At 43.4% G+C, this 107290-nt stretch overlaps 3 protein-coding genes and 1 long non-coding RNA gene across 8 annotated transcripts; all 4 read left to right on the forward strand.

The window, feature by feature from the left end:
- Positions 1-396: 396 nt before the first annotated feature.
- On the forward strand, positions 397-38337 carry FUT9 (fucosyltransferase 9). Of its 2 annotated transcripts, none has more exons than XM_068160404.1 (2): positions 397-443; positions 29390-38337. In XM_068160404.1, the coding sequence occupies exon 2, from the start codon at positions 29398-29400 to the stop codon at positions 30475-30477; it is 1080 nt and encodes a 359-aa protein (XP_068016505.1). In that variant the 5' UTR covers positions 397-443; positions 29390-29397; the 3' UTR covers positions 30478-38337. The 2 variants fall into 2 exon arrangements, with proteins under 2 accessions (XP_068016505.1, XP_068016504.1); XM_068160403.1 differs by lacking the exon at positions 397-443 and adding an exon at positions 853-927.
- A 1137-nt stretch (positions 38338-39474) lies between these two features.
- LOC137452172 (uncharacterized) lies at positions 39475-52437 on the forward strand. Its single transcript, XR_010989989.1, has 3 exons — positions 39475-39666; positions 52112-52168; positions 52255-52437. It is a non-coding gene; the product is annotated as an uncharacterized lncRNA (long non-coding RNA).
- Positions 52438-56411: 3974 nt separating this feature from the next.
- Positions 56412-72107, forward strand: UFL1 (UFM1 specific ligase 1). 3 transcript variants are annotated; one of them, XM_068160405.1, is made up of 19 exons: positions 56412-56517; positions 57146-57291; positions 58254-58282; positions 59029-59126; positions 60106-60220; positions 61109-61239; positions 61943-62001; positions 63355-63501; positions 64959-65134; positions 65824-66003; positions 66350-66470; positions 66884-67009; positions 67336-67456; positions 68140-68303; positions 69292-69422; positions 69565-69645; positions 70370-70455; positions 70868-71048; positions 71682-72107. In XM_068160405.1, exons 1-19 carry the CDS (start codon positions 56441-56443, stop codon positions 71889-71891), a joined length of 2379 nt encoding a protein of 792 aa, XP_068016506.1. In that variant the 5' UTR covers positions 56412-56440; the 3' UTR covers positions 71892-72107. The 3 variants fall into 3 exon arrangements, with proteins under 3 accessions (XP_068016506.1, XP_068016507.1, XP_068016508.1); XM_068160406.1 differs by having other exon boundaries at positions 56413-56517; positions 66887-67009; XM_068160407.1 differs by lacking the exons at positions 56412-56517; positions 58254-58282 and having other exon boundaries at positions 57228-57291.
- A 4137-nt stretch (positions 72108-76244) lies between these two features.
- Positions 76245-95236, forward strand: FHL5 (four and a half LIM domains 5). 2 transcript variants are annotated; one of them, XM_068160409.1, is made up of 6 exons: positions 76245-76326; positions 84888-85069; positions 86304-86478; positions 87141-87310; positions 88064-88250; positions 89422-95236. In XM_068160409.1, exons 2-6 carry the CDS (start codon positions 84893-84895, stop codon positions 89571-89573), a joined length of 861 nt encoding a protein of 286 aa, XP_068016510.1. In that variant the 5' UTR covers positions 76245-76326; positions 84888-84892; the 3' UTR covers positions 89574-95236. The 2 variants fall into 2 exon arrangements, with proteins under 2 accessions (XP_068016510.1, XP_068016511.1); XM_068160410.1 differs by lacking the exon at positions 76245-76326 and adding an exon at positions 79832-79915.
- Positions 95237-107290: the final 12054 nt, after the last annotated feature.

A 107290-nucleotide genomic window follows, 5' to 3' on the forward strand; every position in this document is an offset into this window, starting at 1 on the left:
GCATCCAGGAAGTTCTTTAGGTTTCAAGAGCAGGCTCGAAAGACTCCTTTTATGAACTACTCCAGTGTACGGTGCGTTTCTCTCATTTTATGTGTAGTCAAGAATTATCGTGCTTTACGTGTTTTCCTCACGCTTACCGCTGCTTTTCCTCACCGCAGCACGGTTTTCTTTCCTACTGCGGGGTGGCAAAAAGGGAAAGAAAAAAGGCAGCGCAGGATGGGCTCGCACCAACAGCCTGGGGATCGAGTGAATGGGGCTGGGAACCTCCTGCCCTTCCCGGGGGCACGGCGCCCTCCCCGGGGTGCGCCGCGGGGAAGCGCCACCAGGCAGACGCGCTCCCGCGTGCACAGGCGAGCCCCAGGAACTCTGGGACCACCCTGCGGCGGAGGACGGGGGAGGACCACAGCGGGACCGCGGCACCACGGCCGTGGGAGAAGAAGGAGGTGTGGAGGGAGGGAGGAAGGAATGAAGGGAAGGAGGGAGGGATGGATGGATAATGGACGGTGAGGGATGGACAGGTAAAAAAATGGAGGAATAAAGGATGGAGAGATGGGAGGATGTGATATGGAGGGTGAAAGATGAAGGAAGAAGGGATGGAGAACTGAGTAAAGGAGGGCTGAGGAAATGAGGACTGCAGGAGCAAGAGCCTGCGCCCCCCAGCTGCTCCCCCTCATCCGCATGCCTCCGCGCCCCCCCCTCCCGGCCCCCCTCCGCTGCTGCGCGTGCCCGCGCCCAGGGCTGCCTCTCCTTCGCATCCTCCTCCGGCGGCGGCGGCGCCGGGGATGGGCAGCGAGAGCGCGCCCAGGAGCAGCCCGGGCCCCGCCGGTCTTCACCGCTCCCGCGCCCGCTGCTGCTCCTGCCCCGCCGCCCCCCGCGCTCCGGGGGCAGGGCCGCCGCCGCGCTCCCCGCAGCCCCGGCCTCGGACGGGTGAGTCACCGGGCCCGGCCTCACAAGCACCTGCCGCGCATCCCGCCCCCCCCCCCCTTTCCTTCCCCCGCGCCTCCCATCCCGGAGCGGCCCCAGGGACGAGCTCGGGGGGAGTCGGAGCCCGCGGGGCAACAGCATCGCGCTCCTGCGTGCCCCTGGGGGAACGTAGGATCCTGGCCCGGTCTCAAGGGGTCTGCGGAAAAGGGGCTGCCGCCTCGCTGCTCCTCCCAGGCACCGCTGCCCATTCACTTGCGGGGCTCGCATACGGACCCTCCGGCCGGGACCGGGAGCCCGCTGATCACCCCCTGCCGCCAGCAGCACGCCCCGTACCCCATCTGGGGAGGCGTGGGGGAGGGGGCAGCTCCCTAACTTTGCAAGGGACCCTTTAAAGGTGGGGTGGAGCCGGCTCCGGCCCCTTCTGGGCCGCCGGGCGCAGTGGAGCGCGGCCCTCGCGCGGGGGACCGGGGGCGGTGGGCAGGACTCGGGGCTCGGCGAGCCTTTCCTGATAGCCCAGCTTCTGACCCTCAAAGATGTGATGGTCGCGGTGGGGAGTCTGTGAGCGCTTTGCTTGGCTGCCCAGAGCCGGGCGTGCAGACGCTGGGAAGCTCTGGCATGAGAGGCTCCTGGTTGTTGAACCCTGGCGCACACGAGCGGCTTTAGGTGCTGTAGTGGCTGTATCCCGAGAGCTCCCTGTCGAGGGGTTGTTATGGCAGCAGTACTCCCCTCTGCTTTTAGTTTGCATCTCTGGCTCTGAGCAGTGTTGAAGACCTGGAAACTGTCTTTTGTTTTAAAAAAGAGAAAGTACCAATATAAAATTCACACTGATTTCCTGATTTCACTGATTTTTCAGTCCCTTCTCCAGAGGCTGGTGCTATGATAACACTTAAGAGGTTTTTTTTGGGGGGGGAGGAAATGTACTTTCTTACACACATATACACACACCCAATTCCTGCTTTTTGCTAAATTTTGTTAGAGTTTTTTCTTGGTTTTGCATTGTGGGGTTTTTCACGTGTTGCACTTACACTTTTTCCTAGTACTGTTTCTCACAGAGGACTACGTAGTCCTGCATGACACTGAGCCAGAGGGCTGCAAGCGGTTCTGCATACAAGTGATGCAACATTTGTGGAAAGGGAAATCTTGTAATTCTGTAATTTGGCTTTTCTGTACAATTTACAGGATGATTGATGGGCTCTCTTCTTGCAATACAGGGAGGAGTTTGTGTGAGACTCATCAGAAATGCTTCATCACATCTTAACTGCCATGTCTGCTGGCAGTCTGAAACAATAAGTTTTAAAGTTAATATGGAAGTAAGTTTCTCTGTCACCTGTAGTGGTCAGTGCGTTCTCAGTCAAACCACAGGTAGTCCTAAGGGAAACACTTTGATTCTGATTTCAGTTTAGTCAGTAATGGGTTTTGGAAACGGTGTTGAAAATGTGAAGTCTTTGATGAGGACGGATGTTAAGAACACATGGAATTGGTAGAAGGCTTATGCTATTTTGCAGTTTTTACTCTGCACTTGTACTGCTTGGTGTCTTCAACTAGAGGTTGCTTAAGTAGGGTTTGGGCAACCAATGGTAAGGACAGAAGGACTTTGTCCTGGAAGCATTCAGATGTTTATTTCCAGCAGAATGCTTGGAGACTGACACTGATATTGCAGGATGAAATGCTACTTAACCATGATATCTCATTTCCAGTTGTAGCTTTTGAAGTTTGGCTTATCAGTAGGAGAATAACACAAGTGTGTAACTGTTCTGTCAAGAATGAAAAAAATGCTGCCCCAGGATGATTCATGTGTTGAAACAGAACAGATTCAGGTTAAACAGATGAGCTTAAATAGTGTAATGTAAGTGTTCCATAACTAATTTTCATTGTTTATAATGAAAAAAGGCACTCTTACCATCTTCAAATTGGAAGAGAGAGATGTTGGAAAAGAGATGGAGAGCTGCAAAATATATATTTTTTTAAGACAAAATTAACTCTTGAATTAAACCTCAGCTATTTCTGAGCAAATACTTGCACATTTCTTGATAGAACTGTGGTCATGATTCTGATCCCAGCTAAATCAGTATGAGATTCTCCTCAGGCACTGCTGTGAGCAGAATCAAAGACATCTCTGCTAATCATTTTTGAGGAAGTGGGACATGAAAAGACCATTTGGGTTTTCTTCCTGTTGCTGTAGCTGGAAGGATTTATTTCGGGTATCATAATGGAATGTAGTCCTTTACCCTTCTGATCTGTGCTCAAGCCTATATAGTTCTTACCTGCCCGAAGAGCTCAGCTGAGACAATTCTTGCGAGAAAGAAAACTGTATGTATAGCTAGGGGCAGTTTTAATGGGACTAACTGGCTCAGTAATAGTCTTGTTAACTGGGAAAAGGGTTTGATATTGAATGGTATTTTTGTATCTGATACCACTAAAAAGTCATTTTAGGTGGTGGGAATAGCATCTTTCTTAAAATGATGTTATTTGGCTTATGATTGTGATATGAAAGGACTCGCTGAAGTTAAGCTGGAGAGCAGATGTTTCCAACTTTAGTGATTTAAAAATATCTTTAGTAATTTAAAAATAACCTTAAGTTGTAATGAAGAAAAGACAAATTTGGTAACTCTGAGAAGGATTACAGCTGAAGATATCTGATATAAATCAACCAACAGATTGCACTTATTTAACATTACAGAGGGGTGAAATGGAACACAAAGCTGGCAGAACCCAGTCACCCTAAGAAAATACACAATATAAACCCTGAGAGACAATGGCAAAGAGTTCTAACTTTAAGAGTCTGAGTCCCTTCTGGGAATTGAATGGGAAAAGCCTCATTGGCTTCAGTGAGCATTAATAATTGGAGTGTAATGTAAGAGAAGGAGTGGGTAAAGCTAATTTAATGAAGTATCACAAGCATTCTGACAGCTAGTTACTGAAAACAGGTTGGAAATGTACAGGTTTTCTTCCAGGCTTCTCTGAATTGGAGTCTTGCCATCAATTTCACTGGGGCCAAAATGTCATCCTGAGAACTATGTTTCGGCTGACTTTCGAAATGAGTTGCATATTATATTTAATCTGGTTTTATTCTATTAAAATGAGGTTAGTTCTTATCAATCATTTTTCCTTTCCTTTTACTTTTTAAAAAAAAAACTTTTTCAGAAATGGCAAGAAATACATAATTTTTCTGTAAGAGTGCATTCCTAAGATGAATAATTCAAAGCCTATACTGTCATTTGTGCAATCAGATTTTTAATATGATGCTGTCAAAGCCATAAAAAAAGAAAATCAAATGTGACATCATAGAAGACAATGTATATAGCTGGCATGACAGCCCAACATTTTAATTTCCCCACTGTAGTAGTTAATGAAGACAGGCTTTTCTTTCCTCTGAGGAAGCCCTCTAATACAACATATTTGTTCAGGGGAAAAAAAAAAAAGAGAAGGTATATTTTCTCAAAAAAAGATGTACCTATTGTGAAGAAAAGTCCCTAATGTAAAGGAAATTAAATCATAAAGGAGACAATTTAAAGCCGCCACTGAGAAGCATAGAACTGAGATAATTTGTGTCTGCTGAGAAAAACTGATGTCAGGTAGCTTTTCTACAATATGAAGAAAAGGACAATTCATTAACCTCGGTGTAAAAACAGAGGTCATGTGCCTTCACCCTCAAATACATGATCATATCTGCAGTATGTCTATGGCTGTCTTCCCCCTAAATTAAGTATATTTAACGCTGATCAAAAGTACCAGACTGGCAGAAATGGAAAATGGAACTCCATTTCTGTGCAGTGTTCGTGGAGCGCAGAGAGCAGTGGTGCACATGGTGACCCCAGCTGAACTGCCCCTTCAGCCAGCCTTGGCTGTCTGCTCCACATGAAGAAAGTGTTTGCCCACCGAGATCTTCCAGGTGGCTAAGGACCTCCTTGCTCCAAGTGATCAGTGCCCTGAGGAAATATATATGGAATGGGATTCAATTTATTTCACTTGTTTGTGTCTTGGTGGGGGTCTGGCCAGATCCTGTGAGGAGCTCGGTGTTCTCAGCTCTGTGCTTTCCAAACTGCTGAGTCTGTTTCAGGATCCTCTAAGAAATGCAGCGGACTAACCAGTTCATTTCACACAGGCCACCAGCCAGCCTTCTAGTTGCAATTGATTTCCCGTCACTGCTGCATGCTGGCTGTGTTTGAGGCGGTGAACTAGAGGTGAAAGCCTCCAAAAATGTGATTACAATCCCCAGAGACATTTAGTCCTTTAAGGATATCTTTGTGGAAATATGTGCCTGTATTTCAGAAACTGGAGCAGAGAGAAGAGAATTAATATCACAGCATACTTTTGTTTTAAGAAAAGGTTTCACCCTTAAACAACAACAACAACAAAAGTGGAGGGGCTCCTAATTGTGTGTTGTCAGGTGTTTTGTTTTGGAGCAGCTATAATCCATGAGCTAACAGCCTCATGCTTGTTCCTGTTTCATTACCATATAGTGCTGCATTTTGAGATCTGTAACTGCAGGAAAGGCTATTTTCTCATTTCAGTGTTAGAGACAGAGATCTATAAGGTTTAAATATTGCAGGATACAATGATGTAAAACCCCTCCTTCAAAATGATTTCTTTCATTTAGGGAAGGAGTGTTTTTAATAATTTGAATGTTTGTTGGGTTTTTTTTTCTAATTTTTTTACAATTTTGTATTTGTCTGGCACCCGTGTTGCTGTTTTATTTACTTGGACTTTAATTATATAACCACTTCCATCCCAAAGCATCTAGCTAACATTAAAACATTAATCATATCTTTCCATATTAAAATGCACAAAACAAAAATCTGAACAAACGACAGATGCAGACTTCCTGGGAATTAGCAGGAAATGGTATAAATTTCTGTCTAATGCTTACATTTGACTGTTGACTAGTGTGCTTTATGGGTAAGAGTGGTGCTCAAATATGCTTTAAGAACATAACTAAAAAGCATAAATATAGTCCACAGTTAAATGAGACATTTAATACATGGTATCTTTCTTACTGATCCGTACCACAGTTCAAACTGGAGATTTCAGCTGATTGAAGCTGCTGGTACTTACCACAGAGTAATCACTGAACATTGTTTACAATTTTGTCTACATTTCCCCACAGTTCCTTCTGAAGCTTTTTGCCCTCATTTTTTCACTCTAGATGGAGATGCTGGGTAGAAGTTAAAAATATTTTTAAATAGGTTCTAAATATTTAAGCAGCATTAACTCTCTGTATATTCAAAGACTTTCTCCAGATGAGTCAATACATCTTTGGAAGTGAGGTTTAGCTGAGTGGAGAAAGAAAGTGCAATCAGATCTAAGAAATACCATTTTGGAGTGTAGCAAACTTGCTAATTCCAGAACTTGCAATAATTCTAAGTGAATGGCTGTTCTAAACAACATCCATCTCAACCACCTGCACCAAGAGACAACTCATGTCATACACAAATTACTTGCACTGATACTAGAGTTACAAGAGAGGGGCTCAGGGAAGGAATCAAACTTCGTATCCTGCACGGTGTCTGAACCTCTCCTACAACTGCTTACCAGTCACCATTGATGTGCCGCTTGTGAGAGGAACAAAGGAATGAGCAGCAGGCTCCCCAGCAAAGCTTCCTGGGTGACAGACAGACTTTCCCATCAATGACCCTCACAGAGCTTGGATGCTGTGTCCATGCCTCCCTGACCTGCTAGACCTCCAGCACTGGCCTGCCTGCCTGTGGCAAGCTGATAGTATTTGAGCTTCTAACCCAGGAATATTTAAGCAGAAAGCAATACAAAGATTTAAAAATAATCTTTAAAATATTTCAGTATTTAGAATGCACATAGCTAGGTATAGTGTGTTTTCCTTAAGGTCCCACTGAGATGAAGAGCCTTCTTTCCACAGGAGTCCTAGGGCAGGCAAGTGCAGGCAGCTGAGAGCATCTAAGTTGTTAAAGCAATCCTAGCAAAATAACATTAGGAACATTGGTTACATCTGATTTTTAGATCTTCCCAGACGAGAGAAGTCTAAGCCTGGCCTGGCAAGTGGTACCAAAAGCCAATGGGAAGAAATTCTAAACTGATTGCAGGCTGGAGCAAAAGAGAACAGCACTGCTGCAAACCTCAGGCCTGGGAATTCCTACAAAGCTGATAATAACGAGCATGATCTTGAAAGTGATTAATATAAACAGGAAGATGCTTGGCATGTGTACTTATAAACTATAGTAGGAACGAGTCAACTCAACGCAGTAAAAGGCAAGGAGCAGCTGACCAAAACCTGTGAACTACAGCAGCAGGTACCTCTAGAAGATATTAGCAGTAACCTTTTTTTCCCACATTTGTATGATGTGATAACAAAATGTGGAGACAAATGCCAGTCTTAAAAATACATCTTGAAACTGGGAGGGCACCTTTTATTAAAATAGTTTGCTTCATCCCATCTTGACACTTTCAAATAAGCCTACATTTAATTATCTTTCAAATCACCACATTCCTCTCAATCATATTATGAGGCAAAGCAGACTAGCTGCGGAGACAACTCACTTTCTCAGATAATGACTTTGAGGTCATATTATGTACAGTGTTCATTGCTGAGGAACAAATTCTGTTCTCCTTAACATCTAAGATAAACTGAGAAAAAAGTGGTAGGAGTCTGGTGGGAGGTTAGTAATGAAGCACTGAGCTGCATGAAGATATAATTTTATTTATGGGAAATTCACAGTTTCATCAGTTTTCTATTGTGAAAAGAAGAAAACCTATCTTAAATGTTTCTATCAGTAATTCAACTTGTAGGGCAATCCAGTTGTAACTAAATGTAGAACATTGGTTATGATAAAACCAAAATTATTTTGTATAATGAAAAATATCACTGCAGTGGAAAGCTAGGTGAGAATACAGACTTGAAAAATAAAATATACCTTTCTCTCTTTTTCAAAACACTTTTTCTTCAAAATTGCACAATTCAAGAGATGTTTTGATGTAAAAACCTCAAATTATGTTCCATTCTCCTCTGAAAAAATTTCATGCGGCTCTAGGTGTACAGGGAAGAATATGATACTACACTGGATGTTACCAGGAAGCCCTGCAGCTTTCTGTGTTAAGGTATATGATGGTGACAGATGATTTGGATGATCAGAATCACTGTTCTGAACCATATAATTTTTATATAGGAATGTACATATATATACATACAGAGAGTCACAGAAGTACATACTCTGATTTGTCCTGGTCCACAGTAGCAGCTGAGCTCCTCAGGCACCCCACTTGCTTAAATCTTCCTCCTTGACAGTCAGTTTCCTCCCCATCCCTCAATAAATGATGATAATGATAATAATAATACGGCATTTTCCTGTGGCAGATTTATTAATTCATCTCTTTGTTTAAACTGTTAGATTTGCCTCGTTTGTAATTCTTTTTGTTTGCATTACTATGCAGGTAATATTTGTTCCTTTCACTGGCTTGTTACAGAAAAGTAATTTTGATGTTTGTGCCCCATTTATGTAAGTTCTTAATGCTGTGTAATAGTTATGGATTATCTATGGTTTTCGGGTAAGCAACAAAAATGACTCCAGAATTATGTCTCGTTGAAGGCCAGAGCTGCACAGCTAGATATGGAAGCAGAGGCACTGGGTTCCCAGTCTCAGCTCCTCCTACTGTACAAAATTATTTTACACAGATTTCACCCAAAACAGGGAGAACACTTTTGATGCCATGAACAGGAGGTAATGTGTAATACCACAGGCTGTTTGCAGCAATGAGATAGGACTGGTAGAGGCTTAACAGAACAGTCACTGCTCAGTCTAGACACTAGACTATGCTATCCACTGACCTCTATTTTTTAAGCTTTCTACAAAGTATTGCTTAAAAATATATTCCCTTTTTCTTTATTGCCACCTTTTTGTTTTCCTACTGTGTTCTCTCTACTCATTACTGATCTTTCTTTAACTTATGTGACACTTTTTTCTTGCCTTTATTTCCTGAGATTTGTTTTATTTCAGTTCTTAATTTCCATCTTTTCCTTTGCATCATTTCTCAAATTGTCACCTCTTACTTACTGAAAAGTTATTCATTTGACCCAGGGAAAAATAGAGAGATTTTTTAAGTTTTCACTAACATTTACCTGTGATGATTGAGGGCAAAATCCACACAGAATCTTACAGCTGAATACACTATGGCTTTTAGGCATCAGAAATGTGACTTAACTGTATTTGTCTGTATTAGCAAGTCATGCAGCAGAACAGGAGCAGATCAAAGCAGCTGAGGGTTTTAAGGTGTGTGGTCAATGTGTTTTACCATGGACTAAATTTAGTTTATGTCTTGGACCAAATGTCATTACCCTGCATGTAGTTGAGGCTGTTCAAAGGACTAATGGATATCCTTTTGTCCCCACTGCAGGTTATAGTACATTTGATACAGACTGTAGCAGATCTTACAATTTACTTCCCTCCGAAACAAATCTAATCCATGCACACCAAGACTGCTTTGCAATCCAAATCAGTGTATGGCAGCTGGGATTCACTGCAAACCACACTACTTCTCATGGTCAGATGGCAGTCTCCTAGGCTCTGAACAGCAAACTCCACCACCACTTTGCCCTGGAATTGCCCATTCCTGATGCAGCTTTTGGCCTTAAAATTTGTGGTTGTGCATTTCCCCAGAAGAAGCTTAAGTCTCTTGAAGATTCAACAACTCAAGGACAGCGTAGATCTTCCATTGTGCCAGCCCAAAGACTCAGCACTGCAATGAAGTACTCATTCCTTGCGCAACACCGTCAGGGCCCACCTCTTCTGTGTGGGCAAATAAATATTTAATACCCCCATTCTGAACATGCAGAGACATGGCTCACACAGATGTAGCCAGTGTGTTATCCCAGAGCACTCTCTGGGTGCTGTAGGTTGCAGTGCCACAGCCAGAGCAGCAGATCAGTAGAACTGAACCCAGACGGCCAAGATATTGGACAGCAAATGTAGTCACAGTCTTACTAAGAGAGCACCAGCACCTCTCTTTTATTTTTGAAAGAAAGCTTTATTCCAAATATTTATTTTTTTCCCCTTCCTTCCAGTTTCTAAAAAGAAAAAGACTACAAAATCTGAGGTTTGGACAAATAGATGCACAACCTTCAAATCCTGAGCAGGGTGCTTAACTTGACAGGGTGACATTTCAGAGTGTCTTTGTCTTCTACCCTGAGCTAGACTTCCCATGCAAGACACAGGAGATAGATGAGTAAAAGTTGGATCCAGAGAAATCAGCAAGCAGAAGGAGGGATAGCTTCAACAAAATATGGCGGGACAGTAATACACATATAACCAACACCTTAAAGGCATCTACTTTCAGCTCTGGGGAAGTGTCTACTGTCCCCTGAAAGTAAGCATACAAATATATAGCATATACGCTAGCTCTGCCTTTTCACCAAAATAATTAGAATGCTGCTAAATGATGCTCAAATATCCAGTAATTAGAGCACTTAACATTTAGGTGGATGACCTTTTAAAACCATTGCCCACACTTCTGAGTCTGAGAAAAAAAATCACTCACAGGCACTTTCAGGTCAGTTAATTCAGGCCCAGTTAGTTCTGGGCTCCTCAGTTTAAGAAGGACATCGAAACACTTGAACGTGTCCAGAGAAGGGCAACAAGGCTGGGGAGAGGCCTTGAACACAAGCCCTATGAGGAGAGGCTGAGGGAGCTGGGATTGTTTAGCCTGGAGAAGAGGAGGCTCAGGGGAGACCTCATTGCCCTCTACAACTACCTGAAAGGTGGTTGTAGCCAGGAAGGGGTTGGTCTCTTCTCCCAGGCAACCAGCACCAGAACAAGGGGACACAGTCTCAAGCTGCGCCAGGGGAGGTTTAGACTCAAGGTGAGGAGAAAGTTCTTCACTGAGCAAGTTTGTTCATCATCGGAATGGGCTGCCCAGGGAGGTGGTGGAGTCACCATCCCTGGAGGCATTCAAGAGGAGATTGGACGTGGCACTTGGTGCCATGGTTTAGTCCTGAGGTCTGTGTTGATAGGTTGGACTCGATGATCCTCGAGGTCTCTTCCAACCTTAGTTATACTGTGATACTGTGAAAAATGTGCACTAACTGCCGACTGAATGGTTATTTTGGGATGAAGTTAGTGACGTTCTCCTCTTGAAACTTTGCCAATTTGGATAATGGATTAAATAGCTAATGGAGGAAGAACTTAAACCTGACCCCCTTTATGCACAGGAGAGTAGGCTAACATTGGTCTGTGGAGTCAACTGCTTGGGGTAAATATTTAAAAGCAAACTGAAAGTTCTTCACTGAGCGAGTTGTTCATCATTGGAATGGGCTGCCCAGGGAGGTGGTTGAGTCACCGTCCCTGGAGGCGTTCAAGAGGGGATTGGACATGGCACTTGGTGCCATGGTCTAGTCATGGGGTCTGTGTTGATAGGTTGGACTCGATGATCCTCGAGGTCATTTCCAACCTTAGTTATACTGTGTTACTGTGAAGAGTTCACAGAGGGGAAAATGAAAAACTGCCCTTGCCAAAGAGCAAGTACTTTCCAGTTGAGAGAAACCTCCTGGGAGACAGTCTCAAATCTAATACTCTCTATAGATCAGATGAAGTGGGGTCCTCTGACTCTCAGGGGAGAATTTAATTCACTGCAGGGTCAGAAAGTCTTGCTCCCTGCCTTTGGGGTTTGGGCTTCAGGGTTGCATGTGATGGCTGTCCCAGCAAGCATGTTCTCAGGTAAGGTGTTTGTGATAGACCAGGATGATCATTGTTTCCTGCTAGAGTCACATCCTCAGCTGCTGATCAGTTGTGTGTTAAAAGGTCTGGGAAAGCCAACTGTAAATATTTGTATTTTGAAATCCCAAAGATAGTAAAGGCAGTGAGTGAAGACAGAGATGTGCCTCTGATTGTGATGTATTTAACTAATATAAAAGACAACCTAACGTTCCTTTTGCCACCAAAACTGAAGCTAACCTTCAAGGCTTCCTCTGTAGTTAGGTGAGAGACATCTCCAGTGGGCAATTCATTGTACTTTCTGAATCTTTCTCTTAGTGCCTCCCTCTGTATAGGATAGAGGCTCTATAGGAGACAGCAGGTAGCTGATACTGAGAGTTTTAATTCTTGTGTCCTGCTTGTGAGCAGGAAAGTTAGAATGGCTGAAAAAAGGGGGTGTGGGAGAGAAATCTCCCAAGGAAGGTATCATGTTTGACCCCATGAGATTTTATCATAAAGCTGGCCAAATTAATGAATAATGGAAAAAAAATCCACTAGTTCTATTTATAGCCGAATGTAGCAGGAGGAGAATTGTTTTTAATCCAAAATGAGCAGCCAAAGTAGCTCAAGGCAAGGGCTGTGTTTGGATATCAAATTAGGCAAAACAGTAATTTGTAAGTCTTGACTTACTAGCAAAGACACATACATTTTTCACTCCAGTTTGAGTCTTCTTGACATTCGTACCAGCAGGGGAGCAATCTGTTTAACGTTTCTTCTGCAGTTATGACATTTTCAGTCTTCCTTTTTCTGTACCTTTTAAAATGATCATAGCATTAGGATATATCTGGCCTGAACCACCTGCTTGTATTGTTCAATAGTCAGCTTCATTATTTCCTACCTTTAAAGGGTCAGCACTCAAGCCTGTAACTGATCAGTCTTGCTTTCAGCTTGGGAAATTTGAAGCTGTGTTACTGCATTCAGTTCTGTTCTGTTTTACTGCCCTTAGCTGTCACTGTGCAAAGCTTTTCCCATTCCCAAGAAACTAAGTGCCTCCTGTGAATAGTTCCCTCATACAAGCTTTCTTTGTCTGAGGTCTTCTCACTCAGCAGAATCAGCAATATAACAAAAATGTCAGTTTAATTTTTAGTAGGAAATACTTGACTTTTAAAACAAGACTTGAAGCAGTCACGAAAGAAAAACTCTTCATGACAACAGGAAGTAGTGGAAAGGGACAGTGAGGGAGACTGGCTTTGTTCCAAAACATGAAAAAGCTACGTTTAAGGACATAATGGAGTGATTCGGCATCACTTGGAAGAATTAACATAGCCTAACCTTTTTAAATTAATGAAGCCTAAGTGTATAATAATGCCCTGTGAAAAATATATCAATAAACATTTGAAGTATTAATGGATGAATGTACAAGTATTTTTAATTGGGGAAACAAGCAATTACACAATTGCTGTCTTGGTTTAAAACTATGAACCGCTGCACACAAGGCCAATTATCTGCAATGAAGAATCATTAGAAAAAGGAAATGAGAAAACTTGTACAAATCAACATCTCAGCACTGGCTCTGCTGCTTGCTTAACAGAAAAGGGTGTTATCAGTTGTATTTCCTCTTGAGTACAGGAAAACAGCTATTATAGTGCAGAATCCCTTGTGCCTATGAGAACATAGGTTGAAAATTGTGTGGTAAAAGCAGGCCTAATCAAAGCTAGTTACTCTACAGAAGCATTTCAGTATTTTTATATCCCAGTTAATGGTACATTTTACACATTTTTCTGTTTACATAACACCACTAATAGTATTCTGTGTAAGCACAGAAAGGAGAGAAACTGAGTTATGGCTAGTTTGCAGAGAACTCGAATTTGCTGCTTAAGCAAAGATATTCAAACCCAATAAAAGGGGTATGCCTGTAAATGCTAACAGTGCCTAATTAACAAAGAATAGCTGAATCTGTGACATACCTGGAAGGTTAAGTATTGTTTTGTGTGCCTGAAAAAAGGCGTGGGAGGCAAAAACTAAGAGCTATTCATCACTGAGGCACAGTGGAAGCTGTCAATAACAACCTGGCAAAGGTCACCACTTCCATCGTTTTATAACCAATGGCTGTGTAGTGTGGGGTGATTCATGTCAATCCTGGCTCCTGGGAGTGGAGGTCTCTAGTTAGGATAAGTAAAGTGGCTATCAAGTGACTGGCAATATTTATCTCATTCTAAGACATGATTTTACCCTTACATAAGTAAGCCTGCCATAGCTGTGTGTTCCCAAATACTGAAAACTTGAGAAGGACAAGGTCAAAACACATTCAAAGAGGTGGTCAGCACCAAAATGGGAATTTGCTTCCAGAGAGACAGGGAGCAAGTGGTGTAGCTCCCATGCATATCAGTGGAGTAAAATCTAATTTTTAGAAGAACCCAAAGCCCATGTCTGGAGAGGATATCCATCCTTCAAAACCTGCAGAACCTGGTGTCTGAGCTTGAATGTCAAACACCTACCACTTCCCAACAACATTTTTCTCCTAAATTTTGTGAGATATTTTTTCTGACAGGTATGTCTGTACTGCTTGCCTAATAATAGCAATTTTCTGTGTAATTGGGAGCATAAAAAGAGGTGATTAAGCTTTTGAGGAAAATCAGCTAAGCATGCAAACACTACTTGTAATTGGTACATAAATTTAGGTAATCTGGCTGCATATGTATTTCCTGCTTCATGATGATGTTTAGAGGCTTGATGCTTACTCCCAACTTTCCAGGCTTTACATGGTGATCCTTGGATGCATTTCTCTTTACATAGCTTTTATAAGGCTCTACAATCAAAGCAAAACATATTATTTCATCCATCTGCCTTTTTACACAAACAATCAAAGAGCAGGACAGTATGGAACAATGATTCACACTTTTCTGACATACTGTACCAAATTTAGGCTTGAGCTCCACACATTGAGCTTTGTCTAGGCTGTCTTCTGCATCAAATGGATTTGAAGATAGATTTCAGTTGGCCACTCCGAACAGATCACTTTTTTCCTTCAAAATTCAAGTTCAAGGTCACTTTCTCTCATAATAGTCCTTCACTCTCAATACAAAGCAAGCTTAAATAGTTCATATACTCTGATTCTAAGCTTTTTACAGATTGTCATTCCATCAGATCTATATATTTAATCAGTCCCTGCTGAATTCATCAAAGACCTCTCCCAACTACAGCTCATTTTTATTCTTATGTTAACTTTACTTAGTTATAACTTTCTGGAATTCTTCTCCTTCCATCCCAGTTTTCCATTTAATTAATTAGCTCATTCATTATACTCTGTCCGTACCTGTCAGTTTTTCCACTCTGCCTCACATCAAGTAGCTTCCATGCTCTTTCATATTTTCTTCTCACCCCTCAGACTGATCATACTGACCTCCTACTTCTGTTATTACTGTTTCCAGTTTATCCATCCAATTCTGTTAAAACCCCAAATAGAAATGATAGTGAGTCCTAATCCACCAAGGACTTGTCACATCCTCAGAAGTCGTAATGATGGTAACATGATGTCTGAGGCTGTGACTGCAGGTCTGACTCTTTCTGGGCTGTAGAGGTAAATCACTTCCCACTTTGAAGCACGTGCAAGGAACAGCAATGCTTTCCTGAAGCTGAACCCAAAAAAGAATTGGCAGGCTGTCAGCCAGCAATCAAAAAATGTCCACCCCTTCTTACTGAAACTGCAGCACAAACATACCCCATGAGATCTGCAGAGCAAATCTCTGCTTTTTATTGATTTATTTTTAATAGGTAGCAGCAGTTACAGATTTAGTCTCCATTTTAATAACTCTTGTCAGTAATTACCCCATTTAATTTGTACACAAGTTTTAAACTGAGACATTCATTGATGAGTAAATGTTCCACTGAATCTCGATTATATCCATTGTCACCACATGTAATTATGAATATAGTCATATGCACAAATAGTTGCAGTGCCATTAAAATGTGTGAAATTTGGATAACCTAGGAAAGTCACAGAATGCCTGTTGTTGTATTTTACTGTTTGTCTCAGCTACCATCACTTCAGGAGTTTGCACTCTGCAAGGATTCTCAGGAGTCTGCAGTTTGTAGCATATCATGGCCATACCTTGCTGTACTGAATTAAAAAAATACCTTCCTGGTACTTTATTGTGGCACACATTTTAATTTTCAGAGTCAATAATGTAGCCACAGCCTCTCTGAGCAAGAATCTCATTTCAGTGTTGAGAAATGTGGGGGAGAAAGGAGTAAGAGGTATGTTCAGGGATGATACTGCAACTCTTTACTCATAAACGTATTAACAAAATAAACCAGAAAATATGATATAATTGGTAGTGTTTGACCTTTTTGGCAGCAAGAGGTCATGAGTCGAGTCCATAGGGATAGCCCACTTCCCAGCTGAACTGAGCAGAAACGTGGAACCTCAGTTAAAAGAAAAGTAGTTTCCCTGCTTGAAGCAAGGATATGGTAAATACGTAGAGGAATTAAGTAATTATCTCTGATAGGTTTATAAAAAGTTACCACAAGCCCTCTTGCTCTCAGCCTCATTATGCTTCTTAACTTTTCCTAGAGTTCCCTTCAGATGATCACAGTAAGGCTTTTCACATCCATATCCTGACCAAACACATTTTACCTAAATAGGAGGAACTGAAATTTCAACCAGATATTAAAAAGTGAGGGTGTGTAACTTTACAGGGGAGAATTCTGAAATAGAAACAATGCCTGATATGAACAGGGGGGAAATCATTAATTGGCTTTTAAACTGGGGAAAATATAATGGCAAGTTTCTCCCTGGAAAGGATCCAACCCCCAAATTATGAACATTTTTAACAGAAAAGGTTTAGATGGTCATCAGTTCCAGTTTTTCAAGTATCTAGAAATGGAAAATGAAGCGGTGTCAGATGTTATACAAAGTTACAAAAGCTGCTTTTGAAGGTACATATTATGAAACAAGTCCAGTACAGATAGACTTCTTTTTTTTCTGGGACTGATGCTGCTACAACTGATATGAATCGGCTAAGAAACAGGAGAAAACTGAAACAAACTTTTCACTCATCCAGCTAAGAATGCAGCAAAGTATGAAGGAATACCAGACAAGAGGATAGTCAGGTAAGGACAAGAACGGCAGTAGGTTTCCAGTAGCTAGCTTTTTTGAAGGTAGAGTACACTGCAGTTTTGACTTTTCCTCATAGATTTTTTTCCCAAATACACATTTTTACATTTTGCTTTTTGGCAGCAAATTCTGTACCACTGAAATGGCAGTAAACTCTTTTCAGCAATTCTGTTCAGTCCTGTGGCCCACAGCAGCACACTCTAATTAAGCCATGGGACCCATCTCTTCCACTGTGGTAAACGATAGGTGCCTCACTGTCACCGGTGGTACCAGGGCCAGATTTCTTGCTTATCTTGGATTTACTTATAACTAACTGGTGAGATCACAGAAACTGCAGTCTTAGAGAGATACATTTACTAATGTCAAATTTTATTTCATGGTATGGGAGGATGCAAAATGAAACAATCTGCCAGTTCACATCCCCCTGATGTTAACATTTTAAAGCACAGGACAGAAAAAGAGAACAGGTGTTTTTCTCTAGTACTGTGTGGTAGGTAAAAGGGTAATTTTTATGTTCTTTCAGAAGAGTAGGGATTTCAAATGTAGTTTTGACAAACTACAATTAATCTCTATTAAAAGATAAAGGGAGAAAAGACTCCTGGAGGAGTCATGACATTTTTCCTCTGGACAGTGCTTGTAAAACTACGTTTGATCCATTCCTTTCTTTTGCATTTTAAAGATGATTGTAAGTTGCAAAGAAAAAAAAGCCATGAGAAGCTGTTTGCCATATGAAAAGGAAGACAAATAAGTCTGACTTGTATTAACAAAGAAATACTGTTCCACTCATTGCTGCAAGGGGCAGCCCTTCTTTCTGAACTGTCTAACATCTGCTCAACCCCCTTCTTTTCAGTTTCACCAATATTCAAATCCTGAGCCTTGTGGCCTTTCCAGATGTTCTGGGATGGGCACATGGTCTCGACTGCTGCAAAGCAGATCTCAGGCAGGTGTACTGTGCCTTTGGGGGCCTTTCTTGCTATTGGGAAAGCCACTGCCATTGCTCTGAGAAGCCCTCTGTTGTCTGAAATACAGATTAGGCAGCAGTAACATAACTAAAGTATTAAAATACCATAACAGATGAAGTAAGAATTTTATGAGAAAATTCTGCTATTTATGGAGTCAGCCTGGGACTCGGAAATCAACTTCACCAGGAGGCAAGGACCAGCACATGCATGAGTACCATCTTCTTTTCCAAGTGCAAATTGGATTTTCTTAACCTTTTCTTCTGTGATACAAACATTTAGACAAACAGTCAGATGAACAATACCTGTTGTAGAACAAAACACTGCACAGGAGACACGTCTTCCCCTGAGGAGAGGGCTGAAAGAGTAAACATGTAACAAGCATTAGTCAGATTGCTTAATGCACTGCTGAAAGACACTCAAAATAGTCACTGCAGGTGTGCTCTAAAGAGATGTATGAAGTATAAAACATGTACTATATAACACGTTAAATAATCTACCAGGTTCAAAAATCTTGTCAGAGAGGCAATTTTGCATTTGTCTTACTAAACACAGGTACGAGAAACATTCTTGGTCTTTTTAAAAAGAATTTCCTTAGCAGCACCAGCAACTGGCAGATTGTCAAAGGCAATCCTGATTGACAAACAGTAGAGAAATCCTGAGGAAGAGAGGTCAGGATACTGTGCTCCTCCTCCTCATAATCTGGCTGTTTCCTAGCAACCTTTTAGTATCATCTCAGTTGTTTCCATTCCTATAAGGACTGAGGCAAAAGCAGTTATCAACTGCAGCTCATAGAAACAATCCATCTAGGAATGGAGAGCAGCTAGTGGAAGCCAAACTGAAGGAAACCAGAAATTACTTCTGTGCTCAGCAGAAATCTCTTGGAAATACTTGCTGATGAAGTGTCCATGTCTGGTTGGAAGTTCTTATCTATAGCTGGTTACTTGCAGTCTGCAGTTTATGAGCACTACGTTGCTAGAATAGACTGTTTCAACTAGAAAGGACCTACATGACCATCTAGTCCAACTGCCTGACCAGTTCAGGGCTGACCAAGTTAAAGCATGTTATTAAGGGCATTGTCCAGCTGCCTCTGAAACTATGACAGACTTGGAGCATCCACCATTTATCTACCTATTTATGCCAGCAGATTTATGCACTACTGACAGTAAGCACAGACCATAGCCTCATATTTCTCCTATTCATTTTAGTGGAGTAAATGTGTCTGATTAAAATACCTTCACAGAGTGACAGGGACAGCAGTATCCCTACAAGGGAGGTTCTCCTTGTGTTTGAAAATTACCTGAGGGGTTTCAGATGGTCTTTTAATTAATTTATAATAACTTCTGAATATAGATTACAGCACAAAATCAAGTTTTTTAGGCAAAATGCATGCCATTTCAGTTTTATTCAGTAATTCAACAGGCCTGCTGAATTGGGATTGCTTGAGCATAGGACAAGGATTCAGGAAACGTTCAGGACCTCTTTCGAAGGCACTGAAGGTGCCTGAACAGTGGCACAAGTATAATTATACATGCAAAGGAAATAGCAAAACTTTACATGTGCAAATTTATTTTAAAATTAGATTTTTTTGCAAGTACAGGAAAAGAGATTGAGAGTATGTTAGACTACCTGAAAAAAATTGCCACTCAATGTAATCAGTTATGTGGAATATGAAGAAGTCAACCCAAGGTCAGCTTAAAAAGGAAATTAATTACTTAAACAGCCATTGCACATGTCCAGATGGCATGACTGCGAGGTTAAAACCAAGAAAGGACAGAACTCTTCAAAGTTGCGTGAATTTCTTAGTGCACATATAGCAGTATCATGGAAACGAAGGGTTCACTCATTATTTACAAACTGAATTTACTGATTTCCTAATTGCTGAAGGGAAAGAATGGAGATAAGAGGCTTAAGACACGCGTAACTTATTTTTCTATTCCTATGAACAAAACTCCATTCTCCCCCCGCCATTTTCACAGATATCTCCAGCTTGCCAGGCTTTCCCTAACTCATTTCAGAGTGTAAAGTACAAGCAGGCTGCATGTCTGCTCCTGCCACTTCCTGCTGGCCTCTTCACAGAGGTCTTCCAGGCAATTTCATTCTTGTATCTATTTAGCCTACATTTTAACAGAGATAAGAAAATACTCTTCTAAGATAGCTGGACTTGAGGATCTTAGAGGTCTTTTCTAACCAGAATGAGTCATTGATTCTGTAAGAATTAAACATGTACAATTTATCCCTTTCTACCAGGTTTCCCTTCAGACTCTCTGTTCCCCTTGTTGTGTCCATCCATCATCTCACATCTGTACTCCAGACAATAATTTCGTCAGCCAGTGCATTTATCTGAGCAGTTGCTAAGCATATTTCAAGTTTAGACCTAATTTCTAGCCCTTAATAATACACACCACACCTCAAGATTTTAAAGTGTAGACAAAATAAAACAGTTGTATTTTTAATTTCTGGCAATATTACAGGTTGGACTTGATGATATTTGAGGTCTCTTCCAACCTTGGTGAGTCTGTGACTCTGTGATACATGCAGATGAAGATAAGCTGGAGTCACAATGATGTTGCCAGGGTCAATGCAGTAGGTATTACAGTCCAGAAAATATGACATATTTTGGTACTTTCTAGTCTTTCTCTGCTGGGAATCTCTCTTACTGCAGCCTGTTGGATAGCTCATACTGGTAGGGAAACCTCTTTGGACTATATAACTTTAATATGCTTTGGTTTTGCCATATTCATTAAGACAGACTGCTGGGTTGTTTGTGTACACACAGCTAAATACCAAGCAAGACTCAAAGGCTCATGTTGTCTCTGTACATCGAAGATCTCTGGTTCACAGTTCCAAGGAGCAGGCTGAAAATCCAACCTTTAAGTTCCTCCAGTGAATGAATCATGGGGTTCCAACCCTCCCTCATAAGAAAATGTTAGAGGAAGCAACCTACCTAAAAGGGGTAAATGTAAAGAGATTGCCCTATAAGACAGTAATAAAATAGGAGCATGCAGTAGTGGAGGGCTAGTGGACGCCAAGTTATTTGTAACTACAACAGAAACCACTGCCTATGGTTTACAGACAGGCACATTGGAAGTGGAAATAGGAGACATTTGTATCAGTGAGAGAAAATAACCATCGGGTCAATTTATGAAGGAAAGCAGTAGATTTTCTGTCCATCATAGAACATTTTAAAATCAATATTGGTTTATTTCTAAAACATGTGCTGTATTCCACCATAAATTATTGGACTACTTGTAGATGTTATTGAGTGAGGCCCTACTGCCTGTGTCACATCACAGGTCAGACAAAATGACTGTAGTGTTCTCTTCTGGGCTTAAAATCTACAAAGTAATCAATGACTCTTACAGGGCAGCAGCCATGGAAAAAAGTCATGATCACTTATGGTTGGAAGGGAGGCACCACATCATCATCATCACATCACATCACATCACATACACCAAGCTGGGGGCAAGAGTTGATCTGCTGGAGGGTAGAGAGGCTCTGCAGAGGGACCTCGACAGGCTGGACAGATGGGCAGAGTCCAACGGCATGAGATTTAACACATCCAAGTGCCGGGTTCTGCACATTGGCCAAAACAACCCCATGCAGTGCTACAGGCTGGGGTCAGAGTGGCTGGAGAGCAGCCAGGCAGAGAGGGACCTGGGGGTACTGGTCGATGGTAGGCTGAACATGAGCCTGCAGTGTGCCCAGGCGGCCAAGAGGGCCAATGGCATCCTGGCCTGCATCAGGAACAGTGTGGCCAGCAGGAGCAGGGAGGTCATTCTGCCCCTGTATACTGCACTGGTTAGGCCACACCTCGAGTACTGTGTCCAGTTCTGGGCCCTTCAGCTTAGGAAGGAGGTTGACTTGCTGGAGCGAGTCCAGAGAAGAGCAACAAAGTTGGTGAGGGGTTTGGAACACAGCCCTGTGAGGAGAGACTGAGGGAGCTGGGGTTGCTCAGCCTGGAGAAGAGGAGACTCAGGGGTGACCTTATCACTCTCTACAACTACCTGAAGGGAGGTTGTAGACAGGCGGATGTTGGTCTCTTCTCCCAGGCACCCAGTATCAGAACAAGAGGACACAGTCTCAGGCTGCGCCAGGGGAGGTTCAGGTTGGATGTTAGGAAGAAGTTCTATACAGAAAGAGTGATTGCGCTATGGAATGGGTTGCCCGGGGAGGTGGTGGAGTCGCCGTCATTGAAGGTGTTCAGGAGGAGACTTGATGGGGTGCTTGGTGCCATGGGTTAGCTGTTGGGGTGGATTGGATTGGTTGATGGGTTGGACACGATGATCTTGAAGGTCTCTTCCAACCTGGTTTGGTTTGGTTTATTTAACACATCTGATAGGGCTGCTCAGTCAATAACAGCCTATGGAGGCTTCCAGTACTCACAAGGGAAAAAATGACCATATCCACCCAGCACAGACAAGCTTTTAGATTCTAATTCAGTATTTTATCACTTTCAGTCTTCTGCATAAAATGGAATGGGTTCAGATAAGATGTCATTCCATGGAAACAGACACAAGTGCTGGCATATATATTCCTGTAGCTTGCAGTCACTGCTCTATTTTACCAGTTTTCTGATTTGGCCCTTTTCCTCTTAATGCCCTTTCTCAGGTTTACTCACCCCCTCGACATTCCAACCTTTGGGCTAATGCATCATTAAAAGCCTTGCATTTATTTATGACTTAAGGAAAAGATGTCTGCAGAAATAGGAAAAAAGAATACTTAAGACTGAATGACAGAACTTGGAGCCTCTCACAGGCACTATTTTGTTTTGAGGTTGGAATTAAAGCACTTTTGGGATTCATTATTCTTTGCTTTCATAAATCTTTTTTGTGTCTTGGGATGCAGAGAAGTACTTAAAAAAAAAGGAAAAAGAATAAAACTAAGAATTGGTGTGTTGTTCAGAATGAAAGACTCTTGAAAGAAAACCATCTGACCTTGTATATTTTGTGTTATCTCAACTAATTTAGCTGTAAATTAGCCTTCAGTATTTGCATGCAGTCTGTCTAAAAGGTCAGTGGAATACTAATGAATTATTTTGTCTTCTTTAGCTAGTTCACATACAGTAGGCTGTGTAGTGAGAAGAGGTTAAAATTCATTTGAAAAATTCACTCCAAACCAATCTTTCTCCGCAGAGCTATAAACTACAGGGAGTTTGGGGACAGTGCATGTTTTAAAATTGTGAGTGAGTTCTGGGTGCTGCTTGCAAGGAACCTTCATTTTCTTAAAAGAGCTGACAGTTCAGACATTATTTACTGACATGCAGGGGAAATGTTGCAATCTTATTCTGTGGCATTGTATCAGCAGTGTGTAGATCAAACAGTTCTTAATAGTATGCTTTGCTGTAGTACAGGGTGGCAGGTCTTTTTGGAAGGATTAGGGAATATTGGACCAACCTGTGCTGTTACTATCTACACAGAGTGACATGCCTTTAAACTGACAAAGTAAGAGAGAACTCATCTGCCTCGTCCCACACCAAAAGAATTCATAGAGCTCTGTGAAAAGTTGGACAGAATTGTTCTCCCTTCATTTAGTCTTAGAACCTGCAAAACAGAAAAGGGGCATGAAAAAGCTGTATAAAAATGTTTTCTTTGTCCTGACAGATTATGAACTCATACAGTGCAAATTCTGAAGGACTGTGTTAAAAGGATAAGCACAAGTGCATGATCTAAAGAATTATCCAATATCTCCCATAAGTTTTGTTGGTAATTGTGATTTTACTTAGCATCTGTCATAATGATTGGGGGAGGGGAGGAGAAGACAAAAATGTATGTATTTGTAGCTGTTGCTCTCTAGGGAGAAACCTGAACCTTGTGAAACCTGATAAATGTGTAAAAAAGGAAGAAAATGTCATCACAGATAAGATTACTCAGCAGAGAGGAAATACTGTCAAAGTTGTGCAATCTAAACATATGTGTGGTCAATAATTTGAATGTTATGATACTCATTTCTAGAAAGTAGTGTCTGATGTGGTCATACATCTAAAAGCAATACCTAAAATACTAATTAGAACACATTCTGTCACTGTAAGTGCAAGAAGCATCAGCTTAGTCAATACTGTGGTGCTTTCAGTCCCCAAGTTTGGTTACAAAGACACTGGTGCTCAAAGCAGAAGATAACGTCTGCATCTTCATCCAACATGCAGTGCTGCAGGCTGGTCATCTGTGACTCTATGCTATGCCAACCAACACCAGGAAGGGTATGTCTGCAGCTCACTGCTGCATCATATGGAAGCTTCCAGCTCTAACAAGCAAGCTGCAGCAGCATCAGTTTACCCAAGTGCTCAACTAACTGACACACTGTACTGTCTCAGCTGTCACTTAGGCTTTCGTCATCTGGAGACCCCTGCATCCAAGTTTTTGTCAGTGAAGTGTTCAGCATAAAGTCCAACTATTGTTCTGTTGTTTTCTTTACCATCCTTCCATGTTTTGGGGTTCCAGGAGTGAGGTGCACAGAAGCCCATATGTAATTGCTCCTAAGTTGCTGTCTAAGCCAGAGTAGCTCACAATGATGTGTACTTCCTTGCCATGTTTAGCTGTTCAGATCTCACTGTACAGTGCAGTGGAGATGTTGAACAAGCTAGCATTATTTAGAAATCTTTTCTGATGCTTGATTGCCATAATGCTGCTTCCCTCATCAGAGTAATTTTGATTGGAAATCTGCAGTACAAGTCACAAAGCCCAATGCTGATGCAATTAGAATAACTTTTATTAGAATTAGAATAAACCAAACCAGGTTGGAAGAGACCTTCAAGATCATCGTGTCCAACCCATCAACCAATCCAATCCACCCCAACAGCTAACCCATGGCACCAAGCACCCCATCAAGTCTCCTCCTGAACACCTTCAATGATGGTGACTCCACCACCTCCCCGGGCAACCCATTCCAATGGGCAATCACTCTTTCTGTATAGAACTTCTTCCTAACATCCAACCTGAACCTCCCCTGGTGCAGCCTGAGACTGTGTCCTCTTGTTCTGGTACTGGGTGCCTGGGAGAAGAGACCATCATCCGCTATGGTGCTAAAATGACACAAAGCTAGTCGAGCTGTGAGAATGGCATTCAAATACTGGGTTTCATACTCTGTGTTTACAGTGGAAATACACTTTCAGACTTACAATGCAGGGTGGCAAACACCTGCACCATTACTGCAGAGAAAGTGGGACAGAGAGTAACAGCAGCTTTCACAGTTGCCAAGCAAGAGGCAAGTGCTGATGACTGAGCACCACGAAAGCCCAGATTTGTGAGATATGAACCTGTATCCTTTTGCTCTTAGTAGAAAGTGTCTTTGTTACTCCTCCTCAACCTTCCATTTGGAATGATTCTGCTTGGAATCCATTAAAGTCAAAAGACAGAGGGCTAAGAATTGCTTTCACTCTATCATTTAGTTACCAGACCTCCCTTTCTTTGCTTGATCTCAGTGATTTTTCTCCTTGGCAGCTACTGCAGGAATTACTTTGGTGTGCTGTGTTGAGTTTGGTATTAGTTGCTCACCATACAATTGTGTGGCTTTGTTGATAATGCTGATTTTGATGGCATCATAGCCTGGCCAGTTTGGAGCGTAGACATCTTGAAAGCTTAATGGTTATATTTATACTGTGGCCAATCATTAGGGAAACTTCAGGAACAGTGATTCCAAATTGGTAAGGTAAAGGTAAAAATGTAAGTGACGCAACCTGTCAAGTTCAAGGTTCCCCTGGATGGTCCCTCAAAGTATAGTTTTGTGCCCAGTGCATCAGAATCCAAGGTCACTGGAGAGAGAACAGGAAATAGAGGGCACTTACTTCACCTTGTCCCATGAAAACAAGAATGTGATTTTCAGCATAGTTTATAGTTATTGTTAAGTAAACCTGAGTTTGCCCTCCACTAGCAGAGAACAGCAGATTATGCACTGCAGGGATTTGTAAAAGACATAAACCCCGTTTCCCCTGCATTTCTACCAATTATCACAATGGAAACATTTATATTGTTCTTAGAGTTTTTAAATCAAGGTATTCCAAAGCTAAGTTCTGAGCCTCATTTCCCACATACTATCCCTTTCACATCATTTCTCTTACATGTTTAGTTAAATAAAAGAGAGATGTAAAATCCCCATGGAAAAATAAATCTAGCTAGAGCAATCATACTATGAACACATCAGCTCTGCAAAACTCTGTCTTGCTTCATTGCACAGAATGACAATTTGAAGTATCTTTCCAGAAGTCTCTGGGGAGGTTACCACATTTTATTCTCTATTCAGTTAAAAAAAAAATAAGGGGGGGGAGGGGTTTTTGAGAACCTATTAGAAGTCTCCTAGTGAAATACTTACAGTTACATTCAGTATTATCCAGTAGTTTCAGAGGCTGAAATGTAATTGATTTTATTTTACTTTCATCAGCAAGTAAAGGTCACCCATCCAAACCCTGCTTTTCCAGATGCACACATTTCATTTGTTATCATCTTAAATAACACATAAGTGCACTCATATTCCAGTATGCATCAGCTGCACACAAGTTCTGTTAAGCAGTTCTCTACTTTCTGCACCATAGACATCGAATGAATGCTTACCTGGCGTTCAAATAAACATCTTTAAGCAGGAAGCCTTCCTAAACCACAAGGAATCTTCTAAATGTTTCATGAGTACCAGAACAAGTATTCTTCATGTGTAGTGACAGCTGTAAAAATCCAATCTAACTCAGTATTTGGAAGTACTCCTCCTCTGATCTCTAAGCACAGTCTTTTTCCTTTGTGGCGGGTTGAAATTACCCCCCGACTAATCTGAGAGAATTACCCCCCCAAATAAAATTGCCAGACTAGCTCTGAAGGTTTTGGGAGCAAATGAAGCTATATTTACAAGCAAACTAAACCCTAGAAATATGTAACGCAACAACTATGCACAAAAGCTACAATATATGTACAGTATATATATATTTACAATTTATAAACAACACAAACTCCTCAGCCCCCCATAGCAGATGCTGCTGGAATGCTGGAGGACAGAGAAAGCAACTTCAAATCAGTTTTCTTTCTAACAGTAACGATGGTTTGCATGTGATTTCCATCAGTTCCCACTGTGTTCACCTGTCCAGAATATCTACCTAGCTCGCTGTCCTAACTGAGCCTAGTTCTCACAGCTCTGCTTGCCTCCATGTCCTCTGCTTCTCAATCTTGTTAAGTTCCATGCACCAGAAACACCAGGTCTGATCTCGGGAGTGATCCTCAGAGACAGTCTTGAGGTTAAATATTTCTTCTTGACTTATCCTAAGAACAAGTAATGATGAAGAGTTATCCCTGAACTTAAGAATTCTAAGATGAGAATAGTAACAAGTGGTTTTTATTCATTATTCACTGCCCATGATTACAAAAATCTTTGCTTCAGCTTAATTTTAAAATACTGTCATTTTCCTTTGGAAAATCTCAGTGCTCAGCTAGTGATGAAAGTTAGCACTGGGAGTTGTGATAATTTTGGACTCACTCTGGAAAAACCTTAGGGGTATAGCCAGAGAAATTGGTGCAAAAATAAACCAGGGAAACAGGTATTGACATCATTGACCAAAAAGGTCACATCTTTCTGCATCTTGCAATGTTGCATAAGCAGGAAAAAAAGCATGCCTACCCCTCTGGAATGGCTGAGAAGTGTTGTAATGAAGCCATGGTAAAACAGTTTCCATAAAATTCTGATTTATTCCTGGGTGAACTTGGTGGATTCACAAAAGAGATATATTTTTGTAAGCCTGTCCTGGTGTTCTTGGGGTTAACATTGCCACGAGCCTGTTACTATCTCCTTGTTTCTGTTGCTGCTAAATGGAGTTGCTTGCTAATGGTATGCCAAGTTTTGCATTTAAAAAGGAGCCTTGATAAGCTTTGCATGGGGAAAAGGAGTCTTGTACTGACAAAATACTCTAAACTTGGAATAAAAGCACCTAGAAAATCCATACCATTCCATGACCCTCTGAAATGCACTTTATAACAAAATTATCACAGTTGGCACAAGTCTTGGTAAACATTTCTTTGACAAAGTTTTTCTTTCCAGTCTGGCATGCCAGAGATGGATGGGGGAGGGGATCCATAAAAAGGAAATTTGTGATTCTGGTGTTGAAGGAAAGCCATGAAAGGGGATGGGTGAGCTGAGGTTACTTGGCTGGATGTCTTTTAACAAATGCCTCCTTAGTGACACCTTTATAGTGAGGATTACAGCAGAGGATGGATGGCTATCTTGGGCATGGAACAGAAGGAAATAACTAACCTCTCTGCATTTTGCAGAATACTGTGCAAAAAACCCCAAAACAACAACAACAAATCCCATGGATTCTACTGGGCAAAATCCCCCCACAACTTATATGTCCTAGCAGTACAAACAATCTAGCGCTCAAGAAAATAGTATTTGTCAAAAGGTGCTTCCCACTGTACTACTGCCTGACTGTACAGGACTTGGCTCCAAAAGCTGTGAAGCTAGAATTTGCTGTTTCCTTCCATGGGCTCCTCAGTCAGGTCTGTGAAGCGCAGAAGTTACTGCACCTGTGGTTAGCACTTCATCCAGAAAAATTACTGCTATTCCCTGTGCACATCTTTATAGTTATTACTGGAGTTAACACAAAATGGGATAGAAAAAAATAATTCTAGGACAAAACCCTGTCCAGCTCCTTGGGATACAGGTAAGTGGCATTTTTAGGAGTCTGCTCGGGTCTTCAGCTTCCTCAAAGACCTTTCATTCCAGGTTTTAATGGCTCTTGCTTCTATAACCCTTTTCTACCATCTCATTAGCAGTAAGCTTCAAAGTGAAGCATGCCAGTGATGCCTACATAGCTAATGGATGTGTGAGTCTGTATAATGAAAGGTTCTCTGACTCCAAAAGATGGAAAACAAAAAAAAACTGTACTGACTGTAGGCTGCTGGTTTTGTGAAGGACAAAATCTGACAACTATGGTCCCAGATCAGGAGAGAGCAGACAGGTTCACAGGGTGGGAAGGCAATGTGAGGAAGCAGATCTGGAAGGGATAGAACAGGTGAACACCCTGTTTAGTGCTGTGAGATGCTGATAATTGTACTCTGAGTACCACAAACAGCAAGTTGGTCCTACCAAACTTCCTACACAAATGCAACACCATGAACATACTAGAATTTCAAGCAGAGAACAGAATATGCTGTGGCACAGAAACATAACCAAATATTTAAATACATCCTTTAAACTTATTTTTATGTGGGAACTATGTGAGGCTGCATATGGGAACAGAGCAGCTTAGAATCTATGTTGGTGCTTTCCTTTCCTCACTATTTTGGAGTTCATCCCTGTGTTGCCATCAGGCGTGAGATAGTGTTCTAACAGTTGTACTGATTATAGAATTAAAGTGCTAGTCCCTTCCTTTTTCATTTCTCTAATTCTGTATCCTCCATACACAAATACAAACGGACCAAACTGCTGCGTGTTGTCCCTTACACAGACACAAGAACAGAATCAAAGGGTAATTCTGTCTCTCTTGTGTGTCTTAAACTCTTGTTTTTTCAAGATATGTATTGATTTGTATCAGGCATGACATGTTAAGATCCTGCTTTAATTTATGTCAGTTAGCTTTTAATGTGAAGAGCAGAAATACTGTCTGCTACCCTGTCCACCTAAAGGGAATTTCTGCTGTTACAGCTCGGTGATATCAAAGTTCTACCCATTTTAAAATCTGATTTCTGATTGCTTTAACAAGGCATATATACATATATGTAACTTAATATATGATGTTATTTTCTCTTCCTCTCTTTTTTTCTCAGAACAAATTATGACATCGACATCTAAAGGAATTTTCCGGCCATTTTTTATTATCTTCATTGTCCTTGGTTGCTTCATGGCCTTTATATTAATTTATATCAAACCAACAAATAGCTGGATCTCTGGTCCTATAGAATCAGCCAGTTCAGTTTTGAAAATGAAGAGTTTCTTTTCTTCCAAAACTGATAATCTTAATGAAACCACTGTTTTGATCTGGGTTTGGCCATTTGGTCAGACTTTTGATCTATCATCCTGCCAAACAATGTTCAACATCCATGGGTGCCATCTGACTATTGACCGCTCACTATATAACAGATCCCATGCTGTTCTCATTCATCACAGGGACATCAGCTGGGACCTGACTAATTTACCTCAGCAAGCCAGGCCACCATTCCAGAAGTGGATCTGGATGAACTTGGAGTCTCCAACTCACACTCCACAAAAGAGTGGCATTGAACACCTCTTTAACCTGACCCTGACTTACCGGCGTGATTCAGATATTCAGGTGCCTTATGGCTTCATGATGGTGGGAACAAGTTCCTTGACGTTTGAAGTGCCAAGTAAGGAAAACTTGGTCTGCTGGGTTGTAAGTAACTGGAACCCTGAGCACGCTCGAGTCAAGTATTACAATGAGCTTAGCAAATACATTGAAATCCACACCTATGGGCAAGCCTTTGGAGACTATGTCAATGACAAAAACTTGATCCCAACTATCTCCACTTGCAAATTCTACCTTTCCTTTGAAAACTCCATCCACAAGGATTACATCACTGAGAAACTTTACAATGCTCTTCTGGCCGGATCAGTACCAGTGGTACTGGGCCCCTCCAGAGAAAACTATGAGAATTACATTCCAGCAGACTCTTTCATACATGTGGAAGACTTTCTCTCCCCTAGAGAGCTGGCAGAGTATCTTCTCATGCTTGACAGAAATAACAAAATGTACCTTAGCTATTTCAACTGGAAGAAGGATTTCTCAGTGCATCTTCCTAGGTTCTGGGAATCACATGCATGTCTTGCTTGCGATCATGTGAAAAGACACCAGGAATACAAATCCATTGGAAATTTAGAGAAATGGTTTTGGGATTAATTTGTGTGTGTGCGCACTTTTTTTAAAGAAGCCAGAGGAAACTTCAGACCAAGTGGAGAGAAAAGGAAAAGAGATGGAAAAGGAAGGAAAAGACAGATGTATGTCATGGGTTATCAGCTGTCCTCTCTTGGCTCTCCTATTTTCCTATTTATATTTTGTAAGAGATTTTAAAGTGTCAGCAACAGCAGTCATCAATACTCAGTTTTAAATTATAATGTACGTACTAATTATGTGCACTGAAGAATATTTGATAGTTTACTATATCTTTTAAACAAGATTTTCCACTATTTCTGTGAGTTACGTTCCAGCCTTAATGTAGTAATTGTTAACATTTCTTTTTTTATTTTTAACATTACATTTGCTGTTTCACCTGTCTGGAAAATGAGGACCCAACTTCTAAATGCCAGAGAGAACTTTAAGAAAATAATGTGGTGTTCCAGTCTGAAATGTGTGTAATGTTACAAAGGACAGTAGAGGTTTTTATGGTTCATCTTGCTTCTTAAGAACATGGTAAAGTTCAATGCCTAACATTATTCCAGCAGGATCAGTTGCACCCTTTTAAAGGGTGCTGAATCTAGAAATGTAGTTTTTAAAAGGTATTGCAATAACAGACAGTCTTTGTGTCTCAAAATAAGATGTTTCCTAACATTCTTCCATTGAGTTGTTTTAGGATTACATCTGTTCATCTGTTCTTACCCTCTCAAGAATAAAGAAATCAGATATAGAGAAGATGAACAATTTTAATGATTAAAGCCCAGATTCATGCAGGTTTTGGGTGTACTTAAGTCTCACCGTGTCTCAGGTGTTGTTTGCAGGGGCCAGGGCTGTAAGTGGTGTTAGCTGCTACAGAGATGAAGAGATCTGAACAGAAGCCTTTGATCACATTGGCCTCTTGCACTGAACCCAGCTGGCAATAACAGATGTTTAGAGGCAGCTTGCTGAGAAGTTTTTGCAACTTCTCTCATATAATTTTTTGAACAGTTGTAGCTGGACAACTTGCCATGACTCATGAATCTGGAAAAAAATAAGACCAAACAGTGGGTTTTTGAAAAGACATAGGCTGAAATTTAGTAAATAAGTTGCCAGGCTGACAATTTCAACCATTCAACTGTTCAAACTAATGAATTTGAGGGTTTTTTAGTGTATTTTATGTGACAGGTATGAACATGCACCCTTAAAAACATCAGTTGCTATCAAAATCTTAGTATATAAATAGGATCTCAAGTAACAAATTAGTAAGTATTAAAATGTGATGATTGTTTGAAATGCCTGCTTTTAACATGCATAATTTGATTTTATTACTTTTTTCTTTCAGCTAAGACTTAAATATCTGATTGCAGTATACATTCGTATACGCAAGGTTGTTTTAATGACATAAGCGTATGGATACAGTTCGGTATCACGTGAAAGTCAATCAACTTATTCTTTCAGGTCAAAATGTTACAAATCACACCTACTGAGAGGAAAAAAATGGAAAAAGATTAACTGGACAAACTTCCTCTGATGTGATGCAGAACAGCTTGACAAAGAAAAGTAGCTGATCAAGTACTTAACTCGCAGAGTGCAACATTGCTGGAGTAAGAGAATAAGGGATAAGCAATGATAAACATTTAGCAAAAGATAAGGGGAGATTAGTCAGATTTTTTTTTTCACCCCAGGTTGGAACAGAAGCACAGAACACTGTAAGAGTGATGCAGTTTAATTTCTAAAGCAGCAAACTCCAGGGAAAGGTTACAGAAACATTTGTGCTCTCCCTGTGGCTTCAAAAGCTGTGTTCTGATCTAGATGTTTATTTATTCTATTTATTGCTGTCTTTAAAAGCTAGTGTGCAATAAACTGTGAACCTCCTGAAGTCACCAGCATTCCAGTATGAAACACAATGAGCTCACCTTGCCAGTTAATGCAATATCATGAAATCCAGTCTTCTACAAACCAAGCGCTGAGGTGGGGATAGTGCGAGCGCCGTGCTCGGTGTTTTGAAGGCAAGTGGCTATGGCCTACAGTCCCGTGGACACCATACTTCTTGTTTGCAGGAGGGCTGTGGAATTCTCACTTACTGAGCATGTCACTGCTCCAGATGGATCATCTGGTTCCCTTGGTGTTGGGATCTAGAAGCTCTTTGTATGGATCTCAGTGGAAGTACAGTCACCCCTTGGTGCACAGGCTCTTACTTCATCCTGACTTTCAGAAAGGGGGAGATGTGCTGAATCTAGTAAGACCTGATGTCAAGTCCAACTGGTTTCTTGGTGCCAAGATTCAGCCAATAAATCCTTACACCAATAACAGGAACAATAACGAGGTATGACTTGTTACTGCCAGTATCAGTCAGTGTGCACACAGGGAAGTGTTGAAACAACTGTAAGTGATGTCATTACCTCTGTAAGCACTGGATCCAGTCAGCATGGCCAATCTTGGGCAATTTTAAGAAATGTGAAAGTCTTTCAGTGGACTTCTTCTGATGGGAGGGAGAGTTCTGCTGTTCACTGGGGTTGTATAATTTGCATTCCGGGGACACTGCTAAAATCCTGTCAGGGACTGATAAAAACGGAAGAGAAATCTAATCCAGACTGAAATGTCCCAAGAATCATGACCAACTCCTAAACAAGAGACATGACCCTAAGGCCTCACCAACATTCTTGAAGAGTGTGAGCTGGGACATAAGTGAGCCAGCCATTTTATGAAGTCCTTAAGGTAATCCACAGGTATCATGCCTTAAGCAGTTCTGGGATACAAAGAGCTTTGTTAACAGAAGATGAACCACGTCCAGCCCGAGTGGTAAATCATATGAAGTAATGGATATAAAACATCTGGGAGCCATGCATGCATAAAGGCATCCTACCTAGCCCTACACACCTAGCTCACAGCAGATTGATTGCCATTTGTTTATTATACTAAGCATTGTGATGTTTGTGCTCCTTCAGTGAGCTATCCTACATAAACAGCTAGCAGAAATAGAGTCAAAGAGTAAATCACTTTGAAGAAGAATGGGCAGAACCAATAAATTATAGAAAGGTAAATTGCTTGGACGTAGTTAGAGAACAAGATATTGTTTATGACTCGGTACCACTGGCCAAAGGAAAGAAATGAACGATGGGAAATCACACCAAGTCACCACTTCTTAGCATTTTCGCAATAGGCTTTTTTCAGGCATTCAGATTATTTGCTAGCCCATCCTGCATGTGCACTTGTCATAAGCTGACTTGGCAGTGACTGAAGCCAGAGAGTACTCATCACTCTCTCCTACAATAGCTTCTTTTGGATATTTTTGGGCTCTCTGTCATGCACTAAGCTATGAACATTGCTGCTTTATCAGTGTGGAAGAAGAAGACCCAAGCCAGACAAAGTACTAACTATACAGATGCACTGCTACCCCACTGAATGTGAACAGACATCAGACAAAACTGGAGCAGACTCTTCTGATGCAGTTTTCATTTAATTTCACAGACATTCAATGACCACAGCAGTGCTTGCTCAGTATGAGATCACCATTCCTTAGTGAATCCTGGTTCCCATTTTTTTTTGACTACCTCTTGTCTTCCAAAATGGTTGTACTCACCATGGATGAGCGGCCTGAGCAAAGCCCACAGCATGTGTGAGACACAGCAATATATTTGTCTTTCAAGAAACAGATCAAATAAAAAAAAAGTAGCCAGAGAGAACAAGAATGTTGTAGAGTTCATGCAGGCTGAGCATGATATGGGAAGTTGGTGCCACTGAGCACAATAAACACTTGCTTACTGCTTCTAGCTACTCATGTGTGTTTCTCAAACTGAGCCTTTTTAAAAGAAATAACCAACCAGACATATTTTTCTCCCATTTCTGATCACACAGCTTCAGTTAAATAGCCAATAACTGTTGCAGATATTCAAGAATGGGACTCCTGTTGTCCTTATGTCATCTGTAATAGACATCATCATGTCTGTTAGAGAAAATAATAACATTCAGGGGAAGAGTGAAGTCAATCAGTAAGCTAATGTCAATCTTCATGTCTTCGTGCAACTTTATTTTCTGAACTTGACTCAAGGAAGACCTTAAGCACATGCATATCACCATGAGGTTCAAGCTGGAGCTTAAATTTAAGAGCATCTTACCTGCTTTAATGCTTTTGGGCAGTTTGCTTTCATTGTTTTTGGGAACTGTGCCAGAAAGCACAGTCTGTAGCCAGCAGAGGCCAAGGTGTGTGGCCTCTCTTGCATCCCCTGTGTCCACCCTGTGATTAGACCATGCTGAAAACTGTTTGGAATAATCATGGCTTAGTGTCTGTCCAATATATCTTGGCCCTCCTTTCCTGCTTCCACAAACTCTGTGCCACCATCACCTCATGCCATGCACTCAGTGTGGCCTGCACCTCACAGCTTGCCTGTGCTGCTCAGGGCAAGTGACCCTGCCTGCGGTAGAAGATGAGAGGAGCTGAGCTGTGCTGAGCTAGTGTTTGGAGGGCTGCTCTAGAAAGAAGGCATAAAACCTGGTCATGTGTGCATCCTTTGAATCTTGACTGGGTGTGTCCTACAGAGGGTCAGTCTTGGCCATGCCTGATTTTCCTTTGGGAGGAAAATAGTTGGATCAGTCTAAAGGAGACTGAGTGATCATCTGTGTGCAACATGGGAACACGAGGGGTGTCTGTGCGTGCTGACAAGGAGGCTTCTGACCTCTAACACTCAAGTGTTCCCTTGGTAAAACTAGTACCTGATTGAGAAGAGAGTCTAGGAGAAGCATTTGCTTATCTACCAGTTGTGGTACTGGATGACAGTTCTGGTTTGTTTTCTTGGGTTTAGTATAAGTGATTTTTAAATGTTAGAAATCAATCAATGTGATTCATACAAGACAGTTATTTCAGCTTCACCTTTTGCTTCTTGCTCAGGCAAATCTTCCACCAGGATGAGCAGCTGATTCAGGGGATCCCCATGCCAGTAATAAAGGGTTGAGCCAAGGGTAGAATGGCTGCAGTAAAAACCTTCCTATTCACGGGTGTTTCCCTTCTAACATTTCAATAACTAGTTCTAGAGCTACAGCAAATTCTGCCTTCCAGTGTAAAATTCATGCTGATTAGATATGTTTGTAAAAGGTACAGGAGAAATTGATTAATTAACCCATGCAGTAGGAATTCTCATTCATGGCACAAATGCCAGAGTGACAGAGATGATAAACCATAATTAGGCCTAGAGACATTGCCCTGTAGTTTTCACTGCAGAAGGGATAAAAAGAATAAAGGGATAAAAGTCCCTTCATTACACTATTGGAAATGTAATTAATTGGGAATCTTTTATGTCCCCATACCCTGTGCCAATTTAACCGAACCCAGCAGCATGCGTGGTGAACAGTTCTGAGATGCACTCCTGCAGCAGAGGGCCTCTTATCTGCGTGTTAATAGCCTGAATCATGAGGAGGTTGGTGCAGACCACTGTCACTAGTAGGTGACTCAGTCACCGTCAGTCAGGTTTCTCATTCCTGCTTTCAGTCAAGGAGGCACAGAATCAACACGAAACTCACCTGACATCTGTGCATTTCCTGGCACACTCATGGGTGGGATGGGTTAGGACACTCTGACTCCTGCAGCCTGTGCCATGCATGGGTAGGATTGCACAGAAGATTTTGCTGTTCCAAGTAATAAGAATATTGCCAATTTTTTGAGTTGTGGTGCCAGTCTTTACAAATTAAGTATTCGCACATGGGAGAGTTCTTCATTAACATTCCTAACCAGATAATTAGTAGGAAAATAATTTATTCATTGCAAATTGGCAGCAAAAGCTATTGTTTGTTATTCTTTACATGAATTAGTCCAGTGGAAAACAGGCTTTGATTAAACTTTATCTCCCTGGCTTGATAAAGCCTGTTTGGATCCAGATATGTGGGCATGCGGATAGCAACATTAGAGATATATGGTAAACAAGCACATATATAAAATGGGATCAATTTCCTGCAGAGCCTTGAAGCTGTATCTGAACACTTCAGCAGTCACCAGATGAAAAGTGTTCCTGTCAGTCCCTTTCTTTAGAACATGAGAAAAGCCAGTCTGATATATGCTGTTAGGCAGAGAAATGGTTCCTTTGCTGCGTTGGTTTTAACACACGTGCTGTAAGAGATGAAATTCAAAAGTTTGGACAGTTATCTCCCTTGGTGCAATGTAGTGCTTTGAATATTTGATGGATAAACTGAAGAGAAGGCGGTGGAAAGCTTTTCCCTTCGTACAAGATCTTAACGTGCCAAGCCGTTCCCAGTGAAGGAACAGAAGAGTTAAACAAAACTGACTTTTTCTTAGGGTTTGCAAAATCTTCTGTTAATGGACTGTAATTTTGCACTATTTTGTAAGAAAAGAGAAAAGGAAAAAGAAAAAAGAACTGAGAACAGAAAAAAACAGATGCCAAATGTATGGTTTGTACAATGCTATTTTTCTTATATAAGGTGTCATCCCATTGTGACTCTGTGTTATTGTAAACTGTGAAAAACGTGATGTACTGGTGTGACACACCCTGCCAAGGGCCATTGCTAACACAGATTAGTCACCTGGACTTGTTTGTATGGAACATTCATAAATCTGAGATCATTTTTGTACTTATTTTTTGTAGACTATTTTTCCACATTTACAACACAACTGTTATTTTATATCAAACATTAATTTTGCTTTCAAATATTATTTGACTAGGTGGATGGGTATCTTAAATGTGCCAGAGATCCAAATCTGTAACAAACATAATTCAGAAACTCTTCTCTGCCAAATCGTAATGCCCCGGAACTTGCAGGTGCTGTGCTGAGCAAGGAGGCACGCTGCCCGTAAGCCAGAGTTGATCCTCCATGGTCGTGAAGATGCTGTTGACGCTTGCTAGGATAAATGCCTGGTACTTCTAAGCTGTATTTCCCTCCTGTCTTTCTCTGTGTTGCAGAACTGAAACTGAGTGCCATAGCTCAACATCACAGATATTCAGCCACTCACATCATGTGCCATGGATTTGACCTCTGAAATTAATTGGTGAGAATAGGAGAAAAAAACCTTAAGCTGCTTGTCTTCATTCAGACCCACTTTCTGTGGTGGATCACATGGAAAATGGGGTAGTTGCCACATGCAGGACTTAAATAGTCTCAGTAAAGATGTCACATCCTGCATGTAGACCATGGGACCACATTTACTCTTGGAGCAAGATCAGGACTAAAGTGCATTTGTTGAGTGTTTGAGCTGACACACATAGCATTGATTGGGATCTGATAGGAATCCTTGCTTCGTATTCCCATCTAATGATATTTCTTCTACTGACAACTTAAACGTATGTGTTTTACAAATACATTTGTGCTAAAAATAGCAACCATGGAAAATTGAATTGTAATAAAACCAATGAAAACCATTCTCACCTGCAGGCACATTTTAAGATGCCGTGTTAAAAGGAGATCTTGCAAAAAGTTGTATTTTTAAGAATTATTTTATATTTTTCCCCATGATCTAGGCATTTTATAACAGAGATTCTACCAAACTTTCTTTGCTCCCTTTGAACAATGTCATCACCCTGAGATGCATCTGAAAAATGTAGAGGTTCAACCACTGATGTTTTTCAGTATTTATTTTTTTAATTCAGTAGTGTTGTCCAACTTTCTTCTGATTACCTGTAGCTATGTTGGGAGTTTTCAACACAGTCTGCCTGCAGTCAGCAAATACCTGCTTTATAAAAACTACAGGTAACCTTTTCAAGGACTTTAATCAACTATGTGAAATTAACATTTCAGAATTCTGATTCCAAGGTGGTTAACAAGCAGCTCACTGACTCCTATTTATTGAGTACTGGAATTCTCCCCAAAGGATAAACACTGAATTCTGTAAATAACAGAGCTCTATAGAAGCCTAACAAATTATTGTAATAGGTATAATAAAGAGAGAACACTCCAAATGTGCTGTAGTCTTTGATCATTATTTAATACGTCTAATATAATTCTTTTTCTTTCTGCAATAGTTCTCACCAAGAGCCTGATCCAAAGATGGTGACCAGGCATCCCCATGGCTTCTGGCTGAGGTGCCACAATCAGAATTCCAGCTCTTTTCAAGCTGTTCCACATGCAATTCTTGTGTAAGTTCAGGGTCAGCCTGAATTCATATGGACTGTCAGACTACAGCAGGCAACACAGCAGAGCCAGTGTGGTGCAGCAGCTGAGGTTACTTTGCCTTGGTTTTAAGCAGTATAATTATGTAGCATCCTTTCAACAGTCATGTGATTATTCCACATTTACAACATGCTTGTACAGGAAAATGGCCTTTAGCAGATCTACGGAATCTTACCAAAAATATTACCTTTACAAGTTCTCAGAGGAGTAAGAGTAGTCATTTTCATGCTCAGGTTTCATTACTTTATCAAATAAGCTACATCTGCAGAGCTCAACTGTATTGCAAATAGCAAATGGTTAACACAATGGTGTCAGGTTTAATTTTAAATATATATTCAGAAAATTGAAACAGATGCCACTGTGGGGCAGTATTGCCAGTAGAGCAGAGCACTTGGCCCCAGTGATCCCAAAGTTTATCCAAGACAGAATCCTATGGCTATTGTTTGTATGCTTTGTATGAGGAGAGACAACTTTGCTTTCCTCCTGAGCTGGTAAAACTTTTCTAATATGGATATAATCTTTAAAAGGTTGTTTATGGCATTTATGCTAACCAAAACTGCTATCATCTTGAACTCATCTTTGGCATGTACAGACAGATGAGTTTTTTTAATAGTCCATGGGAATGAAGCCCCTGCCACCTTTCATTCATCACCCCTCTCATTTCTGTTTTAGCACATTAAAAGGTCAGTCTAGGGCAGAACGTACAGCCGTTTATCTTTAAAATGAGCTTTTTTTATTCAAATTACCATTTCTTCTTCCAAAGATAGGCTGGATATGCCAGCCTACAGGACACAAAGCCTCTTGTGTTTGGAAAGCCAAGTCTCTGCCTTTGAACGTCAGAGGCAGCCAACCTCATCTGCTTCTGAAAGTGAAACCACGAACCCCAGACAGTCCCGAAGGTCTGAGGGTTTGTAACGCTGCCGGCAGCAGAGACAATTGCAGGCGCTGCAACCGCTTGCGGGTTATCAACCTTCCTCATGCCCTGGTTAAGCAGTAAGCCCCACGAGCTTGCCACAGGCTGCTCTTTCAACAAGAAAGACTTCCCTGAAGCAAACGTGCAGCCCGTGAGAATTTGACAGCAGCGCCTCAGGAAGGCTTCAGAAGGTAAGAGACAGCTATGCCACTCCTGGGTCCATCACTGCATCCTACCTCACCACACCATAAAATTCCTTGTGTACATTTTCACACCCACTAAATCAGCGACATCTTGTCAAGGAGTATATTGTCTCAATATAGATTTTAATTCCAATACAGTCTTTGGAGAGGATAAGAAGCCTTTAGGCAAAAGACCTGGCTGTAGCTTAAAATATCTCCTAGCAGATGTCCAATGAAGATGTAGAGAGGTGCAATGAATTTTGACATTCCCACTACACGTAAAGGAGTCACAAGTTTAAAAAAGTAAATGGCGTCTGAGAGCAACTCTGCTCACGTGCTCATCTTCATCTTTAATCCTGCCTAAGATCCCATTTAAAATAACTCATTAATTAGCAGTTCAACAAGAATTGCTATTGACATTTATTTTGATGTACAACAAATCAGAAAAATGAAGGCCAAAGGTGCTTTCTTTGAAAGGAAAAAAAGTTACCAGGTTTCATGTTTTCCAAGGTTAGTTGTTTGATTCTTTACTGAAAGGTCAAAATCATTCTCCAATTTTTGCCTTCAATCAAAACCCTAAGATTTCAGTAATAGCTAAAAGAATAGTAAGATTAGTTTGGGAAAGTCAATATCCATTTCAACACTTTTTATGGGGTGTTTCTTTTCACCAAGGAGTCTATTTTTCAATGACAGGATTTTTGAATGAGGAAAATGTCAGCAGCTGCATTTTTGTTCACATACTCAGTGGGCTGTGGTTAATAAAATAAAATCCTTCTTGCAGAAGATTTCAGAGTAATTCCTATACAGTCACAGACTTGCTGCTGTACCACAATCTTCTTGCTCCTGCAATAGGGGCAGTCACCTAACAGCTGATTGCCACCTGTCAGACTCTCTCAAGTGAAGTTCACTTTGGTTTTTCAGACGTTCAGTCTTACTATTAGCACCATTACACTGTTTGCCATTTGCTGGCATTGGCTCCACCTTACATCCACTTGGCTTCCTCTGCTGTATCATGATCTCTTCTTCTACATCAGCTCTGAAATTTCATGCTTTCTCAGCATTTTGGCTTGAGAAAAGTTTTAAAAATCTATTTCCAGCTGGAATGATTCAAGCTTCTGTACCTTGAGCTAGTGAGCCCTACCTCTTTTGCCACTGTCCCTTCATTGTCACTGAGTTAGATTTAATTCACTAAGTGCACTAAACTTAAATGTAATAGGCTATGTGGGCAATGAGGTGCTTTTTACTTCATTCTGCTTGTCAATCCAGTATATTGTAACACAATCAACCAGATGTGTTAATTCTGTCCAGAGCAGTGGCTTTACCCTTGAGACCTTTAGTTCTAACATCAGCCTGAGCTATTTTGCAGGGACAACCACACAAGACCTAGGTCCTGAGCTCGAAGGCAGCAAGCGACCCTGAGGAGAAGAGACCAAAATAGCTCAGGATAGTTACTGAGACACTTGTTATCTGAGATTCCCTGGCAGCCTGGCTTCTGCCTCTGCAGAGCCCCATACAGACTTATAGAGCTTTCCAGCACTCTGCACAAGCTGCCCAGCAACAAAATAGTGCAGATCCATCTCCAAGCATGCCTGGGAGCTGGATAGCACTGCCTGACAAGCAGGATTGAACCTGTAGGCCACCCACCAGCCACAGGAGATCTAGGTCAGCAAGAGAGCGTGTTCAAAAGTGCAGCTTTCTTTGTCTCCTTTTCCCTTCTTTCATGCTGGTTGTCTGAAAAATTATCTTTCATTTGTTTGATATGAAAAAGTATCCTCTTTCCCACTAACTCTGAAAGTAATGGCACTTAATATTATCATTCACAACCTTTTGTAAAAGTTACAGAACCAAAACCTTAATCTTCATAGTGATTTTACATGTCTCTGATGCATTACATTTCAGTTTATGTCCAAGATGAATGCTTTTCACAGATAACACATTATATGGCAAGACAGAGCTCATTACCTCTTGTAAGACTCAAATATGTATTTACAAATGAAAATGGTTCATGAGCTCTATCTTATCAGCAAAAATATACAAGAATGTGCACTCTAATGAGAATAATTCTGTGTCTCCAATTCCAAAGACCAAAGGGTTAGAGAAATAGACCTGATCTTTGATACTGCGAATCATAGGCTGAAATGATTTTGAGACTTGAGCAAAGCATCTGTACAAGTGTTTTCAGAATTAGGGCCTTTGTTTTCAGAGAAACTGATGCCTTGAATAAATCTCAGCTTTCATCTCCCTGTGACAGAGCTGGTGCAGAATTTATGAATGACACACTCCTCTCAAGCTGGCTAAGCTGTCTGCGCAGCAGGTATGTGTAATACCATAGTCACCTGCCTGCACTGCTCCAGCCCCTGAGCCAGTGCACTTCTGCAAGGGATCTGCTAAACATTTCCACTCAGGAAGTCTCTAGAATCCTCCCTGAATGTCAGTCAGAAGCAGGCCTTAGGCAGTGTTCTAAATGCCTTAATCCTGTAATGCAACCTGTGACTGAGCTACCTGGGAGCATCTCCCTGTACTGGATTTTAATGTACACCCTTGCAAAGCAGCTGGCTTTGCACATCATGGGTTTGCCCTGCCCTCATATTCTCAGTTGTCAAGAGGAACTTCTTCCTGAATCTGAGTGACTGATGCCTACACAGTATCTGAGATGCTTGGCAATAGCAGCTTCAGTATACTACTCTGAAATTATTGATCCCTTTTCTATCTTACTCCCCAAAGAGACCTTCTTATAAGAGCAGAGATGTCTCTGGTCTTATAAAGATTTCTTACTGGTCTCCCAATAGCTGGTTACTTGTTTGGGGGCATTCCCCACCTACCTACCTTTAACTGTTCCTCAATTCCTTATTCCCCTCTACAAGAGAATTCTCTTCATTCATTTACCACCTCAGCACCCTAATGTTACCTAAAAGACTTACAAAACTTTTATTTTCCGGATTTACCATATTAGCATAACGTCATTGAAATTTGTGAAGTCAGGAAACATTAATTTCAAGGCAGTGTTGGCTGTGGTGCTCTTACACTTGCGGTGGCATCTCCATTGTATGATACTGCACCCCTCAAGACAGACAAATAAGCTTTGTCTCCTCTGAAGCTAATTAATTCTGTGGTCTTGGCTTCACAATGCATTCTTGTTTTTCAAAGTTTCTCAGAACATCCCTCTCCACCATAATTTTTTACCTAGACAGGATGCTGTTCTTTCTCACTCTATTTACTAAACATAACAATGCTTCTCCACAGCCATCTTCCAGTGAAATTCATCCCATCCCCTTGGAAGACATTTAGCTCTTTTAAGAGACTCTAGCAGTGAAGCCTAGTTTTATGAATTCAGGTCTTGTAGTTTGATTCTCTAGCATATAATTAGGTGTGATGTCTGATTAAAGCTTTTGTCACAACCAGGATGCTTATAATAGCTCTCACGTGTGGATTGCCTGATGTCTCTGGAGGATTGCATTCCTCAGTCAGGTTTTCTTTCAGAAGGGAGACCATACAGTGTGTTTGTACTGTCCAGTTGCCCATTTTGATGTCCATTGTGAATATATCTTTGCAACTGCTAATGCTCTGTGAAATTGTCTCATATGATGACAAGTTCTGCAAGTTGGGAATTAATTCATTAAGTAAAGACACTTCAGGAATGTCACAGCTTTAGACCATAGTCCGGAGAACTATAGATGACACCAGCTGTGTGACAGTGTAGCATGCATTGTTTTGTTTGTTTGCAATTTTAAGTAATAAACGTGAGATGTAGTAGATCTAAACATTACCTACGCAAGAAAATGCAGTGCTGATGTCTTTATGACCCCACTACTATTTTCTCATGTTCTGATTTTCACGACATACACTCACAAAGACCATCCATCCAAACCTCCACTGGCACAAGGTTCTTCTGTAAAGTCTAAGCAGGTTGTGACATTATCATCAAGCCTCAGTAAGAGAAATCTGCATAACAGCACAGCTTCCACAAAAAGATCAGAGCTGGTAGGAAGAACAATGGCTCAGGTTATACTGAGCTGAATTTCAGTGTCCAAAGTAGTCTGAATCAGCCTCATGGCAACATGGCAGCACCAGCTGATGTCCAGCACAGTGTGAACGAAAGGTGTGTTGAGAGTCATCTTGAAGCCACACTTCTCTTCCTGTCTGTTCTGTCAGAAGCTGCAGTGCCATGGCAAAGCCCTGACTATTTGACAGCATTCAGCTGTGCCCATACTACCCAAACATCAAGGTGGTGCTGAGCGTAGGGCTGTGTTCACTTTCTTCCTGAAGGGACCTTATGTGACTGCAGCCGTATCACCCTGCAAGCAAGGCTACTGCAAAAATTAAACCACTAATTCTGATTTGGAGTCTAAGCAGCCTGGTACTTAATGGATTAGAAGCTCTGTCATTTCCTGTGTCTTCTGGGACATTTATGAAATACCCTTTTTCCTGTGTGAGATTCAGTTAAATATTTTACTTCTGTTCTGCATTAACTTTTGGTACTATTGAAAGGTTTCCTCCAAGGATTTTGATGGATTTCTGGTAGGCTGCATATGTAATGCTTCCTCCTTCATCCTTGAGCTCTATAGCAGTAATATGGATAGGCTGCTTGCAGTGAATGAAATGTGGGCATGATCACCATAAAACTTAAGCTAGAATCAGAATTCCTTACTGGATGTAATTAAGTGTCTGTTGCTACTGAGTAATTACTCCAATGCAAGACATTAAGCCAAGCTTTCTAAGAGGTCATTATCAAAATTCTGAATTGATGCTAGCAGTCAAACTCCACCTAGACTGACAGAGCTAAGCGATGTACAGCACTCTGAAATGTGTCCCTCTTCTCTCCAGCAGTGTTTTTCTCACTTTTTGAAAATCCAGCATTTTTTAAGGGCAAATCAGTTGATTTATTATGAACTCTAAACACCCAGCAGCATGTAGTTGTATTGCCCCAGGAACACAGCAGTCTGAATCTTGAGACCCAGAGTATGAGAATTCAATCCTTGGTGGTTTCTTCACTGTGGAAGAAAACAACCAAATCATCAGGTTAGTCACAGACTCTCCCTTCCCCTTCCGTCAGCTGCCCTGCACTAATGCAGTGCGGAGAGGAGAGAGGTGTGAGGAGAAGCAGCCTTGGCCATCAGTCTAACTTCTGTGCAGTGAGACATTATCTTGCCAAAAATCTGTGTTCAGCACATGAATATCCTACGGAATTTGTGGAAGAGAAGAGATAACAGGCATGTTGTGCTGGTGGCAGTCCACTCAGGGATAATTGATTTCTGACAGTTTTGCTTAGGTAAAGCACAAAGATTTCAGGATTTCTTCCCTCATGATTTCTGCCTGCTGTGAGAGAGTATCTGATGAACGGTGCAGGTATGAACACTGGAAAACAAACAGTGGACTATTCATCGAAATTTACATCAGGAAGTTAGCTTTACCTTCACCTGACACTTAGAAGCATTCTGCCTTCTGCCTCCAGTGTCTGTGCTAACCTCCCCTCTGTGACTCTAATACCTTCACTATTTTTCTCCTGAAACACCCACAAAAAACAACAAATACAAGCACAGAAAAACACAGGTACATGGATGCATTACACATGCACACAAAGACAGGTAGATATTGATTCCACATTGCTACCCCCAAACCCTGCCACATTCAAACAACTAAAATATTGAAAAATCACTTCAAAATCGTTTAAGCCAAGGTCACCCTTAATGATGCTGTTTTCACACAGCACAGTGCAGCACTGGACCTACATATGAGCACCTCAGAGTTAGGTGAAGATACTGGCTTAAGATTACTGCTGCTCAGGCTGGTACCTGCTGTACCTCTGCTCTCCAGCCTGAGTTAGCCATTGTTCAAGATCTCAGTGAAGAGCTTGCAGTGTGTCTCATTTCAGGATCTGCCAGATCTTTTTCAAACAGCCTTGATCTTCTTCTGCTTTCACTCAGAACAGACTGGAAGCAATCAAGGTCTGCCTCCAGAAACCACATGGCCTCACTGGGCAGCTCTCTGCTCTAGGCAAGGCTTCCTGTGTCACTGCAAGTGTGGTGCCTTCAGTTTGGGGCTGGCTCACAGCACACGTGGAACAAGCATCTGTAAAAGCATACAGAGATACTGACAGCCCAACCCTGTGAGCCTGAATGCCAGGCTGCTGACTTTCACTGAGATTTCAAACCCTAGCTGGATCTCAAGTCCAAGGCTACAGCTGTCATGTGGAGCCTTACGTCAAATGTTGAACGTGTATTGCAGAAATGTTCCCCACAGAAACCAAATTGATGTCTGCTTTGTGTATGTTCTGTCCAAGTGCAGTGGCTGCCTCTGCATTGCCAGGCTGATGGCCACATTTGCATTCATCCATAGTTCTTGCCTGCAGGAGCATTCTTGCAGTGGTTTGCAGGAGGCATCTCAGGAGGCAGGGTAATTTCCAAAACGTGGCACAGATTTATTTAGCATCTGCATGAGCCTTGTGGCTCTGGACTCTTGACACAGGCCAATGGGCTGGGAAGACCATTACTGATCTGGTCATCTATGTCAGCCTCTGTTCCACTGTGAGTCCTGTCCTCTTAACAGATATTTCTATTTCACCATGATACATCCAGACTGAGACTCAAGGGCTGCAGGCTCTTATAGCTTGCTATAAATTAATTGTGATTCTTATGCAGCTTCTATAGATACAAATTTCTGCCTTGAAAACAGTCTGCTGTTATCACCATGCAAGTGTCAGTGCCTGTTCTGTAGGGCAGACATCTTTCCCATAACACATTCCCACAGCAATTACATTTCAGTGACTACTGAAAACAACAGAAAATAGTTTTTCCTCTCAACCTAAAAAGCAACCTCTGCTTTCAAATGCCAAGACAGAGTACCAGGCCACCACCCAGTATCTCACATACAAAGCAACCACCCTGTACTGACAAGAAGCAAAACTACCTCTCCAATGAAGCAAATGGAGCAGATCTGAGGCCCAGGCAGAGCAGGCAGGTGCCTTAGGCAGGATGCTGCCAAGCAGGATGAGCTGGTTATGGATCACTGCTCATAACTATTTCAGAGCCTTGAAAAGTCATCTTGCTTCGCTGTAGTCACCCAAGAGTGGCTGAAAGGTGAAGGCCACTGCTTGGTGTTCTCACCTCTATAAAAGCTTCAAACCCTTTGTTCTGCCATTGCCTTCTCTCATCTCAACTAACACAGCAAGCTGATTTCCCCAGGATTTGTCCCTTAGCTCCTCATCTATCTCTATCCTCTATCTTCTCTTCCTCTGTGAGAAGTCCCCAGGGTTAATGAAAAGCTGAGCTGCCTTTTTAGAGCAGCATATAAGTTTTGACACCACTTGAAAACGTCTGTGCTGCCCCTGAGGAAACACAAGCACAGAGCCACGGCTCCTGTCACGGCAGCACTGAACCCTGCCCTGCCCTGAGAGCACATCCCAGAGCTGTCTTCAAGCAGATTAGCTGGGTTTGGACATATGCTTAATTGCTGTCTTGAAGCAGGCTGGATTAAACCTCTGGTTCTGTGAAAACAGAAGCGTTTTTATTTTAATAATTCAAAAGAGGAAAAGGCCATGAAATTCCATCATCAGGATTTTTCCTTTTGCATCTAGGAAGCTAACTGGGTCATTCAGCATGCAGGGACTGTTTTTCTTACACGCTTTGCCACACACAGCCATTATTGTTCTCGATTTAGATCATTCGCTGGAGGTTTAGTAATATTTTTCAATTAAAGTGGCACTTGAAATTAAAGGGGCACAAATGCTGCTTGAATATGGTAAATATTGATCATGTAATTACATGGTAATTAATTTTCATGTGATATCTGTGTGATTATGAGATGGATATGTGACTTTTCTGTCTTCTAAAGAGCACTGCAGCTTACTAGTTAATTGCTTTTAGATCTTCTTAGTGCAATTACACCAGAATCCCCAAAAGTCTGTATACATTCTGCCATTTCTTCGTGTTTGCTAATAACAGCAGTAAACTGCCTTAGGTCAGATCTTGTCCTTTCCTCTTCAGTATCCTAAAATCTTGGCACACACACCTCTTTCTTTCTCTTTCTTTCTCTTTCTTTCTCTTTCTTTCTCTTTCTTTCTCTTTCTTTCTCTTTCTTTCTCTTTCTTTCTCTTTCTTTCTCTTTCTTTCTCTTTCTTTCTCTTTCTTTCTCTTTCTTTATATTTAACAGAGGAAAAGTGAGAGAACTGGAGGCTTTCTCAGAGGCTCCACATCTCGTATTCCATACACAGTGGGCTCTGGTTCTGATAGGATTTCTTGCTCTGCACTGTAATGAAATTCCAAACTCATTGTTGGAATTTGAATGTTCTAATTTTGGATGCAGGATGAAGAGAGGAGCAGAACACCATCCAAATACAATTCTTTGTCTGAGTTGCTTATATTCAAATAGAAAAATAGTTATCATGCCCTGTATTCTCCCAGACTTCATATACCACCACTTCATGAAACTATATCCCTGCCTCAAAGAAGCAGTTAAGAAAAAGAATCCAAATCATCAGGCAACATCTCCATATGCAAGTGAAAGATCTTCCACCTGCAGCTGCACAAGGAGTGAGGGAAGGGCAAGAATGAGCATTTGGTTGCTCTCTGATCTCGCTGGCATTCAAAGTGAGCAAGCTGCTGTTGCGGTTTGAGGATGGCAATGATGGGTATTATCCCACATGTGCTACAGATGGAGGAAAGACAACATACAGCTGTAGCTGCTGCATATAGCACTTGTGCCCTGGGGTTTGAATCGTGGCTTACAGCTCCGGCTGTGTGTATTGTTCTTATTGTGAAAATGCAACCTTTTCAGGCATGGCATTTACATTTCTGTTTGGTTACTGCATCTTGTACTTCACACTCTCACCCAGACATGTGACTTAAACTCCTCTCAGTTATCTACATCTTATCTAGGTCATTGTGTCATGGTTTGGTAATGCTCCTTAAAGACGGGGTGAAAAAAAAGGGCTGAAAGAAAGCATAACTTAGCTCCTTTGTGTCCAAACCAATGGGAGCCTTTTGTTGTGGGTGTGTTTTGGTGTTTGGGTTTGGTGTTTTGTTTTTTTTTTCTTTTAATCAAAACGTGGGGTTTAGGAGGTTCTAGATCAAAATTTCAAGGGCCATGAGATATTCTCCCTGATGAAGGCAAATACCAAGGGAAGTGACTTCCAACAAGCTATGTCAGAGAAGTGATTTCCTCTACAGTCATGATTCATAAATCATCTTCAAGGCAAATCATTGTGACTTGTCTGTGATGGCAGTTTCAGCATCATAAACCATACATCATCCTAACACAAATGGCAGCTTGCAACGTCCTTGTCAATGGCATATTAGTACTAGATTTTTTCCTTAGATGATGAATTTTCAACATATCCAGTCTTATGGCAGACTTCAGCAAATCTTTGTTATCATGTTCACTCGTTAAAGTCAACAGTGTTTTTAAAAGCCTTTTAAAATGTTAATTTATGCACTGGAAGTCAGATATGATTCACCATCTGCCACAGAAGGTCATTAGCTATATTTGGATCCATTAATAAATTCATAGGCTGCAAACAACTAGAGGTGAGCTGCCTCCTGCAGTAGAAGCTGGCCCAAATCTTTGCCTTGCTCCTGGGCCAAACTCCTGCAGTTTGTTCTGACTCAGATAAATCACACAGGGATGGAAGAGGTGAGTGAGTCACTGCCTGCAAAACAACCCTCCTGGCTGGACTACTGGTGGAGGGCAGGGCTGACAGAGACGTGTCAAGGAGCACAGTGACACTTGGCATCCACCCATAAGGTTCAGCAGAACTTCAGGATACCCACAGAATCTGAGGTCCATTGTGTGTCTCTTCACTTCATGTTTGAAGTCTCAGCTATAAGGCTCAGAGGTGGCAGCAGTTCCAGCCTTTAGAAAGCAACATATTCCACATGTCCCTCCCCACCATCACCCCATTGCATCCTTGTCAGGAATTTCTGACCCCTCCTCGGGTTTCATTCACACTAAAGGGATCTGCTTTTCAGGCTAGTGTTGGTTTGAGCAGCATCTAAGACTCCATTAGTGTGATTTAAGCACCAGATTTCTGGGTGCTTTTCCATGGCATTTCTGAAGTGTGAATTACAGAGGTATTCTGGAGATAAGAGAAGCTATAGAATCTGCTCAAAGTCTTATCTGTTCTCCAGGAGGAAACTAATAGAGATGAAACTCTGGTGGGAGAAAGCTGAAGAAGGATTTTGGGTGCTCCCAATCTGAATGCTCAAATCTCCATGTGCAAATAAAGTTTCTTTTATGTGATGCCTGAAACTTATCATTGAATCTATAACAGTAGCTTAATTTTAAAGTGTTTTTTTTTTTTCCCTTTCTTAACCCAAAACGTTAGAAATATTTAGACCTTTTAAGCCAGGTCTGACCCAGCAGTCAAACCTGCAAACTGCAGTCCAGTTGCAGGAGTGCAGACTGTGCAGAGCCTGAGCTCTTTAATCCTTGCAGTGTCACATTCCAGGTCCTGTTGCTGTTCGTTAAAGAGGAGCTGTTAATGTTTTTTGTTGGCAGCAAGAGTTGGCACTATTTGACAGGCATTATCCTGCTGCAAGGATCTTCAGAGCTTTTGGGGCCCTTTCTCTGTGATTATGCTGTGCTACATTTTTTCAGTTTGCAGGAGCTTGTTTGTCATTTCTATTGGGGATTACACAGAAGCCCAGCTCAGAGTCACTAGTTAGGAAGCGAAAGGGAAGCAGGCATTTCAGTTATGTTTGGTGCTCTGTATCTTTCAAACAGGAGGAAAAATCAATGATGTTCTCCAGCCAGCCTGACAGATCCCCTTAGCAGCATTCCGAATGTCTCTCTGTTACTTTCCCTGGCAAAGCTTGTTTTGCAAAGGGAAGAAGGAAAAGAAAAAAGGCATGACTCCTGATGCCTACAAACGTCATTGCTGAGGAGCAGGAAGAAGACAATGAAAAAGAAAAAAGGTTTAGTGGGATGATGGGGGAGGGAGGAAGATGATTTAAGGAAGTCTGTGAGTCAGGGTGCCCTTTCAGTAGAATTTTGTAGCCCTTGGAGCATCACATTATACTGAAAAATAGTCTAAGCAAAAGTTTGAATTTCTAATCCTTTGGAAAAGCATCTTCCCATTCTAAATCAATGTCACAATATTGAGGCTTTTTCTCATCAAAAAGTTCAGAAAAACTCTGATTCAGAAATAGCTGAATACTGTGTTGTGAGTCAGTGTGACTTTAAATTGGATTATCTGCCATCCCACATGGTCTCACAGGAGCTGTATCATCACCAGCTCATAATCTACTTCCTAAGCAGAGCTCAGTTCCCGAACTTCATCTTTCAGAATGCTCTGACACTCATGAATCTTCCTATCTCAGTCAAAAGGCATCATGAGAGCCATAATCCACCTGGGGAATACAGATTATGGACTGCCTGCAGGCAAGAGTCTAAGCACCTAATCTTCAGATTTCTGTGACAGATTAATGCTGAACTGAAACTAGCACATAAAATTTGGCAAAAAAAAAAAAAGGGTGTTTAAGTATTCCTAATGATTTGGGCTTTTTGAACTCACAAACACAGAGAAGTGGTTTTATAGAAAATTTATGTTGCATAGAAGTTGGTCTCTTCTACCTAAAAGAAAAAAAAAAAAAACACAAGTATTTTTTGTCCATCTCTTGGTGTGATACAAGTTGGTGACTTTAGACCAGGCAGGAGAATAAGAGAGAATTCTAAACAAAAGGCCTTGTTCCCTTCAGTCTGGCAGGAAATAACGGTGCAGTGTTGCCACTGAGGCACTGCCTCAGAATGGCAGGGTGGGCATTAAGAGCTGGACTGTTAAGAAAAGTCAGACATTGTACTGAATGCAACAAGCAGTGGATGTGCAGGGCACTGCTTCAGCACACCAGACCTCTCTAAGGCTGATGCCACCCATATGGCCGTGCAGCTGTCAGACAGCAATGCAGACCCTGGCACGGTTCACCAAGCTCTGAAACAGTAATGCAGCAAGCCAGCTCCTCAGCTGGTAAGCCATTAATGGTGCTGCTCTCAGACCCTCGTTTCAAACTAGTGGCTGGAAGCCCTGAAACTCTCTCATGTCTGGAAATTAAAAAATGTTGGGCTTCTTTTATGCACCTTGACTTTACACGGTTCCGTTTGAAGGTGAACAGAGGGAGTGGCAAGACCTGGCCCTATCTCTTTGCTTTCTGCCCTTCTTCTCTTTGGACTTGCTCAGTAATTATTGGTTTTGTTCTGCCAGTTAAACCAGAACAATGACCTTTGTTCAACAAGGATTGCCAAACTTATTCTCCGTGGTGACAGAAACAGAGTCTGAGATCTAGGTTTTAGACAACATTAAGACGTATTGTTTGTTCTCTTCACTCTGATTTTCATCAGAAAATTGTCATGTCTTTCCTTTAAAATATTGCTTTTTGCCTCCAGCAACACACAAATCGTGAACAGGTGAATTTTCGGTCTTTTTTCCTCTCAGAAGTAAACTTTTTGTCTGCTCTTCTCTCTCCAGGAGAAACATTCTTTTAACAAATATGTTCTGCACTTATCCTGAGATAGCCCTTACCCGGTAGGTCCCTTCCAAACCTAACAATTCTATGATTCTATCATAACGTGCCTCTCCTGGGACTGATTTTCCACTTTGGTGTCTTTTAGGACTTGTCAAAGCTTGCAGAAGGCATCACAACTTTGTCACGAGCACAGATTCTGATGGTACATATGACATTAAAATCCTCCTGCCCAGCATTTTGTGTGCCCAGCTGGTAGAACAAGAGTATCACAATGGAAAGTCCAAACAGATAATTACAGCTGGAATAAAGCATCTGTGCCATTTTCAAGTCCTTGTCTGTTTGGCATTAATGAAGAGCAGAGACATATCCCAAGACAAACTAAAAATTAAAGATTAAATATGGATTTTGGCAGATGGTATATTTAATATTTTATAGGTTACATAGATTAACTTTCTATTTACCTAGATGTGGAGGCAGGTGAGCAGGAGCACTAGCTGAGGGCAACCAAAGTTTAGAAGATTTTGCTCACATCTCATGCTCACTCCCTATCAGTTACTGCAGAAAAGCTGTTTTAGGGCTGTGCCATTCATGCTCAGGCATCCAATTGTGGAGGCCTGAGGCAGTACCTGTACAAGTGCTCTAAAGAAGAGATTTAATCACCATGCAGCATCACTGGAAACAGCCCAGAATAGATTCACCCAGGTAGTGAAAGTGGTGGTCTGTATAGTGTAGCAGGGCACAGTCTTGTCCATCTATCCACACTATGGCAACAGGGCTATCATTAGAACTGTAGCTGTTGGACTGAAAGTGATGCTTTTATACTCAAACTCTTGTTATGGGCAAAAGGGAGTATACCATATAAATGAACCTAAGAATGCATTTTTATTTCCATTAAAGTTTTAGTAGTCTAACAGCCTGAATGAAATTGTTAATTATCATGGCCCTCAGTGTATCACCAGGCTTTAATTGCTTCAACTCCATCCATGCCCATTGGTCTAGAAACTGCAGTTAATCTCCATGCCTGAATTATGCTGCAGGTATGTTTGTGCTCAGTTCTGTTCCTGGCTTATTTTGGCTCTTTGTGTGTCTCAGATCATCACTAGTCTGCAAATGCTCTTCTGTCACCATCTCTACACTTCCCAGGCTTATGCCTCTGTCGGAATGGATGCTGCTAGTGCTCTTCCTAGAGTGTTTCACTTGTGAGGCAGCCCCACTCTTGTTATTTCCAGACTGTACTACATCAGTCTTTCTCATAATAGACCTAAAAGCATATTAGACAAAATAAATGTCTAATATCTAGCCATTTATCTCTGCTTCTATGCTCACCCTTCTGATGTTATCCCACATCCTGGGGGAGGGGAGTGAGTGTGTGACTGGATGAGTGCTGAGCTGCTGGCAGGAGTCAGCCCCGTGCTGGCAGCAAGGAAAGGTCTCTTACTCAAGCACAACACATTGCTGCTGTTCTAGTTTCACTGTGTGTCTTTGAAAATATTTCTGGCCTTGTTCATTAGCTGCTGATAACAGAGTACACTTTTCACTGGTCAGACCTGGTTCCACAACAGATTAACCAGATACTTGTAAGAGCTAAAAGGAAATGGACAGTTTCTTCCCAGCCAAGAAAAAGCTTTTCATGGAATGTGATCCCTGTTTCTGCAGTCTCAATCAGCTTAATCCTGCACACATTTCCTAAGTGTCTTTCTTGGAGGAGATCAATATCCACCTGTCCAATCTGACATCAGGACTGTGGGTTATATTGTGCAAAGACAGTCCACATACATTTTCTAACCCTCCTTCATTTCCATCACACTTAAACAAGGGCAGCTAGAAAAGCCCCTGAGTAGTGTAGTGTAAAAGGCTTGCAAAGATATGCCCCATGTCTTTTATAATCCTGAGAAGGCACCACAGCTGAGGATCCAAGGCTCAGAGATGCACCCCACCTTTTATGACAGCAGTAAAAATGTACTTTTTCTACACAAGCATCACCTATTCTGTTTCAGACGAGGATGCCCCAGCACCCTGTGCTGTTCTCCCTCCTCTGTGCCTCAGGCTACTGTAAAGGAGTGTCTTCTGACCCGTGATGAGAGTTCTCTGAACACGGTGATGACTTGATAGGATCGAAGCAAGGATGAAGAAGAGCATAAAGGAAGTCTACAGTGGCCGTGGCTTGAGGCATTTTGGAACTGAGCAGTTTAGCACAAACATCCACTATCCACCCACAGGGGCTGCCACCCACAGCCCAGCGCTCTGGTGCTGACAGCAAGGGTGACAGCAGAATTACTGCGTGTGTGTGGCCATCCAAAGCAGAGCGAGGGGTTGGTGTTTAGGGAAGTATGTGGCAGGAAAAGGTGAAAGGGCAGACAAGCAAGAAGCAGGCAATCTTAAACCTGGGCTTTGTGTTTTCCTTAGATCTGCAACAAACAAAATCATATCTTACACTGAAAGGTGGAACAGTGGAACTTAGCATGGGAAAGCAAGTCAGAGCTGCTGTTCTGTGTTCATTTATCAGAATATGTAAAAAAACCCATTTATTTTCAGTTTGGTTTCCAGCTCTGCAAAACAATGCTCAGCAGACTAAGAGATGTTCTGATTGAGCAGCCTTGCCTTCAATTTTGATGAAAAGCCCTGCCAATTTTCAAGAAATTCTTAAGGAAACTTTATTTAAGCTTCTCTCTCTTCACCTGTAGAATACTGCAAAGACAAAGCATCTCCATATGGTAGCCTGACTGGAAATCCAAGGCAGCCTTGAAAATGATCTATCCTGCTATGCTTTAGAAATTGCAAACAGCAGCAGCTCAGTTTCTCAGCTAACCTGAGGAAGCTGGCAGCATTTGCTGCAAGATACCTAATTCAGTGCCTGGACTCTCAGACTGTGTGTAATTAGTTTAGGAATAGAATAGAATAGAATAGAATAGAATAGAATAGAATAGAATAGAATAGAATAGAATAGAATAGAATAGAATTAACCAGGTTGAAAGAGATCTTTGAGATCATTGGGTCCAACCTATCATCCAACACTATCTAATCAACTAAATTATGGCACCAAGCACCCCATCAAGTCTTTTCCTAAACACCTCCAGTGATGGTGACTCCACCACCTCTCTGGGCAGCCCATTCCAATGGGCAATAACTCTTTCTATGAAGAACTTGTTCCTAACATTCAGCCAAATGAGCTGGATGAATGAGCTATGAACTTGGATCTCAATTTGCATAACAGGATATGGTTTGATTAAATGTGTCCAGATGCATTTGTAATGGGATTATAGATTTCAGTTAGGGGTAAGAACCACTGGTTACAGGGTAATACCTTGTTGTGAAGCTTTTAACAAGCTGAATTGGGACAAGCAATAGAATATGATGGAGACATTTCCTATTTCTTTCTCCCATCCCAACATTGTAATTGCTTCTCCACACTCAGCTGCTGTTGTTTTCCAACTTAACCTTACCATCCTTTCCTTTCCCCTTTTAGTTCCACTGAGCTCTGAACACGGCCGTGCTCCCGGTGATAGGCTGGTCTGCAGTCCTTCTGCCTGCAGATGAATTGCAGTGAACAGCCTGCATCTATTTGCATTGCACACGCTGCCAGTAGCCTGGGCACAAGCAGCCTGGAAAGGACTCACGTTGTGCTTTTGCCAAAGAGGCCAGTGGATTGGCAATTTTGTTGCATCTGCCATAACATTCAAGCCAGCTTTCTCTTCTGCAGAGGAAATCAGACAGTCTTCTAGATCATATGAATCTGAAAGGAAGTGCAACAAATTCTGCTCACCCATTCATAACTATTTTATTTATATCCTGTAGAGTATGGGAGAATTTGGTCTCTTTTTGCCCCCGTGTTCTGGATACCTGTCACCAAAACTGGTCAGACTACTCTGATCAAACTTCTTTTCTACAACAGCATAAAAATAGGCAGTTGCTTAATCTTATACTAATTGCCTAGTCTCTTGTTAATCCTTTATTCCATGGACTTCCGGTCTGAGTGTGCATTTCACTGTTTGAAATGTGCAGAAAACGCCGGGGGGTGGGGGTGGGGGGGTGGAGTGTGGCAGAAGGAGACAACTGTATCCCAGAGGCGTCTCTGATTACCTCAGCAAATGAGAGAACGGGGAAACTGCCTAGGGAAAGTGGTTCTCGCTCTTTATTTATTTATTTAACCAGTCAATTAATTATTTATTTTGCTCTCCCGTTTAAGGACGCCTATGTCGTGGCCCAGCAGTCCAAGTACAGCTCCCGCTCGGCAGGTGGTGCTGCGGACCTCGGCCGCCGCGAGGAATTTTGTCCTCGCTCGCTGCCAGTAGTCTGCCCCGCGAGGGCTGACGTGTCGCGGCGAGGCGGCGATGGCGGCTGCCTGGGACGAGATTCGGCGCCTGGCGGCCGATTTCCAGCGGGCGCAGTTTGCCGAGGTGGCCCACAGGTGAGCAGTGCGGCCTCGATACCCGCTGCTGCTTAGAACCGCAGGGCCGTCTGCTGGCACCCGCCTCCGCGCCTTGGGCCATGCTCCCCCGGCCTTCGGCTCCGGGGCCGGTTGTGCGATGGCCTCGATCCTGGCACAGCCGTGTCCTGGCGGTTCAGCCAGCTCTGCTCCTCCGCAAACCCGCTTTGGCTGGCGCTGGACCGAGTGTTAGTGCTTGTGAATCGTGAAGGGGACCCCCCGAGTATATGGGGGTCCACGAAATTGCATCGGCGTTAAATTCAAGCTGGTAAACATCGTCTCAGCTTCAGTGCTGTCTCTTCCTTATGCGTTGTTGAGCAACCCACAAGCCAACCTAAAATACAAGAGTACGGATTCTGTAAGCAGCAGCAGCCCTAAATTCACCGGCAGGTGCTTTCTAACCGCAGAAAGGGTGCTGACAGGCTGTGCAGGCAAAGAGTAAAAATTGTTTCAGAGGAGTAATCCCCTAAGAGGATGATTTGAGCAGCAGTAGGTACACAGACCAGCAAGTAATATGCATTGTGCTTCATTGTTTAGTATTTTTGAAAGATCAATTTAAAGATAATTCTAGCAAGTGCTTGCTTAGAATAACTGATTGCATTGTCCATAGGTTGTCGGAACGTAACTGCATAGAAATTGTCACTAAGCTGATTGCAGAAAAGCAGCTGGAGGTTGTGCACACTCTTGATGGCAAAGAGTATGTCACTCCAGCCCAGATCAGCAAGGAGATACGAGATGAGCTGCACGTTTGTGGTGGTAAGTGTGGTGCCTGGTTTCTTCCACTGGATTTGGGAGTTGGTTTTGAAAACCACAGGAAGCATTTGAAAATGTTCTGAAGTTTCCCATATCTTGCAAAGAACCTGAGCGTGCTCCTGATTGCCTCATCTACACATTAACCCACCTACTGCTGTTTTATTTTCACCTCAAATCTGTGGTAAGCTTTTAGGTAAGCATATCAAGATACGTTAGCCCTTTGAAGGAAGTCTGGCATTTTAGTATGGTTAACTGTCTGTCCCAGATGTTTGACCTTGACCCAGAGTTGCCAAATCATCCTCCTTTCATGTGATTTTTTAAAATTGTCACTGGCAAGTCACCTCTTTACCAGCATGAAGAACCATCTGTTCTGAAAGATCTGACTTGACTCTCTGAGGAAGCAAACCCACTTCAAACTGCCCTTTTCTGGGGGTTCAGTGAGAAGACAGTGTGCTATATTTAGAGATGCTTAGAAGTGTATTCCACAGCATGGTTGGAGAATTAACCTTATGATGTTCATAGAGATCAGTCATGTTCTTGTGACTGCCACAAATGTGGCCCAGCTTGTGTTCTGCTGTGGTGTATCACATGAGTGTGATAGCTTGGGTCAAATGCAGAGTTGCTGGGGTATGTTAGTAGCATCATGCAAAGGCTTGGCAGTCTTTGGTTTGTGACTTGTGGTCAAATCCATATCAGCATCGAGGCAAAAAAATTAATTGAGAGGGAATTTGCATGGTGATCTTTGCTTCAGGAATGTCTGTACTGGGTTGTCAGCATGGCCATGGGGTAGAAAAGTACAGGATATATTATGGCACATCTAATTTCTGGGATTGGACACTGGGGGGGTGAGTTGGTCTACAAAAAGAAATGCAGAAACTGTTTTGTACACAATGGACTGTGCTGTATTCTAACTCTGTTCAAACATGGTTTCTGTACTAAAATTGTATTTGTACTTTTCTTTGAAGGTCGAATAAACATTGTTGACTTACAACAGGTAATGCTTTAGTCATAAAAAGCTATATAAGTCTTTCTTTTCTTCACCATGTTTATTGTAAATGTGAAGTTCATCAGTTATACTCCAGGAAAATTGTTTTTTCAAGAGAACAAACTTTTTGAAGAGTTGGTAGTTCATGTCAGAGTGCTGCAGATTACTTCATCCATCCATTTACTGCTTTACTGAAAGCTCCTCTCTTCCTAATGATGGTCTACAACCTCTGAAAGCACCACTGAAATGCACAGATCTTCTTCCTGAACTCTTCCTTTGCAAACTAAGTGGAGGCAAACAAAAGAAATATGTTTCCCATTTAAATTAAAAGCAGCAGGAGCATGCATAATTAACTTTGCATGCCTCTGGATCTTCCCTCTTCCTTCATTAATCTCATGATTACTGGAGTAATCTTTGTCTTCCAGTAGTCTTCCTCTGTGACTAATTTTCCCTTCTGGCTCGAGTAAAGTTACTTGGAATCTGAAAACCTTTCTGGAAGTTAATTTAGTCTGTTCTGTTGGTCACTTTCTGGCATTTTTTAATTTTAGAAGATTCTTTTAACCTTCTGACAGTAGCAAAAGAGACCTCTTTCCCCGTAAAGCTTTGCTGCCCTACTCCAAACCACAAACAACTGCATGTGTATGCAAGAGTATAAAAGCAGCTTTCCTCAAGACATAGGCATGTGTAAGGATAATATCTCAATGTTTGAGAGTTCAATTTAAAGTTCTGATAGGAAGTTTTGTTGGTTTTTTTAGGTCATAAATGTGGACCTTCTGCACATTGAAAACAAAGCTAATGACATTGTTAAATCTGAAAAAACTGTTCAGCTTGTACTGGGGCAGCTGATAAATGAGTGAGTACTCCAGGAGCACTGTAAGTCAGTCACATCCTTCCTGTAAGACTCAGGCTGGAAGTGATGGCCAGCCTTTGTTCCTTCTGAAGGGAAATGCATTTCTCTTGGCTTGCTGCTTGGTGGTGATTGGTGCCTCTTCTCTACATGGCAAGTGAAGTCCACCTCAGAACCAGTAAGTCCTTGCAGCAAAGGCCTTACTGAATGTCTCTGCCCAGCGTCTTATGCTTAAGAGGTTCCCTTTCTTACCCAGTGTCTGTCCAGCAGCCAGATCTCATTTACTCTGTGCCTTTGCTCTTTGCCTTAGCTAGTGACAGAGCTGCTTATAGACTCATAGAATAGACTCATAGAATTGTTTGGGTTGGTAAAGACCTCTGAGATCATCGAGTCCAAGCATCAACCACCATGGCTGTCAAATGGTGTCCCCAGGTGCCATGGCCACAGGTTTCTTGAACAGCTCCCATCACTGGAGGTGTTTAGGAAGAGCCTGGATGAGGCACTCAGAGCCATGGTTTAGTTGATTAGATGGTCCTTTCTCCTACATCTTGCTTCACCTCACAAGACTGAGATGTGTGAGTTAAGTTACTTCATAGCATTCGGCGCGCTAACATTGCACTGCAGGATTTATTCTTGGCAAAGAATGTGAAGTTCCTGGCTCACTTGAAGTAATTAAGACCTATCTTGCTCACTAAAGCCCATTTCTAAGTCTCACTGACATGTTTTCCTGCTTCTACTTGATGGCAGTTTCCTACAAGCTGATACATGGCCAGTTTCAGCACTAGCTGCCTGTCTGGCAGCCTGTTGCAAAGCCCCACATTTTCACAGCCATTATTCTCCTGTGTGCATCTAAAATAGCTTCTGGGGCTTTCTGTAAACAGGAAGGGGTGTAATGCCAGGTCAGTTGATAATTCAGTATATGGCTAACAGGTTGACTTGAAATCTGCACTTAATGTGGTGGGTTTTTTTCTTGTTTTTAACAAAGGAGTTACCTGGATCAATTAGCAGAAGAAATAAATGATAAGCTACAGGAAACTGGGCAGGTGACAGTGTCGGATCTGTGCAAGGCATACGACCTGCCGGGAGACTTCCTCATACAGGTGATGCAAGCCACCAGCCTAGCCAATGTGGAATTGATTGAGCTCCCCTTCTGTTCCCTGTGCAACACCCATGGCTTTCATTGTGATCAGCTGCTTGTCCAACAGCCAAAAAGTGTTAACTGCATAAAGGCTGCAGGGTAACTGTGGTTAATGTTTGCCATTTCACTACTGAGTGAAAGCTCTTCAGAGCCTTTGTAGCTGTTAGGAACAGATCAGCGTTAATCACGTTAGAGATGGATAAGATTCATGTTTGACATATTAAAGACAGGAATAATTTTAGCAGTGTCATTAGTTGCCCAGGAAGCAAAAATACAGTGGCAGAAACTTTCCAGTTTATTCAGCAAAGATGACACAAATGTTTGTTTCTAGCTTTTGAAACGAGACATTCAGAGTGGAAACAAAACCTGTGTACCTTTGTTAGTGGCTGGTGTAGTGTTCAAAAGGATTGGAAGGAATTCTCATGGCATTGTTGATTTCATTGGTTGGATTTTCTTTTTTTCCAAGTGTAATCCTGTGGCATATGTTAGGTGAATGGTCATACTGGATACCAGCCTAGTGTGTCAGTCTGCCATACAGACAGCCTGGCTGACTGCATTTCTGAGCAGACTGCCCCCATGTTAGTTGCATGATCAGCTGCTACAAAAGCACTGCTAGCACACAGAAATTACTGCATGCTTCCTCTCTGTTTTGTGGGCAATATTTTGTGAACGCAAGGGTTAAATCTGTTTTCACGGTACATCTCCAGACCATAGTTCTTTCTGGGGCAGAGGTTTCTTTCAACATCTATCCCCTAGCTGATTTGCCAACCTGTTAGTAAAGACTTTTTGTTTAATTCTTGTTTAGCATTATTAATGCAGTTCCAGCAGTCATGCCAGCTTCTGTTTCCAGGCATTATCCAGACGTTTGGGGAGAATCATCCATGGACAACTGGACCAGGAGAACCGTGGGGTGATTTTCACAGAGGCCTTTATGTCCCGGCACCGTGCACGTATCCGTGGGCTCTTCACGGCCATTACTCGGTGAGTTGTACCACTGCAGCCACACAGTCAGAGTTTTACCTCAGCTCTTTATGGACCACAGTCACTTGTAATTGAAGAGAAAATAAAAACCTCTGGATAGGTTTCTTCAAGTGTAGTTCAGTTGCTGGGGTGAAATACTTAGTTCTGTTAGACTCACTTTTTTAAATAGGAACCTGGTTTTGAAGGGAGAACAGCTACAGTGACCTACCATAAACACTGTGTGGCTGAAGAAAATGTTCATCAGTAGTTACTTCATTTGTCAGGAGACTATCCTCATTGTCATTCCACCACTCTCCAGTCCATTACATATTGATTTCTACCCCCCCCATATGATTATAGATAATTGTTTCTTATTAAATTGGCAACCTGTGTCGGTTTGTTTGAAGAGAACTTGGGACAGCTGAGGTTTCTGTACTGTAATGACCATGGCTGTGTTACAAGACATAATTTGGTAGTAATTCAGAGTTAAAACCTTGTCAGCTGTGTTAAACACCTCTGTAGTACCCTGGAGTTAAGATATTAACCCTGCCCATGACGGGGAGGTTGGCACAGATGATCTCTGAGGTCCCTTCCAACCTGAGCCATTCTGTGGTTCTATCATTCTACATAGTTTCGCCCGTCTGGAGTAACCTCTTATTTCTAGGTTTTCTGCCTTAGATTCAGGTCATTAACTTACATTGCTTTATTGTTCTTTTTTTCCAAGGCCCACACCTGTAAGTAACTTGATCACTCGTTATGGATTTCAAGAGCATTTACTTTACTGTGAGTTTCATTCAGACTGGTTTGTATTTTTGTTAGTCAGTTCATAGGCTCTTCATTATTAGAGGTGTGCTTTCAGAGAAGCAGTCTAGTGCATGGCCTTAGTTCTGGAGTAAAGAACATGCTGCTGTTGAAAGTGTTACCCCTTTTGTGCTATCCATAGTTGAAATTATGTTGTCTGTACCTAGAGCAGTGAAAGCACACCCTCCTGAAGTCCCTCTGGGGCAGAGTGATGCAAGTACAGTACTTATTTTGTCATCTGTTTTGGTTTTTGCCCCTAGCTACCAGCAGTTTTATCAGTGTAGCACATAAAAGGGGACAGATTTTATGTAGCCAAATGACATTAACTGCTCTGGATTTTGTTTACTGACTTTTCTGTCTGATAGCAGAGGCAGAGCTTTTGTTATGCTCTTAGTTAAATGTTTTTCTATGTTGAGAGATAAATCATGTCCTTAAACTGTTTGCTTTTATTTTTCACAGTTCTTTCCACAGAAATGCAGAAAGGTTTCTGTCCAACTGCTGTACTCAATCATTTCTCACGTCAGCTTTTCTTTGCCTACCTGCTCCTGCTCCTGTCCAAAATGTTGTTCAGGCATAATTAGTCTTGTGTGGTGGCTGGCCAAGTGCTGCTGGTCTTCAGAATGCTTTTCTATTTCTTCTCATGAAAGTTAATATTTCTTTCCTTTTTGATTGGGTCATTTTGCATTCAGATCATCGCACACTTCAGCTCCACTGTACTGTCTCTCTGCTTAATGCCTTGTTCATTCTGACAAGCTTATCCACTGAGAATTAAAATCTTGGCATTTGCATAAAATCATATAAACACTCCACTTTTACATTTGAGTTTGCTCCTGGTGATGGAACGTGAAGTGCAGGTGTAATAGATTAAAAGGAAGACTTTCCAAACTGCATTGTAGGAACACTGCAGTTTGGGTAGCAGCTTTTCAGGTCATATTCAGATGTTCAGATCTCTCTTTTTTCTATCTGGTTAACATGCAAGGGGTGGCTTCCAAGAAGGCATGATTACAAAAATATCATACATTTTATTGCCTGGCCAGAGAAAGAGTCTTCTATGACATTTTTCCAAGTGAAAAGCTTGGGCTGTCCAGAGATATGTCTAATAAAGTGCTGTGGCCCTGCCATTGTGATCCATTGTTCTGAAAGATGATTTCCAGAGCTTTTATCGAGATGTTTTTGGAAGTCTTGAAAGTAATTGATAGAACTCAGAAATGTTTCAATGCAACTAGCACAAACAACTGATGGCTGGGAAAAAAGAATAAACCAAACAGTTGCTGTGTTTTGATTAATAGATACATTGAAGTAGAAAATGTTGCTTCACTTCCTCTGTTCCTGTAGCTGTGCTGGAAGAGCTCGTTAACGCCGGTCGTCTCAAAGGCACTGTGATTGGTGGGAGACAGGATAAGGCTGTGTTTGTTCCAGACATCTATGCCAGGACACAGAGCAACTGGGTGGATTCCTTTTTCAAGCAGAATGGCTACTTAGGTAACTACTCTGTGTTCTCCTAGATAAAATCTTGTTCCAAAGCTAGTTTAGGTCGTTGATCTTACCCTAGTATAGCTTTTGTCTGGAGCGAAGCCTGACCAGAGGAAGTGCACAGCAATGCAGTAGCTGATACTCCTTTGCTCCAAGGCTGTCCTGCCTGTAATGATGTGTTGCTGTCACCAGCTGCCATGTTTGGCAGAAAGAACCATACTGATCAACAGTAACTTTCTGATGGGGTTCCAAATGCCACTTTTTGTACTGTGCTGAAGATGTTTCTTAGACTGCTCGTTGTACACTCTTCAGATGATCATATTTGATCCACATGGTTGGGGTGTCATTCCAGGTGTCCAGATGTCCAGATTACAGCCAGACTGTTCCCACTAGCAGCCCAGATAGCCAAGCATGCAGTGCAGGGGGAGAGGCTTCTCCAAACGAGATTTGCAGAACTGGAGTAGGCAGCACTGATGTCCTGATTTGAATCCAAACAAGTGTAACTCATGAGCAATGCTGGATGATGGTGTTTTAGGACAGCAGCTGTGGGAAAATGTGGACCTGAATAAACAGAGGAATGTACCCTTATGGTCCCAAAGGGCCAGTCCCTAAATAGCAGTCTTGCAGCTTGGAAAGGTTCAGTGTGGTTTACTCCAGTAGTTTTAAATGTTTCTGTAAGGTTGCTTGGCCGAGCGTCAAAGTCTGAATGTTTTCAGAACCTCTAAGTATAAACTGCCAAACAGTTGCAATGCTTTGCTCTGAGGCACTGCATGGTTCTACAACTACCTTTTGAAAACCAAGCAGTTTGGCATTGCAGGTATGGTAAATATTGTTCATGTTCTATTAGAGTGCTTTGAAAACCTCTAATTGCAAAGATAAAGGAATGGTATCAGAATCTGAAAAAAAAAACGTTTTCCCCCAAACTCAGACCAAAGTCATGTCCATGACTTGATCTTCACATTTCTGCTAACTATAGTATGATAGAATCGCTTAAGTTGAGAAAGACCTCTGAGATCATCAAGTCAGCCCTTAACCCAGCCCTGCTAGGTCACCACTAAACCACGTCCCTCAGCACCACATCTCCACAGCTTCCAAATACCTGCAGTGATGGGGACTCCAGGCAGGCTGCTCCAATGCCTCACAATCCTTTTGGTGAAGAAATTTTTCCTAACATCCAACCTAAACCTCCCCTGGTGCAACTTGAGGCCATTTCCTATTGTCCTATCACTTGCTACTTGTGAGAAGAAAGCAACACACACCTCCATACAACCTCCTTTCAGGCTACATCCGTGTTTAGGTGTAGCTTGTACTGAACTAAGTTCTAGGTCAGCATCAGTTGAGGCTGCTTCTACTTGTATAAAATTGGTGTGCGACGCTTTGTTTGCTGCTCTCCCAACCATTGCCCACCGCATTGCTGTATGGATGTGAAGGTACCTAAATGTGACAGACATCTGCCTCTTCCCTAGAGTTCGATGCATTGTACAGACTCGGCATCCCAGACCCAGCAGCCTACATTAAAAAAAGATACAAATCCTCACAACTCCTATTTCTGAGAGCAGCTTGTGTTGGCCAAGAAATTGTGGATCAAGTTGAAGCCTCTGTAGAGGAAGCCATCAGCTCCGGAAGCTGGATAGATGTTGCAGTAAGAATCCTTTTGGTTGTTCTTGCTGGATTGACTTACTTCGTTTTGTCTTTGTGTCAAATGATGCTTTATTGAAACTGCACATATGTATAATGAAAATTTCATGTTCTCAAAGAAGAATATTGAACTAAAAAGACAAGTAAAAAGGCCTTTAACTTGGTGTGATCAAAAGGAGGGAAGGACATAGCAGTCTTGGTTGATAGATACCCAGCACTTAGCTTTCCTTCCAGGAGTGCTGATACATCCTGCTGATGAGCAATGGATTCCTAAGGACTTTTTGAAGAGAAGTTTAAACTGAGCTCTTGTGACAGTTTCAGAAAGCAGAGGAATTTTGGCAGTTTTGTCCTGTCTCAATCCCAGTTTTGGGCCTTACAGCACTAAACTGTTGTGTGTAAGGAGGTCTGGTGCTGTTTTGGTTGGCATCACTGTCTCTGTTGGGCTTTATTTTGAAGAAATTGCCATGTGCTTTCCCAGAAGTAAGGCATATTCTAGAGCAGTGTTGATTGGGGATGATAGGAGAATTAAAATAGCATTTACTCATGAATTGCTTGTTTGATTTTAAAAGTACAGTAAATTCTGAACAGTTAACAGGTGCCAAGTGGGCTTCCTGTGGATTATCCACACAGAAGTGCCTGTCCATTCTTGAATAGATTATGTTATTTAAATGGTTGTGATTTTCTCTACCCTAGACTCTTCTGCCCAGCTCCTTGTCAGTAGAAGATGTTGGGATTTTGCTTCAGCAAGTGATGAGATCTTTAATCAAGAATTCCTCAAGTTTAGTTTTCAGTGACACCATTGTGGTCAGCGAGAGATTTGTGAGCAGCTGTGCTGAGCTCTTCTCTGACAGGATGCAGCAGAAAGCTGAGAAGGTACAGATCCTTTCACTGGCCAAGGGGCAGTCTGTGGTGGCTGTTGGAGTATAGTTACCTGTGACTGTTTGCTGTTACCTTCTCCTTACATCTCAGCAGAAACAGCTTGAGAAGAAAGGCTAAAATGCAGACAAAGTCTCTGTCTGTAACCAGTGCGGTTAAGGTGTATTCAGTTTTGCTCACACTGAGAGAGGATCAGAGGCTGAATTTTGAAGAGAAAAATAAATGTGTTTCCACGTGTTGCACTTGGAAAGCAGCGTTACATTGGTATAGTTAAGACTGACCAAATGGCTTAAATGATTCTGTATTGATGTTTTTGCTGCCAAGTGCATGTTCTTCATTTCAGGAAATGAAAAACAGCCCTGTTAATTTAATCACTGAAGAAGATTTAAAACAGGCTTCTGGTTTAGAGAATTCATGTGCTGGTAAAAAAGACAAAAAGGATGAAAGACGAAAGAAAGCAACAGGTAAGACAGGTGTTGAGCTTAAGCAAAAGAAAACAAGAAACCCTCAAAACCAGAAAAAAACAAAGAAACTGAAAGGGCTTGTTCAGCCTTGGAAATACTCAGACAAAAAGTTGCTGTATTTTGTAGTCCATTAGTTGCCTTCAGTCCAATTCTAAGAAAAAATCCTTCCATTTCTTAACATCCTGCTGTAGGTGTGGGTGTGATCAGTATTTCTGTTTCTTCAGGACATCAGCATCAACACAGCTTTGACTCATGGGCTGAGACTCTGGGGTATATGTGAGAGGGTTTGTTTAGAGTTAGGTTGTGGTACCTTTTTGACTTCAGCATGATCACAGTAACAGATGAATCACCAAAATGCTGCAAACCTTTCAAGTGCTTGGACTTCCCTGTGTACTAAGCAAATGGTTTCCCAGCAGAGGGCAGTGGCAGTGTGAGAGCAGGAGGAGGTGGCAATGCCAGAGAGATCAAGATAAAGAAAACCAAGAAGAAGGGCAGAAGGGATGCTGACAGCGACGAAGAGTCACAAGCAACGAGCACAGGTTTGTCACTCCGCTGTGGGCGCTCTGCTTGTGCTGACATCGTTTTAGCACTTGCCTTTCCACTTGCTAAAAATGCACATCCCACTATACTGCTTAAGTTGTCTGCTACAGAAAATAACTGAAAAGTGATCAGGAGAGAAAGTCTGTCAAGTTCTCACTTGGGAAATCTGACTGTCCTGTGTAGCTGTCCCTTTGTCTTGCATTGCTGATGATGCGTTCCTTCTGTGGAGGTTTGGACAGGGAGACATTTCAGCATCTCATGCCACAGAACAGCTACAGCAAAACCAAATCAAATGTTTTCTATTTGAATGTGGAATGTCCTGCAGGTAGGAATAAGCAACCAGAGTTCCCTTTCCTGTCGCAAGAGGAAATTGAGGATGTTCTGAGGTCCCACAAGCAGGATTGCCCTGAAGAGCTAATTACAAACCTTGCTGAACATCTCATAAGGTAATTCCTGTAATTCAGAAGCTTAGAAAGTTTGTGATCCACTTCAGTCTGTTTGCTTGCTTAGAAAGAAGGTTGTGCTGCTGGAAGTGACCCACAGCACTCTTCTTCCATACAGCTCTGTGTTACATCCTTGCCTGTGTATTAGAGAGCCATGCTCACAGTGATGAGGAATTCGAGATGACTAGCTTGTAACACTCTAGAGAGAGGGTGTGAATATGTGTGTCCAGGGCAAAAAGGGCATGACAGGACTGTAACAGCCCAAGCCAAACTTGGGAGTGCAGCTTCATCTTTAGAAGGCTCTTTGCTGGTTTAGTGCAGCTTAAGTCTTCCCTCTTACAGCTGTCATTGGTCTGACCCCTGACAGTTTGCGGACTGTTGCGTCTGGAAGTCTGTGTCTTCCTTCTTGTTCCTGTTTAGGGTTTGTCATGAGTGAAAACCTTGGCAAGTATTTGCATACCATACATTCTGCAACCAGCAGTAGTTCTGCAGTCACAAAAGTGCATTTTCCTTTCCTAGTACTTGGAATTGCTTTTTATGTATCACACTGTTCTATGGCATTTGCCTTCTCTTTACTTACTGTACAGCGAAGCAGCTTGCTCTGCTGCTGGTATACTTGGGAAAACCTTTTACAGTTTCAGACGTTGGTTTACATTCCTTTTTTCTCCTTTCTTCCCTCTCCTAAGACCTTTAACAAAAACTTACCAGGAGGTTGTGCGTTCTGTCTTGACGTCCTCCACATCCTCCTCTGGGGCTAACAGGAGGCAGACACTGAAGGAGTTGCAGGAAGAGTTCTCAAACCTGTACAGCAACATCCGGCTGTTTGAAAAGGGAGCAAAGCACTTCACAGGTACATAAACCCATACTGAAAACTATTCATATACTGCTTCAGGGATGGGGAAGCTATCCAGAATCTACATCCAAGGTCAAAGAAGAGCAGCAGTTTAAAAAGGACAAAGAGCAGTGTCTGCAGTGCTTAGAGCTGAGCTAATGCTGGCATGCACTGCTCAGGACACTGAGTGAAACGCTGAAACATGTCCTTTAGTTCATGTCCACAGGCTGCTGTGTCTTCTGTCGAGACAATAGTGGATTCTTGTCCTTCCTTCCAAGGTGTTTGCATCCCTTCCCAGTTTCAAGTGTCAGGGAAAAAAAAAACAACTAAAAATCCCCAACCATATATTGTAAAGCTTTCTTCATTCTGTCACCTGTGACAAAACCAAATGCTGCTTGCTTCCAAGGAGCTCCCCTGAAAGCCTCTTCTAGGTTTGGTACAGAAAAGAGGTGCAGATTAGTTTTCAAAATGTGCAGAATAGTTTTGCAGTGGAATACTTTGTAAGATGTGTTCTTCAACTACCTGTATTTGCCAGTAAAATAGCATTAGGAAAACACTCTACCCATTTCTGGAATTCTCTGCTGTTTCTTGTAATGTATTCTCTGGGCCCTTTTTCCTGACATTCTACTGTTTAAGGCTTAGCCTGTTCCTGCCTCTCTGTTTCACTGCTTGACCTGCAGATGCCCTTAGCACATTTCTCACTTGCTGATGTGTAACAGTGGCCGTTTGTCAGTGGTTCAGGAGGGCTGTGCAGAGACCAACTTGCTGCTTCCTCAGATACTCCTTGGAGCTGCTCGCAGTGCACTGCAGTGCTGGTACGCAGCTGTGTCGCAAAGGAGTGTTCCATAAGCAGCTGCAAAGGAGGGATGTTAGTTTCAAGCCTCTGGACAGCTTTCTCATACTACTTGTGATTGATGGAGTCCACATGTCAGGAAGTGCTGTGATAACTGCATAGGAATCAGATAACTATAATAAGTTACTTCTAATTACTTTTTTCTTTAAACAGATGAGACTCAGACTAACCTTGCCAAACACCTGCTGAAGACTGTCTGTACAGACATTACAAATCTGATTTTCAACTTCCTAGCCTCTGATTCAATGATGACAACAGAAAATTATTCTACAATCACGAGTGAGGTATGCAGATAATAGTTCCTTTTTAGCAGACCCAAGTAGCTTAGTGATGTTTATTTAATATTTCATTATCTTCTGTTGAAATATGCCTGCAGCTAAAATGGAAATGAACCTTACATATTGTTTCCATTCGTGTCCTGTGCAGGTCCGGTCCAGGATTTTAGGTAAATTGCCAGAAGACACCAAGGGTCCTTTATCTAAACTGCACACATCTCTGAATGGCAAGGTACAGTGATCCAGAGTCAGAGTTCAGGTGTTCTGTTCTGCTTAGACAGTCCTAAGAAACAGCTGGCATCTGTAGTGCAGCACAGAACTGCAGCTGCTGCGAGGGATGAGGGCAGAATAGTCTTTTGAATGTGTGTAAGTGGGAGTGAGTGCACTTCAGATCTGTGACTTGTGAAAGGTGGAAAGCTGACCTGACATGGTGCCTCTGATGGCCGCTAGGTGTTTGCTTCCAGACAGAATCCAGCAATCTTCTGTGTGCAGGGGAGAGAAGTAAAATCAGAGAGAATCTGCAGTTACAAGTGATTGATGTCTCTTGTGTTTTGTTCCTGAAGTTTCTGATTGTTCTCCCATGTACTTCTGCACTAGAAAAACCCTAGCTATTTGAAAAAAATTTCAGATAATGGCAGTCTAAGTACAAAGGACATGGATACATCAATTCTTTTATGCAAAAGGCCATAGTGAAGTTTCCTAAGAGAAACCACACCTGTGGATAGTTGCAGCAGCTGTGTTCCCTTTGTAGTTCTGTTCTTGGGGCTAAGGGACCATCGATTTTTCAGTGTTTAAGGATATGAACTACTGAACTGCTAAATACTTTTTTCTTGCCCCCTCCTTCTATGGCTTGCTCCAGATATGTTCACAGCCAGCTGTTAGTGTGATTGAGAAGAGTGGTTTAACTTTTTTATAACCTACTAACACAGATGAAATATTTCTATCATTTGTAACAGAGTGTAGAAGATTTTCTGTCATGCCTTGATTCTGCAGTGGATATTTGTGATCTGATGGTGAAAAAAGGAGACAAAAAGAAGGAAAGGTACCTTAATTTCCTGTATTCTGTGCACACAGTCTGTGGAAGGTAGCCCTGTTGCTGGACAGATGTTAGGTGTCAGGTTGGTGGCAGTCACACCATGTGTAAGTGAGGGGGCAGCCTTTCACTGAACAGTACAGCATCAGGCAGGTCTGGTCCCCTGGCAGAGGGAGGAGGGTGGAGCTCATCCTTAGCTAATCAGCTGGGCTCACTGCTCACTGCAGCATAGCCTTGCAAAAGCTGAGCTGCACCACTGCTAGCTCTTTGGTGTTCCTCCAGGTGGAGTTTCACAGAAGGAAATAGTCAGTCAGAGGAGAAAAGCAGAATTAATCAAAATTAGGTATGGTTTAGAGTCTGTGACCAGCTGCTGTAAGACAGAATGAGAAATGTTTTCATATCCTGTACTCCTCTTCCGTAGGCAAGTCCTGTTTCAGCACAGACAGGCTCTGATGGAACAGCTAAAGGTCACAGAAGATCCAGCTCTTGTTCTGCACCTGACATCAGTTCTCTTATTTCAGTTTTCAACCCACTGCATGCTTCATGCACCAGGAAGATCAGTACCACAGATCATAAATTTCCTAAGTGGCAAGATCCCAGAGGTATCCTTCCAGGCTCTTCATGGGGAGCCAGCCTTCTTTCTGTGACAGAACATCACAGTTGTGCCTTACACTGCTTGTGCTGCATGAGGCGGCACCTGAGTGCTCCATCTCTGGCCAGTGCTTTATGTACAGACTGCTCAGTTTCCCTGTGCTATGTTCCAGGGATCACTCTGCTGTTAGTGCTGCAGCTTCTGCCTTTGTCCACAGAGACAGCTCTGTGTTGGGAGATGTTATAGTTCTTGTAACTGAGAATCTTTACACTCTCCTTTCCTACCAGCTGGAGCATGGTTGTGTTTTAAACTTTTCTCATTAAGTGTTAAAGAGAGAGCCACTTCTCTGGAAGGAAGAATACTCTGTATTCTGAGCTGCTCAAACTGCTGATGTTGAATAACTGCATTGCTCTCCTGCTTCAGGGCTTAACTGTCCTGTTCTTCCTGCACTTCAATTTTTCTGCCACTTTTAATCTCTCTCAGAATTTAAGTTGCTAAACAGCTTGATGGAAATGTGTTTGTTTATCACCAACCCTCTTCAGGCAAGAGTGGAAGAATACTTTTAAAAAATGTTGATTAAAGGTCTGTCTGCCTTCTGGGGAATACTGACATTGCTTTGTTTTGTTCTCTTCTTACCCCTCAGGATCAGCATTCTCTGTTAGTCAAATACCAGGGATTAGTAGTGAAACAATTGATTAGCCAGACTAAGAAAGCTGAACATGGAGATGGTGACACAGCAAATAACCTGAAAGAGCAGGAGGAAGATGCTGTTCGGAAAGAGCTCCAGGAAATCACCACCTCTGTCAAAGATCTTGTCCTCAGACCTAGGAAGTCTTCTGTGACAGAAGAATAGAAGTGGCGTTCAGTGCATCCACACCTGTGCTACAGCCAGATGTTATTCTTGTAACCCTGGAGGGAAGTACAGCAGAAGATGCTTGACAGACTTCAATATTTGGCTTTTAACAATTGCAGATCACCTCCAGAGAGCACAGCTGTGCTGGAGGCAGAAGCAGTTTTGTTGTGTACTGCTGCAGTGTGGAGCACCATTAAAGGTGGATGTGACACAGCACAGTTGTAGGCACTTGGGCTATTACATTATTGGGGTTTAGTTGTCTTCCTCATGTGAGGCCTTGAGTAATGGTTCTTGTTCAGGGAACTCTGTTCTGTTACACACACAAACAAGCTTACAGCTTGTCTTCTCTGGTTGGGGGTTGCAGTGGTCTGAGGATTGCATAGGTGTAAGCCTGTGTAGTTTCATTTCAGATGCTGCTTTTGAAATGTAGGATACCTGATAGTGTGCCAGGGAAAGGCCATGCTTGCTTTTGGACATCATGAGTGAATGTTTTCAGCTTCTGCTCTCCAGGCCACAGCAGTGACAGCACTGGGTGCTGGTGCAAGTTGCTCAGCATGAGGTGACCTGGTGCCACTGTGGGCTGCTGAGTGTGCTGATGGACTTCAACACACTCTGCTCTGCACCTGTCCTGTCCACATCCGTGGCAACTGCTCACTGAAAACTTGCCATGCAGGCAGGTGACACCCCTTGGGGAGTGGATGGGTCCTGCTGCCCCTGCCGTGTGTCACATGTCCATGTGCTCACCCAGGGCACTCACTGCCTACTGAGCTGAGCTCCCACAGCAGTTGGAAGCACTTGTGTTCTGCCAGCTCCCTGCTGGTGTTTACCCTCAGTGTCTTGCAAAGAATTTAGTTGGTGATCTTTCTACATACACTTCACAGACCAGAGTACTGGCTAAAGTGTTTCCCTCTAGTTTTTTACCAGCCTTATTTTCACAAGAGCTGTACTTCATGTCTTCAGGGAAGTGGAAGAATGTGTAAAATAGAGTTGTGGCTCTGTTAATGACAGAATTAGTGTATGCCAGATACACTTCTGGCTTGCTATTAAGATCATTTTCAAACTGGAAATATTATAGTTCCCTTACTTCAGTAACACCCAGTGGTTTCTTCTGTGTCATTTCATTCTTTTCATAAAAGCAGGTTTCACTTTTCACTAAAAATATAATTTACACATTCTTGCAAAAATTCTTTAATGCTGGATGAAAGCAAATTCTTTGCAAGCACTGCTCTCTGTGCAAGCACTGCTGTGTGCAAGCACTGCTCTCTGTGCAAGCGCTGCTCTCTGTGCAAGCACTGCTGTGTGCAAGCACTGCTCTCTGTGCAAGTGCTGCTGTGTGCAAGCACTGCTGTGTGCAAGCACTGCTCTCTGTGCAAGCACTGCTGTGTGCAAGCACTGCTCTCTCTGCAAGCACTGCTCTCTGCAAGCACAGCTGTGTGCAAGCACTGCTCTCTGTGCAAGCACTGCTGTGTGCAAGCACTGCTGTGTGCAAGCACTGCTCTCTGCAAGCACAGCTGTGTGCAAGCACTGCTCTCTGTGCAAGCACTGCTCTCTGTGCAAGCACTGCTCTCTGTGCAAGTGCTGCTGTGTGCAAGCACTGCTGTGTGCAAGCACTGCTCTCTGTGCAAGCACTGCTGTGTGCAAGCACTGCTCTCTGTGCAAGCACTGCTCTCTGCAAGCACAGCTGTGTGCAAGCACTGCTCTCTGTGCAAGCACTGCTCTCTGTGCAAGCACTGCTCTCTGTGCAAGCACTGCTCTCTGTGCAAGCACTGCTGTGTGCAAGCACTGCTCTCTGTGCAAGCACTGCTCTCTGCAAGCACAGCTGTGTGCAAGCACTGCTCTCTGTGCAAGCACTGCTCTCTGTGCAAGCACTGCTGTGTGCAAGCACTGCTCTCTGTGCAAGCACTGCTCTCTGTGCAAGCACTGCTCTCTGCAAGCACAGCTGTGTGCAAGCACTGCTCTCTGTGCAAGCACTGCTCTCTGTGCAAGCACTGCTCTCTGTGCAAGCACTGCTGTGTGCAAGCACTGCTGTGTGCAAGCACTGCTCTCTGTGCAAGTGCTGCTGTGTGCAAGCACTGCTGTGTGCAAGCACTGCTCTCTGTGCAAGCACTGCTCTCTGTGCAAGCACAGCTGTGTGCAAACACTGCTGTGTGCAAGCACTGCTCTCTGTGCAAGTGCTGCTGTGTGCAGGTAGTTCTGTTTTCCAGCAGTTCCCATGTTCTAGAAGCTTAATCATAAATTTACCCAAGATTGAAACTGCAACAAATTGAAGTTGAAGAGGCCAAGTATGGAAGCTCAGTTACAGATGAACAAAGGTTAAGTTACTTTTGGAAAGGAAACAGTAGAATTCTATCCATCTCTAAAGGGTAGCAATGCCTGACAGTGTTCACAGAATGCTGCTCTCAGCTGTAGGAGCAGTTGTGCAGTTATAAAGCAGAAGCAAAGAGGCTGTTTCTTCTTCCTTGGCTGGAGCACCTCAGGGCAGACAGTAAAGGACAGTGAGGAATGAGCTGAAAACTACTCAGGCTGTTTGACTTTGTTGAATGGTTTGCATCCAGGGAATAGGTTAGGGAATGGGTTTGCTTTCTTGTTATTTAGCTGAAGTTCCTGTACTGAGTGTAAACACTTTCTACGAGCTGTTTGTAATTAAGATGCCTTATGACATTCTGTATGCAAATACGAAATAATTTCAAGAACATGAATGATGAGATACTTAAAATGCAGTTTGGTGACTGAGCCAAGGTTTGGTCATCATGCAACCTGTAGCTTGCAAGCAGCAGTTGGTGGTGTGCGCCGCTGGGGTTCACCTGCATCCCAAGTGGCCCAGCAGGTCTGTCTGAATCTGTTCCAGGCTGTGATCCTGTGGAGCTTCAGATAAAATTTACTAGGCCAGAAAAAAGATCTCTAAAACACTGGATCTGTTTTTTTGTTTTGTTTTTAATAGGAAGTTCAGTGTTCTTGCAGATGAGCCAGTGTGCATTGGTCAGACTGAGGGCCTGGTATCATCTCCAGCACAGGCCAAAAGTGGGTGCCTGGAGAGGAACACAAGAACAAGGCATGTGGTGATTTTTCCCTTGAGTGCTTCTTGAGCCTCCAAGTATGTGCTGCTCAAAGACTTTGAGCCACGATTGTACTTTGAACAGAAAATTGTAGTTATCCTAAGCTTTTGGATAAACAACATACTTAGGAGAGCAGAATTCCTTTCTCTACTAATCCAAATAACATACTCAGTAAATGCCAAAGATATTTTCTCAGGAAAACAACAAATTAGTTACTTTTTTTTCCCCCCAAGGAATTGTTAAGGAGAGACATCTGAGGGTTTTTAATTAAAAAGTCTGAAGTGGGAAGAGCAACTTGAGAAGCTGGAAGAGAGACACCATTTGGTTGATAAATTTGTCGGCTCCTCAATGTGAAGGGGAGGCTAGGTCAAGACAGGTCATGTCTGGGGACAGATGAAATAGGCTGCTGTTTGAGGAAATTCAGGAAGAGATGTGGGAGCTGAATGTGAGACATATCTAACTGGTGCTCCAACAAAGCAGCAGAGCTGCTGGTCTCCTCAGTGCTGCTCAGCTTGCAGCAGTTGGAAAAAGCTGACTGTTGTAAGTGCTTCTCAGGGTATATCTGCTGAGGCAGCTATGAGCTCTACCTCCAGCTAGACAAATCCAAGGGTTGTCTTTGGAGTGTACTGAAAGTGGTGTGCTAGAGAAGGTGTCTCCCTGAGAAATACTGAGAGACAACCCGGAGGAGGCCACTGCTGTCCGTCTGATGGTGCTGCCATAGGAACACCTTCCTACCTGCTGGAGGGCAGCAAACTGTCCCAGCCCAGAAATGGTTTTGTAGTGTCAGAGCAGTTCTGCTTAGTGCCCAGAAGTCCTCTCTGACACTGGAAAAGTGTTTCCTCCATCCCCCCATTTCCTGCACACAGCAGTTGGGCTTCAGCAATCAGGACTTTCCTGATTCTTTTCTGGTCTACAAGGGCACTGTTTGGTTCATTTTGCGTGGACCAAATGAATGAATGATCACCCAGCTCTTCTTCCTTCCTTTCAGTTTTCTTTGTACAGATGTCTGGCACTTTGGGGGGGGGTTGGATTCTTAGGGGGTTTTAATAGAAACACCTTTTCCCTTTTGATAACTGTCTGAAATATGTTCCCTTAAGAGCCTTTTGCATGGTCTGTGTTTGCCATTTGTAAACACAGTATGTCAAAGACTGATTTGATTCAGTGGTGAGGCAGCCAGCTATTTGTGTGTCATGAGGTCTAAGGGAAAAAAACTGACCCTCAGCCTTCCTCCAGTCAGTTTCTGACGGGACCCTCAAATAGCTCTGGCAGCGTCTTGTTTCTTTTGGACTTGATGAATGCTTGTTTCTGTGAAGACATGTAATTATTTCTTCCTTTATTTTACTGCACAAGTTACCATGAGAAGCAGCTCCAGACCAAATGTGAGTATTGAGGATCTTTTTCATTATGCCTTTATCTGATAATGTTTAAATATGGCAGTAAACAAGCTCCTGAATTTAACATTTTGAGCAAGTAAGCAGGAACATTTTTATTCAGACACAAAACTGCTTTTGAATTAGATGCAGAGTTCTACAAGTATATCAAAAGGACTTTATTTCGTGTGCCACTCTCACATATTAGTAGGATGCAATTGTTTTTCTTAGTTGGCTCACTCATTGATTTATGGGGAGATGATCTGGGGCTTCCTTTGCGATGAGGAGAGGATTGATTTTGCTTGCTCCAAAACACAACCCAGCAATAGAAGCATCTGCTGTTTCCTGTGACATTTCAATCACTGCCTGTATCTCCTAGGCAGCTTTTCTAGGTGCTTGCTATTGCGAGAAAGCTTTCTGGTGTCTCTGCTGCTAAGGTAAGGCATTTGCTACCACAGCTGGTTCGGATGGCAGGCACGGGTTGCTCTTGCTCTTCCAAGTACAGCCTGCCACAGCCGGTATTCAGAGTGATAGTTTGACTTGTCATGAAAATTACTTGGATGACTTTTTCGTTTGTGGTTAATATTTTCACCCATATTTGTCTTTTGTATGTGTGATGAGTCAACATGTCTAGAGTGTTTTGACAGAAAAGGCTGCAATGGACTGAGGTTGTTACCATGATGGGAGACTGCTGATGGGCTGCCTGGATAACTTCATCACAGTGTCACAGAAGTGACTGTGATTTGAGGGTGTGTAGATGGTAGAAACTGAAGATGGCACAGTAACTTTCCTGCAGGATTAGAGCAAAGTGAAATCAAAAGGTGCTTGGATGAGATGCTGGTCAGCTGTGACTTGTGGTGCCTGCAGGTCACTTGCAGGCAGTGTATTTTTGGTTGACTCAGTAAGACAGATGCTCTGTGGGCTCCAAACTAAGCCCAGCTTGCCTTATATTTTTTTCCATATCTGAGTTTTATTTCACAAAACAAAAACAAAAAAACCAAAAAAACCAAACCACAACCACAAACAAACCCAACCAACCAAAAAACAGTAAAAAAGAACTTACAACTTTTAGTATTGCCTGACCATAGGCAGACAGAAAGAAATATGAAAATATTAACCAGCGTGCTTCCAAATGTAAAGCCAAAAATCAGAGGATGAAATTCTGAGCCTGCCAAAATGAGCAGCCCTCCTGTCAGCTAAAGCAGCTCTGCTGCTCTTTTAGATCACCTGAGGAATAAACCTGGCCTGAGTTGTTCTGCATACTTCCCTGCGAGACAGGGATGAGATGATGTCTTGTGTCTAGTTCTAGGATGATTTCCAGTTGAAGTGCTCTGTTCAAACCTCGAGAGCCCCAGGTTTGGTGAGATGCTGCTGCTGGTCCATTCAGGCTTGTGCAGCAGAACTTGTTCTGAGAGCAGAGCATGCTACCCTGGTGAGAAAGGATGCTGTGAACTCCTTGTTTCATACATTTGTGTTTTCCTGTGCAATGTAAGAGGGATGAAATGGGGATAGTTGTGTAGAAATACACAAACTTTACTGCAGCCCCCTGAGCTGACATGTAAAAATGAGATAATAGACCCCCATGACATCAGTTCTGTAGCAGAGAGACAGTGAGGGACAAGGCTGCCTAATCTCCTGTGGTTGCCTTTATAATGAGGGTTAAATTAGGGTTCTGCTCTGAGCCACCCTGGAGAGAGATGCAGCTCTCTCTAACCATGCCAGGTGCCTGGTTCACCAGCCTCAGTAGGCTCACATTGGCTTTTTAATACCCCCTCTGCTCTTCTACTGCACAGCACACTCCAGCCACCCTTCCTGGCTGCCTTGCTCCAACTAAGACTTTTCTTTGATTCTACTTCCCTCATGCCAGCCTGATGCCTTTGTTCTCAGGCATGGTTGCCTCACATTTAAAGGCTTTATAACTCAGAAGAATATTCACCTTCCTGAAACGTCCTGGGTCATGGACAGGAATTGGCAGGCATGGGCACAGTGTCTGGCTTCTTTTCTTCCCACTCCTCCAGGTTTGCCCTCTGACCTGCAGCAAGTCAATTACTTTGCTTTGACAAATATCAAACCTTTCTGTAGACAAGTGTCTCACAGCTATGGTTCAGCATCACTCCATTATTAGTGGCAGGAAAGCATTCTGAAGCCTTTGAAAGCAAGGTTGCAAAATACCTGGGAGTATTTGGTTACAATTCTATTGATCAGAAGCCCAGAACAGAACGAGGCTATGAATCTGTGTATTAGGAGCCCAGTCTTCCTCCAGTAAGCTCTTCAAGTTCCAAACTCAGCCAGAGCACGGTTCATTTATATATTAGAACATGCAAAATTGTGCCATAATTAGAGTTCTGTGACTCTGTGATTCTATTTGCATGAAAAGAAAAAGATTAGAGGAAGAACTGGTTCATGCTGATTTTCTAATTGTCAATTTCTGTTTACTTTGGTGCTTAAAAATTGAAAAGCATGGAGAAATTTCGTAATAAAAGCTCAAAACACTTCTTATTCTTTTAAATAGCATGGCAGAATTCTTTGTTTGTTTGATCGCTTGCTTAGAGTTTTTTCGGCAAACATTTGCCAAAGCTATCATAAATTAGTGAAAAACACTTGAAGTGTATTTGTTCCTTAACCAGGCTTCTGCTGGTGCTTACCACTCCCTTCTCTCCAGCCTGACCTTGTGCACCACAGCTGGGCAGAGCTGTGGCCTCTGAGCATGGTCCTAGTCTAGAATGGTCAGGACTCCAAAGCACAGAACTCTTTGAGGACTTTACCTCCTAAGCAGGCAGAACAGGCAGCGCTAGAGGCATGCAGGTTTCAAGTGCATGGTGACGTCTCTGGCAAGGCTGGGTCTCTCTGAGACTGGTTGATGTTGCTGCTCATGGTAACAAAACTGGGCATTTCTTGGACAAATGGAGATACCTGGAACTCCATAGAGCTGGGCAATCAAAGCAGGGACCTTGCATGCCAACCTTCCTTACTGCAGCTTTGTCTTTCCTAAGCTGCAACGACACCAAGCTTGTGGTAGTCTTCTGAAAGGGCTGAGATCAGAAACCTTTAGATTTGGTTCACTTTGATCAGGTGTCACATTTTTATCACAAAAGTGCTGCAGCTCTGTTTATTTTTTTCATCAGAAAACTGGGTCAGGTTGGCACAGTGCTGCTGGGAGAGAAGAGGCAAAGGCTGAGCTGCTGCAGCAGAGGCTTTATTACCACCTTGGGGGGCTGTGTGTCATTTTGGGGAAGGAGTTCTTTTCCTTTAAAATAGGGTAATGAAAATCCAATTTTAGCTTGCTGCTCACATTGCTGCTGTTGCTGCTCATCTTTTTCTTATTGCTCATTTTATTTCTCAAAGCAATTCTTAAGTAGGTCACAGGCTTTTGAAGACCCCGGCTAGAAAATGTTGTGCTGCAGTCAGTTCTCTAAAGGATTTTAATTGGTGTGATGTTCTGGTTCTCACAAGACACAGGGCTCCTCTTCTGCCCTTCTGTCCCTGAAACAGAATGTAAGAGAGAGGGGACTCTGGCCTCTGCAGCCAATGCATCTACACAGACAAGAAGTGGCCTATTTTTATGAAGACTGCAGTCAGCACCAGCACTGCCTGTGAGGTTGGTTGCTCCTCCTTCAGCAGGACTCTAACCCTGATTCCTGTTTTTCTTCCTCGAATAAAACACTTAGCTGTGGAATCACTTCTTCAGATGAATTTTATAACTTTATCTAAAAAGTGAAGTTTAAGTTTGTACTAGAAACTTTTCTGCTGAGACCAAAATTTTGCAGCAAAATTTCACTTTTTTAATCCTACTTTTGCAAAACAAACATTTTCCAAGACGGGGTTGGGTTTTGTTTTGGTTTAATTCACAAGTATTTTGTATAATACACACACATTTTACAAATAAGTGTTGGAGCATTTGGGATTGAGCTGAGTGCAAACCTCCTTCTCCAAACACCCCGATGCAGTAACTTCTTTTAGTTTATATTAGTTTTGGAAGCTTATAAATGCCCAAGGTTTAGAGCATGAATTTAATCCTCCAAAGGGGATTGGGAAGCTTTCCTCATGAGCAGGTTATTGCCCAGTCATCTCTCATAGTGTTTCTTGCATCTTCCTTAGGAGAGTTTTCTTGCTGAACTGAAAGCAAAAGCTGTGTACAGCTCTAGCTGTTTCCCTCCACACACTCCCTCGGTCGTGCAGTGCAGTGAGGCTACCAGAGGAGCCTCTGAATGAGCTGCACTGCTCAGGTGAGCCACCACCACCCTGTCCCTTGTGGACCTTGGGACAGTACAGACTGTCACAGCACTCTGCTGACTGGCATCCATCCTGACTGCTTTAAGTGGAATAAATAAATAAAGTAACAGATTTCTGGGGAGTCAGACATCCAGAGAAATCAAGAAACTGTGGTTTCTGCAGTGAGGAAAGGTTTCCTTGCAGAACTCTGTTAGAAACTTATTTGTAAGCTAACAATGTAAGGCACTTTTCCCTATAAAGCTGCTGTTAGCTTTCAGCTACAACTGTAACCTTGAGTCACTAAGGTGTTTCACAAATGCTTGTGAAGAATTGTTCAACAGCTCTCACCAAAAAAAAAACAACCCTAAACTGTGAAAATGAAGTCAGCATCTTCATGCAAATAAGCAAAGCTATGTTCTAAGACATAAACCTGAAAGTAAACGAGGGCCTGGGACAGCCTGCAGGGGTGTCCCCTTCGTAACAGAGCAGTTTGGTTTTCTTATTCCTCAGTGATTTATTCTGCAATCACTTTTCTTTATTTGTACCTCTCTGAGACCTTATTCCAGCCATTGTCTGTCCTCCAAGAACAAGCAGCAGGCTTACTGACATTGAGAAACAGTCCCTCGGAACTGCCCTGAAGCAGAAGGTGTCAGATTTGAATGTGGAGTTCTGTACCCATCCAAGTAGCATCAATGTATCCGGGCTTTTCACACTTGTGTAAGACAAGGAGAGGGGAGCATACATTTCTAGAGGATACCAAGTGAGTTAGTACATGATGCAGAAGCGCTGTGGCTGTGCTTTTTAGCCGTCCTTGCCTCATGGTGCAGCATTTAGCAGGTTTCACAACTGCACAACTAGAAGACTTCACACTGGAAGTCTTCCAGTGCTCTGCATGTTATAGGAAACCGTTCAAGGCTACAGAAAGTCCTTCTCCTAATTTATTGCAGCTAAATTCTATCTCAGTCTGCTGGAGCAGCTGGCATACCAGCCAGCTCTGTTGTTTTATTTTCCTCGGCTTTATAATTCATACCATGGGACTTCTGCATTCCCAGATCTGACCCCAAGGACTCCAGCTGCCATATCCTCATATCCTTGGCGACATCTCTCTGCACCCCCTTGGAATATTCTAACACTACAAATACTATCATGTATCCATGCCTACTAGATACATAAAAATCAACATCATTTAGCTTTGTTCCAATTTAAATAGCAAAATCCCCCTTTCCCAAGGAACAAAGACATCACAGCCTTTCCCTGTGTCTAGGACACACATTAGCAGCTGGAATGCTGGAGTCAGTGTTTTGTTCCATGAGAGTGAATAGCATCAGACCTCCAGAGATTTCTTAACTGACCTTCAGAACACAAAAGTCTAGCTTCCAGCAAACCTAAAGCAAACATATTTCTCTAGAGATTAGGATCAAAGCACAAGAAAAACATTCTGCTGAGCTGCATGGGGCTCATACCATTGCTTCTTTATTGGAGCAAGGGTGAGTGGTGCTGGGGGAGACGAGAGTCACTTTTGGGGGCATCATCCAGTGATAAAAGCAGTACACAAAAGGTTACTCAGATCTTTGCCAAGATATTAGCAAAAAACCATCATTCTTCTTCATATCATCACTACTCCATTTCCAAATATGGTCTTGTATCATCATGGTCAGACCATGAACAACTTCTCCAAAGCAAAGCCTTGGGCACCTTGAGCATTTTATTGGAAGAGCAGCTCAAGGACATCCCCAGGCTTTGACTCTTGAGGGGACTCTTCCAACGTTCTCAAGCAACTGCTGCCATCTGTAAAACATGAGTGGCAGCACTTTGCTCCCCTATCCAGGCAGGGTTTGGGGAGGATAATTACATTACAGATTCAGAAGTTCTGAGATACTAGTCACAGGTTTTGTGTGTGCACATAACCTGGAGCAGGTTGGGGTAGAACAAAAGTTACAGATATCTATAAATGATGTATACAAATAATACTGGGGAAGAACAAAAAATAATCATCAAGAGAACCGCATTTTAAAGAAATTTGTTGACCATGCAGACTTTGTGCTGAACTTGTCACCATTCATCAGAATGAAACACCGCAGAGGTATCTGCAGAGCTCTCAAGCTCTTTGCTGGTGAGATTTGTGCAACAAGAAGCACTGAAAGTCGCACAAGTTTCTCATGGGTGCCCTGTCAGGCAGCAAAGAAAGTACATGAGGAGGCTGGGTACTGATTCAGCAAGGAAGAGATCAGAGAGATGGTTCAACAGGGTTATCCTCAGAGGCAATTCCTAACACCAGCTCCCCCCCACCAAAAAAAAAAATAAATATATATATATATATAATTAAGAAAAAGGAATGAGCATTCCTTTGAATATGGAGCCCAGTTAACCACAGACACTCCCTGATTGTCTCTCCAGCCACCCATTTATGCTGCTTCTCCAGCTCAGGAGGAAGTGAGCAGAAGTTGGGTGGTGCTGTGCAGTGATTCTGCTCTACCTGCACTGCTCGCTCTGGAGGTCTGTGTCATATTCTGCAAATGCACAAGCTGGTGGATGTCATTCTTTCACATTTGGGCTCATCCATTTCACATTCAAATCTGTTTCATCTGAAGGGAAAGGAAGTCCAGATCCAAGCCCTGTTTTTATTCCAAGGATATTGCATGGAACACATTCGTAGTATTTTTAAGCAAGCTTGTTCCCACTGCCCTGAGTTACAGATTATCTGGTTTCCTTACTGCACTGGGTCATGGCTAGCACAGAGGTTTAGGGCAGACAGAAATGGAGTAAATCAGTTCAGCTGAAAAGATTTTCAATTTCCAGGAACAGGTTTTCCATAGCTTGTGCCAAACAACCAAGTAATTACTTTTGGTCTGAAATTAGCATTACAGCCTCTCTCCCTGCTCCCTTTCCACTGCCTTACTACTGTTCCTGAAGGAATAGATTAATAAATGCTTGACCTTATGCATCGGCACCAGTGGAGACCTGCAGCAATTGCTTCTTCTCACAGTTCAAACAATCATTTTGGATCACATCTTACAAAGCAGAAACTCAGGGAAAGCTGAAATGCCTTTTCAAAGCCGAGCTGTGGGTGTAGGACAGGCAGAAGTGTACAAAACCGAGTCTGAGGCTGTGGCTCCAAGCAGAGACCCTGTGAGCATTGGGGTGGTTAAGCACTTCCTTGAATCTTGTTCTTCATACACTTCTCTTCCTCAGGCTTTGCACCAGGTTAAAATAAACTGATTTGCATTGTTACTCAAGGTGCAAAGGTTTCAGCTGCCCAAAGTCACTGATATGTAAATATGTCAGGAGACACTTCCTGGTTATTTTGCTAAAATTTGAGATTGCCAGTGCTGGCTGCAGCTATGCACAAAGAGTTTGATGAAGAGTGCAGTCCAGTGAATCCAGCAGATGTATCCAGGTTTGCCTCTCTGAGAACTTTCTGGATTCTTCTTCCTTCATTCTCAGGAATTAAGGCCTAATTTTAGCAAAGTTCTGATGATCCAACCAGCAACAAGAAAACCAAAATACATCTTCATCTCTACAATCCTTAACATGTTCAGCATCACAGGTCTATAAGCAGCTGGATGGTAATCTGAGCCTCTGCAGCCTGGAAATCAGGAGGATGGAAGGTTTGGATAATTGGCTCTTGATACAATTGTGGTATTTCCTGCACTTATCTGGCACAGATATGCCACCTAGCTCACACTGTTTTGGTGCTGCCAGCATGGAACATGGCAAAGAAATATGCAAGAAAATATAATCTTATCCAATAACAACAAGGGAGACTTGTTTTTGAGTTATGCTTTAGTTTATTTCTATTTATATTTTCCTTATTTGCTATCCTGGGATATTTGTGTCACTTTACATTGCCACTAAATGTTAGCAGCGCAGCTGGGATTAGTCAAAACCCAGCCATACAGCCTGGAATTCCTCCTCTTTCTTCTGTTTGGTCCGGTAGATGTGGGGTGTTTTGAAAAGGAAGGAAAGAGCAGGAAGGCAGGACCAGGTTGTATTTTTGAGCACTGGCTGATTTCTGAGTAAACGTGCCTCACAGGCCAGTCCCAACTGCTCACAATGCCAGAAGGTGTGTATGGAGACTGTGGAGATGGCTTCATTTTCAGGAGCTGACCTCTCCATGTAAGTGCCATTAGATTGGGCAGAAGCAATCTTCTTGCTCTCCATCATGCAGGCAGAACAGCACACAGTGTGTGCTGGTAAGGACCAGCACTCTGGTATGGAGCAGCCCAGCATTAGGCCTCCAGGGCACAGCAAATGCCCCAGAAGTGCCTGTCCTAACTCTCCCAGGCAAAGCAGTATGGCTTATCGTTTGAGCAAGCAGAAGTCCCTCACTGAAGGGCCTGAGTTTTCCCTCTTTGCAGATGCCATGGAGAGCCCCAGCAGAATGAGCAGCAGTCACGCTGCCTGCCATTGCTGCCTGCAGTCCCTGCGTGGGAGGAGGTTTGTCTTAAGAGAAGAAAATGCTTACTGTGTGACCTGCTATGACAGCCTGTTTGCCAACTCCTGTGAGGAGTGCAAGCAACCCATCGAGTGTGATTCCAAGGTAAAGACTCCTGCTGGTTTGCTGAACTGCACACAGACCCCATTCCTTTCATGGCAGATTCAATACCCAGCTCCCTGCCTTCCTGTAGCATGGTCATGGTGCATCCACGTGCAGCAGGAATGGTGCTGTTTTCCCATCACGGGACAGCTCCAGGGACGCACACACATAGCTCAGACACAAGTTAGGGCTGGAGGGCTGTAGCACAGCTAGACTCCATTCTTCATCTCCAGCCACTCACTGACTGCAGTCTCACAGTGCCTGAGGGGCAGTGGGGTGCTGGTGTAATCCACTGGATCAGGGTGAAGAAAGCTTTGGAATTTCTGAGAGATGTCCACTGAAAAACACATCTGGGGTGCTGGGTCAGTTCCTTTTACCATAGGTGTTGAGCTGAAGCAAAGCCATGTCTATAGTCTCTATATGATCTATCTTTTGGACACTAAGGGTGTTGTAATTGTGACTCAGTTCTGTGCTTACCTTACTCATCTCACAGATGATGTGGCACTGGTGGTGTTTCTGAGCCTGGTTTTTTGAAGCTGCATTTTTCCCTTGCTTTTTCAACCTTGGGAAAATGAGACGTGCTGTTTGCTCATTTTTGAGTTCTTGGTTGAGGTCTCGTACACAGACTCTTGGGCGTTTCATCCTCTAAGCCTGCTGAGCTTTAAACAAACATTTTTCTGCCAAGTCTTTAGCAGGAGTTATATTAGGTGTAAACACAAGCTACAGTTTTTTAATAATCTTCCTGAGAATCACTTTGCTCTCAACAAGATTTTAATTGCCTGCTTTCTGCAATAGTATGATCTTTCTGTAGGGTTCTGTAGTGTCAGCTGGAGGAAGAAGTTGTGATGTTAAAAATCCATGAGGCTGATTTCAAAGTGGGTACAGAAGGCACTTTGTGTCAGGTGGCCTGTGCACAGTATTTGTGTTGATGGCCTGTTTACAGCTGAAGGCCAACAGTGAAATACAAAACTATTCTTCCAATAAAAACATCTCTGAGATAACATAAGGAAGGACAACTGCCTGTGCCAAAGCAGCTCCTAATCCCCTCTGGAGGAGACCTACAAAATAGAGTGACCCTGAGTACGTGTGTCGCTGCTGAGCACACCTGCCTCTGGACCCGTGGCATCTCTTCCAGACACTATTCCAATGCTCTCCATGTTTCACTTCATTCTGGGAGGAGGGGGGGTTGAAAACACTAAAGAAATGTCCTCATTCACATGGAATTGCTTTCTCCAAGGATCTGTCCTACAAAGGCCTCCACTGGCATGAGAGATGCTTCAAGTGTGCCAAATGCAGTCAGTCACTGGTGGAGAAACCCTTTGCTGCCAAGGATGAGGTCTTGCTGTGTACTGAGTGCTACTCTGATGAGTATTCATCCAGGTGTTTCCACTGCCAGAAGACCATCATGCCTGGTAAGACAGCAAAGACACTTCAGTGGGAAAGGGAACTGTCTTTTTAATGGTAACCACAGCCTTGAATAACCAAGCTGCAAGTTCCTTGTCTTTCAGAACAGTGTTCAGGGGACTATTTCTCCTCTGTGCTGCTCCCAAACAGAAATGCTGAGCTGCAAGACAAGGCAGGCCCTGCACTTTGTCACAGGACAATGCCAACTTCTTAAAACTTGCCAGCTTCAGATGAATAAGATAAATAATGCATCTGGAAGTGAAGGAGACAAGTGAAGGAGTTCAAGGCAGACAAAAGACAGGACAGTGATAGATATACTAAATATGCAACAAATTTTAACTTCTGGAAGTGCTATGTACCTGACCATCGTCACCGGGCTGGGTGGCCTGAGAAGAGCACAGAGAAGTAGCCCTAGAGCAGTCATACAAGGGCAGACTCCAAAGCTCACAGCTCAGGCAATTCAGAACATTGCTTTGCAGGTGATTGTGGGGCACTGAAGCTGCTCTTGACATCTCAAGTGCACACTTAGAGACTCCACTACATTGGGATAAGTGCTTCCTTGGGTAATCCAGTGCTGAGGCAGGAGATTAAAAACAAGAGCACTGCCAAGGTTTGAAGCCTGTGTTACGAGGCTGTGTCTGGGAGCATTGCTTGCTTTGGGTTTTTGCAGGGTCCCGCAAAATGGACTTTCAGGGAAGCTCCTGGCACGAATCCTGCTTCGTTTGTCAGCATTGCCGGCAGCCGCTGGGGACAAAGCCTCTGATCACCAAAGACAAGGAGAATTACTGCCTGCCTTGCTTTGAGAAGCAATTTGCTCACCATTGCTACTCTTGCAAAAAGGTAATTAAACATCCAAAGGAAGAATTGCCCTGAGGAGGCAATACTGCTGCTGGGGAAGGAGATAGGATCATATACAATCTCTGGTGAACTAACAGCAGTCCTGCTTTTGGCATGGGTCACCAAAAGCCAGTTCAACTGTGTCTGCTGGCCCTGCTAGTTAACATTAATTTAAACATGATTATATTAAAAATAAACTTACTGATCAAAACAAATGCTTTGAGGTTCTTTTACTGTTGCTGGTGGGTTTAGCAAAGCTGACATTTTCACTGATGTTTACATAAATCCCCTGGCTCCTGGTAATCCCCAATTTTGTCTGATAAAAGTGCCTCCCTTTCCAACTTTTCCCAGTGTATTTTATATATACACTAGATATTAAGAAGAAATTCTTGGCAGTGAGGGTGGTGAGACACTGGAGCAAGTTGCCCAGGGAGGTTGTGGATGCTTCCTCCCTGGGCCAGAATGGATGAGGCCTTCAGCAACCTGGTCTAGCAGAAGCTGTCCCTGCCCATGGCAGAGGGTTGGGATTGGATGAACTTTAAGGTCCCTTTCAACCCAACCCATTCTATGAATCTATGAAAATACTCACATGTTATATGTTCATCCTAACTGCAGTCAGTCAATATTCCAGATGAAAAACAGTTGATGTGACCACACTCTCTTGTGCATATTGGAAGAGAGAAAAACAAGTGGAAGGACAAGATAATCCTTCACACCTTTGTTCCTTTGCTCTGTCCTTGTTTGTCAATGCATTAGGTCATAACTTCTGGGGGAGTGACCTACCATGACCAGCCTTGGCATAAAGAATGCTTTGTGTGTGCTGGGTGCCAAACTCAGCTGTGTGTACAAAGGTTTATTTCCAAGGATGACTTTCCATACTGCGTGGACTGCTTCAGCAAATTGTATGCCAAGAAGTGTGCTGCTTGCAAGAAACCTATTACAGGTGAGTCTCACCTTCTAAAGGGGCTAGGCAGTGCTGAACCATCCCTCTCCTCTCAAAGCAGACCTTTACTTTAGAAAGCAGCGGTAAAAGTAGTTCCACCCAAACGGAAGTCTGAAGGAGTTACCTATGAGAGAGACACTCTGTACATCACACATTACACATCTTGCTAGGACATAGCAGTGATCATGAGTCTGTTGACTCTGAGGAGGTGGCTTCTGTGCTGGAAGGAGTTCCACCATTGTTTAACTTACTGCTTTCTGCACTAAAGTTCATCCTTTGGAATATAAGAAAAGGCAACTTTTGGCTCTTCACAGGACAGCACACAGAAGTCCCTCATGTCTGTGAATTTTTTCAGCTTTGTTTTCAAATTCACCAATTAGCTGCTGCTGACAGGTACACCTGCCAAGCTAGAGAGCCTGCCAAGTGCAACAAAGGTCTGCTGCACGCATCCTCAGTACTCATGTGATTTGTACATAGACATGGGTGCCCCTGGTCCATGAAAGCTGGAGCTTTCTGAGAGCATTTGCTGCTGTCATCCGGCTGTGTGTGGCTCAGCTGCAGAGAAGTGCTGCCTGATTGCTAAAGGTGCATGTGCCAGGGGACAAAGTATTTATGACCAATCAAGTGGGCATGATTTAAAAACAAATAAAGAAACCTAAACAACTTGAAAACCTCCAGCCCCACCCTCTCCCCCCCCCCCCCAAAAAAAAAAAAAACAAACAAACAAATCCTGATATTTTATTTCATGCTGGGAACTCCAGGATCTGCTAATTTCCAATAGATTTAATCTTGGAGAAACTTAGATAGAAAGAACTAAATCTCACTGTGTGTTGTACAGAAGTTATGTGTGCCAACACATTGCAATGGATTTAACGTGACTTTGCAAGGAAGATCAGCAAACCTGCACAGACATTCTGCTCAGAGTCCCTCATGGCATGTGAGAACAAGCCAATGACTCGTGCCTTTGCTTAAAATCTTCCCTATTGTATTTAATTATGATTATTTTTTATACAATTCAGACAAAATTCAATTTCTGACTATGGATTTTTGCTCATTTGTTTGTTTGCTGTATGAATGACAACTTGATCCCACCCCAGACACAATCTGCTGCATCTCTGAACCAGGTTCAGTAATACTGGGTTCACATCTTCTTTCTCATCATCTCTTCCAGCTCTTGGAGGTCCCACATTCATCTCCTTTGACGAGTGGCAGTGGCACAGGGAGTGCTTCCGTTGCAGGAAATGCTCAGCCCCACTGGTGGGGCAGGGGTTCCTCACCCGGCAGGAGGATGTCCTCTGCCACAGGTGTGGCTCTGCTCCATAGCTCTGTGCACAGCCACATTGTTCCTGCTCCACAGCAATGTGCCTCCTTGCTCTGCAGTAAGACAAGCATGGAAAAGGTGCAAGAGTTTAGTCATTCCAGCAGCAGGTTCATTCTATCGTAGTTCTCAGCTGCTTACACAGAACACTTCAACAGCCTCATGGCTAAGAAAATCACACAGAAAAGTATTGCAGCTATTTCCAAGCCCACCCGAGCATGTTTCTCCTTGTAAGACACTGCACTCTGCTGTTAGAACCTTAAACATGGATGCTACACCTCCCAAGAACGGCTGTATGAAGTCTCTACAGCACATGGCTAGTGGTGAGGCATTAGCAGTGCTTCACAGACAGACTGTGGAATCAGAAGCTGGGCACCCACATTTCTCTGTTGGATCCTAACACTGATGGGAACAACTTTTAAACATCATCTTCCTCCATGCCTCAGGAAAAGCAGCTGCTGACAAAGCAGGCAGAGATTGGGAGGAGGGAATATTGTTATATAGAGGGCTTCTGAATCAGGCCCATTCCAGAGCCACATAAAGGGGGTGGGGGTGGAATTTCCTCTCTTTACTGAAATTGCTTCTCAGAAACATAGTCTGCAGTCAGTCCAAAACTGAATGGCAAGTCTATGCCCCAAAACTGGTCAAACTGGTCTTAAATTTCCAGGCATAACTGATTTAGAACATAACTAAACCCATCTTCGGAGCTACTGTGAGAGGTAAGGATTGCCCAAGATTGGACAGTGCCAACATCTCCACTGTCTTCACTAGACCTTGTCATAGACACATAAATATCTATTTTTGTTAGGAGACGTAAGAGCCAACTCATGCTGACACTTTTCCTCCCCTCAAAACCCACATGCCAGCAGTCAAAGCATTGTTAATGGCCTTATCCTCTCCACTCTGCTGGGTTTTAACTCCCTGCCTACCCCTTTTCTTGTAAATGCCCCATTGTCTGTAGCAGCCTGTAAGCTCTTCAGACCCAATACCAGATTAATTGTTCTGTGCCACATGCCCACCATGTGTCAAGAGCTGGCAATGTCATTGCAGGTTATGCAGCCTTGGCTTCAAAGCCTGCTGAGCTTCAGTGTCCATCACGAAAGGCCATCTAGAGCTGAGTTATAAGCATTTATCTTCTTCCTTCTTCCATGCTGTATGCTGCAGTGGCCTGATTCACATTCCTGTGTGAGGTGCTGTAGAAAATGGCATGTTCTGCTTGGTTCTCATCTTACCTCTTTAAGCTGTACATTTCCCTTTGTAATCTGGCCTTAAGTGCATGGAGCTATTTGGATGACTTGAGTGAGCTTTATCCATACTGAAGACAGAATCATCACAGAATGATAGAAGTGGTGAATCACCACACACAACCATCCCTTTAGCTAGAAAAGTGAGAAAAAGGCAAAAATGTGTGAGCACAGCTAAGGCAGAGCTGAGCAGCAGTGGCATCAGATCAGTATGGGTAACAGCTGTCCAATGAGCACAGAGTGGCCAGTTCCCAGTCAATAAATCATTGATCTTCTGCTCTGCGTGGTGCTGGGGTTTGGTTGTCAGTTTCTTCTTTCATGTAGTCCTTGCTGCAGTCTGGATTTGGATTAGTTCATGTCTTTTCACTTGATCCCAGCTGCTTCCTTTTCTGTTTTCACATTTTACGTGGCTGATACAGGCTCTTGGTGAGACTTGGATTCCCATAAATAGAAATATGCTTCCTTGCCTTCAATACAGCAGTGCTTCCCTGCTATGTATGAGGCTCTAACAATATGCACTGAGTTATCAGGACCCAGGCCAGTGGTAAATGTTCACTGCCTTACATTCTGGATCACCAGAAACTGACCTGAGAAGTAACATTCAGCAAAATGCAGGGATGTGGGCTGGGCCCTTTATTTGCCTTGTCTGAACAATCTGCTGGCTTAATTGCAAACTGATGTGAGAGCTACCAGGCAGAGTCCTAAAATATGACAGGGTCAGACACACTGATCATGATAATCCCAATCTGCCAGCCTTAGCATTTGGAAAATGAAATTCTTCTCTGACTCATCAACTCGTATTTTTGGAAAGAACAACTGAATTATTTATTTCTCCTGCTGTAAATACACTGCAGTCAAACATGAAACTGAACATTTTTGTTTGGGAATAGAAGTAAGAAATAAAAGTGAATCTAAAAACAGTTCGAATAAAAGCTGTTCGGGACCAGATTAGTATTTCCTGGTCTCTATCCCCAGCTACCAAAGCCCAGTCACACTTTCCTGTGGATTGATGCTGGCTGGATGCAAGGTGCCCACCCAAGGCACTCTATCACTCCCCTCCTCAGCCTGACAGGAGAGATAAAATATAACCAAAGGCTCATAGGGCAAGACAAGGAGAGATCACTCAGCAATTACCATCAGGGTACAGAGTCCAGTGCCATTCAATCTGCTTTAAGAAATTTCAGCGAGTGGAAGTTGGAGAGATTTCTTTTCAAGTAATTTCTCATGTCACGTGCTTTTCTTTAACACTGTACTGCTTCATATTAACATGTGTCTAGTTCCTGCCTGCCTGCTGCTGCCCAGCTCCACAGTAACCACCCTGCTTTTGTTAGGGCCAGGCTCACTCAGCCTAAGGTGCAGCAATGTGTCTAATACCCTGATCATACCTTAGCTGTACTGTGTCATCCTGGGGCTTGGAAGGGAGGCTTCCACCTGGGACCATCTTCTGAAGAGTGAAGTAGATGTTTTATTACCTCAGTCAGTGCTTAAGGCTAATGTTCAAGTTCTTCCATCACTGCCCAACTGCCAGAGAAGTTCTGGAGATGGCAAACCCTGCAGCACTGTTGCCAGATGGTCCTGCTCTACCCATCCCTCTGAATGTCACAGTGTACCACGCTGAGCTGATCTGCAGTTTCGGCACCCAGACACTGCATTTCCTAGGATGGGTGTAGAGCAGGGCATTGTGTATGGGGACAAGTTAAACCCAGTTTTGTCTGGAGCCTGTGCTGTGAGGGGAGAAGAGCATGGCAGAGACATCTAATTCCAGTGCAGCCTCACTCAGCTCAGAGACAAGCTCTGAAAAGTCCAACCCAATTAGCCAGGACCAGTCATGGGTATTTTCATTTTTCATGTCTGGCAGCCCCCCAAGGCCCTCAAGGCTTTTCAGAGGCAGGCCTTAGCAGGACTCAGTTTCTGTGCTGAGCAGAGACCACAGCCCTGCCCCTGCAGCACTGTGTGCACAGCATGGAGCTGCTGCTGCTGCAAGGCTGACTGGGACAAGGCTTCTGCATCCATCCTGACACTCTCTGATCACAAACACTTCCTTCATATCATTGATAAAGCTGAAGCCATGCCACGTGGTGCTCAGCACCACTTTTTGAAGTTTTCTGTGATGCACAAGGGCCACAGGGGGAAGCTGACCCCAAGTGGGACCTCGCTGTCCCTCAGTGCAGTCAGAGTCACCTTCCCGACAGCGATTCAGCAAAGCAATGGAACTTTAGGCATTTGTTTGATCTGCATCTTTGAAGCAAACAGTTAAGCTGCCTATCTCAGAAAGAAAATAAAGCACTTGAACTCTTGCCTTGGTCCCAGTTTAGAGTTCTGTTGGCATGTTTGTTTTAAGCATCTTCTGGGAACATTCTGTCTCCTCAAGAGCTATTCCACCAACACAGAAACACAATTTGATTGAGGTTTTTTTCACAGGCTTTGTCAACTTAAATTTCTCTTAAATATGCAGAGTGCAAGGATATAAACTATGCTTGGCATTCTGAACGCCATAAATAGACAATCTCAGCCACTGTTGTGCTGCACTCTGTCTGAACAAGTACTGGGTGCTAAACGTCAGCTGGGGACTTCTCAGAAACACTGAAACAAACCCAGTTTCCACCTCCATCATTCTCCTCTCCCAAACCCCTGGATACCCATGGGACACAACAACTAAGCACAAGACCACATTTTTATCACCCACCTGGATACATGCCTGTGCAACACGATCCAGGTGATCCTACTTTAGCAGGGAGGTTGAACCAGGTGGTCTACAGAAGTCCCTTCCAGTTCCCACCAGTCTGGGAATCTGAGCTTCTGCAATGCAAATTCTGAGGTAATAATAACATTTTTTTAAAAATGAAACTGCCAGTAAGTATTTTCCCAGCTTACTAACTGGTTTCCAGTCCTGGAGTGGGATCATATCAATTCCTGCACTTGCCCACCCTATCCAGGCTCTATTATTTTGGGCAACAAAATGAAGGCTTTTCCATCGCTGCTTTTCCAGAGAAAGGCCCAGGCAGAGCATGAAACCTCTCTGTTAAACAACCCACGCTGTACCTTATTCAGCCCTCCTGAACAAATGCACGCCCTTCCAGATCCTGTGGGCTGCCTTCAATGTTCAGACAAATCTAAGAATAATACAGTTACACCAAAGCAGCAGACTGTAGTAAATATTTTCAACCAAATGTGTTCAGTTTAAAGCTTTGACAGCTCTGGTCATCCATAACAGTTCTCTGTTGCTCCCAGCTGCTCTTAACCTTCCTATAACTTCCCATAACTGCCCACTCCTGCTTTTTCCTGCAGTTTCTTGCCATGCTCTCCAGGCCATTTACAGCCCTGCTGCTGAGCAGGTGGCATTGAACCTCAGAGCTGTCTGATTTCACACCTGTGAAGCACTCAGTTGCCAAATGGCTTCTTTTTCAAGCAGAAGTCCCACCTCAGGAGGTGGCTTGTAATAGGCATGCTGGTGTTAGAGCTCAGTGTTGTGACTGAGCACATGCCTAGTAGCTCTGTCTGATTATGGAGTTCTACTGTGCCACATTTCAGTGATTTATTTGGGTTTGAGAATAAAGCTGCATTAGAACAGATCTAAAATATATGGCAATTTACACCAACTAAATCACCAGGATCATTTGAATGTCTGACTCTGTTGTACTGCCAGCACAAGGGAGGCAGGAAATCTTTGCCAATGAAATCAGTAAGCTATTAACCAAAGCATTCTCTGAGCAGCATTGGTTACAGGCTTAGCACTTATTGCACAGTCTCTGGAGAGTAAATGAGGTTTCATCATGGGCAATCATTCTCCCTTGGGCCAGGTCTCACTGTTGATTGCCAGGCAAGGGCAGGCTCTGGGCACGGGCTGCATGGGTGGCAGGTTGCACAGTGCCACTCCAGAGGCCAGGTGCTTGGTCAGGGAAGAGTGTGGAACATCAAGGGGAGAGGAGCAGGTGACTCTACACCCAGAGGGTAACCACCCTCAAGAAGCAATGGATGCCCTCACTGAAATCTCTGCTCTCAAAACCTTTGGTCAGGCCCTTCATGGAGAAACCCAAATCAATCGAAGTTTTCCCAAACTTGTGGCTTTCCTACTCACTGAGCACATGCTTCTCAAGAACAAAACAGATCTATTTGCAAATTGTCATTTGTGAATTCACAGAGCCTCACCTTTTCAGGTGTGCAGTGCTAATTGATTCAGAGATTATCAGTACAGCATTCGCAAGAGGTTTATTAGAACTCCAGGCAGCTCTGTGGACTTTCTGTGAAAATACTAACAGACAGTGAAAGCTTTTGGGAGCAGGAGTCAACTGCAGTCACCTCTGAAAGCAGAGGTTTCAAAATCCCTTTCCCCTCACCCATTGACTTGCCAAGGAACTTTACAAAATATAAATGTAGAAAGTATGGCCAATGACACAGAGCCAAAAATTGTTAAGATCTCAGACATGAGCTAAAAAATAAAAAGTCGTTAAAAACACCTGCAAGAACTGAAAGATTTTTTTCATACTACTGAAACTTTGTCAGCATTCTGCTTTCAAAGTCTCCAGCAGTTTGATTCAAGCTGAGGGGATGCTTCTCTGCAACACAGAGAACTGAAAAGTGCCTTTTGCAAAATATCTGATAACCTCACTGCATCAGCCCAAGACTTGGGCACTGAAAAACCTCTGCACCGCAGGCTAGGCAGAGGAACGCAGAATGGCAGCAGTTCTGCCCCTTCCTTCTCACCCCTCCCAGAGCAGCAGAGACATGCTGACGATGAAAAGAGAAAAGGGAATAGCCAACACCTGCACGGAGCTGCTCCTGTTCAAGTTGTCTTGGAGATGCACTTCTCAGAGTAAAAAGAGTCCAAAGACTTAAATGGGAGCAAAGAGCAATCTTTAGGAACTTACATTTCTTTGCAGTCCTGTGAGTATCAATGTGACTCCCCCAAAAGTCATAGAAGCTTCTGAGCTGGTTTAGTCTGGGCTAAATAGTTTCATAGTTTCATAGTTTCATTCAGGGTTGGAAGGGACCACACGGATCATCTAGTTCCAACCCCCCTGCCATGGGCAGGGACACCCCACACTAGATCAGGCTGGCCACAGCCTCATCCAGCCTGGGCTTAAACACCTCCAGGGACGGGGCCTCGACCACCTCCCTGGACAACCCATTCCAGGGCTTCACCACTGTCATGGGGAAGAACCTCCTCCTCACATCCAGCCTGAATCTCCCCACCTCCAGCTTCATTCCATTCCCCCTAGTCCTGTCACTACCTGAGATCCTGAGAAGTCCTTCCCCAGCCTTCCTGTAGGCCCCCTTCAGATACTGGAAGGCCACAATTAGGTCACCTCGGAGCCTTCTCTTCTGCAGACTGAACAGCCCCAACTCCTTCAGTCTGTCCTCATAGGAGAGGTGCTCCAGCCCTCTGATCATCCTCGTGGCCCTTCTCTGGACACCTTCCAGCACCTCCACATCCCTCTTGTAATAGGGGCTCCAGAACTGGACACAATACTCCAGGTGGGGTCTCACCAGGGCTGAGTAGAGGGTGAGGATCACCTCCCTCGACCTGCTAGCCACACTTCTCCTGATGCAGCCCAGGATCTGATTGGCTTTGTGGGCTGCAAGAGCACACTGAGAGCTCATGTTGAGCTTTTTGTCCACCAGCACCCCCAAGTCTCTCTCCTCAGGGCTACTTTCCAGCCAGTCACTGCCCAGCCTGGATTTGTGCCTGGGATTGCCTCGACCCAGATGCAGGACCCTGCACTTGCTCTTATTGAACTTCATGAGGTTGGCCTGTGCCCACCTCTCCAGCCTGTCAAGGTCCCTCTGGATGGCCTCCCTTCCCTCCAGCGTGTCTGCTGCACCACACAGCTTGGTGTCATCAGCAAACTTGCTGAGGGTGCACTCAATGCCACTGTCCATGTCACTGACAAAGATGTTGAATAAGACAGGTCCCAGGACTGATCCCTGAGGGACTCCACTTGTCCCTGGCCTCCACTGGGACATGGAGCCATTGACAGCCACTCTTTGGGTGCGGCCATCAAGCCAGTTCCTTATTCATCTAGTGGTCCACCCATCAAACCCATGTGTCACCAGTTTGGAGACCAGGATGTGCTGCGGGACAGTGTCGAAGGCTTTGCTCAGGTCCAGGTAAATGACATCAGTTGCTCGCCCCTCATCTATTAATTTTGTCACCTGCTCATAGAAGGCCACCAGGTTGGTCAGGCAGGATTTGCCCTTGGCAAAGCCATGCTGACCGTTCCCAATCACCTCTTCACTATTATGATTAGTTATGATTAGAATGGCAGCTCCAGTAGGGTCATCCCTCCACCAGCCTTACAACTGGCTGTCTTTGGAGGGCTGAAGAGTAATCCAACATCTATGTTGAGTGGCCTCACTTAGAAGCATTCTGGATTTTTCTTCATGCTTGTGTGCCAATAACTCACATCTGTGCTAGGCATTGTGTCTAATCCTCAAAGCTAATGATGTCTGTCTCCAGATCTGAGCAGGCTCCTTGCTCTCAGTCTTCCTGAACTGCCGATCATCCAGGGGCATAGCATGGAGAGCTTGCTGGAGCAAGTCAGAGCAGTGTCACACATTGCTATAGCAACTGAGGCACGGCACACAGCCCAGCCGCATTTCCCACTCCTGCTATCGCTCACGCTCTGTTACACAGCACACTGCGGTCCTGTGGCACCAGAAGCCTTTATCTCCACTAGAAGAATGTGAAATGATGTTGTTCATCTAATTGCCTTTTTCCTTCCCTGGGGATTCGGTGACAGGCTCACTGCCTTTCTGTGTCGACAGGGAAAATGAAACCCTTCTGGTCTAAAGTGAACTGAAGACTGGGAAGCAGCCTGACAGAAATGAATAATGAAAACATTCTTGGGATGTAAATCACAGCTTCTGCTTTTTTATTTTTTGTTTTTTTTTAATGACATGTTCACATTATTTTACTGTAACTCTCACAGCATTCCAAGAGGGATGAGGGAGACCTGAGTGCAGAATGCTTTCCCCATCTCCCTGGTGGGTGTTGGAAGGAGCACAGGGTATGAAGTGCTACTTGACTACATCAGAATTTTTATATTATACATTTCCAAATTTTATACTTTTCTTTTATACATCTAAAGGTACCATGTTGGATAAAGAGAAAGCAGTTTGTCAAAGAGCGTGCTAAGGGGTACTCCAATACCTAGGATTCCAAAACTAGGGACTAAATGCCAACATTCCCCTTTATGGAGCAAAGAGCACACTGAAAACTTGCACCCTCTGAGGGATGTTCTCCATTATTACCAGATGGGTTTCAGCACTAGATCCCATTCACTGCTCTGGTAATTCCCTCTGGCCCCATAATGAACTACACCATGAAAAGCAGAGATAAAGTCCAACTGCTTTCCAGCAACAAGAGCTGGGTGCTTGGGTTCTTGTGCCAGGCTTCAGATCTCAGCAGAAGTAAGTTCCTGTACAACGACTCCTCTCGAGGTTAATTAGTCTGTAGAGAATGTTTTGTGGAGGTGTCTTTGTCTCAGGTGCCTTTACATTCAATCCTTCCCCTTTGTTGTCTTACATTTTATCTGAGTTCTGGGATAGTACTAACACTTTCCAGGCAGCTCAGGCTGGGGATATCTCCTAACGGGAATGTGAAGATTACCTTTCAGATGAATAATGCTGTAATCTCTCATTTGGGGGCACAGCATTTGCTCCCTGATACTTTTTTTTTCAGTTTGAATATGGTTCTTTCACTATTAGCCCTAATAGTGTGCTGCCCCACTTAACAGTTCTCATGTCTGAGCAAGTGATTTGTTAAGCAGAGACAAAACCGAAGGCATTCATTTCCATAAATTGGCTTCTTTGATAGCTGATAAGAGGCAAAGCGATGAGTTTAATAAATACAATGTTGTAAGTTGTATTTGCTGACTAAAACATACCTCTGGGCTTACATTTTCTGTCTTGGAAACAGTTGTCAGGGAATTCTGCCCTGACATCAGAGAGGGGTGTTTAAAGAGGACAGAGGGAACAAAACTTTCTGGGAAGTGAAAGGCAAAGCCATGGAAAGGCTTGAGGAGGTTAACCTGTCCTAAATTGTACACCTGGAAAGCATCTCTCAAGAAAGGTCCTTGCTTCTGATACCAGGACTGGCGAGTGCTACATGCACTGGGACTGCAGGATGATGACTGGAAGAAATGAAAGCCAAACAAATGGCAATCCTTACCCTCCCTAATGAAAAGAGATTAGATACAGCAGCTTACTGGCAGGATTAACGATGCATCAGCCAAGCAGACGTGACTGAGAAATTCATTCAGTGCAACTGGATTTCATGAAGTCTTCACTGCATCTTAATCTTAACAACTTCATAGCATTTTTACACATTCCCTTTACTCAATGTTTTCTTACCAGAGGACATTACAGGCTTGAGCAGATTCAAATATGCATCCCTTTATCTGTTGAGAACATGGATGCACTGCAAAGCTTTGCTAGATGGCTGTGGCAGTCATCTCAACTTCACCAGCAGCAGGAGGAATCAGAAAAACTACAGCTTTCATGGCCCTGGCCCTCCATCTAGTGAGAAGAACAGTGCATGTTTCTGGGGCACAGGACCAGACAGCTCCATGCGAAAAACATTTTCATAAGAGAAGTTGTGCTTATTTGTCAGAAGAGATCTGCATATATTAGCATAAAATATAAAGGAAAAGGTTATTTTATATTGGGAAAAACTTGGCAAAATGGATAGTCTGTTTACCTGTCAGTGATTGCTCACAAACCTCAGTAAAGGAACCAGGCCTGGAGAAACCCTGCTGCGGTGGGACACCTGTAAGAGCTGGTGCTGTACTGCAGCATCACTGTACCTGCTGCAGACAGCAAAACGGGAGGTGTGAGAGGATTCTGAGCATGCTATTACTTTGTTTCCAGCACACACAGCCACTTCTTGCTGGTGGTGTCAAATTACTAGGGGTCCTTTGGCAAGTTCAACCGAGTCAGTCTCGCCTACAGTGAGCTCAGGTGTGGATTCCTCACAACTGTTCTTAGGTTGTGCTCACATGAAGATTTATGCTGCTCACTGTGCCTCTGCACTGACAGCACTGGAAGGCTGTGTGACTAAGCTGCTAATTTAAGCAGCCCAGGGCAGTTTTAGGCACAGGCTGTTCTCTGAGCCCTGCCTACATCACCTAGGATCCTCAAGAAAAGCACCTTCCTTCTTACCAAAAATTTCTCACCTCCACTGCCCAGTCAAAAGGGGTCAAATAGTTCTGTCCTTGGCCAGGGGACAACAAAATTTGCATTCACTGCCCCTCACGAGGAAACCTTGGCCAATTACAGCTGCCTGTAATTCTTCAGGTCCCACATTAGCATCCCCACCCTCAGCCAACAAGACTCTGCTTCTGTGCACAAGGAAGCCCCCACACAGCACGAGGCTTCCCTGCAGGTGTTACAAGCCAAGGGGATGTTACTGCCGGCACTGCCCACAGCTCTTCCCTGTTCTCCACTTCTTTTATCCCAGAGCTTAATGCAAGAGCCATCCGCCCTTCTCTTGCAGTTTATTCATTCCAACTGTGAAATTTGTCATGGATTTTCATCCCATACTTCTTGGATGACTGTAAAATATTGCAGAACTGGAGAATTTTTAATCATTTTGTATCTCAAACATGAAAATGAAATATTTTTGACTCTTGCTTCTTATCGATTCCGTTCACAGGACACTGCTGTTCATTTTGAAACACATCCATTTTCACTTCCTGAGGAAAAGCCTGAAATAGTTTATTTTTCACATTTTATAATTAAAAATGAGGCTAATCTTTGCTCCTGTTCTGATTTCAGTTCTGAAGAGTATGAATCCAGGAGATGAGGTGTCCTCTGGAGAGGAAGGCTGCCTTTAACAGGCGTGGGGGGGGTTGTGCTGTAGCTATGACAGAGAAAGTCAGATCAGCCTGGCCTACTTCAACTTGGTATTAGAGGTCCTCGGGAGAAATAAACATGTGGATTTCTCTGACACAAAGGACAGTTGCAAGCTGTAAAAAGTAACAAAACAAAATGCTTCAGGTGGTGCATCTGGCTGAATCACATACAACAGTACATGGACAGCACATCTGTAACCATTACAGGCATTCTTCTCAATACAGCCCCTTTGCTGACTGCTTTAAACACCCTCATGATTTCTTCCACTCCAAGCTACCAAATCCAGCAGACTGATAGCTGCTGCTTCACTCTCCTCCCCTGCTGCAGCTTAAAGTTATCTAAATTTGGATAGCCTTTAAATTTACATGGCAAGGTTAAAGCATGCTTTGAAAACTAAAGCATTAGTAGGAAACAAATGGTTGTGAAGGCTGAAATAGCCTTGAAACAATAAAGCCAGCTCCTGCTGGAAGATGAGGTTCAGCCTGAGCTGGTTTGGGCTGCCATTGTCACCTCTCAGTCCTCTCTCCTCCAGACTGAAGTCAAAGGATGTGGTTTTATGGATGGAAAAGAGGCTAGAGAGAGCTCAGGGGATGGTCCTTCGTAAAGAGCTGTGACAAACCGCAGAGCCAGGGCTATTGATAGTGTTTCAGTTTTGATGCTGTTGTAAACTTAAGCATAGTGGTGTTGGCTCTGTAGTAAAGCAGTTGCCTAGTTTAAAAAAAAAAAAAAAAAAAGAAAGAATAGAACTGAGCTGGGAATTGCTGTGGTTACTGCACAAGATACAAACATGAGGGAGCCAGCTCCAGACCGTCCCTCGGAGAGGCAGTGGCACCACGAATGGCCCTGGGACCAATCTCCCCCCTGCCCAAACAGCTCCTGCTCCACCACCTCCATTCCTGCAGCCATCCCAGAGCCAGGGGCAAGACCCTCAAGCAGCCAAGATAGCACCCAGAGGAGCTCAGCCCCAGCCAGCACCCGTGGAGGGGATTGGAGAAGTCATCAATCATGGCCCTAACAACCGGGGGGCCACCAGGCCCCCCGGCCTTTGTAGTCACCACCACCATCACCCAGGGTGCACCATGGGCACTGACCTGAGATGAGAGGAGGATCCTCCAGCCCCGAGGGGCTCAGCTTAGGGCTGCTGCCCTTCCTGGTGAGGATTAAATAGGGGAGTGGATGGGGAGGGCAAAGTGTCCACACCTGGGGCGGGAGGGGACCGCACCAGAGCCCAGGTGCTGTGGGTTTGAGGGGGAAAAGGGGGGAATTGGGGTGGGTGGGGTGGAAGAGGGACAGACTGTGAAACCAGTGTTAATATTGAAGCATGAATTATTGACTTTTAGTGATGGCTAGGTGCTTAACATGGCTTCTTTCAGATGTTCCATTTCTCTTGGATAGTGGATAATTTATTGACAAACCCAAACATGATTTTGATAGGCCAATATTAAGTTCAATAAACAAAAACACCCCACACACCTTCTGCTAAGGTAATTGTATAGCTATTAGCTCAGTCAACTCTTCATCTCAACCTGGAGGGATTTTTTGGGGTTGTTTTCCTGCCCATCTGTGTGGGGGGGAGGGCAGCCTGTGTGAAGCCAGGACACTGCTGGGCTTAAGAGGAGCCAGTGGGTTTAGGTAGTAGAGTTGAACTCTCCTGCAGCTGAACAGGAACAGTCCATGCCACAAGGAACCCTGTGGCCTCTCCTGTGTGAGTGTGGAGACAATCTGAGTATGAGATGGAATCCCTTTGTTCTCCAGGCACAAGTGCAGGAGTTACAAAGAACCCTAAAGAGAAGAGAGAGTTCTTCCAGCAGGAGAGCTGCACTGCTCTACCATGAGTGGTTCTCTGGTCCTAGTACATGGGCATCAGATCCAAATTTGAGTAGGGGAAGATCTCAAGAGCTGACTGTATTGGAGGCTGAAGTAAGCATAACCGGGAATGAGTGTGAAAAGCAGCCCTGTAGAATCACAGCATCATTAAGGCTAGAAAAGACCTTTTATACCATTGAGCTGGGTGGCCCTGTACATCAGCGAGGCACTAGACACCATGGAACTAGAGATCAAGGACAATCAGGTTGAGTGCTTGTGGGTGAAGATTAGAGGGAAGGCCAACAAGGCAGACATCCTGGTTGGAGTCTGTTATAGACCACCCAACCGGGATGGCTGGAAGCTGCCAACATGATGCCTATCCATAGGAAGGGATGGAAGGAGGAACCAGGGAATTCCAGGCCTGTCAGCCTTACCTCAGTGCCAGGCAAGACTGTGGAGCAGATCATCCTGGGGGCAATCACTGTGCACCTGAAGGATAGCCAAGGGATCAGGCCCAGCCAACATGGATTCAGGAAGGGCAGGTCCTGCCTGACCAACCTGATCTCCTTCTATGCCCAGGTGACTGCCTGGTGGATGTGGGGCAGGCTGTGGATGTGGTCTACCTGGACTTCATCAAGGCCTTTGACACTGTCCCCCACAGCAAACTCCTGGCTGGGACAGCAGCACTCTGAGCTGGGTTAGGAACTGGCTGGAGGCTGAGCCCAGAGAGTGGTGGTGAATGGTGCCACAGCCAGCTGGCAGCCAGGCACCAGTGGTGTCCCCCAGGGATCAGTGCTGGGCCCCATCCTGTTCAATATCTTTATTGATGATCTGGAGGAGGGCATTGAGTCCATCAGCAGTAAGTTTGCAGATGACACCAAGCTGGGGGCAGGAGTTGATCAGCTGGAGGGTAGGAGAGCTTTGCAGAAGGACCTTGCCAGGCTGGACAGATGGGCAGAGGCCAAGGGCAGGAGATTTAACACATCCAGGTGCCAGGTTCTACACACTGGCCACAGCAACCCCATGTAGTGCTACAGGCTGGGGACAGAGTGGCTGAGAGCGGCCAGGCAGAGAGGGACCTGGGGGTAGTGGTTGACAGCAGCTGAACATGAGCCTGCAGTGTGCCCAGGTGGCCTTGGCATCCTGGCCTGCATCAGGAACAGTGTGGCCAGCAGGAGCAGGGAAGTCATTCTCCCCTGTGCTCAGCACTGGTTAGGGCACACCTCGAGTACTGTGTCCAGTTCCGGGCTCTTCAGTTTAGGAAAGATGTTGAGATGCTGGAAGGTGTCCAGAGAAGGGCAACAAAGCTGGGGAGGGGTCTGGAGCACAGCCCTGTGAGGAGAGGCTGAGGGAGCTGGGGTTGCTTAGCCTGGCGAAGAGGAGGCTCAGGGGAGACCTTCTTGCTCTCTCCAACTCCCTGCAGGGAGGCTGTAGCCAGGTGGGGGTTGGTCTCTTCTCCCAGGCACCCAGCACCGGAACAAGAGGACACAGTCTCAAGCTGTGCAGGGGGAAGTTTAGGCTTGATCTTAGAAGTTCTTCACAGAAAGAGAGATTGCCCTTTGGAATGGGCTGCCCAGGGAGGTGGTGGGGTCAATGTCCCTGGAGGTGTTTAAGAAAAGCCTGGATGAGGCACTTAGTGCCATGGTCTGGTTGATTAGTTAGGGTTGGGTGATCAGTTGGACTTGATGATCTTGGGGGTCTCTTCCAACCTGGTTGATTCTGTGATTCTGTGAAGCGAATCAAATAACCAGTGTGGATTGCCAGCAGAGCAGGGCTCCCCAGCTGTTGCCTTTTCAGCTTCTCAGTGGAGACCAGCAGATGGAAGAAAGCTGAGGAGAGCAGGCTGCTCTCCCTGCCCACTGAATGATTTCCCTCCAATGCCTTTTTATCTATCTGTAGCTCATAATTCTACAAACCCAAAGCAATTAGAGCTTTCTGTGAAACAGAAGCTTGGAGGCACAACTGAAGGTCATGTGTATTCTTGCTGGTACAACCACTTCTTGTCCTGCCACATACTCCCTGACTTGCTCAATCTTCCTCCCTAAGACCAGCAATGCCAAATGGGACCTATATTTCTTCTTTTCACTTTAACTGTACCAAGTTAAAATGGTATAAGCTGTCTGCCAAATTTTGTAGCCTCTCTGTAATGCTATCTTGAACAAAATCCTTCATGATCTTACCTTCTGCCACCTGCTCAACCACAGAAGAGATGTGATGATGGTGTGGGCTTCCAGACATCAGAAATTATTTTGGGCCAAGTGCACAGCCAGGAAGGCAGGAGAGAGGGAGGGAGGCAGGTTAGTTGCAACTGCTAAAGGCACTTCACTGAAGCCCCTGGTTTATTTTCTGCAGCAACCTGTCTCTGCTAGAGATTAATTTTCTCCACAGGACTTTTGGCATTGTTGTTAAAGCCTGCTGAGCCACTCCAGACTGCCAAAAGTCACACTCACAGGGATCTCCACCATGCTGACCTTTCTGGGTCAAGCTGGCTCTGAGATAAGATGTCCACAGAAAATGCCACAGGGCATTTCCAAAAAGGAAACACCCAGGGATTTTTAGAGGATCTTGTCTGAAAAGCAGACACTGTCCAAGAAAGATGTCCCTCTGACTACAGCTCTGTTCTACCTCCCAACCTGAAATGTAAATGATTTGCTGATTGGATGGGGATGAAGCAGCCACCAGTAGACATAACAGGAAGTGATTCACATGTTACCTCTGGACTCACTGCACAGCATCAGCAATTTCACCTGCTCTCATTTTGCAGGAAGGTGAGGAAGAGAAAGAAGTAGAGAAGACTGGATTGGAGACTGGGTGAAGGAGCCCATGGGCATATGCCTCTGACTCTCAGCACAGCCCAGTAGAAACTCAGATAACCACCTGGGTGGCTTCTTGCCACAGGCACTGTCTCCTGCTTCTCAGGGAGGGTGGACAAACAGCCAGCAAGAGTAGGCAGAGTTATATGCAAGAGGTGTTGGAGAGGCGATGCATACAACCCATGGGAGAAGTGTGGGCAGAGAAACCAGTGCTGGTGACAGGAAGAGCCAGATGGAATTCACCTGTGCCAGGCTTTGCACTGAGATGAAGCAAGCTGGAGGTGAACGGCTGTGTTTAAAGCCAGTGGAGACCAGAGGGAAAGCCAAGAAACCCTTGGTGGCCCTTTCAAGGAAAGAAGGCTTTTAAGGCTTATGTCTAATCCCACTGCCAGAATAGCAAAGCAATCGAGCTTCCCAGAAGCAAGTGAAAGGAAATTGAAGAATTCGGGCTGTAGAGTAATGAAATGCATTTTCCACCCACTTAGATCTCAGGCTGTGATTCAGCACCGCCTTTATGCACTTGCTGGAATGGAAGGGCATCTTGGCGCACCTAAACCAGATTTCTGAGCCACTGGATACACACGGACCTCAAGAGAAAAACTAGACAGGCAGCTAAAATAAGCAGATCCTTTTCACCACCTGTGTGTCAGTGATGCTGTCACCCCATCACTGCCAGGTCTAAGAAGGCAGGTAACCTCTTGAGAGAGTGACACAGGGAAGGTCAAAATATCAAAAGCAGAGGTTAGCTAATCTTGTAGCCTCGGAGTTTGTGCACAATTTGCATCACATCATCTATCTGACACCTTGACACAAAGCGTGCGTAGAGACTGTGCTGGCAAGCCAGGAAACCAAGCAGTAAATGCTACCTCCAGGATGTTAGCATCAAAGATTGCAGTCAGAGATCATTAAAACCTGATGGCAGCCATACTGGGTTACTTTCAAGGAAAGTTACAGTTTTAAGGAAAATCGATACCAGGCTGAGAATTTGTATAGTTTTATCTTGTTAGTAATTCGTATTATTACAAGAGAGCTCCCTAATAAAGAAGCAAGGCAGTGGAAATCTCTTGCCTGTAATGATCTAAAGAGAGAAAAGTTTCATCCACTTGACCAGCTGCTCAGCCCTCCTGCAAGTTGTGCTTACTATTTCCCTATGACAGTAGCATTTCTTTTCTCACTCCTGCCTTGGGAAATTCTGCACTCTCACTTGCTAGTAAAATACCAAAAACAACACAAACCCCACCAATTTTTAGGAGAGCACAACTGCTTCCTATTTGATTGGAGTGCTGGTACCACTCGGGCTTTCACCTGGGGGATGCAGTCTAACCTGAAGGAGACAAATCACTCCAGCTAAATACCAGACATTGCCCACGGCCTCAAGCAGTATTAGTCCTTTAAAAGCACTAAAACCAACTAAATTTAGAGTTGCATGTTGTGAGAGACTAAAAGTTTGTCTCTCTTGGTGTGACTCAACAAAGATAAAATCACTTGCTGCTTGCCCAGACAATAGCTGATATGTGTTGGGCAGAGCCACTGGAACCACTCTTGGAAGGTGCAAAGATAATATTGCTCACTGGGCCACAGCTGGCCTGACAACAATGGACCTAGGCCACCTTCGGGCATATGCATGAGACAAGACAATCTCCACCCATCAAGTACCCTGGGAAGGGTGACACAATGGATTCAGCACCTGTTTCCTGATGTGTAATGAGTGTGGGGGCTTGTCTGGATGGAGATGGAGGAGGCGGAGGGCCCTCCCCCCGCTCCATCCAGATCCTTGCCCAAACACACAGGTATGCACAGAAAGATTTCTGGGGGAACGATACCTGAACATTTACCTAAGGATTATTTCCTGCCCCTGGAATTCCTGAGGGACAATACTTGGACACATACCTAAGGACTAAAAACTGTATAAAAGACTTGAGCAACTACTGGCTTGTTGAGAAGAAAAACACGGAAGAACAATGTGGGGGACTGTGTCTCCTGGACTGGATGATTAAAGGAAGGAAA

Source organism: Melanerpes formicivorus, unplaced genomic scaffold (assembly GCF_026170545.1).
Source record: "Melanerpes formicivorus ecotype bairdi unplaced genomic scaffold, bMelFor1.0.p_v2 SCAF_50, whole genome shotgun sequence".
Taxonomy (NCBI): Eukaryota; Metazoa; Chordata; class Aves; order Piciformes; family Picidae; genus Melanerpes; species Melanerpes formicivorus.

Bases quoted from the DNA above. Each gene is read 5' to 3' on its own strand.
- FHL5 (XM_068160409.1), top strand. From the start codon at position 84,893: ATGGAGAGCCCCAGCAGAATGAGCAGCAGTCACGCTGCCTGCCATTGC. The intron at 86,479-87,140 runs GTAAGACAGCAA...GGGTTTTTGCAG, and splicing joins CCAGAAGACCATCATGCCTG to GGTCCCGCAAAATGGACTTT. The intron at 88,251-89,421 runs GTGAGTCTCACC...CATCTCTTCCAG, and splicing joins TTGCAAGAAACCTATTACAG to CTCTTGGAGGTCCCACATTC.
- FUT9 (XM_068160404.1), top strand. From the start codon at position 29,398: ATGACATCGACATCTAAAGGAATTTTCCGGCCATTTTTTATTATCTTC.
- UFL1 (XM_068160405.1), top strand. From the start codon at position 56,441: ATGGCGGCTGCCTGGGACGAGATTCGGCGCCTGGCGGCCGATTTCCAG. The intron at 68,304-69,291 runs GTACATAAACCC...TTCTTTAAACAG, and splicing joins GGGAGCAAAGCACTTCACAG to ATGAGACTCAGACTAACCTT. The intron at 71,049-71,681 runs GTATCCTTCCAG...CTTACCCCTCAG, and splicing joins TAAGTGGCAAGATCCCAGAG to GATCAGCATTCTCTGTTAGT.